Source organism: Peromyscus maniculatus, chromosome 5 (assembly GCF_049852395.1).
Source record: "Peromyscus maniculatus bairdii isolate BWxNUB_F1_BW_parent chromosome 5, HU_Pman_BW_mat_3.1, whole genome shotgun sequence".
Lineage (NCBI taxonomy): Eukaryota > Metazoa > Chordata > Mammalia > Rodentia > Cricetidae > Peromyscus > Peromyscus maniculatus.
The window spans coordinates 25,349,130-25,493,308 of record NC_134856.1 but is presented as its reverse complement, the minus strand read 5'-3'; the positions used below and the strand labels follow the sequence as shown (position 1 = coordinate 25,493,308).

The window sequence follows — 144,179 nt, the reverse complement described above, 5'->3', positions numbered from 1 at the left end:
GGCTGTATAAGTTTGTACTCCCACCATCAATGGAGGAGTGTTCCCCTTACTACAGAACCTTGCCAACATGAGCTGTCATTTGCTTTCTTGATCTTGGCCACTCTGACTGATGTAAGATAAAATCTCAAAATATTTTTGATTTACATTTCCCTGATGACTAAATATGTTAAACATTTCTATAAGTGTTTCTCAGCCATTTGAGTTTCCTCTTAAGAATTCTGTTTAGAGCTATACTCCATTTTTTATTTGGGTAATTTGTTTTCTTGATATCCAGGTTTTTGAGTTCTTTGTTTATTTTGGAAATTAGCCATTTATCAGATGTGTAGTTGGTAAAATTCTTTTCCCATTATGGAGGCTGCCACTTTCAATGATGGTGTTCTTTGCTGTGTAGAAGCTCCTCAGTTTCATGAGGTCTCATTTTTAATTTTTATCCTAGTGCCTGTGCAGTCAGTGTTCTGTTCAGAAAGCCATCTCCTGTGCCACCGAGTCCAAGACTACTCCCCACCCTCTCTTCTGTCACAGGCAGTGTAGCGGCCTTATGTTGAGGTCTTTGATCCACCTGGAGTCGAGTTTTATGCAGGGTGATAAGTACAGATCTATTTGTGTTCTACATGCAGCTGTCTGATTTGACCAGCACCATTTATTGAAGATGCTGTCTTTTTTCCAGGGTATATTCCTGGCTTCTTTATTAAAAGTCAGGTGTCCACAGGTGTGTGGATTTATGTCTGTATCCTCAATTTATTCCATTGATCAAACTGTTTTTATGCCAATGCCATGTGATTTTTATAACTATAGCTTTGTAGTACAACTTGAGATCGATCAGGAATGGTGAGACCTCCTGCAGTTCTTTTATTATTTTGGATTGCTTTAGCTATCCTGGTTTTTTTTTTTTTTTTTTTTTTATGTTTCTCAATGAAGCTGAAAATTGTTCTTTCAAGATATGTGAAGAAATGTGTTGTAATTTTGATGGGGGTTGCATTGAATCTGCAGATTGCTTTTGGTAAGATGGTCATTGCTGCTATATTAATCCTACTGATCCATGAACACAGGAGATCTTTCAATCTTCTGATAATCTTCTTCAATTTCTTTCTTCACTGTCCTGATACCTATTCAGGATTTCAGTGAGCAACTCCTATGAGTTCTGAAAAGGCTGACTCTGTGATTACACACCTATTAGAAGTTATGGCCATCATGGGAATACCTGTACAAATTGAGACAGGCAATGCCCCACCATATGTCTCCAATAAAATGAGACAGTTTTTGCTTATTACAATGTAAAGTATGTTACAGGTATACCACACAATCCCACAGGCCAAGCAGTCGTAGAAAGACCCAATCGGTCTTTAAAGGATATGTTAAATAAACAACAACAAGTAACAATGACTCCTAGAAATAGATTGCATAGTGCTTTATTAACCTTGAATTTTCTCAATGCTGATGAGAAAGGAACAACAGCTGCAGAGAGACATTGGACAACAGAGAAAACTCCTGAGCTAAACCAACTGGTTTATTTCAAAGATGTGTTGACTTCAGAATGAAAACCAGGACATGTCCTACTTTGGGGAAGTGGTTTTGCTTTCATTTCTGCAGAAGAAGAAAAAGCTATGGATACCAACAAAAATAATAAAAATTCGATTTGAACAGGAGAAACCCCTTGATGAGGAGAAGTAAAAGCTCATCCACCAATGTGACATCTCTACAAGTTGTAAGAAAAATTTAACAACAAGGGTTGGGGCAGGGTTCTGTTTTTGTCTTTACAGGATAATAGAAATACCCATTTTCCAGAAATCATAAGGCCTTGGGTATCCAGACATCTACAGCACAAAGAAAGAATCTATTGGTACCATTCTACACAGGGTAATATCTCACTGCCTAACATCTATCTCTTTAACTCTAGAAGAGTTGTGGTTCCGATTCAATTATACACCAAGCTGGCTTTGGAGTTGGAATTTGGCTCACTCCTTCTCTAAACCCAAGCATATTGCTAAAAGAAAAGGTTATGAGATTCTGTCTCATATCAGAAGAGCCATCTGGTGTGGGACAGAAGAAAACCAATAAAAAGGGACCATTGTCGTCAAGATTCTACTTCTCTCCATGCTTACTCTTGATTTATTGGAATCCTTTCTTACATGTCATGTCATATTTAAATCCAAACTTTCTATTTTGATATTAATAATGTTCAAGTTTTCCACAGTAAAAAATAAGTCTTTTCCAACAGCAATCTCTGAAGTCTCCAGAAGGAAGATGGGGCCCCACAGCAACAACTCTACCCAGTCCAGAATGATGCCATGGTATTCATAAACATTACTCAATGATCATCAACCTTGGACTGAAAACTCTCCAAGATAATTTCATAATGAGATGGTTCATCATACTACACTTCTAGCCAGAATCTCAGACAGTCTTACCCATTACTCTAAGACTTGCTGAAGAATCTACAGCTAGTCCAACTGAGACTTAACTATCTGAGTTTTCTTACAGGACCCCACAGAGATACCACCGCCCCCTGAACAGCAAGAGTGAATTCTAAGAAAATGAGGCCCCCCTTTCCTCAAAGGTTTCATGTTTCTCAGGGTTATGGATAATGGTTATAGGGTTGGGGGTGGAAGAAAACATTGGACTCAGTATTCCCCTTAAGAAAAGAAAAAAAGGGGAATAGATAGGTATAGGATATTAAGGTAAATTATTGTATATACAATAAACTAATTTAGTAAAATATCAGCCTTAGATAAATTGCACTGTTATGGATTCTTGTAGATTCATATAAATGTAAACTATTTTTATATTCTTATTCCAGATCATTTGTATATTGATACAAATACAGAACGATATTTGTTGTAATGTATGTATACTTCTACTCTTATTTGAAATGTTTGTATATTGATATAAATGTAAAATTATATTTGTCATACTGTATGTATGTTCTACCTCTGTTTAGGATATTTGGTATATTGATATATATTCAGGATTATTGTTATATTGCATATTGCACTATACATTCCTACCTCTGCTTTAGATATTTTGTGTATTGTCACAAGTTTGAGGTCATTGTCCTTTTACTGTACATTTGCTTATAGACTGTTTACCCTATTTATGTGACACCTTAGTCCTTAGGTTATCTAGGTAGATAAGATTTACAGATTTATAGTCACCTATGCTTGTCATCTCTATAGTTATGTGAGTTAGGGTCTCCAGACTTACAGAAACATATGTCAGATGGATAGGTAATCTTCAAACATTTCATAGACCTAGAGAATATGGCCTTTAAATGTTTTGATAACTTAGAATTCTGTTGACATGAGACATGATTGCTCCTGGCAGCACTGATCTGCCTGCCCCCTAGAGAATGTTGGGCTTCTGAGACATTTCCATTTGGAAGTTTGTCTTCTTCTTGGCACAAAGTGGCCTACTGGGCAAAGAACTGTCCTTGCCTTGACTGCTGACAGTAAAATGGTCTGACAGATACTCTAGGCCTGTAGCCAATTTGAATGCACCAACGATGCCGAGAAACTTTAGGTGACTGTCCAGGCTGCCAGCTGTCTCTGTCTACTCTTGCACGACTCCCAAAAGTTGCTTGCATCCTTCTCCCATTTCTCAGGTATCATTATATTCCTTCTCAGGTCTTTGATGGGATTGAAGACTTAACAGTTACAGTTACAATCTTCTGTCTTGGCTAGAACATATTAAGTATTAGATTCAGGTTCTTTAGGATATGGCACCTTTTGGAATGATCTCTGTAACATGTCATTTACCCATGCTCCAGACTTCTCTGGACTTTAGTATGTGTCTCTTGTTTGATGTTGTTCTTGTTGGTTGTAGTTCCCTCTTGTCTAGGTCATTATCCCTTACTCCTCCTGGATAATATTTGAAAATCATTCCTATTGTATATAGTTTTGTATTAGGTTAGAACTTTCTTATTTAGACAAAAGGGGAAGATGTAGTGGGTAGCTGTTCCAGTTTTGACTTTGAAGTGGGAGCCCTTAAGACCTGAGATCTTTATGTGCCAGCTCTCTTGGCTCCTCATGATCCTGGATGCTGGATTGTAGACCAAGTCAGAGTTCTCCAGAGAACCCCACTGGACTGCACCTCACCTCTCCCAGATCCTGTAACTGACCCCTTCACTGGTTGTAAGTTACCCCAAAATAAACCTCCTTTTAACTACCAGATAAACTATGTGGAGTTGCCTTGTTAAATCCCCACTTTAGTGTGACCTTGTTGGAGGAAGTGTGTCACTGGGGGTGGGCTTTAGGGTTTCAGAAGCTCAAGCCAGGCCCAGTGTCACTCTGTCTTCCTGCTGCCTGCCGATCCAGATGTAGAACTCTCAGTTCCTTCCCCAGCACCATGTCTGCCTGCATGCTACCATGCTTCCTGCTGTGATGACAATGGACTAAACCTCTGAACTGTAAGCCAGTCCCAATTCAATGTTTTCCTTTATAAGAGTTGCTATGGCCAGGTGGTGGTAGCACATGCCTTTAATCCCAGCACTTAGGAAGCAAGTGGATCTCTGTGAGTTTGAGGCCAGCCTGGTCTACAGAGTTAGTTCTAGGACAGCCAAGCTACACAAAGAAAACAAACAAACAAACAAATAAACAAAAAGTTGCTGTCTCAAAAAAAAACAAACAAAAAGTTGCTGTGATCATGATGTCTCTTCACAGCAATAGAAATCCTAACCAAAGGCCAGGTGGTGGTGGTGCACGCCTTTAATCCCAGCACTCGGGAGGCAGAGCCAGGTGGATCTCTGTGAGTTTGAGGCCAGCCTGGTCTACAGAGTGAGATTCAGGACAGCCAGAGCTACACAGAGAAACCCTGCCTTGAAAAACCACACAAAAAAAAAAAAAAGAAAGAAAGAAAGAAATCCTAATTAAGACAACATGTGTTGTGTGATATTTTGCTTGTGTTCTGACAAATAAAGCTTTCCTGGAGATCAGGGAGCAGAGCTAGCCAATAGTTAACCATAGAGTCTAGAAGTCTGTACAAAGAGGAGACAGGAAGCGACAAGGCTGGGCAGAGAGAGAAAGTGATAAAGCAGAGAGGAGATAGGATCCTGGCCCCTTTGGGCTGGAGGATTCTGAGAGGTAGGAAGTGACTGTGGCTGCTTCCCTGCTTCTCTGATCTTTCAGCTTTCACCCTGAGATCTGATTCCTGTTTTTTTTTTTTGTTTGTTTTTTTGTTTTTTCGAGACAGGGTTTCTCTGTGTAGCTTTGCGCCTTTCCTGGAGCTCACTTGGTAGCCCAGGCTGGCCTCGAACTCACAGAGATCCACCTGCCTCTGCCTCCCGAGTGCTGGGATTAAAGGTGTGTGCCACCACCGCCCGGCCCTGATTCCTGTTTTTTAATTGATAAGACTAATTAGGATCATGCTTCATCTGATGCCAAAGAATACCAGTGTGCCCAATCAACAGGAAGTAGTCTAGAAAACTATGCCCACATTCCCCAAAAATGGATTATGGATATTTATTATCTTCTAAGGGGGATTGGTTACAAGTTGTTATTGGTAATAGTCAGGAAAAAATCTGAACAAAGGAGATTAGATCTCAGGGATCTCATTATAATAGGAAAAGGGGGGATATAGAAATGATAGGATAAAAGGGCAGATTATTGAATCTAATTTAATCCCCAAAACAACTATTAATCTTAATTTTTTTTTTCCGAGACAGGGTTTCTCTGTGTAGCTTTGCGCCTTTCCTGGAACTCGCTTGGTAGCCCAGGCTGGCCTCGAACTCACAGAGATCCACCTGGTTCTGCCTCCCAAGTGCTGGGATTAAAGGCATGAGCCACCGCCACCGCCGCCGCAATCTTAAATATTTTATATTGGTATGGATTTTAGTTTATTGATACAAATTTAAAGTTATTTCTATTATATTGTATGTAAATATATACATATTTCTACTCTTAAGGTATTGTGTTTATGCAGCTCATTTAAAAATGTAGTATAATTAAGAAATACAGACTAATAGTCATCTATAATAGTCAAACTTGTAGTTATATTAGATATGTTTTCAAGGTCATAAAAAGATATATTTAGATATATAAATGGTCTTCAAACACTTCAAAGACCTACAGAATATGGCACTTAATATATTTAATAACCTAAGGCTTTTCATGTCATTGAGACATATATGCTGTTGGCAGAACCAATCTACTTCAGAGAAGATGATGGACATTGAAGAAAGTTTGTTTTCTTTATGGCTAAAATTAGCCATGTGGGCAAAGAAACTGACTTTTCCTCAATTGCTGACAGTTATTGTCCAAACTGTACCAGCAGGATGTAAGGAAAGCAACTACCAAACTTTGCCAAGACAAGGTAGGACAGCCCTTCAGAATTCCCTGCTTTACTGGGAAGTTTGTCAGATATCCTAGGCCTACAGGCCAGAACTGGATGCCCCAACATTACAGAGGAACTTTGGGTGACTGTCCAGGAAGCCTAATGTCCCTGTTATTAGATAACATTTTGTCCTTTTGGGGTCTTTGATGGATTTGAAGACTAGATAGTGATGGTTTCTTTAGTTATGATAAAAGATAAATTAGGTACAAAACTTTGGACCCAGAAAGATAAGATAGATAATAGAGTATTTTTCTCTAATTTTACCAAATAAAAATTGACTGGATATTGTAACTGTAATTCTTACTTGGTAACTGTTTTTGTTGTATATAATTTTATTATGTTAAAGTTAAAACCTTTCTTTTTAATTAGACAAAAAGGAGGAAATGCTGTGGAATAATCCTCTTGTACACTGTAAAAATTTGTCATTCAAATTGGTTTAATAAAATGCTGATTGGCCAATAGCCAGGCAGGAAGTATAGGCAGGGTGGCTAAACTAAGGATGATGGGAAGGAGAAGGGCAGAGTCAGGAGTCACCAGTCAGATGCAGAGGGAGCAGGAGATGAACATGCCATGCTAATAAAGGTATTGCCATATGGCAGAGAGTAAATAAGGAATATGGGTTAACTTAAAATGTAAGAGTTAGTTAGTAATAAGCCTGAGCTATTGGCTAATCATTTATAATTTATATTCAGCCTTTGAGTCTGTTATTTGGAGCTGGACAATTGGGACAGGAAACATCCAAACAAAATGTATATCTACACACCAGAAGAGGGCATAGGATCCCATGGGACTACAGTTATAGATGTTTGTGAGCTGCCATGCAGGTGCTGGGAATTGAACTCAGGACCTTTGGAAGAGCAGCCAGCACTCTTAACCACTAAGCCATCTCTAGCCCCCTAGATTTATTTTCATTTTATGTATGTGAGTGTTTTACCTTCATATATGCCTGTGATCCAGGTACATGCAGTGCCTTCAAAGGCCAGAAGAGGGAGTTGTTGTATCCCCTGCAACTAGAGTTACAGACAGTTGTAAACCAACAGATGGGTGCTGGGAATTGAACCCAGATACTCTAAAAGAGCATCCAGTGCTCTTAACTGTAGCTGGAGTTTTCTCCAGTCCTGTCTGGGCCCACAGCCACTCAGACCCAAATAAACACACAGAGACTTATATTACTTATAAACTGTATGGCCGTGGCAGACTTCATGCTATCTAGTTCTTATATCTTAAATTAACCCATTTCTATAAATCTATACCTTGCCACATGGCTCGTGGCTTATCAGTATCTTTACATCTTGCTTCCTCTGTGTCTGGCTGGCGACTCCTTACTCAGCCTTCCTGTTCCCAGCATTCTCCCCTCTCTTTGTCCCACCTATACTTCCTGCCTGGCTAACTGACCAATCAGCACTTTATTTATTAACCAATCAGAGCAACACATTCACAGCATACAGAGCAATATCCACAGCACTTAACTGCTGAGCTATCTCTGATGTGTGTGTGTGTGTTTAATCTTTATGTTCTTAAGTAGACAGTACATAGTCCAATATGGTGCTGTGTACCTGTATACTCATCATTTGGAAGACTGAACAATAGGCGCTTGAATTCCAGGCCAGACTGAGGCTATACAATAAATTGTCTCAATTCCCCTCCTCTCCCAAACAGACAAACACAGGTAGGGGCAGCAGGCAGGCAGGCAGGCAGGCAGCACATTTATTTAGTATTCAAGGTTTTGTGTTTTTTTTTTTTTTTAGTTTGAGGTAGATATCAAGGGTCTGGAAACCCTAGAATTATACATAATCATACAAATGGGGAATTATGAATTCAATAATTAAGTTAAGTAATAAATAGCAAGGAAAAGTGCAAATAAGTGAATACTACCTCCAAACTAACAACTGTCTTTTTAGCATGTACATTTTATATGAGAGTTTCTCAAATCAGCATTTGAAAGATATACTAGACTCTTGTTAGGAAAAATTATAGAAAAAAATGATACTTAAACTAGGAAGAAAAGTATGTTTAAATTCACTAATCTAACCATCAGAAGTAGAGAAAATGATTTGGAGCAAGGTGTAGAATTGGCTACAGAAAAAGCAGGAAGCCTGAGCTCTGGAAGTATTTGCTGTTTCTCAGGCAGGTAGCACTTGGTGACTAAGTCACAAAGGCCTGTTTTTCCCCCCCAAGGCTTACACTAACAACTGGCTCTGGAACTAACCTCACAGAAAGGAGTTAGTGTAGTGGTAACAGGAGAAACTGAGGAACTAGACACAACCAGATCATCCAGTGCAGACTCTGGAACTTAGTAGTTGTGTTAGCTCACACTTTCTGAATCAGCTTGCTCATCTATAGCATTATCTTATCATACTATCCCAGCTTTGCACTGAAATAATGTTCTTATAAAGATGTATGTTGTAAGAATTGCTCTGCATGTGGTGAAGCACAACTTAATCCCCACTCAGGAGGCAAAGGTAGACAGTTGTCTGTGAGTTCAAGGCAGCCTGGCCTACCTACTGAGTTCTAGGATAACCAGGGCTACATAGAGAAACCCAGTTTCACAATTCACATACACACACATAAAAAGTAGCATAGTAAGGTACCTGACAGAGCACTGGCATGTAGGAATCTCTGGGTTCAACTGTTAGACATTTATGATACTAAAGAATCATAACCCTGCCAGGTGGTAGTAGCATATACCTTTAATCTCAGCATTTGGGAGGCAGAGGCAAGAGGATGTCTGTGAGTTTGAGGCCAGCCTACAAAGCAAGTTCCAGGACAGCCAGGGCTACACAGAGAAACCCTGTCTAATAAAAAAAAAACCCACAAGAAAAAGAAGAAGGAGAAGGAAGGAGGAGGAGGAGGAGGAGGAGGAGAAGGAGAAGAAGTCATAACCCTAAGACTTTGCTTGGCAAAACTGGGTGGTGGTGGTGCACACCTTTAATCCCAGCACTCAGGAGGTCTAGGTGCAAGAAGGGTCCAGTTTTGTTAGGAGAGAGAAAGGGAAATGGTGATAAAGAAATACTAGAAAGGGAACTGAAGAGATAACTGCAGGGAAAGGCACTTGCTGCCAAGCTTAAGGACCTGAGTTCAATCCCTGTGCCCCGCAAAGTGGAAGGAGAGGAGAGAACCAACTCCAGTAAGCTGCCCCCACCTGGCTGTCCTGGAACTCACTCTGTAGACCATACTGGCCTTGAATTTACAGAGATCTGCCTGCTTCTGCCTCCTGAGTACTGGGATTAAAGGTGTATGCAACCATGCCTGGCTCACTACACTCTTTTTTTTTTTTTTTTTTTTTTTTGGTTTTTCGAGACAGGGTTTCTCTGCGTAGTTTTGCGCCTTTCCTGGAACTCACTTGGTAGTCCAGGCTGGCCTCGAACTCACAGAGATCCGCCTGGCTCTGCCTCCCGAGTGCTGGGATTAAAGGCGTGCGCCACCACCGCCCGGCTCACTACACTCTTAATAAACAGGACAACTAAGATTTACATGCATTCCACTCATACTCCATCACTTACTCACAACTGCCTGTAATTCCAGCTACAAGAGATCTGGCCTCTGAAGGCACTTGCACACACGTGTTGTACATGCACACAGATACATAAATACATACACATAAATAAAATAAAAATAAATCTTGAAAAAAAATTTGGGGCTGCAGAGGTGGCTTAGCAGTCAAGAGCACAATACCTTTTAAAAACTTATTCTATTTTGTGTGTATGAGTATTTGGCCTTCATGTATATATGTGTACCATGTGCATGCCTGCTGTTCACAGAGGTCAGAAAAGTATGTTTGATGCTTTTCTGGAGTTATAGATTGTTGTGAGCCAACACACAGAGTTCAGTTCCCAGTACCTATATAGTGGCAGGCATGGGGAACAACCTCACAATGAAAAAGCAGCCCAACTCCATTTTAAGATCAGGAGGCATTTTGCTCTTTTTCAGAATTGCAACTTTAACTGCAAGCCATTCTGTGTCAGATGTTCTAGGGAGAGTTCCTTAACAGCTTTGTAATAGTAATGCCTGGTCTCCCTTCTGTAACCATGTCTGCTTGCAAAATCCCTCTTCCACCAGGAGGTAGTGGTGCACACCTTTAATCCTGGCGCTCAGGAGGCAGAGGCAGGAAGATCTCTCTGAGTTCAAGGCCAGCCTGGTCTACAGAGCAAGTTCCAGGACAGCGAAACTGTTATATAGAGAAACCTTGTCTCTGAAACTCAAAAAGAAAAAGAAAAATCTCTTTCCCTGTGTTTTTGCCCTATAAAAAGGGTGTGGTGGCTCCAAATCAACCCAAGCAGACAGAAGAGGTTCTGAAAAGCAAGATTTATTATTTGTCAGAGGCTGTGGGAGTATTCAGCAGGTGACAACTAGTGTTCAGCAGGTTGACCCACTAGATGAATAATTCTCTGATGGGGAGCCCCACTTGACAAAGACTGTGGGGTCACTGACTGTAAATGACTGATTGCTTCTGTCTGTAATTTTTTCTCATTTCTCCCCTAAAAACAGCAATGGGTGTTTCCCCACTGCTTATGTGTTTATTTCATGTAAATATTCCATCTGTTGGGCACACTTATAGTTGTGGATGGTCAGGAAGATGATTTCTGCTTAAGCTGCATAATTCTGATGAACACTAGGATATTTTTCATAACTGACATAGGAAAGTAACAGTGTTCTCAGTCACAAAGACAGCTAATTTTAGACATCAGAACAAATTCAAAACAAACTAGCCACCCCTGCAGAGAATACACAAGGACAAGTCCTCAAGTGTCAGTTAAACCAACATCAGGCTGAAAACACTGAGACGTGGCTCCCTGTACAGGTCCTCTCAGTGGTTGGCTTTCTGCGGGTACTCCTAGCCTCAGGGTTCAGCTAACTAACTGTTTATTATTTAAGTCCTGGATTTCAATGTCATTTTCTGTCTGGGAATCCTGACTACTCAGAGGCAAGTATTACTCACTGGCTGGTCAGTGCCACCTCCATAGCTGGAGAGAAACTGTGTGACTTACCATGTGTTATGAGAATGGGTCAGACCCTGAAAATGCAACATAATTGTCTAAATTTGGCTGTTGAGGTGTGTGCGTGTGTGCTAAAAGGGAGCTGTAGCTGAGTGTGTAGAGGGAGGAATGAGGGAGAAGTGTGAAGATATGTAGCTGAGTGGGTAGAGAGATGTAGAAGATGTAGCTGTATAGAAGAGAGATGTGTATGCAGGGCAGCGATGTATGTGTAGAGAAATGAGTGAGTAAAGAGTGAGTGAGTGAGTGAGTGAGTGATATAGAAGAGAAATGTAAGTTATGAGTGAAGAAATATAGCAGGGTAGAGAGTTGAGGAGAGATGTATGGATAAAAGAGAGCTATGTAGATGAGATGTATAGCTGTGTAAAAAAGAGATATAACTGTGTGAAAAAAAGATGTAACTGTATATAGAAATATATGACTGTGCAGGAGAGAGATGTATGTATGTAAAGATATATATATACCTGTATTTAAAGAATGTAGCTGTGTGGAGACAGATTTTCAGAAAGAGATTTTTTTAAAGACAAAGTAAAAGAAAAAGTTACCATCAGAAAGTGTGTTTCCTCACTGCATTCATGGATTTTTTTTATTTTTTATTTTTTTGCATACTCCGGGCTGCTGGAGGCTGGCCCTCCAGTTAGCAATAATTATTGGGCAGCATTACAGAAAATTATCAATCAAGGATCACAGTACAGACTTGGGAGCTGACTGAGTCCCTGAACATTCATTTCAACAAGTATTTAAGCATAAAACCCATAGACATCTGTGTAGATGTAACCAACCGTCTTATTAAAATAAGAAACACAGAACCAATGTAAAAGAGAAAGCCAAGAGGTCAGAGCTCAGAGCTAAAATCTTACCTCCTGCAGTGTTCCTACCTCCCCGAAAGAGAGCTACTTCCTGTGTGTCTGTCTTTACATAGTCTTTCTGTTCTGCCTTCTCATTGGTTGTAAACCCAAACACATGACTGCCTCGTCACTGTCTGAATGTACAGCCCCCCAGGTCTTAAAGGCATGTGTCTCCAATGCTGGCTGTATCCCTGAACACACAGAGATCTATGGGATTAAAGGCATGCGCCACCACTGCCACACTCTTGCTATGGCTCTAATACCTCTGACCCCCGGGCAACTTTATTTATTAACATACAATGAAAATCACATTTCAGTACAAATAAAATACCACCATACATCTGTGCCAAGTTACAGTTACATTTTCCACCAGTTGGGATTCAAAGATTAGTGGCTTTCCCTGTGTGTTCCGCCATTGTCAGCCAACACAGAGTGAAAGCTTTTCAGTCCAGCCAATCAGATTCATTTGTTCTTTCTCTTGTTAGGGACAACCATGATGTTTTTAGAGAATAAAGGTGCATAACAACTATTTCTATGGTTTAAGGAGGCAGTTGGTCAGCTATTGGAAGGTTCCCAGCTCTCCCAAGGCTTGGAAACTTGAACTTTGTATCATTCTACAGGTAAAATGGAGTATGAAGTCAAAATGGCAGTACTTAGGACAAAGCACTTTTTGCCTGTTCTCAACATGGGAAATTGGCTTGGTGCTGATCTCTTGAACCTCACCTTAGGGGGAGACAACTGCTGGCTGGCTCTGGTATATACAAATAACGCTTTCTTTGATTTGGCTATAATTTGGGTTGGTGGTCTTTCTCTTTTAACAACTTCCTGTAACTGCAGTTCCAAGTTGATCTTATCCTCTAGCCTCCTCAGGACCTGTGCTTACACACACACACACACACACACACACACACACACACACACACACACACGGGAGGGGGGAAGGGAAAGAGAGAAACAATTAAAAACAATACAAATCACTAAAAAATTAATACTGGTCCAACTATTAAACCTATAATGTGGTTTAATTTCATATTTGTACCCATGCCCAGTCCATGTAGATCAGCTCTTATATTTCTTAGCAATGTGCTAAACGGACATAAGCCTGGACCTAGCTCATTAGATTTTCCAAATGTTCTGGTTTGGATGATGCCATCCTTCCCTAAACACTACAATATGACCTGTTATAGAAGATTTATTTTATATTCAATCATTTTCATTTTTATCTCTTAATTGTTTATATTGCACAAGAGTCAAACTAGTCAGTAGTAAGTAAATCAACACAGTTGGGGAAAGGGTCCCTGAGGCTCCACCCCCATGGCTGATGGCTGTCTGGGCAGGCAGCTGTGGCCACATGCAGCTTGCCCATACCCAAAGAGGCAGCACTGATAACTTTGAGGGTCTTGTTAGGATCCTACCCTCACTCCTCGGGATCTTGCGTCTTCCGTCATCAGCAGACGCTGGCGCTGCGTGGTCACGCAATCTGCACCTTCAAAAAGCCAGATGTGGATCTCTCTCTCTCTCTCTCTCTCTCTCTCTCTCTCTCTCTCTCTCTCTCTCTCTCTCTCTCTCTCTCTCTCTCTCTCTCTCTCTCTCTCTCTCTCCAGCCTGACTCTCCCCCCTCCTATCCCCTCCTTCCTCCTAATAAAGCTCTCTGTAACTCTGGTCATTGTGGCCGTGGCTCATGACTTTTCCCTTGGTAACCAGCACCACCATCCAGCGCCGGTCACCTATCTATAACTTAAGAGAATGGCATCTGCCTCTAGGGACAGGCACAAGGGTTAATCCGGCAAGGCTGATCAGGCATCTGGCTAAGGACCACCCTTCCCAGAATTCCTGTGCTCTAGTGTAGCCCTGGGTGAAGGGTGGAAAGGGCCAAGAGAAAATCACCTGGACCCTGACTTGACCTCAGGACCAGGGCTTGAAATCCCACCAATCCTTGAGTTTGCCGCAGAGTCAGGCTGCAGAATCCCACCAATCCTTGAGTTTGCCCCAGAGTCAGACCACAAAAAATCCACCAATCCCAAGCCACCCTGTGGAAGCCCTGCTCCCCAAGAAATCCTATACACTGTCTGTATACCCTGTTCAGTTTGCTGCCACCTTACCCTAAAGGCAGCCCCCCTCCTGGGTTCTTTCTTCCCAAGAAATCTCTTGAGTGAGGTTTGTTGTGCAGTGTGACATTTTTGCTGGAATGGCACCCAGCTGTAACAACTTTCCCTGGGGAAACTTTCCCCTGGTGGAGCCGAGCTGTAACACCTTGGCTGGGGAACCCTCTCCCGCTGGAGCAGAAACCTTTCCCTGGAGCAGGGCTGTAAGCTGCTATGTTAAAGGTGACTGGTATTCCTTGGCTCCCGACTGCCAGGATCCCTTTCCATCCCAGCTGCAATGCCTACACCAAGAGCTGACAGCCTGAGATAGGGTGGGTCTCTGCCTAAAGTTTTAAAGGACAGAATTTGTTTTTTCTCTTTCCATTATGCTTTTAAACTACTAGACTATGGATCTGCACTCCTTTGCTCTTCCTCTAAAGCCTCCTCCCTGCCTTGTGGCTACCTGTCAGTGGCTGACCTCTGTGCTTATCTTCTCCAGTGTCCTCCAGGCAGCTTCTAGATTTATGGCTTGTCCTCCAGGGTTTACTCTTTACAATGCATGCTTTGCCCTGGAACTTCCACTTCAGGCCCTCCCTAATTCTTTTATTAAGGAAACTAAGAACTCCAGGAGGAACACCTGAGTGGGCTCTCTGGTGTCATCTGATGGCTCTCTTGGGACTCCCCAATATTTCTAGTGACATTCCCCCCCCCCCCCCCCCCCGCTTTTTCTTTAACTGGCAGAGAAGATGAGCCCTTCCCTGTACCCTAGACAGAAGGGAGGATGAGAGGGGCACTTGTTGGGGAACCTGGAAGGAGTTGAGAGGAGACATGATCAAGATACATTGTTTATATGAGTGACATGGTCAGACAATCAATTAAAAATATTACTAAAAAAAAAAAATGATGCCCAGGTGGTGGTGGAGACAGGCAGATCTCGGTGAGTTCAAGGCCAGCCTGGTCTACAGATGAGTTCCAGGACAGCCAGGCTACACAGAGAAACCCGTCTTGAAAACCAAATAAACGAATTTAAAAATGAAAAAATAAAAGAATGAGATTATGGTAATCGGTCATCTGGCAAAACGGCTAGGTTCCAGGGGACTGAGAGTGAAAGCCAGGCAGTGGGTGTCTACAGTGGGTGGAGAAAAGGTCCCCGGGAGTTACAGGAATGCTGGAGGAGGGCTGCTGTGTGTGTCACCCTGAGGGCTGGCTGAAAGGCGTGGAAGGGAGAGGCACAGGTCGCTAGGGCAGAGTCAGTGACCAAACGGGGATGCGGCTGTGAACAGCAGTCTCCAGGGAAAACGTACACGCAGGAAGGATGGGTCTTAGCACCGGACTGTGGAAGGAGGAGACTTTTTGGGGACAATGTCTCATTAAATACCTCTGGCTGACTATGAACTCTATGCAAATCTCAGGACTCAGGAGGCAGAGGCAGGTGGATCCCTTTGAGTTCATAGCTACCTAGTCTTCATTTGGAGACCCTGTCTCAAGAAAAGTAGAGAGGAGGAGGATAGGGAGGGAAGGAGGGAGGGAAGAAAAGGAAATGGAAGGGAAGGGAGGGGAAGAAGAGAAGGGAAGAAGGGAAGGGAAAAAGGAAGGGAAGGGAAGGAAGAAAAGAAGGAATTTGTATTACAAGCTGCGCATCACTGACTATTGAAGACAGTGGGGTAGATCAGTTGGCTCCAAGAACATTTTGTAATGGATGAAACCAGATAAAATTATATTGAGCGAAGTAAGCGGGGCCCACAAGGGCCACAACCTCACGTTCTCTCATGTGCAGACTTGTCTATCTCTGAGTGTCCGTGGAAATCAGGAAACTAGGAAGAGCACGTGGGGTGGGGGTGGGGGGACATTGCTTTAAGGGAGGGGATGCAACAAGGCGAGAGTAGAGGGAGAACACTGGCATGGGAAGGTCTGAGCAAGGAGGAGGGTGGGAAGATTTGGGGAGATGGGGCAGGGTACCAAAACGAAGGGAATATGTAAAGGTCCACGGAAACCTACCATCTTGTAACAAATGAAAAACACGAAAGAGAAATTGAAGCGGTTTCCCTGCCTTTCCAGCTAGGTGATGCTGTGCCGGAAAGCCTCAGCAGGGGTCCCACTCCCGGGTGTGGAGCATACATAATGCATGTTAGTACAACAGTATGAAACAGCTGGAATCGCCAGAGAGCAAGTCCAGTTAATAAAAAAAAAAAAATGGTTAAAAAAAGAACCTTTTTGTCTGTTTGGTTTTCTTTTTCAAGACAGGGTTTCTCTGTGTGGCCCTGGCTGTCCTGGAACTCACTCTGTAGACCAGACTGGCCTCAAACTCAGATCCACCTGCCTCTGTCTCTGTGTTGGGAACTCAGAGATCCACCTGCCTCTGCTCCCCCACAGCCCCGCGCTGGGATTAAAGGTATGCGCTAGCACGCCCCACAAAAGAAAACCTTTCACAGTTGTAACTCTATGACAGTGTAGTAATAGAAATGCATTCCAACTGTTGGAAGGTCCTGAAGATTCCATTTCATCCACAAGAGGGCATGGTCAACCAAATAACAAAGTCACAGAGGCAGGCCATCAGCGCGTGTAATCCCCAGAGAGAAGAGCAAGCCCTTTCCAGAAGACCTAACTGAAGTCTCATTAGTACCTGTGAATTTGTCCGTGATAGCACAGAATATCTTTGAAGAAAAAAAATGTGTTCACATTTTGAACATAAGACTGTAATATTTATTCAAAACATCATGTAGAAAGCACTTTATAGGGAACAATATTTTGTGAACTTCTTTAGACTTATGCATGAAATTTAAGAAAGGGCTGTAGAGAACACAATATCAAGAAAGCATTAAAATATTTTCACAATGCCTGCCACTTCATATTATTAGCTTTTTGTGTTGTTTTATCTTACATTGTTATGTCTGGGATGGGCAGAGGGTTTTTTTTTTTTTTAATTATTGTTAGCACAGTATTCCGTTTTACTATGACATTTTCAAACTAAAAACATTTTCGTTGATCTTCCCTTGCTGGTCCTGCTCTAACTAACTCCCTTTCTCCTCTGGTCCTTCCACCCCCAGCAGCCTCCTTTGGGTCTTCACATCGCAGTATCCTTTTCTCCTCTCTCCACTTTCTTAACACCTGTGCCCTCTTGTGGACTCAGTTTCATAGCCTATACCCATGCTCACACCCACATACATACAACATACATACACATACATACATACATACACACACACATACATTCACACACATCGTCCATCTGAGTTTGGACCCGACTCATAATATACCACTTTCCAGATTTATCTATTTTCCTGTGAATTTCATTTTTCCTTACAGTGAAGAAAAATTCTAGTGTGTATATACCACATTTTTATTATTATCCATTCATCTGTTGAGGGTATCTCAGTAGCTTTCATCTCCTGGTTATTATGAATAAAGCATAAGCATGGATGTGCAGGTATCTCTGTGGTAGGATTTGGGAGAACTTTGGCTCTCTATCAAGAGTGGTATAGCTGGTCATACCTACCGTAGTTTTATCTTTCAGATTTTGAGAAACTCCCATATTGATTTCTGTGACTGATTTCCCCCACATCCTCCCAGCATTTATTGTCAATTATTTCCTTTCTTTTTTTTTTTTAGTCATTTTTTTAAAGGTTTATTTATTTATTATGTACACAGAGTTCTGCCTGCATATATGGCTGCAAGCCAGAAGAGGGCATCAGATCTCACTATAGATGGTTGTGAGCCACCATGTGGATGCTGGGAATTGAACTCAGGACCTCTGGAAGAGCAGCCAGTGCTCTTAACTGCTGAGCCATCTTTCCAGCCCCGTTTTTGTTTTTTTATACAGGAGCCCTCTCTACATAGTCCTGGTTGTCCTGGAACTCGTTCTGCAGACCAGGCTGGCCTAAATTCACCTGCCTCTGCCTCCTGAGTGCTGGGATTGAAGGCGTGCACCATCCTGACCAGCGGCAATTCAGCATTCATATGAGCACATAAAGCAAAACATGATTGAAAGAAGAGTGTGGAAGAAGGCTTTACAGGACTTGTAATTTGTAGGGAGGCCCTGCAACTGAATTAATGCGGCAACTGAGTTAATGCAATGCTGTCATGAGGGAAGAGAAACACAACCAATAAGCACAAAAACAGAACCACAGCTATGTGGGGACTTAGCCAGGCAGTGTGGCTTTTTCAATAAATGCTGGTGGACATGAATGAAAGGTGAAATATGTATCACTGCTCAGTGAACTATAGTACAATTGTGAAAGGCAAAACTGTAACAATGTTACTAGGTATGGAGACACACACCTTTAATCCCAGCACTCAGGAGGCAGAAGCGGGCAGATCTCTGAGTTCACAGCTAGCCTGGTCTACATTGTGAGTTGAAGTCTAGCCAGGGCTATACAATGAGACCATATTTCAAAACAACAACAACAACATCAACAAAACCCACCATCACCACCAGCAGCGACAACTAAAACCCCACAACAATGCTTATCTAGGATAACTCAGGGGAATTAAAGGACTAAAATGATGACCCAAAAATGAGACCTCAGTCAATTGGAGTCTCTCAAAAATTAAGACCACCAATACACGCCATTGAAAGAACCAAGGGAAGCACACAGGGGCATATTGTAAGCCGTTTAGTTGACAAAGCAGTTCTAACCTGAATGCCAGGCAGGGGATAATCAGGTATCTGGATTGAGGAACCATTGAACCATTGATTAGTCTTTCACCAGTGAAAGGAGGTCTCCACCCACTCCCAACCCCCACCAGAACAGGTACAGGACATACCCAGGCACCAAGTTCTTAGCATAAAGGAGACTTATTATCCCAGAGGGGCGGGGGGGGGGGGTTTGGGGGCCGCAAAGGGAGCAGCAGCAAGCAAGAGAAGAAGAGAAGGTAATTCTGCAGGCGTGGGTTTTGAAGGGAAAGGCGGAGTCTGTGTTAGCGTGAGTTGGTAAACCCTGATTGGATGTACTAGCCAAATAATGATGCTGATTGTTGGGCCTTGGTGTTTTGTCTAAGTAATGGCTCAGAGGCCAAACAAGGGAACGGACCTTGGGGGCTAGCTTTAGGAAGGGGATGGTTTTTAGCAAGGGAGAGAAAAAGGGGTGAAAGGTCAAACCTGTCTGCAACAGTTTGCCATCCTCGGGCCTGTTAGAGCCCAAAGCAGCTGTGGGCTGCAGCTGTGCACTGTCTCACCTGTGGGCTGGCGGTGACCGCGGTGACACACTGTCGGAAGAGGACTGACGAGTGTGGAAGGACAGTGGTCTCTGCAGCACTTGCTGCAAGGAAACCCAGGAGTGGGGTTTGTCTGATCTTGTCATGTTTGATGTGTGTGTGTGTGTGTGTGTGTGTGTGTGTGTGTTTGCGTGTGTGTGTGTGTGTGTGTGTGTGTGTGTATGTGTATGTTTGCATATGTGTATGTATATGTTTGTATGTGTATGTGTGTGTGTGTATGTGTATGTTTGTATGTGTGTGTGTGTGTATTGTACATGTGCCACACCACCCCTGTGGAGGTCAGAGGACAACTTGCGGGAGTTAGGTCCTGATGACCGAACTCCTTTATTCATTCAGCCATCTTTTTATCTTTGCAGCTTCTGAAGTCTACAAGAAAGCACTTTGGAAAGAGGCTAGATCACCAGTTAAGCAAGAAAATATTAAGACTCCTTATTTCTTTGATGATGGTTAACAAGTGTTTGTTAATTACAGGTTTGGCATAGTGATAAATAATGGTGACTGCTGAGGTTTTTGTTTTCCCTGACTGTCCTGTCTCCTTTGCCTCCTCAAGGACCTCAAGGGTCCTTGCTGCTGAACCCTCTCTAGAAGGTTGACCTTTGTGTCTTTGGAATATTTGGGCTACAGTTAGATTTTAGCCAATGGCAACTCATCATTGAGGTGCCCTGGCTTGGAGTCCCTCAAAAATTGAGACCCTTGCAGGTCTGAGTGGAAATAGTTATGTGTTCCTCTACCTAAGCCCAAAGTGCCTGTTGGTACTCTTCTCCTTCCCTGGCTGGGTTTCAATGTCAGCTCTTCTTAGCCCTTTCATTGAGAAATTAACAATGGTTTCTTACCATTGTGAGTTGATTACTGTTATTAAAAGTTGTTAACTAATCTACCTATGCAGTTAGCAGGTGACTTTGTTGTGGCTACATTGAGAGACACCCCCTACCCCCAGCGAAACACACAGGGGTTTGTTGATAACAAGCAAGCCCTGGCTTGGTCCTCATCCAACACTCGACACAGCGGGTGGAGGAGGACGGCCCTGAGCTCTCAGGGTGAGGGGTTTTTTAAAGGGAAAAACCACAAGCAGGGTGGTACAAAGCCTTGGCATCATGATTGGGTGAGGGTATGTAACCTTTGAACTTACTGGTTGGAGGTTACAGTTATCATTTTTGGAAAGAACTGGACAAGTCCCAGGCTCTGTCCTTGAGCTGCCATGGAGGCTGGCTGGCCTCACACGCTCACGATGATGTACACATGCATGTAGCTCTAAGTTGGTGAGGGGTCCCAGACAGTAAACAATCGACTGAACCTTGAGCAGTCAGAGTACGTGCAGAAAGGGAGCTACTGCAAGGACTATGCCATGGCCCTGAAACTGCTTGCTCAAGTCTCAGGAAACTGAAAATGAGGCCTGATCTCTGAGAGAAGACTGAGCAGCCTGTTATGGCATCTGTTTGGTCCTTTCAATTGAACTCTTAACTCTTCCATTACTGCCCCAAGTGTACCAGGAATGAAACCTCTACACTCACAACAGAGATGGCTCTTATTCTAAGGTGCATTCAGTCAAAGAGACAGCCATTGTCTTAGTTAGGGTTCTACTGCTGTGAAGAGACCCCATGACCATGGCAACTCTCATAAAGGAAAACATTTAATTGGTGCTGGCTTACAGTTCAGAGGTTCAGTCCATTATCATCATAGCAAGACATAGTGGCATGCAGGCAGACATGGTGCTAGAGAAAGAGCTGAGAGTCCTACATCTTTATCCACAGGCAGCAGAAGGAGACTGTGCCATACTGGCCAGACTTGAGCTTATAAGATCTCAAAGCCTGCCTCCACAGTGACACACTTCCTCCAGCAGGGCCACGCCTCCTAATAATGCCACTGGCTATGGACCAAGCATTCTCACAGGAGCCGACGGGGGCCATACCCACTGCCATCTACCTGTTAGGGACTGCAAATGTGTCCCCCACTCCTGACTCCATTCACACTGAAGAACAGACCGCCAGAGTCTCAGGACCTGACTGCATTTAGGGACAGCTTTGCTGCGGAGCAAATGTGGAATGTCCCCACGGGCTCGTGTGCTGGAACACGGGGGTCCAGATGTAATGTTGTTTGGAACAAACCTAAATTCTCTTTTTTCTTTTTGTTTTTTTCGAGACAGGGTTTATCTCTGTAGCTTTGGAGCCTGTCCTGGATCTCACTCTGTAGACCAACGAAGATGATGATGACTTTTAAGAGGCTGATTACTAGGCCCTGAGCCCCCTTAGGCTAGAGGGGGAGGGCCCCGCATGGCACCTCCTCCCCACCCCCACCTGCTGTACTCCTAGCGCCTCGGCACTCCCTTTTGCATTGCCATATTTTCCCCTGCCAGTCACTCGGCTCCTTTGTCCCTTCTAGTGCTTGTCTTTGTTCCAGTTACCTGCTGTAAGTGCTGGAGTTGGGCCTGGGCCTTCCTCCGAAGCTCACAGTGTTCAATTTTAACCAGTCCAGGTACTCGTCTCCCCTAATCTGAACTGTGTTTTGAGCTCCAGCCATTGTCCAGGACTGTGTTAGAACTGGTCAGACCAGCTGCGTTCCCGCTGCTGGCTTCCACTGGATCGCCATCCTGCATCTGCCCGGAAATGTCTCCTGTCACCTCAGCACCACCACCCATCTCATCTCATCTGCAGCTGTCCACGGGATAAGGACCAAGAAGAAGATGATGGAGTTGGCCACACCTATTCAGACTTTGATTGGACAGCTCACCAACCCTTGAAGGGGCCAGTCTTAACAGCCTGGTTAGTTCCGTACCTACACCCAGCTTCCTCCTCTACCCTGCCAGATTGCTGCAGGAGCCCGATGTGCCTGCTTGACAGTTGAAATGTTGACATTGCTTTTTCTCCTATGCATCAGTTTTGCGCAGCTGTCATTTTTTTACAGAATTGCAGCAGTCTCAGAGGTGGACATGTGGACAAGTAGTACTAAAATAAAAACAAGCGAACAGGCATTTAGCCCAGATCCTCTCTAGTACCTGGAAAAAGCAACGGCATTCTTTTCAATAAATATCAAGCACTGCAAAATAGAAAAAAAAATTAGTACTTGTGATCTTGAGATTGTAATTCAGGAAGACTATCAGCCATCAGTTTAGGTCACCAAAGCTCATAAAACTGCCCTTTTCAAGTGAAGGAAGTATGTTAATCCCTTGACTAAGTCGTTTGTTGAAATCTGTAACAGATGATATTGAACCTAAAGAAAGTCTAGAGAAGATGAATTATATGTTTGAAGTTGTGGTAATCTATAAGCAGGTGCAGAGAGGCCATAAGCACTGATTGTCGGCAGATGGCAATGGGTTTCCATCATGTCAAGTCACGGTGTCTACAGAGTCCATCTGCACCACGGCTTGTCACTGCGGAGCTTAGTTTCTGTTTTGTTATTGGCTGTGTAGTGCTGGGGGTTGAATTTAGGACCATGTACCTATTAAGTGTCTTAGGTACTGTTTTATTGCTGTGAAGGACACCATGACACACAGTTGACCAAGGCAACTGTTATAAAAGAAACCACTTAACTAGGGGCTTGTTTATAGTTTCAGAGGGTTAGTTCATCATCAGGGCAGGAAGCAGACAGGCATGGCCCTGGAGCAGTACCTGAGAAGTTTACCTCAAAGCCCACACACAGGGATACACTTCCTCCAACAAGGTCACGTCTCCTAATCCTTCCCAAACAGTTCTACTCACTAGTAACTAAGTCCCAATCATATGACCCCGTGGGAGGCATCTCATGCAAACCATCCTTCCACTAACCTATCGTTAGCCTTTAAAGTATTATAAACTTACAGAGAACACCAGAGTCACCCTGGGCTGTCTCTTTCTTGCTCTCTGTGCTCTCCTGACTTGGCTGATACACTGCTCCTGTTGGGGACCCGATTATGACCCTAGTGAGTGGAGGACAAAGCCAACCAGACTGACTCTAAGGCAGTGGTTCTCAACCTTCCTCACATGGTGACCCTTTAATACAGTTCCTCATGTTGAGCTGACCCCCAACCAAACAATTATTTTCATTGCTACTTCATAATTGTAATTTTGCGGGGCTGGAGAGATGGCTCAGTGGTTAAGAGCACTGACTGCTCTTCCAGAGGTCCTGAGTTCAATTCCCAGCAACCACATGGTGGTTCACAGCCACTTGTAGTGAGATCTGGTGCCCTCTTCTGGCCTGCAGGGACTCATGCAGGCAGAGTATTGCATACATAATAAATAAATAAATAAATAAATAAATAAATAAATAAATAAATAAATAAATAAATGTAATTTTGCTATTGTTATGAATTATAATATAAACACCTGTGTTTTCTGATGGTCTTAGGCGACCCCTGTGAGAAGATGTTTGACCCCCAAAGGGGTTGTGATTCACCAGTTGAGAACCACTGCTCTAAGAGACAGAAGGAACAGCCAGCTCAATGTTTCTACAGTGCCAAAAATTCCACAGCTATTCAAAATATTAATGTGTTTGATCAGAATGGATTAGATAAACAGAATCATGATCACTGTTTATAACATAATGTACATGCATGAAGTACTTAGTATTTTGCAAAATATTTTTTAAAAACTAGAAATAACTGAGTGCTGACTAAAAGGGGAAAGCAGCCAACTTCCCACTGGAAGAGAATCAAAACAAGCGAGGGCAGCGGTGCACATCTGCCATCCCAGCACTCAGGGGTCTAGGGCAGGAGGAACATGTGTTAGAGGCTAGCCTGGGCTACATGGTCTATCCCATTTCAAGAAGTTCCCCAAAACAAAACAAAAAAGAAAAGCAAACACTGGTACTCTGTTTAAACACCCTGGATAGCTGGCTGCAGTGGCGTACACCTTTAACCCCAGCACTCGGGAGGCAGAGGGAGGCAGGCAGATCTCTGTGAGTTTGTGAGTTCGAGGCCAGCCTGGTCTACAGAGCAAAATACAGGACAGGCACCAAAACTACACAGATAAACCCCATCTCGAAACCCCCCCCCAAAAAAAAAGAAAGAAAAAAAGAAAAACAGAAACAAAAATATAACATAAATAAATAATTCAGAAAAAATTATGACTTTGATGTACAAGTATAGCATTATTTATATATAAAATCACTCCATGGTTGAACACAATGCTACACACACATATATTGATGAATATATGTGTATGTGTGTATATGTGCATATACATGTATGTATATACACAGAGACTCACTCATGATACCTTTATAGAATTCTTTAAAATACTCACAGTAGAAATATATAGAGTGCAAAAGAAAAATGTTTTTTTGTAGCTTTGTGAATGATGACTTCTGTGGGTTACACAGCTTTATTCCATTTGAATTTCAGTTTTTGAAAGCAGAACTATGCTTTTTTTTTTTTTTTTTTTTTTTGGTTTTTCGAGACAGGGTTTCTCTGTGTAGCTTTGCGCCTTTCCTGGAACTCACTCTGTAGCTCAGGCTGGCCTTGAACTCACAAAGATCTGCCTGCCTCTGCCTCCCGAGTGCTGGGATTAAAGGCGTGAGCCACCACCGCCTGGCTAGAACTATGCTTTGACATCCAAAACTTTCTAAGATCTTACAGCTTTGTAAAATATGGGAGAAAAGCAAAACAACTTCAACTATGAGAGAAAAATAATTCTCTTATTATCACTTATCTTAGAGTCAACTTTGCAACGTAACCTTAGCTACCTATAAAGATTCTTAGGAAATTTGTAAGGGATTTTTGTTGTTGTTGTTTGTTTTTTTTTAAAGATTTATTTATTTATTATGTATACAGAGGAGGGCACCAGATCTCATTACAGGTGGTTGTGAGCCACCATGTGGTTGCTGGGAATTGAACTCAGGACCTCTGGAAGAGCAGTCAGTGCTCTTAACCTCTGAGCCAATTCTCCAGCCCCTGTTGTTGTTGTTTTAAAGATTTATTTATGTATCTGTTTTGCCTACATATATGTCTGTTTGTTATGTGTGTGCCTGATCCCTGTGGAGGTCAGAAGGCATAGATTCCCCTGGAACTGGAATCAAAGGTGACTGTGAGCCACCATGTGGGTTCTGGGATCTGAATGCAGGTCCTCTGTAAGAACAGGTGCTCTTAACCACCGGGCCAACTCTCCAGCCCCATGCTTGGTTCTTTATGACCTTGAACTATCGAGCCTTCTGCCTCCACCTTCTAGAGCTGGGACTGCAGACAAATGTTACCATGTCTATGTCAAGATTGTGTTTTAACTTATGCTCGCAATTAAATTTGTAGAAACAAATGTTTTCTTAATGGCACGCACAAAAAATTCTAAGCTTAGAAACAAACTAGTTCTTCAGGTCTTTATCAACAATTTAAACACATTTGTGTTCTCCAGAAATAATTTAAACACAATAGTGGAAAAACAATAAGAATTTTTCTGGCTCTATGTATTTGAAAAACAAATATTTTAAGGAGCCTGGTGCTAGAAAGGGGCTTGGAAAAGTCTGCTCCACAGGTGACTGTCTCATAATTTAAACTTTACTACAATGTTTAATATGTCTCATCTTCCTATAGCAAGGGGCCTCCCTAACACAACTCTGTGGGTTTTTTTTTTTTTTTTTTTTTTTTTTTTTTTTTTTTTTTTTTTTTGAGACAGGGTTTCTCTGTGTAGCTTTGTGCCTTTCCTGGATCTCACTCTGTAGACCAGGCTGGCCTCAAACTCAGAGAGATCCACCTGGCTCTGCCTCCCCCCAAGTGCTGGGATTAAAGGTGTGCGCCACCATAGCCCAGCTCCTTCTGTGTTTTAAAGCTGAGGATGGGACCAGGTTGTGAAGTTGATGGTCTGCCACTAAGCTATATTCCCAGCCTTCAATTCTTACATAATTCAGTGTAATAATATTCCTGTAAATTAGTGTTGTAGAGCTACAAAAGCAGTGCTTTCTGAAAAGCTATAGAGAGAGTAAACAAAAATATTCATAACTGCTTTGAAACCTACTGATAGGTTTTTTTTTTCTCTTTTCTTTCTTTGGTTTTTTGGAGACAGGGTTTCTCTGTGTAGCTTTGGAGCCTGTCCTGGAACTCACTCTGTAGCCCAGGCTGGTCTTGAACTCACAGAAATCCACCTGGCTCTGCCTCCCAAGTGCTGGGATTAAAGGCGTGCGCCACCACCGCCCAGCTGGAAGATTTTAACTATTTTTATATGTATGGGTGTTTCGCCTGCATATATGTCTGAGCAGTACGTGTGTGCAGTACCCTCAGAGGTCAAAGAGGCTGTTGGATCTCCCAGGACTGGAGTTACAGATGGCTCTGGGCTGACATGTAGGTGCTGGGAATTGAACCCCGATCCTCTGGAAAAATAACCAGCATTCTTAACTGCTGAGCCATCTCTCCAAGCTCCAGGAAAAATGGTTTTGAGACAAGGTCTCAGTGTAGCCTAGGCTAGCTTTGAACTTGATGTTGAGATTCCGTTTGTGCTGCTATGCCCAGTGGCCCCATTTATGCAGAGCTGGGGACTGAACCCAGGGGTTTTCACATACAAGGCAAGCACTCACCAGGTTCCTAATATGCGGCTTTATAGGTCTGTACTTCTGGATCAATCATGTATCACTGTGTTTGAACTCTGAAAATACACTCAACTTCCACACAACACCCTCTCCTTTTACACCCGTGTTTCATGGTTTGAGAGTTTAGGTGCATCTCAGTGATTCTGGCTTTCATTTGGTAGTTTTGTTACAGAACATGCAAAAATTTAAGGTTGTACTGTGAACCAATAGCTGTGGAGCCTCCATGGGACTGGACTAGGCCCTCTGCATAGGCAGAGAGTTGTTTAGCTTGACCTGCCTAAGGGGCCCCTGGCAGTGGGAACAGGATCTGTCCCTGCTGCTTGAGTGGGCTTTTTGGAGCCCACTGCCTATGGTGGGACACCTGACACAGCCTTGGTTCAGGGGGAGGGGCTTAGACCTGCCTCAACTGAATCTACCAGGCTCTGCTGACTCCCCATGGGAGACCTTGCCTTGGAGGTGGGAATGGGGGTGGGGGGTTGGGAGGAAAGGCTGGGGGCGAGAGGAGGGAGGAGAGGGGCATCTGTGGCTGGTGTGTAAAATGAACAGATAATTTCTTAATAATAAAAAAAAGAAAAAAAATATCAAGGTTGTGAGCCTCTCTGGGCTACCAGTAATGTGTTTAATTATATATTCACACACCCAGGAGTAGAACTGTGTTTCTTTTCTTGCATCACTCTTCATGCCTGGTGCTAAAGGAAGTCAGAAATGGGAGCTGGGTCCTCTAGAATGTGAGTCACGGATGGTTGTGACCACTATGGAGGTGCTTGGAATCAAACCCGGGTCCTCCGCAAGAGCAAGTAGAGCTCTAACCTCTGAGCCATCTCTCCAGCCCTCTACCTGCCATGTTCATATTCATTCATGTACACATTCATTCATGTTCATATTCATTCATGTACACATTCATTCATGTACATATTCAAAGAGACTATGTACTTAACAACAACATTTTTAAAATGTACTTTAAAAACTGTGTATGGGTGCAGGTGTGCAGTGCCTGGAGGTCAGAAGAGGGAGTCGGATTCTCTGGAACTGGAATGATAGATGGCTGTGAGGTGCTATGAGGTGCTCAAACTGAACCCGAGTCCTCTGTAGGAGCAGCTAGTGCTCAGATGACCACTGAGCCATCTCTCCAGCCCTGGTATGCCATTTCTGGATATTTGTTACTTGTTCACAGGAAATTATAAAACAGCTAACACACCAAACTCAAACAATTTTTTTTTTATTTAAAAATCCACCTCAAAATTCAGTTCTGGGTTTTAGTTTTTGTTTAAAAAGAAGCGAACATTTAAAAGCATCCAATGTTACTAGTCTACAATTCATCTAGTTACGAACACTTAGCTTGTGGACTGAGAAAAAAGGCATAGTACACAGATTAGGCACAGTACTGTGGCCAGAGGGCCAGAAATCAGGGCACATTGTGTGCTCAGGCAACAGTTACGAGGTCTGAACGGAGGAGACAAGCCTCAGCTGTGGACATTCTGTCCTCTGTGTCCCCTCCCCAAGCCTTTAGTGAGTCTCAGATCAATGCATAGAGATTGTACGTAACTGGGGCAGACAATGGACAACGCTAGCTGCTTTCCAAGTCATACGGCAAAGCCGAGACAGACAAGTGCAATTACACGACACCAATTCATGGTCTGGACATCCCAGCAGACAATGTCATTGTCCAGGTGACAGACTCGCACCGTTCCTCTGCTGGATTCAGAGGTCTGGCTGGGGGGTGTTCACGACTACAGGGTCTCACAGCATAGCAAGGCTTCCATGGTTTGAGAATTGGGGCAGTGAATACAAATCACAGTACAAAACTCTTAATTCATTTACCCACAAAAGCAATAGGTGCTACATACAAGAATCAATTAAAATGACATTTCTTTTTTTAAATGCAGATATAAAACATTAATTGCATAGGGATTTAAATATAAGGCCAAGAAGAGTATTAAGTAAAAAAAAATTGTAGAAAGGGCACTACGGTGTCAAAGAGAGAATTTCATTCTTAAGAGTAATAATCTTGAATTGCTGTCTACTTAATTCAGAATCACAGTATGTTGCTGTAACTGACAGTGAGTGTCAACTGTTTCATTAATTCTAAACCAACACTAGGATTAATAAAGACTTAGCTGAAGCTCTCTGTCTAAACCTGATCAGTGTATTAGCACGTCAGTGCCCTGTACGTACCTCATTAGTCATGTGATCTACCTTCTGCAAGTAATGTTTAACACGTGTGAACACGTGTAAGAGCATCTCGTCAATCCACGTGCGGATGATGTGGGGGCTTAATAGTGTAACTAGAGTCAGTCTTCAAAGGTGCAAGATCCCACCCAGCAGAACCTTCACGCAATGGACCAAAAACACTGTAATTAACAAAAAATAACAAAGTTCTGCCATTAAAATCTAAGTATACACGAGCCAAAGAACTAGGTCTTGACACCAGTATATACATTATCCCCAGTATTTTGGAAAAAAACGAAGGAGAAGTCTTTTTAAGCTACCAGTTACCACCTTCAAGGGAGAAGCCCATTTATGAACCGACTTCTCGTTTTAATGGTGTTAGGCTGTAGCTCCAGCTGGAATTTCCAGAACTAAAAGTAGCTCATTTAACTTAGTATTGTTATGTAGAGTAGTGTGAGGAGACAAAAAGACTCCCAAGGGAATTCTGTTAAGGTACATGGGAAGACCCAAACCAATGTTTGAAATGAAAAAGTGCATCAATAGAGTAATACTACAGGTGTGTTAACTAGGAACAGACATTTCTCTGTGAACTAAAACACTATTTCCCCACGTTATTTACATGTTACAAATTCAACACCACACAGCACCATTTACAATCTAATTTGCTTGAATATGTCTGAGAGGTCCTTTTCTCTGTCCCTGCTTGCTCCAGGCTCTCCTGAGAGAGTCAAGCATCGGCAGCTTCCCTTGGCATCCATCTTCTCCTCAATTCTCCTTTGTTCGGCAGTGGCAATGGTTATCTTCACTTCACACTCTTGGTGGGAGTTTCGGACTCTGTGGACTGCCTCCCGTCCGTCCATGCTTCCCGGGTGCTCTTGAGGGCTAGAGTCTTCTGCTGGTCCACCACCACGTAGTCCACCCTCTCGTCAGCCACGCTGCCAGACCCACTGTTCTTTTGCTAAAAAACAAAGAAATCCCCCCAAAGTGCCGTCTGTGAGAGCGGTTCTGAGTGGAACTTAAGATTTAAAAATAAATAATATGCTGGGCATGGTAGTGCACACTGTTCATCCCAGCACCTGGGAGGCACAGATAGGTAGGTGGATCTCTACGAGTTCATGGTCAACCTGGTCTATGTAGAGAGTTCCAGGTCAGCCGGGGCTACAGAGTGAAACCCTGCCTCAAAAACAAAGAAACAAAGGCAGATATATGCAGTCCTGAAATTACATTAAAAAAAAAAAAAAAAGACACTGCCTCAGTTAAACTGTAATATCTGTCTTCTCCCTAACTTGACATTGATTTCTCTTAATTTTAAAATTACATAGAGCCATTCAAACTAATACTGCCATCACAGATGAAAGTCATAGAAAACCAGGTTCATCTAAAACTCAGAGACCAGAGTCTCTCTTTAGCTTATGTGGACCCTTTCAGGCCTGGATCAGCACCAGTACCAACCAACAGCTTCCTCTCAGCCCTAAGAAAGTAATATTCAAAGGAAAACGAAACTACAACCGGTGAGGTGATCCCTCTGCCGCTAATGTGCAACAGACACAGGGTAACTGAAAGCCAACGCGGGTGGCAATGCCCCGTGGGGCTCTCTAGACAGCAGGGAAACAGCTAAGATCGGAGGGGAATGGTGGGCGGGGCAAGCCTCTGCACCGCAGGCCTTCGCCATGAATGTGGATTGATACAGTGTGATGGGGGGAGGAGGAGGGGAATGGGGAGGAGATGATGGGGGGGGGGTATGCGGGGGGGGGGGGGGGTGGTAGGGAAGGAGGTGATGCCGGGGGTCAGGGTGGGTGCTCCTGGTAAGTGGAGCCTCTAAGGAGGCTGATGTGGTCCTAGAGTAGTGATCTCAACTGGCTTCAGGCAAGGGAACTAGAGATGCTCTGTGCAGGAAATTCAGGTCCTCAAAGTTCAACCCTGAATTTGCAATAAAAAAAAACGCATAAACACACTAGGAGGCAAGTCATAAAAAGTGTAGGCTAGCCGAAACAATAAGCACAAATTCTGGCCTCTGAGGACTTCAAATACAGAAATGACTGTATCAGACTATAAAGTATCTGTAGAGTGTTAATGGGTAAATCAGAAAAGGCATTAAACATACAAGTAATACAAAGAAATTAACATCAGTTAAAATGAATCCAACAGAATTTCATTTCAGAGAAAAATATACAATAATTGAAAACAACAACAAACAAACAAACAAAAAACCTAAAGAACTCTCAACGAAAAAGAACTAAAAATTAGTAAATTTGGTGAGAGAGCTAAAAATTATCTAAAATTAGACAGAGAAAAAGACAAAGATGTGGAAGCAGGTGTACTGTCTTCATTGGCAGGTAAGAACGGATATGAGCAGGGAAGCGGTATGGAAAGCCAGTGACAGACTTCTGAGAACTGAGAAAAACGTTATAAATGGGGTGGGGCAGCATGACTTCTACCGAGCGGATCAGTGAAAAGAAGTCTATGTCTACACACACTTAGGAAATTGCAAATTCAGACAGGAACGAGCTGAGAAGCAGCCAGACAACAGACAGGACATGTACAAAGGGTGCCTTCCACAGAGGAGGGCAGTTGACAGTGGAGGAGGGTCCCTACGTGGGAGAGGCTCAGTGAAGAACTGATGTCACAGCTCAGCTCCCTGCCTGTATGTGACAGTGCCCTTCCCCACACAGTAAACCGAGACTTTCTCATTCTGTTAGGAGACGGTGCCGTGTAAACACAACTGCGCTGAGCTTTTCTCTGGCACAAACAATGACATCTTTCTTCTTTTCTTTTCTTTTTCATTTTTTTTTTTCCGAGACAGGGTTTCTCAGTGTTGTTTTGGTGCCTGTCCTGGAACTTGCTCTGTAGACCAGGCTGGCCTCGAACTCACACAGATCCGCCTGGCTCTGCCTCTTGAGTGCTGCTGGGATTAAAGGCGTGCGCCACCACTGCCTGGCTATAATGACATCTTATATAAGCAAATTTCTCAATTTTTTTCAAACTTAATTTTAAAAATTCAAATTTATTATACTGAAAATTATCTAATTATGTCACAAGGGGGAAAAAAGGATCTCAACAAAACCTATTTCCAAAATAAAGACATACAACCTGAAAGCCTTCCACTTCAGGGACTTTTACAGGCTCTAGCAGAGAGTGTGAGCTCTGAGAGGGAATGATGAAAAAGGAGTGACATGTAGGAAAATGTAAGAAAACATGACAAATAATGCAGTAAGTGTGGCGTCCCAGGAGCTGAAGAGGGCTGGGGTTCAGAGTGTACCCTGCTCTTGCAGAGGATCGGAATTTGGTTCCTAGCACTCGTGCCCAGTGGCTCCCAACCACACGTCACTGCAGCTCCTGGGAGCCAATGCCCTCTTCTGGCCTCTGAGGGAACCTGCATTCATGTACATAAATCCACACATAGATTAAAAGTTAAAAAAAAAAAGGATTATAATTAAACTGTCTAACTGGTAGGTTTGATGGAAATTAAAATTTAAGAAAAAAAAGCACATATTTGAGCCATATTTTCCTTTTCTTTCCTTCTTACCAAGGGCCTCTCTATGTAGCCCTAGCTATTCTGGAATTCACTCTGTAGACCAGGCTGGCCTCAAACTCAGAAATCCTCCTGCTTCTGCCTCTTGAATGTTGGGATTAAAGGTGCGGCCACCACGCTCAGCTAAGCCATATCTTCTCACTCTAAAGAGTGAAAGCATGGACAAACTTTGTTATTTGTTAAGTAATCATTTCTACACTAACCACAATGAGCAGAAAGTGTACAACTTCCACACCTCCACAAATCTAGCGTCTTCATAATTCTGTTGCGTGTGACTTAGGAAATAACAGTCACTAAATTTAAATCGGCTCCTAAGACTTCCCCAAAGAAGACGGTCTTTCCACATGTGCTTGAACTATCTACAGAGCATGTCTTACTCACCTTCCGTGGTGGGGTGGATTTCCCAGAATCCAGGTCTAGATCGAGGTACTCGACCTGTTTATCTCCTTTGGGCTTGATCATAGGGCTGCTCCCTCCATCAAGGCTGTTACTGCCGAAGAGATTCTGAAAGCACAGAAGAGCAAACAGTGGGCAGACATTCAGGAGCCACGCTCTTCCCCCGCCCTCCTTCTTGGGGGTGAGGGTGGGGTGGAGGGGGTGGGGAAGGGTCACTATGTTGTCGGAGACTGTTCTTCAGTTCCTGGGCTCGAATTTAAATTTAGTTAAACCAAGACTTGGCCTGAGGAGAGCTAGCCAGCTGATAACTACAGGAGGAGGCAGTCATATTTCTCAGTGGAGTAGCTAGCCACTGATACGTATCCCTTGCTCAAGTAAATAACCCCTTACCTGTAGCCAACCCCATCCCTCTCCCCGCCCTACACACACGAAATTCTGAAGAGCAATAATAAAAAAGACTTAGACATCAAGACACAGGTGGACGCAAAACCTCAAGCAAACGTTCTTTTTTGTTTGTTTGGTTTGGTTTTTTGAGATAGGGTTTCTCTGTGTAGACCAGGCTGGCCTGGAACTCAGAGATCCATCTGCCTCTGCTTCCTGAGGGCTGGGATTAAAGGTGTGGGCCACTATGTCTGGCTGGATGTCAGTATTTTTAAATGCAGGGTGCTTGGTAAAGACTAAGGCAGTTTTGGAAGATTTGTATATGTACCCAGCTCAATTACATTTGTATAGTGAGGGACCCTCATACATCTTGCTTTTAAAGTGGGGAGAGTGTCTGGGAGGAGCTGGAGGAGGGGAAGGATATGACTAAAATGTATTGCATGGAAAATTTAAAAATAAATACCCACATTTAATTTTAAGTTATTTAGAGAAAAATAGTTCCGAGTATGTTAATATAGATTGTGACTCTACTCTTTTTTTTTTTTGTTGTTGTTGTTGTTGTTTTTTGAGACAGGGTTTCTCTGTGTAGTTTTGGTGGCTGTCCTAGAACTCGCTCTGTAGACCAGGCTGGCCTCGAACTCACAGAGATCCGCCTGCCCCTGCCTCCCGAGTGCTGGGATTAAAGGCGTGGACCACCACTGCCTGGCTACTCCACTCTTCATAGTTAACTTCCTCCACTTTCTCTTAGCCTGATCTCTTCCTCAAAGGAACTGCATGATAAAATGACTCTAAAAGCAGGTAGCAAAACCAATAACAAAAAAGCTTGAGGTGGAGAAATAAAACAGACTTAGCAAGGGCTTTGAGACCAATGGCACAGCTCACAAGAATCAGAAACATTTGGATGCCAATGAGAATGGCTGGCACCCCCTTTTCCTAAATTATGAGAAGAACAAAACCCCTGCAACGCACAACCACAATTTTTTTCCCTCTGAAGGATGGCACTCTCAGCTTGGAGTGTGGATAACACTCTGTGTCTGAAGGTGACGAGTGTAAACACACTCACGCTCCGTCTTTCCCTGGCTGGGGTAGTTTTTACAGTATTTTAAAGCTATACCAGTGATACATCCATCCCTAGTACCTGCACAGTTAATTCCAGCTGGCTGTTCCCCAGAGAATTTGTCAGCTCCTCGCTGAAGTCTATGTCTAACTCACAGTAGAACTGGCCTTCCCTTTCATCCTAAAGTAGGGCTGGAATTTAGCTTGTGAAAGGGTGTCTATTGGCTCTTGCTCCAGTCTGGAGAAGAGCCGGTCTCTCTCTACACCAGCCTTTCACCCAGGATTTTCCCCACACAGTTTTTAGAGAAACTCTTAAGATTCTGAGACTCATTATAAGCATTTTGCACATTAAGTAACAAAATAAAACAATAGTGCTAGGTTTTTCTAAAGTTCTTAAGAAATGTACAGAATTGATTGCTGTTGTTATTATCTAACAGCATTTATGGCAGGAGTGCTGGACCAGGATTTAACTTTTGGACGCCTTATTAAGGGTTCATTTGATGGATGTGTGACATGACCTTCACACACACACATCGGATGTGGTATGAATCTGTCCTGATTTTTCGGAGACTATTAAATTTTTTTTTTACACTGATTTAATAAATCCAAGGGCATGTTAGATCCTGTGAATTTCCATGGCATTCCATCCACACATGGTGTTCCAACAGTGAAGAATTCTGAGGAATCTTAACAATCCCATTCTTTTCTAACGAAGGGCCATGTGGGCCACTGAGTCCTGGCAGCTGGTGGCTTGGGGAGCTGGAAAGGGACACAGTTGACTTTTCAGTTGTATCTGGCACACAGCTATTTCTTTTTGGGTCCTTAAAAACAAAAACAAAAACTCTACACGTATGTGTTTGCATGTGGATATGTGCACATGTGTGCAGGTACTCGTAGAGGCCAGCAGAGGGCACTAGACCCCTTGCGGGTAGAGTTACTGCTGCGAACCATCTGGAGTGGGTGCTGGGAACTGAACTCTGGTGCTCTGTAAGAGCAGCAAGTGTTCTTAGCTGCTGGGTCATCTCTCCAGCCACAGCTTGGGACATTTTTTGCTTATTTGGATATTTTAAAAGTTCATTAGCTCATGTTTATTTGGACATATCAGGCAAATCAAAGTACTTTCCTGCCTTAATGTTTAAGGTACACACAATTCTTAATTTTATTTCCTCAGCTTGACTTCTGATTGTAATTTTTTTCTTTTAGTTTCCCTTTAGCCTAACCGAAAGATCACCAGAGCAACCTTCTGCCTAAGACAATTCTTCCAGAATCCCGTCATAACCTGGGCCTGGAGGATTTCACTGTAACACAGCTGAGAATATTTGAAATGAGCTAGAGCTGTAATGGCTGTAAACCCCTGGAGTGTGGATGTGAAATGCCCTTCCAAGGGTGATCTGTGGAAGGCCTTGATCCTCGCAAAGGCACTACTGAGATGGTGAAGTCTTCAAGAGGGGGTCTTCACTTACGTCACTGGGGTCACAGCCTGAAGAGGGTGTGAGATCTTGGCTTTCCCACGTCCGTACAGGTAACGAGGCAGGCAGTTCTGCTGCAGCCATGTGCCACGCAGGCCCAAAGCAACAAAACCGAGCAACCACACACTTCCCATTCCAAGTAAAGCAACCTTCTCTCTTTATAAGTTGGTTGTCTTAGGAATTTGTTACAGTGGTGCAAAGGTAACACAAACCTTCATGTTTTTCTTTTTCTCCTCCTCCTCCTTCTTTTTTTTAGTTTTTCAAGACAGGGTTTCTCTGTGTAGCTTTGGAGCCTGTCCTGAAACTCACTCTGTAGCCCAGGCTGGCCTCAAATTCACAGAGATCCACCTGCCTCTGCCTCCCCAGTGCTGGGCCCCCACTGCCCGGCCACTTCATGTTTTTCAATGACTTACAACTATACTGACAGAATGATTTGATCGTGGCTTTTACTAGACTATGACGGGACTTAAAAGAGCAAAAGCACTTGAAACATAATCTCTGATTGTTTCTCAAGTATAGAAAGAAGGATGTGAGGGTAGAAGTGTGGAGACAGAGATGGCAAGAACATCGGAAGCTGGCCTGATTTCAGAGGGCAGCTCAGGACGGAGAAATGAATAAGACTGCACATACCGGATCTTCACTGGACAGGTTCGGGTTCATGGGGACGTAGTTCTCTTCGCTGTCGTGAGAGTCGCTGCTCGAGGTCGTACTGTGCACAGAGTCAGGTCGAGGGGACATGGGAAATCTAGAGGAGCTAAGGAAAAGAAGTGATCATCACGGACGCTCGGAACAGTTGTCAAATCACTCCCGAATGAAAATAAGTGATAACATGTATTTTTTCTAGAATATTCAGTAGTTTACAGTTACATATTGGACATTTTTATTATAACACACGAGAGTTTTGACTTTGTGGAACCTTGGCAGGAGGGCTTCTCTAGGCTGTTGTTCGACCTATTGCCCTTGGAACAGGCATTTTATAAAGTTATTTCATAAAGTCGACTAACTGTCCTGCTATCCAAACTTCGTGTTTCCAGCAAAACACTTACTCGCGAGCGAAGCTCCTGGTGATGGGAGATCTGACTGGAGCTTGCAGCTCTTCCCACTCTGGCAGAGGCTTTATTTCCAGAGGTGCCGGCTTGGCTAGAAAGAAAGAGAAGAGAAGGTCTGGGTGCACAGAACCTCGAAAAGTAAACAAGATCCTCTCAATGTCACCATTTCTACTTGGTAGGCACTGTCTTACACACGAGAACAAGGCCTGCAGTGACAGTCAGCCACTCAGTGACAAAAGCTGAAACTTCTGTTGTGTGACCGTGAGCTCAAGGTCCAAGCTGTACTACTGTACGTTGTTTCTTAATGTAGTCAATACACACCTTGTAGATATACATTAAATGTAGAAGCATGAATTCCTTTAAAGGTGCTGGGCACTATTCTCATCAATCCATTGTTTTACAAATTTAATCTTGGGGGGTGGGAGGATGTAATCATCTGCGTAAGACATACTGCCCACCACTGAAACATCAGCGAATAGCAACACATGGAGAAGGATGTGTTGAAAGAACCCGGAACTACTTTGCTATATCCCAAACCAAAATAACCGTCAAAAATTTCCCCAGGCTTTCTTACTTTTTGTTAAAAAATATGTAATCTTAGCCATCTTATAAATGCCAGGAGAGCACAAAGTTGTCATTTCAAAGCTACAGATCACACGGGCTCACAGCCCAAGCATAATAAAGACAGTTACTGAATCTGAGTTAAGAGTTTTACCCGTCTATAGCCTTAAAATAGACACTTGCAGCATAGTGGCTGAATGAAGGTGATTTTTCTTCAATTTCCTTTATTTATTGATTTTTTTTTTTTTTTTTTTTTTTTTTGGTTTTTTCGAGACAGGGTTTCTCTTGTGTAGCTTTGCGCCTTTCCTGGAGCTCACTTGGTAGCCCAGGCTGGCCTCGAACTCACAGAGATCCGCCTGCCTCTGCCTCCCAAGTGCTGGGATTAAAGGCGTGCGCCACCACGCCCGGCTTTTTTTTTTTTTTTTTTTTTTTTTTTTTTTTGGTTTAATTTTTATTTTACATAAAATGGTGAATAAGAGTTCAGCTGCCAATTTCTAAGTCATGCCCTAGTACAAACATCAAAATGATTTTTGTTCTATTTCAGGACAGAAAACACACACACATACAAAGACAGGCGACAAGCGGAGCTCACAGCGGCCCCTAAGCAAAGCAGAACGGCCTGCTGCCGCCTGGAGAGTGAAGAGAAGACTGCAGAGATGGGGCTGACTGCAGTGGACGTGAAGTCACACATTCCCCACGCGGCCGCTGCCCATCAGAACAGACAGGCTCACGAGATGTGCTCTCTTTAGAACAACACACTGCGAAGCCATTTGCAATAGCAGTAGTGCTGAAGCTCCCCTCTCCCTTTTCCTTCCTTCTTTTGAAGATAAAAAAGTATGAAAAGAAATAGATCCCCAGCGCCCCACGCAGGTACATACCCTTTCTTCTTGTAGCAAAGTCAGCTATGGTTTGTGAATCAGTTCGCTCTAAACCATGGGGTTTGGGTCTTAAAATTTTAGGACTCTGACCTAATTGGTAAAAAGAAGACTCTCTTATTATAATGTTACTTTTAAATTAGAAAATGGATTCTGTTAAAAAAAAAAAAAGTCACAGAACCATATGTAGAAATGTGATATAATAAGAGCACAAACAGAAACTGTTAGTGAAAAGCATTCCAGTCTCACTAGATACGATCCATGCTCAGTACGACGAAACGGAGGAGGCCGCATGTTACAGCGTGACAGGCACAGGGGACTGAGAGGGGGTCGGGGAAGGGGGACAACCAGCTGCTTGGTTTTCTTTACTTGAGGAAAGGGAGGAAGACCATGTGCCATGTTAGCGTTTCTTCTAACATGTCTTAGAAACTAGACGATGTGAGAGCCTAAGTGCACAGGACAAGTGACTTCCTTTGGCTTCCCACTGCTCAGGGACGCGGCCTTTTCCTGTGTCTCTCTACAGAGAACCCAGGTAGCTTATCCGTTGGAGTTCAGTTTTGAGTTCTCCAGGTCAGCCGGAGATCTTACAGCCCTCTGGATGTGTTCACACACGGAGACAATCAACTCAAACCAGGCAGAACGGTGCCCTGTACTGTTCTTAGACATGGAGCAGTTACTACTCCGAGCATACGGAAGTGGCCTGGACATGGCCTACCTGAGTGGGCGCTACCTCCCGGCACATGGACGGTCACACGGACGTGACCATCACAAACTGCTCTCGGAGTTAGCTTCAGTTTGTTGTTTATCCAGGGTTGTCACAAGGGTCAACTGCAGCTTTACTTTCCTCCTGAATTTCTCCTCAGTACTCTCCAAATCTTCGCTCATTGGAGACAGGGTCTCCCTAGTGGCCCTGGAACTCATTATGTAAACCAGACTGGACTGGAACTCACGGAGATCTGCCTGCCTCCGCCTCCTGAGAGCTAGATTAATGAAAGGCGTGTGCTACTGTGCCAGGCTGTACTCTCCAAATCTTATCTGTATTTGTGGGTAAATAATAGCTGCTGTCTTGCTCTGGTATCTCACGTTTCTCTAGCTCTATACTTCAACTGCCTGCAATTGCTGTTCAGTACTTAATGTGTCAGACCTCCAAGCCCTCCTTAGCAGGGCCAGCACAGGGGTTCAAAACCTCAGAGCTGGATGAGAAGCCTGGATCCTTCGAGCAGATGCATCTGTACTGAACATGTTAGGGAAGAGAGATCTTTTAAATGAGAAGCATTAAATAGAAGGAACAGGTCACCCAGGGGGGATGACAGCCTGTGTGGGGTCACGAGGGGGGGGAAGGGATGAGAGCCTGTGTGGGGTCACCCAGGGGGGATGACAGCCTGTGTGGGGTCACCCAGGGGGGATGACAGCCTGTGTGGGGTCAGGCCTGGTGGCTCCTGCCCAGAATAATCTTGGCTATGAAAACTAGTGAGGCTCTTAGAAAAAAATCCATGTTTTAAAAAACAAGACATTAATCTTCAAAGTCCCTTCTCTTATTCTCCCAGGACAAACATTGGGGTGGGGGTATCCCAGACAATCAGAATCATCGGGATAATAGGGGTCTCCTGATGGCTGCTGGACTTGTCAAATGCTTAGCTGTCTAGGAAATAACTTTGTTTTAATGTTCTTTTTCTCCCGTGTTTTTCTTTCATAGACTTTTTTTTTCCCCCTGGTAGGGGCAGTTTCAAATTAGTAAAGCAGAAAAAGTTCCCATCTACTTCCCCTTAAGTTTCTTCTATTAAAATCTTATTGTGGTAAAACAAAACAAAACAAAAGAAGTGTGCTTAGAGGAAGAAAAATTAGAACAAATTTACTATCTGTGTGTGTGTGTGTGTGTGTGTGTGTGTGTGTGTGTGTGTGTGTGTGTGTTTGAGACAGGGTTTTACTGTGTAGCTCCAGCTGTCCTGAAACTCACTTCTGTAGACCAGGCTGGCCTTGAACTCAAAGATCCACCTGCACCACCAGCGCCCGAGCCAAGTTTACTATTTGTGAAGGAGGCTCTCTCTCTCTTTCTCCAGTATGTGTGTGTGATGCGTTTGTGTGCGAAGGCTGAAGTGTGTGGGTCACAGGACAGCCTTTGGAGGTCAGTCCCTGCTCTTTTCAATCCTACTCAAAAGCTTCAAGGACTCACTTTCTAAAAAAGTTAGAACAATAAATCTCCGTACAAATAGATACGGCTGGACAAACCCACAGACACTGTACCACTGGGGGCTCTAGCCTCTGGAATGACCCACAAGATGGAGATAGCAGAGTCTGGGTGAGCCAGTGACTGGCAGGCAGGTTCTGTGTGATGGCTGACTTTTCCTGACACCAACACAAGTTTTCAAACTTCACTTAACTCCTTTTCCATTAGAAGGACAAAGGCTCCACAGCCACTCAGGCTGCTCCTCTGGGTGCTTCCGGTGACTTCTCTGCTTTTCCGGCGTCTCTTCCATTTAAAGTGCTGCTTGTTCAGGGCATGTAAAATCTGGCTCGGAGCAAACACTCCGGGACGGCACTGCAAACACTGGGCTACCACTAAATGTGCGACTGCAGAGCCCGGGCCGCGCATCATGCTGGCGTTCACAGCCCCTCTGTCCTGCAGCTTCCATTAGTCGGGAGCATCTGAAAACCTGGCCAGTACTGCACATGACGACAGCTGACTCAAAACCCGGGGCATAAACAGGACCAGACTGACACCTGTTTTCAGACTCTTGCAAAGAATGCAACCGCAAAGAACCAGTCGGCTGAGGCTCTGAGAGGAATGAGCACCTCTGACAGAACCAGAGTTCCTCATGGGTTAGTTGATAAGAGACACTGAAATAACAGCGCAAGTCATTTCTCAGGTGTGACTGAACTGGCAGCTAGCACACTCACCTGCTGCTATGACTAGTGAGAACCCTCTCAGGGCCAAATGAGACACGTGCTCCCTGTGCACACATTCAAGGAGAAACTCAGTTGTGAGATTGTAAATTCAGCTTTTATTTTGTCTTGCTTAGTGTTTTGAGACTGTGTAGCCCTGCCTGGCTGGGAACTTAGAAAGACCAGTCTGTGTCTGCCCCATGAGCACTGGACCCCATCTGGCTGGAATCTGGGTTTTTTGTTGTTGTTTTGAGCAGGGTTTCTCAGTGTAGCCCAGGAATTCGCTCTGTAGACCAGGCAGGCTGGCCTCAAACACAGAGATCTGCCTGCCTCCTGAGTGCTGAGATTAAAGGCATGCACCACTACCTGGAATCTGGGTTTGAAACTTTTTTTTTTTTTAACAGTTATACCTTCCCAGGGTGAGCTGACGAGGTATCCCTCAAGCAGCAAACACTTTCCTAGGTCTCCTCCTAGGTATCCTATTGATTGGAATTAAAAGGAATTAAAGGTACAACTCTATTTTTTAAAAAAAAGCAACCCCCCCTTTTAATAGTACTATGATATCAATAGCTTCTTTAATGTTTTGCTAAAACTGTCCATGGCTGTTGTCCCCAGCTGCTCTTCCTCAGTTCATCATGTATCTAAGCAAAGCTGTCAAATCAATCATCTGGCCCATGAAGTCAGGGTATGGTGCTGGAGATGGGATTCAGAACCTGGCACACACTGGCCACACACCCAGCTCCCTCCCTTTTCAAGTTTGGTTTATTTTTAGAAGAAGAATAGTCCCGAGAAGTGATCCAAACTTACTTTGTTCTATTCTATGGGGAAGTCACTTCAGGTTGATGTAAACCTGAGACACTTAACGCCCTGAGTACTAGAGCATGGTCCTTTCCCTATGTTCACAGGGAGGTATAATTGTCCAAATATGTCATAGTATGAAACAGACCTAGGATACTACATAATACAGGACATGCCAGCAAGGTCAGACATAGAGCCTCTGCCCTCCCCCATTCCGCCCACCTCAACATTACATGGAGTCTAAAGACAATACAACTAACGTGGGGGCTGAGGAGTAGAGATTGCTTCTAACATGAACTAACCACAGGAAAACAACGTGCGGGTTTAACGTCTTCAAAAGGATCTCGATACTCTGTGTCTCCAATTCCTATACTGATCTTTTAATGACCTGTGCAGCAATTATGGATCTCTTCATGTTCACTTACACTTCATGTCAAGAAGAAAACAATTAGTGAGATCTCTAATTAGTTAAAGACAAAGACAAACAAAAGGGAGAAAAGCTGTGGCACTCACACCCTTTCTAAAACAACTCCAGATCATGATCAGGAAGGGTGGGTGGCTGGGTGGCGGGTGGCTACGGGTGAGGCCAACAGTGGGCATTTGCCGCAACAGCCGCCAGGCTACCTAGCCAGGTGTGAAAAGACACCCCGGAGCACTCAAATGATCTCTAAGCGGTCTGAAGCCTGTACTGCTGGAGGAGGAAGTGAGAAGCAGATGTGGGCAGGGAAGGGCACAGAAGGGATCCAGGCGCAGAACGCAGAACGGAGGCCACAGGGAGGTGTTGCAGGCCAAAGCTCGCAGAAAGCTGAACCCAGTCAGGGTAGAGAACACAGGGAGGAAAGAGAAAGGGAGAGAAGAGAGCGGATGCAGAGATGCCCCACAAGACAAGTGCACAGGGTGGAGATCACAGACTGCCGCACGATTTCAGCAGAAGCACATCCTTACTGTGTAAGAATTAAACGAAACCCTTTACTCTGAAGTAGTCCGAGTCTCCGCCTCTGCTCCCCACAACTACAACGTGATTTGTGTTACTGATTTAAGCCCAGGTTATAAGAAGTTTGCATAAATATGTCCTGAAAAAGCTATAGACGGCATGTGGCTTTTCAAATGACTTTAACTCCCCGCAGAAGCCAGGAACCTGTCATATAACAGACTCGAACTTCAGTTGGTTATCAAGACTAAGCCACGTGCAAATGGTGTGCTGAGCACAGCGGGCTGTGTTTAAAAGACGTGTATCCAAATCTGCTTTCCTTTTGAGGCAGTCTTAATATGCAGCTCTGGCTGTCCCAGATCTATGCAGACTGGCTTTGTATCACAGAAATTCGTCTGCCTCCCAAGCACTGGGATGAAAAGCCTTGGCCACCATGTCTGGCTTGCACCCAAAGTTTTAAAACGTGAGGAGACATTACCCAAAGGGGCTGAGAAGTTTCCTCTGAAGAAGGGGACCAGGCCTACCAAGTTCTGCTGCTTTGGAGCCCAGTTTCCTTAGAAGCCCAGAATAAGAGCTTCCACTTGTCCCAGAGCCAAAGCGGACTTTCTTTTTTTTTTTTTAAGTTATGATGTGGGGAAAGAGAAAAGATTATACAGACATTGTCACTATTGTTAAATAGTCAATCAAGGGCATTATAATTTTAAATCTAATTTGATATTATACAAATAGCAAAGGAAGGTCATATTTAGTATTAGGTTTGGTTTGCAATTCTTTTTTTTTTTTTTTTTTGGTTTTTCAGACAGGGTTTCTCTGTGTAGCTTTGTGCCTTTCCTGGAACTCGCTTTGGAGACCAGGCTGGCCTCGAACTCACAGAGATCCACCTGCCTTTGCCTCCCGAGTGCTGGGATTAAAGGCGTGCGCCACCACCGCCCGGCTGGTTTGCAATTCTTTTAAAAAACAAAATAGTTGGCAGAAATTAACAAGGAAAACAAGAGAATTTCAGGTCACTTTTGACGTGTGTGAGGGTCACGTGTCAGTGCAGGGGGATCGTCGGGCGGGAGTCATGCGCTCCACCTCCATGCTTTGGGGGAAACAGTGCGGGTTCCCCTGGCACTGCCTGCTGCTGCCATGGCTCTGGGTATTTTAGTCTGTAACCTCTCCTCTAGATTGAGGAGACCTGGAATTCCCACCTGGACATCGAGGCATTCATTACAAACAGCAGGACTTCTGTACTTAAGCTAAGGACCCAAACTATTATTTCCACGTCAATTCCCGTGTTTAGGTCTGGTTAAAGGCAGCCCCAGCTGCACCCCGGATGCCTTCTACTCCCCACATCCCCTTACCTTTTCTGTCTGGCTTGAGGTTCCTATCCACTGGGGGTGGTTCACAGTCAGCAGCAGGAACTGGCCTCCTGGGAGGGGTCTTTGGGCTGGACCTGAAGCCCAAATGAGCAGGAGGAGGGACTTGCATTCCAAATGAAGAAAAATCAAATGTCCCAGGGGTCATTGGCACATAATTTGGTTCCTGAATTGGTTCCGTAAAGCTGCTGGAATGTTGTCGTGGTGGCGAGTTGGGATTCATGGGGACATAGTTTTCATCCAGTTCTTCACCTGAGACACTTCCCACTGTCAACACATTTTTGATTTTCTAAAACACACATACATTTCTCTTAATAAGCAAAGCCACTGTCACCCATGAAGACACAGTTATCACATCTGTTCACAAGGGATCTGTAGTTAGTTTCAAGGTCTCAGTTAGGTCTGGGGGACTAAGTATGCAGATTCAGAAAACTCCAGGCAGTTATACTTACAGACTGGTTATGGAAGCCTTCCAGGGAACTAGATCTATCGCTTGGGAAGGTTCGTGGAATATCATAGCAATCTTGAGAGCTAGCGTCTGGAATTAAGAAAAAACTGTCAGTTTTTGTTCCCATTTTGCCAGCTTGCAGGTGCTCTGTTCTCAGGTCACACTTGTTCACACACACACTCCTCAACCTTGAAAGGACACTCATCAAACGGGCTCCAGCTGGCTCATTAAACACACACCTAAATGTTTACGAATATCATCATCTGACTACGACAGCAATCGAATGTCCAAGCCTGGCCTGAGAAGTGTTCTCTAAAGATGGAGAAAAGAAATGGTGCCCATTTTGAGCCACCTTGAGCCTAACATTTCACTACTCATATGTGGTGGTATTGTGTTCCCCAAAATATTGTGTACCTTAATAAACTTATCTGGGGTCAGAGAACAGAAAAGCCACTAGTTAGGCAGTGATAGCACACGCTTTTAATCCTAGCATTCCAGAGGCAGAAATCCATCTGGGACCTCTGTGAGTTCAAGGCCACATTGGAAACAGCCAGGCATGGTGACTCACGCCTTTAATTCCAGGGAGTTATGGTAGAAAGCAGAAAGGTATATAAGGCTTGAGGACCAGAAACTAGAAGCATTTGGCTGGTTAAGCATTCAGGCTTTTGAGCAGTAGTTCAGCTGAGACCCATTCCGGATGAGGACTCAGAGGCCTCCAGTCTGAGGAGACAAGACCAGCTGAGGATCCGGCGAAGTGAGATAGCTGTGGCTTGTTCTGTCTCTCTGATCTACCAGCATTGACCCCAATAACTGGCCTGAGGTTTGATTTTATTAATAAGAACTTTTAAGATTCCTGCTACACTCATAACTAGGTTATATAGCCTCTTTGGAAAGAGTTAGAAGGCCACATGCAGCGTGGCCATCCCCACAACCCCAGCACTGAGGAGGAGGCAGGAGATGAGGAGTTCAAGTTCATTCTCAGGTAGTAGTGAGATCAGGGCTACAAGAGGTCCTGTGGTAGGAAGCAGGGAGCGGGGAGGGGAGAGGGGAGGGGAGGGTGACAGGGATGGAGGAGGAAGGAACAGAAAATCTGAAATTGACATTGGAAGGCTGAACACATATTGGTAAAATATTTTTATGGTGTATTTATTGTTTGGCTTTTTTTTTTTTTTGCAACAGCTAGAAAACTACAACAAAATACAAAAAACGCTAACACATAGTTTTTAAAGCATTTGCACCTATTTTTTTTTTTTTATTTTTAGAGACGGGGTTTCTCTGTGCAGCCCTGGCTGTCCTGGAACTCACTCTGTAGACCAGGCTGGCCTCGAACTCACAGACATCCACCTGCCTCTACCTCCTGAGTGCTGGGATTAAAGGTGTGCGCCACCACTGCCTGGCTCTAAAACATTTTTTTAAATTTTAAGACTTTCCTAGAGAAACAATGATTCTAGCACAAAAACAGATACACAGATTAAGGAACTAAGAAGGCCCAGATATAAACCCAGGCAGCTACAGCCTCCTGATGGTTTTTACAAAGATGCCAAAAATATACCCTGGAGAAAACACAGCCTCTTCAACAAAGAGTGCTGGGAAGACTGGATATCTACCCGTAGAATAACGAAACTAGATCCCAGTAGCTCATCCTGCAAAAGTCAACTCCTAGTATATCAAAGACCTTCCTGCAAGAGCTGAGACTCTGAAGCTGCTGGAGGAGAAAGAAGGGGAAACACTGTGTGCAGAGGCAGAGGACATTCTCAACCTATCGGTCACCTAGTGCACAGAGCCATCAATTGGCAGATGAGACCTCATGAAATGGAACAGTTCCTGTACAGCAAGGGAGAAGCTAGCTGAGTCAAGAGACAACCCACAGAATGGGAGAAAATCTCTGCCAGCTACACACCTCAGAGGACCGATACCCAGAATACACTAAAGAAGGAGCAGGAGGAGGAGGAGGAGGAGGAGGAGGAGGAGGAAGAAACACAAAACTACCTAGCCCAGGAGTTCTCAACCTGTGGGTCTCGACCCCTTCGTGGTCAAATGACCCTTTCACAGGGGTCTCCTAAGACCACCGGAAAACACAAATATTTACATTATGATTCATAACACTAGCAAAATTACATGAAGTAGCAATGCAAATAATTTTATGGTTGGGGGTCATACAACACGAGGAACTGTATTAAAGGGTTGCAGCATTAGAAAGGCTGAGAACTACTTATCTAGCCAATAAATGGGCTAATTAAAGGAGTATCCAGTACACAAAAGATGAAGTACAAATGGCCACTGACACACGCAAAACTGCTTAACCTCACTAGCTGTCAGAGAAATGCATTAAAACTACATTGAGATCTTCCTTGCCCCAGTCAGAATGTTGGTCATTAAACAAAAACAAACAAATAAAAAACTACTGACAGGTGCTGGCAGGGAGGAGGGCAGAAGAGGACTCCCCAACATGGCTGGTGGGAATGTAAACTAGAGCAGCTTCTGTGGACGTCCGTATGGAGGTCTCCTAAAGACGTAAATAAGTAAGAATACATGTGCGGTATGACGCAGCTGAGCCACCCCGAGGCCTTCAGAGCGGCAGATCGAGAATGCACACCAGTGTTTGCTGCTGCACGGCTCACAACAGCTCTGCCAAGCGTCAACAGCAGAAGGATGGGCAGGGCGAGTGTGCGCTATGCACGTGCGCCTCTCCAGCCACAGAGAAGAATGAATTCGGGCTGGCCAGGCGACTCAGCAAACAAAAGCACTTGCTGCTAAGTCTGAGGGCCTGAGTTTGTTCTCCGGCCTCGCACGGTAGGAGAGAACTGACTCGGGAGTGTTGTCCTCTGCCCTCCTATACTTAATAAATGAATAAATAAAGGCAAGAACCTAACCAAACAAAGACTGACATCATACCATTGCAAGAAGAAGGATGCAACTTGAGATAAGTATATTAAGAGGATTAAACAAATCTTATAAAGACAAATATTATGTTCAATGGTTACTAGATTTTATACTGATACACAAAATCGTATGGAACATGAAAGCAGAAACAAAACTCTAGGAGATCAAGGGGACCAACAGGAACAGGGAGAGGGGAGGAAAGGAAAGGAGGGGCTGTGGAGACAATATGCTCAACACACGGCATTCATGCTGTACAAAAACGTAAGACTCTTGGAGAATAAGCCAGACCTATTCCCACTCCCAAAGTCTTCAGTTTGTGTTTGTAGGCTATATGAGACGTAGCAAGACAAGGCACCCACTGTTGGCTCAGATGGACAGAGAAGACTCAGTGCTTTAAAAATTGAAGACCAGGAAAGGCATAATAGTTTGTTGTGAACAGCGTCACTGCCTATTAAGACAAAAAGGTAAAAACTGCTGATAAAGGGGGAAACCCCAAGAGATCTGACACAGATGTGGCCATGGTGGCACACAGACGTGGCCATGGTGGCACACAGACGTGGCCTTGGTGGCACATAGACGTGGCCTTGGTGGCACACAGACGTGGCTAGGGCATGGCCAGGAGGACGTCTGCTCAGACAGCCCGCGTCTGCAGAAGTCTTCGACGGTGGGGCAGAAACAGGTGGGAGGCATCAGACCACGCTTTTCCAGGCATGAGATGATCCAGGTCTTTTCTAACAGAGCAGGCATGCAGACATGCAGGCAGGCAGGCAGGCAGGCAGACACACACCCTAGAGGGATGTACTGACTTGATATCATCGCTATATGTGTGGGGGCTGAGGGCAATAGAAGAAAAGGGATAAATACTTTTTAACACCATATTATACTGAAAAGAACAATTACTGAGAAAAACAGTTTTCCTGCATGTGTATGGATGTGTCTGAATGAACGTGGTATATGTGCATGAGGGTTCGTTTGCCTGTGAGCCTTCACAGTGAGTGGAGATAAGGGGGGTGTCAGGTGTCCTGTATCACTCTATTGCCAGGGTTACAAACGTGAGCAGCTGCTGGGATCTGAGCTTAGGTCCTTAGGCTTGAGCAGCCAAGGCTCTGACCCACTGAGCCATGGCCCTAGCCCCTCAGAAAGACAGGCTCTCTATCATCGACCCCTAAGAGAGTAGAAGCTGCCAGAACTGACCTTTCCGTAACTTGTTCAGATCCACGGTGGAAATAGTGTTACTCCGGGATGGCGGCACGCCTGCTGTAGGGATAGAGTAACTGCTGTCGTTGTCTGAGGCTGTGCGTGGGATGCCACACGTTTCCACAGGAGACCGGTCATGGGTCGGATGTGGCTTTGGTGGTCGAGGTGGGGGAATGTCAGGAATGGTGTCCAGCTTGGATGACTGTCCCAAGGTGCCTTCTGGAAATGTCCGTGGAATCTGGTAAGTGTTACCAGGTGTTGGCGGAATGTCGTAACTGATGGACACATGTCTCATCTGAGTTTCTACACTCGAAGTCCCAGTTGGGGTATTGAAGATGTACAGCTCTCCATCTGCTTCCGTACCTGACGGAGACTCCTTTGGCAACACGTCATGGGAATAACTCCTGGGCAGGTTATAGAGGCTGGAGTCTACAGAGACGGCTGGAGCTCGGGGTGGCGGGCAGTCATACAGCAGTTGCTGCTGAAAAAAGCCATTCACTCCATGTCTGCTCTGGGAGGAAGCAGGAGGCTTATGGGAAGGGACGTTGTCATTGCAGTCTGTTTCAGAAGAGGTGGGCTTTGCAGAGTCGACGTGGGGTCTGAATAAAATTGTGAATGTCAAAAATAAAACACGGTCAAGACAGACAGATACAGTTTTGACACACATACTAGAGCTCAGCAATCAAAACCTGTTTTTCTGTGTGTGTGATCCACAAAATTCAAGAAGCATAAATGTTCTTTAGTTGCTTATAATTATAAACCAACAAAACAACCATTAAACTGCCAGAAGCAGTCTCAATAATTTCTGTCCTGTGCTTGCCCACGCCCAGCTGCACCAAGGAAACGCGCGCGCGCGCGCGCACACACACACACACACACACACACACACACACACACACACACACACACACTCACCCCACAATCCTCAGCACTGATCAGACACCACAGAATTCCAAACAGACACAGGGAACGCATCTTCCACTAAGAACATGCAAAACAAAATAAAACAAAACAAACAAAAAACCCGGCACTGGTCCAGTTTACAAAGCTCATCTATTGCTTGTTAACCAGCCTTGACAAACTGTTCTGCAAACCAAAAACCAAGTGGAACTGCAGACGACATCCAGGGGACAGCAGGCTTCTTGCTCTCTTCCCTTCTCTCTTTGAGAGACATTTAAGCCCACACTATTAAGAGGAATGAAATCCATGATGTGGGGTTAACTAACTCCTAACAATCTTAGAAAATCTCATTTGAGGATAACCCTGCTTTTGATAGATTTTTAGTACCTGAAAAAAAAAAGATTTATTTTTATTATTTTTAAAATTATGCGTATGTATGTGTTTGGGTATGTGCACATAGGCAGGTACCCAAGGAGGCCACAGAGGCATCAGAACCCCAGAACTGGAGTTACAGGTGCCTGTGAGCTGCCTGAGTAGGTGCTGGGACCAGAACTCAGGTCCTCCTCCAGAGCCAGACACGCTCTTAACCACTGAGCCACCGCTCCAGCCCTGTCTGTTTCTTAGTAACACCTGGCTGTGTTAATTTGCTCCTGGGCCCCTCCCACTTTGGGGCAGAGGAGCCACACAAGCTCTGCTGGACTGCTTGCCTTCTCCCTCGCTCCCTTATGCATGCCTTTGTTTAGGGACTGGCACCTCCCTCAGTCTCTGCTGAGAAATGACCTCCAAAGCTGCACACACGGCCTTAGAGGATTCTTTCTCACACCTCCACCTTCTCGGGGAATGCTGACCGCTCTCATCTTCTCACTGAACTCCGAGGCTCCTATTTTCAAAGTCCGACTTCCGCCTGCTTATTCCTGTATGACAGAACATCCTTATACTGCTCACATGCCCCAGAGCGAATTGCATTTCCTTTTCAAACCAGCTGTCCTTGACTTCATGGACAGAAGTGATTTCATTCAGACCCTCTAGTGTCAGTATCCTCGAAGCCTGATTCCCTGCGACCCCCGACCATCAGTCAAGCACTGAGTACCGAGTCCTCCCTCCCTCCCTCCCTCCCTCCCTCTCTCCCTCCCTCTCTCCCTCCCTCTCTCCCTCCCTCCTTCCCTCCCTCCTATTTATCTGTTCCCTGTTCTGTTCCCATTCTATTCCAAGTTCAGGCAGATCTCTGTGACATCCTCATCACAGAATCCTCCCCTTACAACCTGCCCACTTGAGCTAACACCAATATTTTCAACACATGGTTTTAATAGTAGTCACTTAATTAGAGAAAAACCAAGATTCCTAGAGGCTATGGGTCCATATACTAGCCCCCAGTATCAAGGCTCCCAGTAATATTTAATCACTTATTTATGTGTGTGTGCGTGTGGAGCAGGGGCTGTGGACAACTCTGTAGAGCCAGCCAGCTCTCTTCCACCTTCACACGGGTTCTGAGAACTGAACTCAAGGTTGTCCGGCTTGTGTGGTGACTGAGCTATCTTACTGATCTTCGTTTTTTTCATCTTAAAAATAATACTCAAACTATCCTTGTAGAATTTCTGAAGTACCCATGCTTGCTCTAAAATATGCATTTCATTTAGTGTACATGCAGGAGCCCAAAGCAGACGGAGGTAGGAGTCGGGAGGAAGGCTTCTGGCTCCCACCAGCTTGTACTCTAGTGGTGGGAAAGAGGAACTACTGGGTTATTTCCAACACGACAGTAAGACAGAGATTTGGGCACTGGGTAGCTAGTATGCTGTAAAAACGCAGAGAAGGCCGGCAAGATGATTCAGTGGGTAAAGGTCTTCAGCACCAAGCCTGGGGATGGTCCCTGGAACCCACACGGTGGAAGGAGAAAACCAAGTTGTTTACAAGTTGTCTTCCGCTGTCTACACATGCACTGCACACATACACACAAATAGAAATAAGCAAATGCTAAGAGACAACAGTGAAACCCCACCAACCCACAGGGATGTTTCACTCTAAAGCCTGGAGACAGGCTTCCTGGAGGAGCATGTGTATGAGCTGAGTCCTGGCAGATGAAAGGGCGGTGTGAGAATTACGACCTATGTGTGCATGTGTAAGCATTTCATGCTCACATTCTCTGGCTCCTTCAGAAGGTTCCCTCGAGAGCTCCCAGGGCTTCAGGGCGACTGCACCTCAGGGAACTGTGTCTATGGAATGAGGTTGTATCTTCACAGCACCTAGCACACTAGTGAGCATGGGTGGGTACTTCATAAATATTTGTTATTTAACTGTCACTTTGTCAAAGTATCTTACGCAGTCATTTCTAGAACAGCTTCTCCTTTAGCGGTAACGATGTTGTGCCAGTGAAATTAATGAAAGGAAAACACACTAAGCGCTGCCACTGATCAGCTGGCTTCTTAAGAACATGACACCAGAAAGTAACGGCGAGTCTCCATCAAGCCAAGTCTCAGTTAGTGCACAAGGACACATTCACAAGTGTGCAGTCTTCAATTCACGGCAAACACAGTCGAGTTAGAATTTGACAGTATTAACTAGTGTCGATTCATACAATTTTCTTGCTCTTACAGGTAAAATTCCATTATAACAAACAAGACAAAACCATCTGTGGAATGTTCCCGAGCTCCTCCCACTCTCCCAGGGAATGGTTCGCAGAAACCATTTCTGGGGATTTTAAGCTCTACATCGTTTGTTTATTTGTCTGCTTTTCAAGACAGGGTTTCTCTGTATAGCCCTGGCTGTCCCAGAATTCGCTCTGTAGACCAGGTTGGCCTCGAACTCAGAGATCCTCCTACCTCTGCCTCCCGAATGCTGGGATTAAAGGTATGTGCCACCATCACCTGGCAGGTTCTACGTATATTTTAAACAAGTATTCTCTGTAATCTTATACTAACCAAGAATCACTTTTTTAACACTGAGAAGAGAAACCTTTTTGTGTAACAAACGTATATGTGTTCAGCTTACGTTCCTGAACATTTTGTTTTATAGCTATCCCATGTGTGTAGAAGCAGCTCACTGGCACTTTTGTACCGTGAATCAATAGACCTGTTGGCAATCTGTCACTGATGGTCACTGGCTGTCAGTGACAGACACCGGCCTGTTTATCGATCTTCATTTTCTTGTTGTTTCTTCAAATAGTGAAATAACTGTTCTCCGATCTCCACTGCCACTGCCTTCCAGCTTCTCAATATCAAAAGCCAAAGATGATCAACTTAATGTATCTTTGGGCTTAGTATAGGGCAGGGGTGTGTGTGTGTGTGTGTGTGTGTGTGTGTGTGTGTGTGTAGGGGGTGATGACCCTGTACAGAGCACTGGGGAAATGCTGTTTGGACCCTCTGAGTCAGTCAGACATTCCATAGATTTCTATTTAATGATCTGTGACATCAGGCTTGGGGTCAGCACTGCTGCATGGCTGAGGAGGAAGGTTTGAAAGGGTCACAGCTGTTAGCGGTTTATTTGACCTCATGAAATGTCCCTGTCCCCCAGTCGGCCTAGCCTCTAGGATTTGCCATATTGGGATTTTACCTGTAGTATTAGTTTCTCACACAGATCCAAAACTACAGCACACTCACTGCAATGGGACCGTTTTGCTTTCAAAATCTTCTAGCAGTAGGTACTCCTCTCCTTCTTCAGAAACAAAAGATGACCCTTGGCTGGTTTATAATCACATAAGAAATGGAGCAAGGTCACCATTTACAAGTCAGTGACATCTGTCAAGCAAGTAACACCCATGAGTCTGTAACAAAAACTGCAAGACTCTTTCCAAAGAGCCTTGTAGGTAAACTGTGATTGGCCATGATGGCAGAAACTGTTTCATCAACAAAAGACCTCCCAGATAACCCATTAACAAAGAATTGTTATAAACATATGTAACACAAACCTGCAGTGGAAGCCTACTGAGATGGTTCCACAGAAACTTCAAGGTTTACAAAAACCTAAAGGCTTTAAAGTGTATACACACACACACACACACACACACACACACACACACACACACACGCGCGCGCACACACATATGTGCACATGCATGCACTCGCTCATACACATTCACACCCCCACACACATGATGGCATGCACCATGTACCTGGTGGGTTCGGGCTTCTTGCTTTGACAGTTGATCAGCAAGAGGTAGTCTTGTGGATCGTCCTGGAGGCCCAGAGTGTCTGGGTGTGGCGGGAGGCTGATGAGCTGGTAAGACGGAGGTAGCGCGACCGGAGAGGCGTCCGGCTGGGTGGAGGCCGACGCGCCTAGAGGTGAGTCAGCTGGTGTTTGTGAGGAGTGGCCAAGGGGCTTCACGGGATCTGGAACAGAGGTGAACTTTCAGTTATCACAGGTCAGACTGCTGTTGTTGTAGACTAAGCTACTTTGAAAGTTTGGAGATAAACTGCTTTAATGCATGAAACCAGAATAAATGATAACAGTGTTGGTGAAAACAGATACTAACCAAGGCCGTAGACAGTGGTGTACATGTTTAATACTAGCTCTTCTGAAGGCAGATGTGGAAAATGCTCACACTCAGGAGTTCAAGGCCAGAATAAAGCGGCACATACTATCCAAATAGCAACATTCATACGCTAATTGATTCCTGTCAAGACATCTGACATCTGAAGGACAACCTTTCCTTTCAGTCCAGGGGCCCTAAAGAAGCCACAGTTGAGGCTGAGGAGATGCTCCTTTAGTTGGTAAAGTGCCTACCATACAAGCAGGAGGGCCTGAGCTGGGACCCCAAAACACGCACAAAGAGCCAAGCAGATCCCTGAAGCTCACTGGCCACCTAGTCTAACCCTCTTGATGAGCGCCAGGCAGAGTGAGAGGCTTTGACTCAAAATGGGCAGAGACATAGAAAGACATCTGATGTCGACCTCTGGACCCCATATGCATGGGCACATGCCATACCTCCTCCCCATGAGGCCACGAGAATGCATCCCTGAAAAGTCTTGAAAGCACTAACATTAAAATGAAAGTGTTCTATGATCTTCGCAGGACACATTTTCAATGTTCATTTAATTTAGTGTGCATAGGTATTTTAGCTCCATATATGTCTGTGCACTATACGCATGCTTGGTGCCTTGGAGGTGCAGATGAGAGCATTGGATGCCCTGGCACTGGAGTTACAGGATCTGGGAATGGAACCTGGGTCTTCTGCAAGAACAGCCAGTACTTTTAACCACTGAGCCACCTCTCCAGCCCTAAGAGACAAGTTTTTTGTTTTTGGATTTTTTTTTTCTTTCCTGATCATTCTTTCCTCCCTACTTCTCACTAGGCTGGGGGAAATATATCTAATTCAGAGGCTAGTGAAGACTAGTGAACTCTTCATCCTCAGCATCCGAGCCTCTGCCCCGGGCTCACACCCACACCAGGTTGTTTGCAGTCAGCGAGCAAAGAAGTAACTCAAGAATCCCTTAACCATGTTCCAAAAATGATAAATGAAAACTGCGCAGGGCATGACTAGAAAATCAGTTGCACATCTAGAAATGAAAGCTCTGCAGTCTCTGACATGACAAAGTCTAACTTTAAGGGCCCGGACACACTGATCAGTTATTCTGCCTAGAAACACAAGGCCATCACAGCCAAGGAAAAGGCAAATACTCAGCTGTGAATGAATAGAAAGGAGAAGGCTGAGAGAAAGTCAGGTTTTAAAAGAATAAAATATGCAAAACATGCTAAAAAATGTTAAAGGGATGAATGTTCCACCAACGCTGACTGAATGAATGCAAGCCATTTAACAACCTGATAACCTGAGTTCAGTCTCCAGAACTACATGGTGGAGAGAAGTGCAGATTGTTCTCTGACCTTCTGCTCTGTGGCATGCAACTGCATGCGTGCACACACACATGCACACACACATACACACACACACACACACACACACACACACACAAATGAGCATGCACACACACGCAGACAGATAAACACCCCCACACAAATAAATAATGTTAATTTAAAAACTTTGAACTATGCCTAAACAGTCTCAATGTAAGACTTCTGTGAGAGCCAAACACTGTCCAGAAAAGACGCCTGTTTGACCTCACAGGTGTGTGACTTCAACCTCTGCTGGCCACACGCCCCGTGGTGGAGACTACTCTCCTCTCTGCCCTGTTTGGATTTCTGACGTTTTACTCTCTCCATGGATCTCCAAGAAACAAACACTAGCTCTAAGTCTGCATACACGCGCAAAATCATTTCCCATTTCTTAACTCGGAATGTACCAAGAATATAATTAACATCCATTAAAGGCCTAATAAACCACTGGAGCAAACTCCTAACTGAAATTTACTTAGAAAGTCATAAGCACTGCTAAGGTGAGGCTTTCCAGGAAGCCTTCAGTGTAGAGGGGAAGATTATAATTGAATAGATCCACAAAGAATAAACCAGCTCACGTGACCCCCTTACCCTATGCATTGGTTTATACTATTTAGGACCATCATGCTTATGTGGTGGTGAATATGGTCAAAATACACTATGCACATGTATGAAAATGTCATATCAAACCTATCGTATGTAATATATGATAATAAAGATTTAATGGCCCAGTGAGATGGCCCAACAGGTAACGATGTTTGCTGCCAAGCTTGATGACCGTAAGTCTGCCCCCAGGACCCACGTGGTGGAAGGAGATGACTCCTGCAGGTTATCCTATGACCTAGGAGCCATTGTCAGGGACGCAAACGCAGCTTGTACAGCTTAATCAACCAGACAGGACCCTGAACCTCTCCCTCACCTCACAGCTGCTGTACTGTGTTCCAAGGACAAAACGTCTCTTCACTTTCCAAGTCTCTCTCTCTCAAACATTTCAAAAACCTCCTTGGAGCCTTTTAATCCTTAGGGGATGCTGACAAAAACAACATGCCACTGTTTTTATCCAGAGATCTGATGGCATGAAAATCAATTGTGGGCCAGTTTGAGAAATCTATGAGGCTGGGCCCTACCACCGGCACCCACTGACTCACGACTCAAACTGTACAATAGTTTCAAACAGAAGAGATACATGCTCTGGTTGAACTGCTGCTCAGGAAAATACAAAGGCCACTGGCAAGGCCAACACGAACCACTGACCAATGTCAAATGCTGCTAACAATATGGCTAACAATTGTCACACTTCTGGTAGGAAAGCAGTTGGTACAATGACTTTGAAGACATAAAGTTATGATTTTACAAATGCTAAACTGCAAATATCTTAGGATTTAGCAGTTCTACTCATAGGCATGGATCCAAAAGAACTAAGAGCTAATGCTTATCAAAAGACACACACCCCATAACGGGCTGGAGAGATGGCTCAGCTGTCTTGCAGAGGGGCTGTTTGGTTCCTGATGCACACACAGTTCCCAATACCCAGCAGGAACCTCAGCTCCAAGAGAGCCAATGCCTTCTTCTGGCCTCCCTGGCACCTGTACTCAGCACTCGAATGTACAGACAGACAGACACAGACACAGACACACACACACTTAAAAATAATAAAAAGGATCTTTTTGTTTTAAAAAGACATACAAGAATGTTTACACCTTTGTAGAACAATTGAGATATCCATATACCAACATTCTAACAGATCCATATTGTAGGACAGTCACAGGACAGAATGCAGCATGGGAAAAACACCACACACTTCAGCATGGTGACTCCTGGGGACTCAATGTTGGAGGAAGGAAGCCAGACTCAAGGATTCTGCTTACATGGCGTTCAAAACAGGCAAAATTAACAGAAGTTAAAAGTATCCCAAATTTACTTTGAGGGGGATATCTCTAGAAAAAGGATTTTCTGGTGGAGTGTGAATGTTGAAACTCTTAATCTGAGCTAATGTCTATCAAAAGAGCACATGTATGTTTATACGTGTGTAGACAAAGAAGGCACTGACAATCTCTGCCTGCACAATAGTAATAATAGACAAGGCTTTAATAAAGACAGTCAAGAGGGAGCTGGGTATGGAGGTACACACCTAAGTTCCAGCACCCGGGAGGCAGAGGCAAGAGAATCTGAGTTTGAAACCTGTCTCAAAAAAAAAGTTAAAAAGAAAAAAAACTGAAGTAATTTTTACTTATTAGTTCATGTGTAAGGGTGTTTGCTTGTATTATGTCTGCACCACTCGCCTGCCTGGCGCCTGCAGAAGTTAGAGGATGCTATCTGGTCCCCAGACCTGGAGGTACAGGCAGTCGTGAGCCACCATGTGGGTGCTGGGAATTGAACTCAGGACCTCTAGAAGAGCAGCCAGTGCTCTTAACCACTGAGCCATCTCTCCAGACCCAGTAAAAAGAAACTCAAAAGTCCTTGATTAATACTGCTTTACACAAAAGGAGACCCTCAAATCTTTCCTTTCCACCTCTGAGAAACGGTCTTTCATGTCTGTTGAGCCATGAATGACCTTGGACTTGTGGTCCTCCTGCCTCCATTTCTCAAATGCTGGAATTTATAGGCATGTACCATCACGTCGGGTTTATGTTGTGCTGAGGACCAAACCCAGAGCTTTGTACATGCTCAGCAAACACTCTACTAACCGAGATACCTCCTCGGTCCGTATGTATTTTTTTTCATAAATGTCAGTTTTACCTATCTTACTGAAGGGAAGAATATCAAACTGAGAACTGCATTTTAAAACTAAACTACTATGATCTGGACGCTTTGAGAAAAGCAATGCAGGCAGCTTTCTAAGCTCGTGCCCTAAAATTAGCCCAGAGGTTTGCTAGATGTCAGCACGCTTCCTGCAGCCCTGGCTGGACTTCCCAGAGCTTGTTTAGCAAATTTAACAGCTTCCACTTTGGTGTGCCCAAACAAAAAAGTCAGTCTGCACACTTCCAAGAAAAACAAAAGAAACCGTTTTTTTTATCCTCAAACCCACTAAAAAAAAGTCTCCGTGGGAGCCACACACAGTTCAGTGTGCTAGAATTTAAAAACAGGACAGCCTGCCAGGATTCTGAGTGTTCAATAATAGCAGTGGTCACCTGGGGCAGCGGAAATAACAGGGTAATGGTATTTTGAGAGGTTCCTGGAATCAGAACATAGGTCAGATTCCCCCCTTCCTTTGTTTTCAGGGGAAAATTAGTTATTCTCACAGGGACCAGGAGGCTTTGCTGTCTGGGCACAGTCTGCTTCTTCCCACATCTGGAACTCAAACAGTAGAAAAGCATCTTGAGGCATCAGCCAACTTTTGAGCAAAGAACAGTGCGTATTCAGCCTTCAAAATGGAGAGCACAGGGCTTAGGACCAGACTCCAGAGAGGGAAAAGTACCCATCACTGTTGGGGATGAGTTGTGGGGTATGATCGGAAACAACAGAACACAGAACGGGGGGGGGGGGGGGGGGGGCGGGGGCGGGGGGCAAAGGAGCTGGAGAGAGGCCCCGATGGTTAAGATCACCGGCTGCTCTTCCAGAGGACACGGTTTAACACACAGCCTCCACATGGCAGCTCACAACTGTCCATAATTCTAGTCCTAGGGGACCCAACACTCTTCTCTGGCCTCCTCAGACACCAGGCATGCAAGTAAGTGGTGCACAATAATACATGCAGGCAAAATACCCAGACACATTAAAAACAAAAACAAAAGCAAAACAACCCTGTCTGCAGTTCCAGTTCCATGGGATCTGATACCCTCTCCTGGCCTCTGCTGGCTCTGCACACAAATGATGTGCACACATACATGCCGGCAGAACAGACAAATACATACAATAAAAAATAAAATTTAGCCAGGCATGCGCGCGCGCGTGCACACACACACTTTTAAAAAACCGTGGTAAAGTTAATGGGGGACACAGACATGCAGTTCTTATCACACGAAACTGGACATGGCTGCGAAGCTCTTCTCTGCTGTTGGTTTCAACACAGCTTTTCAGGTTCAGTGAGGCCATGCACTACAGATGCATGGGCTGTGGAATGGCAGGTTTTTAAAGCCTTTTGCAGTTTTACACCACACACCGCAAAGCAGAATGACAGAGTGTCCTGATCTTTCTGGCTCTCTAATTAATATGACATAATAATCACTCATCTTCTATAGACTTATTTAAGAACTCAGCTTATACATCAACACAGTGTATCAAGGTATTTCTAACTGGCTATTTAGGGGAGAGAGCTAGAAGGAAGCTGTGAAAATATGAAATAATAATATCTGAAATATAATTTCCATTCGACTTAGACACAGCTCCCGAGCTGTAGAAAGAATCAGAGAAACTGAAATCACAAAGATTGACGGAATGAACAAAGAAGGACTTGTGATTAGCAACGCTGTTCTTGTAACCAGCTCACAAAACACATATTCCACATTTGAATAATAACTGTAGAAATTAGCTCAGTCTTCTACCCGTCACACACGATTATGAAGACACAAAGTGTGTAATTTCATATACTGCTGATTTCCAAGGACTTCGGAGTTCTGCCACTAAAAAGGTCACTGTGGCTTTAGCTTTTATCTCTAAAGACCCTTGTCCAGCTGGGTGGTAAAGCAAAAACTGACATTGTGACCAACCGATTCTGACATCTAAAAATCAAGGAAAACGTTTCATTAAATACAGAAGAAAAAAAAACCCACTCAATTTATCACACAGCATTTACAGCGTGTCCTTCTCATGAAAATAGGAAGGGCACACCTGAAGGGGGAGAGGTCAAAAGGTCAAAGGGGGGAGCAAAGGAGAGGAATGGGACATATATGAGAGGAGGGCTACTCTCAAGGAGGAAGGGAAAAGGAAATAGATAAATGACTGGCTGGGTGGCGGCGGCCCACGTCTTTAGTCCCAGCACTCGGGAGGCAGAGCCAGGCGGATCTCTGTGAGTTCAAGGCCAGCCTGGGCTACAGAGCGAGATCCAGGACAGGCCCCAAAACTACACAGAGAAACTCAGTCTCAAAAAAACAAACAAACAAACAAACAAACAAAAAAAAAAAAAAAAAGAAAGAAAGAAAGAAAGAAAGAAAATTTAAAAAAAAAAAATGTTCTCAGGCCAGTGAGTGGCTAAGGAGGTAAAAGCACTTGCCGTCAACCTGAATTAAAGCTCCAGGATTCACTTACATGGCGGAGGGAGAAAACAAACTTCTACGAGTTGTCTTTTGACGCCACCCCCCACTCCTTGACCCTCATAGTCACATACATGCCCCTCCTCCAAATTAATAAGATTCAAAAATTTACACACGTTTCTTGTCACCTTCTTCATGAGGACAGTTATTTAGACCCTGGCCCTATGGATTAAGTCTCTCAAAACCTGTAGAAGTTTTCTCCAAACTGCCCGAAGAGTTCAGTGCTTGATCTAAGTGTCCAACTCCCATTGTAAAAACAAAATAACGAAGCTCGCAAGTGATAAGAGATGGATCAGCGGTTAAGAGCATTGGCTGCTCCTACAGGACCCAGGTTCAATTCTCAGCACATGACCACTCAAAATCATCTGTAACTCCAGTCCCAGGGGATCTGAGGACCTCTTCAGGCCTCCTCAGGCACTGCACATATATGGTGCAGACATACATGCAGGCAAAACATCTATACACATATAATACATTTTTACAAAATCAGACCAAACGGCACCTCTGGCCTACCTTCTTCTGTGGGGTTGAATCCACAGATGTCACAGATGCAACGAACCCACTTGTTCATGTCCTCCTCACTGTCCGCCACCAAGTAGAAGATCCGGTCGATGGTGTTGATATCAAAGATGTAGCTGTTTTCAAACTCCTTCTTGTTGAATGTCAGCCCGGCATCGACTTGCTGGCATAAGTTTAGATCAATAATCCGGATGGGTTTCTTGGCGTGGTCATTTTTGTAGTACTCCAGGACGTCGGGGTCTCCAGTCAAACGGCCACTGCGTAACACAAACCACCTTCGCTTCCATGCCTAGGAACAAGCAAAACAGCCACCTGCCGTCAGGAAGGCACACTCTGCCGTGACCCATGTTTATGAAGCCAATTTTATAAAGGCAAGGTCTGAAAAGTTGTCATATCTTGTATCAGTTCTCCCGTGACACAACAGAAGTCAATATAAAATCGTTTCAATGAGGAGTGTTGGGAAAATGGAATCAGCCGAAGATCCAGGTCAGACATTATGCTAAGAGAAGGAAGCCATTCACAAAGGGTAAACACCGTGATCCTGTTATATGAAGCACTTAGAGTAGTTAAATCCAGAGAGGAGAGAGAGAGAGAGAGAGAGAGAGAGAGAGAGAGAGAGAGAGAGAGAGAGAGAGACAGAGAGAGAGACAGAGAGAGAGACAGAGAGAGAGACAGTGGTTGTGAAGCAGAAAGGGGAAGAGAAGGTTCTAGAGAAATGGTCAAAGTGTTTAATGATGTGAATGTACTTAGTAACACTGAAACACTGACCTGGTTAGTTAGAATTAGTTAAAATTTTACCACTTTAAAACAACAATAGTTTCCCACATCTTAATATGCCAAAGAAGGGCTGGAGAAATGGATTGGTAGGGAAGAGCCTGCTGCACAGGCATGAAGACCCGAGTTCAGGTCCCCAACACCTGTGTGAAAAGCTGGCTGTGGCCAGATGTGCATCTCTATCCCTGCTCCACAGGGCAGAGACAAGGAGGGTGGCTGGAGCCTTCTGGCCACCGGCCTAGCTCTGTGTTCAGTGAGAAACCACAAAGGAATATGGCGGAGTGACAGAGCGGGTCACCTGGCATCCTCCTTTCATCCCCATGAGCTGACACACATGCACACCATCCCCACCCCCACCCCCCCACAAGAGAATACACTTACGGTGCTTCCTCACAGGAGATTTAAACTCTAGAATTCTCCGTTTTCTCAGGAGTGAGACAATGGAGGAGGGGGAAATGGCTTGGATGTTTTCCTGGTTGCTTCCTCGGGATGCCAGCAATGGTCTGTCATTCTAATCTGTTGTTCTCAAACTACAGAGATCTGTATTCCCGAACTGTTATAGTTCTCTTCCTAACACACATACACGCGCACACGCTCTGACACATACACACTATATTCAATATCCCCTTCCTCTACATCTCTAACAGCATTCCTGAAGAAGGTTTGGGGAGCTGGAGAGATGACTCAGTGGTTAAGAGCACCGGCTGCTCTTACGGAGGACCCAGGTTCAGTTCCCAGCACCCACATGGCAGCTCAAACCATCTGCTGTAACTCCAGTTCCAGGTGATCCAACAACCCCTCTTATGGTCTCCAAGGGCACCTCCAGCACACATATGATATATGAGATATATATATATATATATATATATATATATATATATATATATATATATATATATACATACACACACACACACACACACATATATATATACACAAAAACTCAACACATAAAATTAAATAAATAAGTAGAAAGAGAATCTTTTAGAAGAGGCTGTAATTCCCACTACCACCTTCTCTAAAGCCTATATTCATTGGCTAAAGCAGGACTAGATGGCTAAGTCTTCTTTGTCATCTCTGGCCCTGGACTCCAAACCAAGCCTCACTTCTTTGAGTTTTATCCTCTAGCAGAGACAGATAAATAGTAAAATCTCAGTCATGTTCTAAGATGCACCCACACTTCAGAATGAACCCTGAAGACAAGGTCCTCTAAAGATGGCACTCTGTGAACCAGGAGGACTGAAACACACATTTCTACAGCTCTAGGAGCATCTAACATGGCCACTGTTTTGTTCACTGTCACAGTGTGTCAATGTTTTAGTTTTGGAAAACTGTACCCACACACACTGCATATCCTTCCAGTAATGAGTGGGATAAAGTCAGCCTCACACTCAGTGGTTTCAGGGTCCATCCATCACCAAATAGGAGGACTTTGGTTTGCTATGGTCTCATCAGACTGAGAATGAGCTTCATGTTTGTGCTGCTGATGTAAGTCAACCCCCAACTCAAGTACTCCTGTGTCTTCACTAACACCTACAGATGTGTGTTCCAAACTCAAGTACTCCTGTGTCTTCACTAACACCTACAGATGTGTGTTCCAAACTCAAGTACTCCTGTGTCTTCACTAACACCTACAGATGTGTGTTCCAAACTCAAGTACTCCTGTGTCTTCACTAACACCTACAGATGTGTGTTCCAAACTCAAGTACTCCTGTGTCTTCATTAACACCTACAGATGTATGTTCCAAACTCAAGCACTCCTGTCTCTTCATTAACACCTGTAGATGTGTGTTCATCAACTCAAGTACTCCTGTGTCTTCATTAACACCTACAGATGTATGTTCCAAACTCAAGTACTCCTGTGTCTTCACTAACACCTACAGATGTGTGTTCCAAACTCAAGCACTCCTGTCTCTTCATTAACACCTGTAGATGTGTGTTCATCAACTCAAGTACTCCTGTGTCTTCATTAACACCTATAGATGTGTGTTCATCAGATGTGTTTAAAGCCACCAAAAGCAAAATGACAAATGCTCTGTGTCATCTATGTATCACAAATTTGGCAAATTTAACTAAAAAGCACTATAGCATCAACTTAATCAGTCAATGAGTTTTTGATTATTCTGAGAATATTGCACCAGGTACTTGTGAGGAGACAAATAAGCTACGTAGGCCTGTGAACCCTAAGGAGTGTAATTCTCAACAGTGAAGGAAACATTTCACACCCATTCAAACACTTCAAGGCGTAACAAAGCCAGCAAAACACCCATAGTAACAGTGGTAAATGGATAGACATTCATTTGTGGAAAAATATACGTAATCCTCACTGAAATGAAACAAAACAAAACAAAACAAAAAAACCCAACCCACATGCAATTCTTTTTTTGGGGGGAGGAGGTTTTCGAGATGTTTTCCCTGTGTAGCCTTGGCTGTCCTGAACTCTGTAGACCAGGCTGGCCTTGAACTTAGAGGTTCACCCACCTTTGCCTCCTGAATGCTGAGATTAAAAGCACCAACATGCAATTATTCTTCTTTTTTTTTTTTTAGATTATTTATTATGTATACAGTGTTCTGCTTGTATCTATGCTAGAAGAGGGCACCAGATCTCATTATACATGGTTGTGAGCCACCATGTGGTTGTTGGGAATTGAACTCAGGATCTTGGAAGAGCAGTCAGTGCTCTTAACCTCTGAGCCATCTCTCCAGCCTCCAACATGCTATTTTTTTTTTTTTTTGGTTTTTTGAGACAGGATTTCTCCATGTAGCTTTGCACCTTTCCTGGAACTCACTCTGTAGCCCAGGCTGGCCCCGAATTCAAAGAGATTTGTCTGCCTCTGCCTCCCCAGTACTGGGATTAAAGGCGGGCGCCACCACTGCCTGGCTTCCCAACATGCAGTTCTTAAGTATCAGTATTTTATTTTTATTTTTGTGGAAGCAGCATTTCATGTATCCTAGGCCTGCCTTGAACTCTTGATCTTCTTGTGTTCTGGGATTACAAGCATGTGAACACTTGGTTTATGTGGTTCTGAGGACCAAGCCCAGGGCTTCCTAAATGCTAGGCAAGTGGTCTTATCAACAAAGCTACATTCCCCACCCATAATATCAATATTTTAGATTAACTTCCCAAGGAAGTAAAGGATGTGTCCAGAAGAAGGCAGAATGGAGCTCTGTGGATGTTCCAAGTAACAGGTGATAGATACACATGAATGTGGCACTGGATTACAAAAATCCACTTATTTAATTCAAATAAATAGCAGCCATCCTCATCCAATGATGACCTTTCGGGGTGTGGCAGTGCTCACAAGACCCTGCCCCCCTAAAGCCGGCACAGCAATGGCGAAGTGGAAAGAAGAAAACTGTATTAGTTATGCAGGGCCATCACAGGAGCCTCTCTCCTTAGTGATGTCTCCAGACTGAAGAGGTTCTGTTTTTTTTTTTTTTGTTGTTAAAGATTTATTTATTTATTGTGTATACAGTGTTCTGTCTGCATATACACCTGCATGTCAGAAGAGGGCACCAGATCTCATTATGGATGGTTGTGAGCCACCATGTGGTTGCTGGGAATTGAACTCATGACCTCTGGAAGAACAACCAGTGCTCTTAACCTCTGAGCCATCTCTCCAGCCCGAGGTTCTGTTTTTAAATACAGAAATGACTTTTAAAATTTTAATGGCTCACAAGGAGATCTTTCTGAAATGCCTTACTACATAATTCATTGCCCATATTCTCCCATTCCCCAGTGGCTCAGGCTGAGTAGAATGGGCATCAGCATCTAAACTGCATCTCAGCGAGGCTGCTGGGCTGTGGAACAAGTCCACTGCTGGGTCTGCACCCTTCTCCTCATCTTTTTTGGGTATGTGTGTGTGCCTGTGTGTGTGCATGCATGTAGAGGGTAGGGATCAACCTTGGATGTCACCCTCAAACACTGCATGCCTTGCTTTGTATTTTTTTAGATTGGTCTCGAATTGGTCTGGAGCTTGCCAAGGAGGCTAGGCTGTTTGGGCTCTGAGTCCCCGTGACCTGCTCTTCTTTACCTTTACAGGGCTGGGCTTAGGAGCACATCCCACCATGCCAGCTTTTTGGCATGGGTTCTGGAGATCTAACTCAGGTCCAAATGCTTGTATGGCCGGTCCATACCTTCTCAGCTGAGCAGCTCCCAGCCTGGACTACAATCTTTCCAGTGTAGTTTCTAGCCTTATCCCTTACATTTTTTTAAATCATCCATCTCTTCTGTCTTCTGTCTTTGAGAGAGGACAAACTTGGCATATTCTCTTTTCAAAAGTCTACTGTGTCCTTCCTTCCCCCAACCTTCTAGGCCATTCCTTTGTGGCCACCTTCAGAGTTCCCAAAGGAAATAAAGTTGTACAGTTTGAGGAAATATTAAATGCACTCTACGTCCTCATTAAGTGAGATCAGTGCTTTCCAAAGCTCTTCCATGTGAGAAAAAGACATACATGTGAAAAAACACATGTAAGATAACTGCTCCCAAACACTGCCAGTGTGGTGGGGAAACCACACACTCAGAAGAGAAGGGGCTGGTGGTCTGCCCGTGTGCCTTTGAGACACGTGAAGCATCACTGTCTGTGTCCTGTTTGAGCAGCTCCCCTCATTCGGTCCTTGCCATCACCAACACCCAAAGGCCTTTAGAAACTGCGAGAGCCACAGTGGGCCAGAGACTCCAGGAGTCGAGCAGACACCACCCAAACATGAACCCTTAAGACAGGAAGCTGCAGCCTGGACACACAGAACCAAGCCAGGCAGCACCTGCCACTTATTTATTTATTTTCAACATGGTCCAAATGTGAACGTTTGTCTCAGTCACAAAATGAGTCACTCTCACTGAATCTGGCCCCGATGAAACGGGAGAAACAAAAGCAATTACACAAACTCACACTTGAACAAGGCAGATACAAAGGTTCTCTGCATTGTGGGACAAAGCACAATTTAGTCACAGAATAAAGCTCGATGCTGGACAAGAGGTCTGACATCAGCTCCCTTGCTAATCACAGCACAAAGACGTCTCTGTTTTGTCCGAGCACAAAACAGGCCCGCATAAGTCAGTCTTTGTTATCTGAAAATATCTGGGATTCTTAAAGTTTGTCCTATTTTTATCCGGCTGTCTTGGTAGCCCCAGAGACAGCTGAAGGCTGCCTTCCAGCCTTGCCTGAGTAACAACAAGGCAGATAGTTTTCCTGAAACCTTCAAAATCAAATGCTCAGATTCATCTTAAGTAAAAATCTCGTGAAAAACCATTTTAAGTATTAGACTTCCATGATGTGTAGGTAATGAAACAGAATCCATAAAACTAGTTGAGAATAATTACATAACAACTTATGGAATTATCATTTCTTACATACAACAAAGACTCCAACTTCAAGCTGAATAAACAATACAGTACCGACTTCAGTGAATCTGCATATTAATGAGGCTTTAAGTGTACCACACTCTGATACCAACTCCCCCTGCTTACTGGTTCACTGTTTGCTACAGGAGAGAGCCCAAATTCTCTGACAGGGCATAGTGACCAGCCCTTATCTTTCCAGCCTCCAGTCACACCTCAAAGGCCTGCAGTCCTCCTGGGTCTCCTTTCCTGCCTCTGGCCCTAACACGTGCTGTTCTTTACACATGTTCCACCCCTGGACTCAGCTCAGCCCCCGTCCCGTCCCACCCCTGGGCTGGCTTGGGGCTCTCCATTCTCACGTCCTTCAAGTCACAGACTGTTCGGTACTCTTATATCCGAATCACCTGGGGAAGCCTTGTCTTCTCACCTTGCCCCCAAGGGAGCTTCTATCAACCACCGATGGTGACGCAATCAAACCCTTTGAAGCAAGGCCAAGAATATGGATGTTTCTCATATGACCTCCACATCACTGGCCTGGGCACAATCGGCGTGAATTCTCAAGACCTTTCAGGAGAGGATGGGGTGGGTGCATAAATAAATACTCACTTAATTTGTTTCTCAGCCTCTAAATATACAAGAGGGTGTTTATGAACTTTAGTTGAAAAGAACTGTCTGTATAAACACCGTCTGCATTTAAGCAAATCAGGCAATGCTACGCTGAATTCAGGCAGACCTGACATACCTGCGTGGGATCTGAAAACAGGTTCCTCAGCTACTAAACGGTATGAGCACATCAGCAACAAGGTACAGATGGAGTCCTGTCATTTAGTGGGAAGCACCGGAATTCCCCCGGACCAGCTCCACACCATCCCTTGCTATGTATTAACAAGCTTACAGAACATTCCTAATTAGCCTGAGTGGTGTTTAGGTTCAGTTTTAAAGAAAGACCACCATTTCTGCCATCCACTTGTTCTGGAAGCCTTCCTTCTGTGGTTAGAAATCACTGGAGAACTCTGCTTAGAAGAGGTGAGTAATGCCTTCAGAACAGCTACACCGTCATGGCTGATGTGTGGCGTGCACAGGGTAGGTGGCCTCCAAACACTCAGCACCTTTTCCAAATGCCTCTGAGCTATTTTTCCAACTAAACATGAGCCTATCCATTTGTTTGTATTTCTTTGTATCATCAACAATGCACAGATTATTAAGATCTTGAGAGCCTTGATAAGACAATCTAGTGTTTTCTGCCCACCAAAACTCACCACAGAGAGCCAGTGAACTAAATGAAAAGACCTCAGGGAAAGAACCCAGAGGTCTAAATTACCAAAGTTGAAGCATTTGTTAAGGATGGCATATGACCCTGCATCTTCCACACCAGGCATCTCCCGGGCTTTCCTTTCCACACCATTACACTTCATTTCTTTCTATTGTTTGTACCCCCAAAGACCTACATCCTTCACCCAATGATCAACTGCCTTCAAAACCCACATCAAGACATTTGTTTAAAAAGCCCCAGCTCCCTCCCAGTGAAAGCACCTGCCATCTCCCGCTCTTCTGTGCTCTTCGGAGACAGCGCCAGAAAGCCCACAGACAGCCTCGCTTGCTCATGGGAGCTAAAGAGAGGTCTCCAGGACCCTCAGAGGCTGCCGGAGCCCAACAAAGTTTCCATGAATGAGACACAAATGGCCACAGATGTCAGCCTGCGTCTACCTGAGAAGGTGTGGGAGAAAGTGCAGTGGAACTGGTTTTGTTCTGAAGTCTACTAAAACGTACCACACAACTGATGCTTTGTGGGGGAACTGAACGGCAAGTTCTTTGATGGCTAGAAGGCAACTTTACACATAATCTCAGAAATCTGTAAACTGTCATGAAGATGCTAGAGCTTCTGTCGTTTGGGTTGAGATTTCTGAGGCAGTCTCAAGTAGCTGCCTCTCACTTGCTATGCAGTAGAGGTTGGCTCCTGTCCCTATGACCCAGGTGATGGGATTACAGGTGTCGGCACTATGGCTAGTGAGAACACTGAATTATTTTATCTATCATCTGTCTGCCTGCCTGCCTATCTATCTATCTTCCTATCTATCTATCTATCTATCTATCTATCTATCTATCTATCTATCTATCTATCTATCTATCTATCTAGTTTTTTGAAACAAGGTTTCTCTGTGTAGCCCTGCCTGTCCTATAACTCGCTCTGTAGACCAGGCTGGCCTCTAACTCAGGGATCCACCTGCCTCTGCCTCCTGAGTGCTGGGATTCAGGAGTGTGTACTATCTTGTCTGTCTGAGAACACTGAATTTTTTTTTCTTTTTTTGAGAAAAGGTTTCTCTGTGTAATGTAAAGGTTTCTCGTGGAACTTGTTTTGTAGACCAGACTGGCCTCGAACTCACAGAGACCCACCTGCTTCTGCCTCCTGAGTGCTGCGACTAAAGTTGTGTGTACCACCATGCCTGGTTCAACACTGAATTTTTTAATGATATAAGTTCGACTAAAGTTCAAAAGCAGGAAAATGGTTAAATTATGTGATACCTGTACAATAAGTCCATGTGAAACATTTTAAAACTATTTAATATATATATATATACATATATATATATATATATGAAATATGCCCACAAGATAATTGTCTAATTAAAAAAAAAAACAGTTGCATGGCTCATGTTTGTCTGTAATCCCAGCACCTGGGAAGCTGAGGCAGGAGGACTGCCATAAATTCAGTCAGACTGAAACACACAGCGAGTTACAGGCCAGCCTAGACTACCGAGACCTTGTCTAAAAACAGCAGAATAACCAAACAAAAGCTGCAGACTTGTCCATAGGGCATGGCTCTATTTGTGTGAAAATCATGTGTGCATACACACAACACCGTTTAGAAAAAAAAACATGCATATCCCACTGGTAGTGGTGATGATTGTCCCAGGGGTCTGAGGTTCAGACAAGCTGCACATTCTTATTTTATATACTTCAGTATAATCTGACTTTTTCAATGATCTTCCATTTATTACTTTTATAATAGAAATGTTACATGTTTTAAGTTTATGCCTAAAAAAGCTTTGAAAAATAGAATCAATTTTTCAAAAAAATCTAGGAATGGCGTACATAAAATAAAAAGTTTGTGTTGCCCGGAAATGCTATTTTCTTGTTCCTCTGCAATTAGTGAATGAATTTCAAGTTTCTCTCAAATACAGAATTCCAGGATACATCTGGAAGCAGCTCAGTCAGGAAATGGCTTAAACAAAGACGTTGTTTTGAAGCCTGGATTTAGGGGTTAAAAACAAACAGGCAAGCAAAGCTGGTGAACGCTTAAAATATTCTGATAAGCACTCTGCCCCTTCCTCCACCTAACATCCTCCACATTCTCACTGCCTTTACAAGCCGCCTCTGCTAGCAGCCATGCACTCCGATGTTTAAATATCTAAAAACACCAAGTACGTGCCTAGGGATTTGCTTTCTCCATTCAAACTATGAAATTTCCAAAATACTGCTCCAAGTGTAAATGAAGTCAAGAAAAACAAACTATCCATGAACAGGGACAAAAGAGAAGCCACGTGCTTTCAAACATGCAGTTGTGTTCCAGGAAGCATTATCTTCTCTCTGAGAGCAAAATAAGGAAAAAGCAGGCTTTGTGGGAATTTCCACCCTGCCAGCTCTATCATTATGACGGTCTGTTCCAAACACACACAGCCTAAAATTTCCTGTTTTTAAGCCATGGTCACCATTTTCTAGCCTTGTTCTATCTGTGCTAACTTTAGTTTAGTAACATAAACAAGAGAACATGCTGGAAACATTGAAGAAGGACGCCTCACTCCAAGCTCTCGGCTGTCCCGCGAACTTCCAAAATACCCGTTTTCCAGGCTTCGCTTGGATGAAAACAGGTAGCGAAATGTGGAGAGGGTGAAGGATTCTAACAACAGGGGAACCAAATTCAACAGTAGTGGAGAAAGCTTGAGGGGTTTTGTGTAGGCAGTTTGCTAAATTCCTGTCTCTCTGACGGCTGGGGTATAAATTCTGCATTCAAACAAGCATGCACAGCCACAACAGAAATGTATCAGTGTTTAATATAAAAAGCTGTACTGAAACTTTTTTCCTGAGGCATGAACTGACTCTGAGAACTTGATGAAAGCAAGCAGAGAGTTTCCTGGGGGTGGGGTGGGCACAGACTAGGAACCGTAAAGCAGGACTTCTCTTTAATACTGACTACAGAAAAGGCTGCTCTACCTTGGACTCAAGGCTGGGAGTTACCAACACACCAAGCCAGGCATCCTCTGGCGCTAATTCTCAATAGAGCACTTTGGGGCATTTGGGGTTTTTTTTACTAATGAATACTAACTGCTGCTTGCATCTAGTTGTATTTCCAGTTGTTGAGACAAGCCCACCCTCTGCTCCCAGAGTTTCTTACTTATTCTGACCAAGAAAAGGCTGGGAAAAGAGAACCATGCCCCTTTCTGCATGAGCTGGAGGAGGCCTTGTAGCTCAACAGGGAAGAGAGCCAGCCTGCCTCGGCTTCACCGATTCTTCTCCCCCTCACCACCTCAGACACCGAGATGAAAGCCCAGGTGGAGCGAGGTCATCCATGTCTGGGGGGCGGCATCGGCAAGAGGCAGCTGCAGTTTCTATGTTACCCAGCCAGCTGAGAGCCAGCTGAGATTTGCAGCTAGCCAAGAACACATAATGTAATGGGGTCCTTCTCCTGCGAAGGCAGAGGAAGACTGAGTGCCCCGGATAGAGACCCACCGATCTAGCTGAGCAAGCCAAAGGGCACACGCGTTACCATGAGCCCAAGCATGCCAGAGCAGACAGAGGCGGTGGCAGAACCGGAGCGCTGACGACTGCCGCAAAAACGGAGCTGATGTTCTGACTTCATTGAAATTTGGCTGCTGTGGCCTGCAGCTGTCGTGTGGACACTACCGTTTGAAAGGACAATTCTGTAACTCATGGATGAGGCACCATCCTGTAGCCAAGTCCAGCTCCAAACAAGAACCACAGTGAACATTCTCCTGTGCACTACTGTAAGCTGGGTGTACTCTAGACCCCGTGGATGTCACTCACTACTGCCACTGCTACGTGGAAAACAACGGCCTTGTTTACATACATTTGTATTTTAAGAAATGCGGCTGGTGTGGCGGCACACACATTTAATGCCAATACTGGGAGACAGAGGCAGACAGGTCTCTGTGAACAAGGCCAGCCTGGTCTACAGAGTGAGGTGCAGACCAGCCAGGGCTACATCCCAACACCTGTCTCTGCTGGTCTGGGGATGTAGCTCAGTAGGGTGGCTGCCTAGAATCCATGAATCCTCGTTGATACCCAGCATCACAGAAAACTTGGAGTGTTGGCGCATGCATGTAATCGCGGCATTTGGGAGGTAGAAGCAGAAGCACAGGACGTTTAAGGCCGGACTCTGCTGCCATGGAATGCCGTCCGCTAGTCAGGCCACAGCCGTTCCCCTCTGTAACCCTCAGCAGCTGTGACTGATTACCCATAGCCGTGGCTCTCAACCTGTGGGTCTCGACCCCCACAGGGTCGCGATCATATCAGATATTTACATTATGATTCATAACAGTAGCACAATTACAGTTATAAGGAAGCAGCGAAATAATTTTTATCTTCTGGCTGGAGAGCTGCTCAGGAGTTCAGGGTTGATGCTGATCTTCCAGAGGAACTGAGTTCAGTTCTCAGCACGCACACCAGACAGCTCACACCAATATGTAATTTCTGCTCCAAGGGACTCAACACCCTCTTCTGGCCTCCACAGGTACCTGCATACATGGGCACAAGCCCCCACACAGAAACCTATGTGCACAGAATTACAAATAATAAAAACAAATCCTTAAAAAAAAAAAAGCTATCTTCTGTGAAAATCCTCAAATCTCTCAACTTCATTTCTTGTTCGCTGTCTCAGCTGAAAATATTTATTTCTGGAGTAAAATGGGTGTTTGCTTTTGAGTTTTCAGCAACTGTAAAAACACGCTGACTTTCTAAGTTTCTTGTGGCACATTCACAATGTATAACAAAGCAGAGTGGGTACAGTAAGAACCGGACCACAGGGGCCAGAGAGGTGGGTCATCAGTAAGAGCACACACCACTCCTGCAGAGGATCTGGAGTCGGCAGCTCCTAGCTGCCTGTAATTCCAGTTCCAGGGAATGAGATGCTCTCTTCTAATCTCCAAGGGACCCTGCACATGTGGTGGACATACACACACTAGGCACACACACATCCCCATAGAAACAAGTAATAAATATTTGTTTGTTTTTAATTGGGTCACAGTTCAAAAACAGTACTTTCACATGTATCACTGAAGTACTGACAAAAAATTTTAAATTTCCATAATGATATTAATATGTAATAAGCCCGGATTACGCTCATATACTTCCTTCTGAACATACAACTCAGTTTAAGACTTCCAGATCAAAGGCATGAGGCAATTATGAGTTTCCTTGGGGAAACAACTCCAACGAGATAAATCATGTGTGCACTAGAGTTACTAATGCAGACAAGTGACCTTAATCAGACAAGCACCAGGTACAAAATGGACCCCAAGACAACACTCCTTCACAAAGAAGGAAGTAAAGTCTCTAATGCAAACATGGAAGACTCGATCACATGTGATGCCAGGCGTCTAGGCCCGGCTCTTCAAGGAAAATTATTTCCATTCATGTAATAATCCAAGCATGATCTTGTCACACAAGAAAAGCTATTGACTATTAACTTCTTTTTGTTTGTAAATCATGCAAGTACTAGCCGGCCCATTCTAGGCTGTGGACCCAAACTGAACCCATCTTCCTGTTTCCTGTCAACTTTCCATTGCTCTCTTAACTACACTCAAGCCTCATAACCTCTGGCCAGCAGGAAAGTAGTACAAGGTACCAAAGACAAAAGCAACAGCAAGGACCTGAGCACACACCACCGTGTCGGAGGACAGGGACACAGATATAATAGTAACAGCAAGGACCTGAGCACACACCACCGTGTCGGAGGACAGGGACACAGGTAATAGTAACAGCAAGGACCTGAGCACACACCACCGTGTCGGAGGACAGGGACACAGGTAATAGTAACAGCAAGGACCTGAGCACACACCACCGTGTCGGAGGACAGGGACACAGATATAATAGTGACAGCAAGGACCTGAGCACACACCACCGTGTGGGAGGACCGGGACAAAGCTGGTATAAGGAGAACCGGGGTCAGGGGCTTCTGCCAAGTGGCAGCACCTGATGGATCTTCAACTGGAATCAAAACTACGGCCAGAGTCACCCAGCACATAAGAACAAAACACCCACAGTCACCCACACAGCCCCACTGTGCAGCTTATGCTGGCCTACATGCTCACGGCTTTGGATGTGCTGGGAACCCTGGGGGACGATTGGAGTCAATGACATAGTATCTGAGGTACGGCAACAGACACTGCCTCTGTCTACCGGCCAACTTACAAGTTCACTAAGGTCTACAAAAGCTAAAAATAACCACATCAACATGTTTACAGTGCTTAAAAAATACAGGATCCACACAGTCATCTAAATATAGCCCCGGAGTTCAGACTGCAGGGGCTGGCTTTGGGTTTGCAGAGACGTCTCCCTGACAGGACATCACAGACACTCACATTTGGCTATCTTACTTTAAATATGCAATTGCTGATGTTTAATGAGAAGGAAGGAGCAGAGGACTGGGGGGAGGGAGGACAAGCAGGAAGGAGGAAGGATGCCCCCTTTAACTAGAATGCTCCAAAGTACCACCAACTCCTGCCCATACTTGCTGGAGGGACCCGACCTCCGGGGGATGTCCTGCTTGTATTTTTCCACTCAGCACATCCACTTTCCTGCCCAGTGCTCCCGGCCCCTTCCCTTTCCTCATTCCTCACACAGAAGGCTCAGAGACAACACACACAAGCAATACAGAACGGACACATGAAAGGTCTCCATACAGCATCTGGCCCAGCAGCTGTAGGCTTGGGAAAGACAGCGGCTAATTCTGCTCTTTTATTTGTTTGCTTCTGTTTTCCTAGACAGGGTCTCCCCATGTAGACCAGGCTGGCCTGGAATTCAGAGATCCATTTGCCTCTGCCTCACCCGAGTGCTAGGATTAAAGGCACGCGCTACCACGGCAAGCTTCTAATTCTGTTGAGAAGCAGGATGTTCTCAATCAAACCAGGGAAAATTTTCCCAATAAAAAACCTAACACTGGTCCTCGGTGGGATCTCAGGGGAGCCATGCAAAGACAGACTAAGCATCTCATCAGTATGGTACTGTGAGATAAACGGTCAGATACTGTTGGTTTAAATTTTATCCCTATAAAAAACAAGAGGAGGAAACCTTTTTCACAGCTCAGCCCTCTTCTTGGAAGTAAGAAACTGCAAACATCTGCCTCTCTTAGAGGACCCTGGTGGACTTTTCATTTCTGAAGGTCGTCCAGTGTTTCAGGAAAGTGTTCTGAGTTAATGTTGTGCAGGTAGTACTGTTTTCTTTAACAATTTACTTTGAAGAAATTAACAGCAAAAGTGAAAAGTTAGGGGGTGGCTATGATAAAACCACAACCATCAATAGGTGTATTTTCCATATTTGGATCCAATTTTCATTCATATGTACATACATGCTTTCAAGCAGCTACCTGTTAGAATTTCCTGTTTTGGATGGAGCTTTACCAGCCCAGTACATGCTGGCTAGACACGTCCTCTATGCGAGCTACACCCCCAGTCTCCAGTCTTTCAAGACAGGGTTCCACTAAGTAGTGTAGGCTGGCTTTGAACTCCCAAGCCTCCTGTATTACCTTCCTGAGCACTGAGAGTGCATGTGCACTAGCAGGTCTGCCCTTCCAGGCAGTCTGCAAAGAATAATGGAAATTAGAAACTTCACAGCACTGTCACTATGGCGAATTCACTTTTCCCTCCCAGTGTGGTCCTCTGGCCGAATGGCCTTCAGGACGACCACAGCTGCCATCTGTGTGTACTCAGGTTCCTGCCTCTCTCACTGCTGCTCTTCTCTCAAAACCCAACCAAATGGAGCGTCAACGTGTGAGTTAATGTCTCCGTGCACAGATGGATGCTACAGGGAGCATCACATAGTCACCAATGGGCTGGAGAGATGGCCCAGAGGTTAGGAGCACTGGCTGCTCTTCCAGAGGACCTGAGTTCAATTCCCAGCAACCACATGGAGGCTCACAACCATCTGTAAAGAGATCTGGTGCCCTCTTCTGGCCTGCAGGCACACATGCAAGCAGAACACTGTGTACATGATAAATAAGTAAACCTTAAAAAAAAAAAGACAGTCACCAATAGGTGATCATTAAGTGGTTTGATGATGGATGTACCAGAAAAGCAAGAGACACTATGTCAGCAAACTGAGGAACTGCCAATGAAATAGTACAGACTTAAACTGTAGAGAATTAAATATAGGAAAAACAAACTAAAAATCACTATCTGAAACATAACTAAGAAAGACTTGCCCCCAAGTGTCTGGGGCCTAGGAATGAAGACATGTCTGCCCCCTAGTGGAGTGCCCAGAAACACGGGAAGCTTAAAACAGGTTTGCATTGCAAAAACCCAAACAAAACAAATCTGAAAACCAAACAGCCCTGGGGCAGGAAATGAAATATAAAGCCAGAGGTTGCTTCCATCTCCTACAAATCAGTCACTCAAGAAAAGAAAGGTGACTATGGGTTCCTGGTAAGCACCTTTGACCCAGAGACAAAATGCATCTACAGCCTGGGTAAGCTGTTTGCTCCCGCACCTTTGGACAGTGATCATTACCTTGTAAGGAAAAGCCCTCATTTCTAGATTGTATCTAGTTACTATGTGGATTTCTCCACAGAGAAGACATCTAGGCCGACATAGGCTGGCCTCTCTATTTTCGGTTTTCAGATGTCCCAAACATGAAGAATTAAAATAAAAACATTTCCATAAAGAGGGCTCTGGAGGTCTCAGGCAGAGAGAATCAAGCACTGGCTAGGGATGGCTGCAGGCGAGGTGTGCGGCTCCTCCTGACGCACATTTATCTCTGTGGGGATCTTTCTGTGGAGAAGGGGGTGTGTGGCTTGCCTATGACCTCATCCTCAACCACAGCTGCCTTTTGAAACCAGCAGCTCCTTTCATATTAGAGCTCCCCACTAATCCACAGGCAGTTCCTGACAGACAGGATGACAGGCAGGGCGGCTGGCCGTGTACACAGCCCATCTGGGGACTCCTCCCCGGGGACTAGTGACATGGGTTCCCAGGACAGACAGCCACAGCTATACAAGAGTCACGGACAGAGTAAAACACAGAGAAACGGTGCCCGAAGGTGAGGCCCAAGCACTGGGCAGTTTCTGCCCTTCAATGATGGGTGGTTCAATTTCCTCGTTCCTAGGCAACCAGAATGCATGGTTATCTCCATCTCCTGAGGCGATTCCAGATTTCCCCCATATTTAAGAGCACATAATAGTCCTTCTGCAGCAGTCGGAATTCTTAGAACTGTACAACAGTCAAGTGAGAAAAGGTATATAAAAACATTCTGAAACTGGAATCAAGGCACACAATAGCATTGACTTAGCCACTGCATCACCTTCCATGGAATGCACTGGACTCATCACTTCGGCAGGTTCTAAACACAGTCAGCCGCTAATGCTCTCTGTAACCACATCTTGCATGGATGCAGTGTTAGCTTGACAGACCCCGACCAGCTTTTCTGAAGGCAGTGAAATCAGTGTAGATGGAGTACACACACCACCTTATCAAGCAAATGCCCGGGATATAGAAAGAGAAAACTGAATTTTCCTGCTTTCCTGTTCATTCACCGCCGTGAATGCCATGAAAGACGGACAGGAAGGGAGAAGGCTGAACCCACCCTCTCTGTTCGCTTCTCTTTTCCCTCTGAATCCAAAACCCCTCAGCAACAGGACACACTACAACACACAGACGGACATTCTTGCCATTGCCTGGGATCGCTACCAGAAAAGCAAATCTCAGCCAAGGCATCCTGAAAGATCTGTTCCAGTTAAAGGTCCTGCCGTCGGGAGGAAGGAGGTGGGGGAGTGTCCCCAGCCCTTTGTTCTTGGATAGAGCTCCCTGAGTTAATTTTTATCCCTTGTCTCTTTTCTGTCTTCCTGCCAAATTATTTACGGTGGGGAAAACAGCTCGAATAATTCACTTTCTTAAAATTCACTATATTTAGAGAATGATGTCACCGCTCAGTTTGAAATACGTGATATAAGTCTTAAAGCATGCTTATATGTCTAACTTCATGTTTTGGAGTCAGTTCAAATTATTCATTAAAATGAGTAACAAAGAACAAAACACAGAAGCGCCAGCTGTTGCATTTGAGATCTGATTTGCATCAAGTGGTGTATTTATATTTAGACAGCGAACCGGGCTACGCAGGGAAGAGCCACTGCCACTCCCAAGGAATTATAGTGAAAAAAAGTCAAGCAAATCGTGAATTCAAGAATGAATTTTTATAAATGTGTTTGTGCATATGTGTGGAGGTCAGAGGATGACTTTCGGGAGTCTGTTCTCACCTCCCTCGTGTCTTTGAGGCAGGGTCTCTCCACGCTATCACTGCGCACTACTCCAGGCTGGCTGGCTCCTGAGCCTGGAGGTTCTCCTGCCTCTATCTCACAGCAGGGGCGCTGAAATTGCAGGTGTGCACTAACACACTGCAGCTTTTTTACAAGAGTTCTGGGCATCAAACTCAGGTTATCATTTCCCCGACTCCAAAAATTATTATTTTTACAGCGTTAGTGTTTTTATAGGTTCTGAATTAAACTTTTCTCATCAGTCATAATGTGTAAACAAATTGAGGGCAGAGACTGAGTCTGTACTGTCTAACAAGCTCTTAGCACATCAAATAACATGCGCAGAATGCAAACTTCACCGTAAGCTGCTCTATTAATCTACACGTGCCCAAAGTCAAACCGTCAAGTGGTACAGAAGGGCTCCTGAGGAAGCACCGTGGCTGCTGTCTCAGGGGACAGACGTGTGCCCAGACTTCCGTTTCTCTTCGTGGATACCCACTCCCCTTCCGGTCAGCCTTGGTTTACCCCCACTCCTTCACCTCACTACCATCCTCTGCCCAGCTGTGTTTGGGGAGGGGTGGGCAGACAAATTCCCTTCCTCCTAAAGGTGGCTGCCTGTTACCTGGGTGCTCCCAGGGGCTTGCTCCTCCATTGCTCTGATGCCCACTGGACTTAGGCACAGTTTTCTGTTTGTTTCCTGAGACAGGATTTCTCTGTGTAGCCCTGGCTGTCCCCAAACTCACTTTGTAGACCAGGCTAGCCTTGAACTCAGAGATCCACTTGCCTCTGACTCCCGAATACTGGGATCAAAGGCGCGTGCTACCACTGCTGGGCTAAGAACGGTTTTTGAAATTGGCCTTTATTTGTATTTTTCTTTCCTCTGTCCTTCAACTCACCTAAACCAAAGGAGAATTTGAAACATCTGTGAAAAATTCAGCTTATGGTGAATATGCTTAAAAGAAAGAAAGAAGGGAGCAGAGAAAGAAAAGAAGCTATGTGTTCACAAGTAAAACAACCTGCTTTCATGCAACCTGTCAGTGTAGACCTCCAGTCAGGCTTTTTTTGTTGTTGTTGTTTTGTTTTTTTGTTTGTTTTTTTGTTTTTTGAGACAGGGTTTCTCTGCATAGCTTTGCGCCTTTCCTGGAGCTCACTTGGTAGCCCAGGCTGGCCTCGAACTCACAGAGATCCGCCTGGCTCTGCCTCCCGAGTGCTGGGATTAAAGGCGTGCATCGTGGTGGTCGCCGCCGCCGCCGCCGCCGCCGCCGCCGCCGCCGCCGCCGCCGCCGCCACCACCACCACCTGGCTTCGGGTCAGGCTTTATAACTCTGGTTCCGCTTTTTCCCGGTGCGGCTTCCCTCGGCTGGAGAGGCTTCAGGCCACACACTCACACTGCTCCTTCTTTCCTCAATCTCCGAATGCCCGACTTTCTGGCAACACGAGCTTTTTCTTCTTTCTCTGCTGTTCCTCAAGCCCTTGCACTGCCCCTAAATTCCATCCGCTGTACCAGCGCGGCACTGTTTCCCTTAAAGTCTGCATCAATTTAAAGTCAGCACAGCAGCACACGAGTGAGGGCAGACACGGGTCCCGGGCCCCAAGGTGTCAGTGTCCTTGTCCTTTGCCTCGTGTCACTCAAATGCTCTCACAGACAGGCTCCCACCTCACCAATCAAATGCCTTCCCAGAGCAGTTGTAGCTTGAATATGAGTGTCCCCCATAGGCTCCTGGTCCCCAGATGGTGTCGCTGTTTGGGGACGTTATGGAACCTTCAGGAGGCAAAGCCTTGCAGGAGCAAGTGGGTCACTGGGGTCAGGCTTTGAGATGATTATTCTGACATCACGTCCCATTCTCTCTCTGGCTGCTTCCTGAGTGTAGCTACAATGTGATCACAGTTTCATGTTCCTGACACTGGGAATCGTATCTCCCCCGCCATGACGAACTCTATCCATTTAGAAGTATAAACCGAAATAAACCCCTTCTTCTGTAATTACAGCAACAGAAAACTAATATGTACCCCTCCCCAACACGCATGCACTTACTCAGCCATTCTGCACAGGTAGCTGCTGGAATCTACTCCTTGCCCGTTTTCCCCTCAGGGATGGGGGCTCATAAGCCTCATACATGAGCCAGCAAATCCCTACAGCATGTCTTCCCCCTTGGTGTGCTCACCTTACTCTACCCAGGGCCCAAGAAAGGGTGTGGAAGTCAGGCTTCCAAGGACGCATGACATAATGGTCAATGGTATTTTATAATTCACTCTGTCTGAAAGAGAGGTTCAACAAATTTTAGTTCTTGCTGCTTTATCATCTTAGAAGACAGAGAACAGCAACCTTTTAAAAGTGCTCTCAGATTTTCTTAGAGGGTACGACTTCTGACTGAAGCCGTTACTGCCTGGGCGGCTGCATCTAACCATCCTGTCAGTCACCATTTGCCCAGCAAAACCATGAAGACATGAAAGCCGTAGTCGAATTTCCCTTTGGCATACTCAACTGTGGATCTGTTCAATGGAGATCATTCAAAACTTACAACATTCTTCCTAGCAAAAATAGATGTAAAATAATGCCAACCGGCAACCTACTTCCATCTGGGAGAGGTATTTTATTGGGAACAATGGTTATATTAATTTAGTCCATTCATCCATTCACTCATTCCAAAAATATTTATTGAGTACCGACAAGTGCCACTACTGTCATAGATAAAGGGTGGTGCTTTAATGAAAGACAGAGCATGTCTGCCTCGGCAAACTCAAACTCCAGTAGTGGAGGACAAAACCCATCAATAAAAAAAAAAATCAAGTCCGTCATCGCTACAAAAGAACACTCAAGTTGATCTGTAAGTCCTAACATTTCCTAAATCAACCTAAGGACACGGGGAAATGCCCTAACAGGGTCCCACAATGTATGTCAGCAGACCAAACCACCACCACCCTTGACATGGTCCCTCTGGGAGATGACAATTAGCAAGCTCTTAGGCTCAGATCCTGCACAAGCTTAAAAGCACTGCAATCTCCTCCTCCTGAACGTCTCCATCAGCTAATAAGATGAGGTAATCAATGTGAGGCTTCACCGTGCAATCCTCACGCAAGGCCATTACTCCAGTCCCCTGACATCATCAAATACCCAGCCTTGGCCACTCATCACTCCAGTCCAATATCCATCAACAGAACACACAGCTAGAGTGAGGAGAGGGAGAGGGAGAGGGAGAACCATATTTCATTAAATTTTAAAAAGCATTTTCTACATTTTCTAAATAACCATTTGTCCCAAGTGAGAAAACAGAGCTATCAGAAAGGATAAAGGTACTCAGACGTTGATCAAATGTTGATGATAACAGTGGCTATGATTAGCCAGGTGTCCTAAAAACTAAATATGCAAAATGTGATGATTATGGATTCATGGGGGGTTTCTGAGGTGACATATACAGTGTATGGTTACTTGATGCTGAAAATTTATCTCTGCAACAGAAAAGAATCAAACAAAAGGAGTCACACATTCCTTGGAAGCAGAGTGATTACACTGGACACGGAGCGGTCCATGCGGATGCTGACACTGGGCATCCTTGAGAAGCCTCCAGCCTCCCTCAGCTGGGTCTTCCCCTCTTCTGTTTCATCCCCCCTCTCTCTCTTTCCACCATTCTCTCTTCTACATCTCTCACTCCCACACCATTTCTTCTGCTTCACCAAAGTACATCAAACAACTTTTGTGTTTACTTTTTTGGAGGAAGGGTCTTTACCATATAGGCAAGGCTGGCCTGGACCACATCAGTCTCTTGCCTGGAACTCCAGAGTGCTGAGAAGAGAAGCCATGTGTGTGTCAACATGCCCAGCACAAATGAGCTTTGCCTGTCCTTAATGTAGGAAGCATCTCTGTTCATGTCTCCCCTTTTTTTCAAGCATTTTCTCACATTTGAGTGTAGATTCAACTTTTTTTTCAGTAAGGCATTCACCTAAAAAACCAAAACCCCAAAACCCGAACCAGCCTTCCCTTCTTAATGCAGAAATCACCAAGTGGGTTAGAATGCTTGCACACACACCAGCTGACACCAAGAACTAGTTCAGAGTTCTTTTAGGACTTTTCCCACCGCAGGAACACTGGTTAACATTTATTGAGCACTCATTAATCCCAGACATTGTTCTAAGTACTTTATACATTAAGTTAATCCTCACCACAACCCTACGAGGCAGGGTGTAATTATTCCCAATTATAGATGCGAAAACGAGACAGAGGGATTAAGTAATTTGCCCGAGTCAAACTGGAAATGGTAAAACCAAGATCTGAACCAGTGTCGGCTTGAGAGACCACACCCCTTCCACACGCATCTTGTCTTCCAGCGGCAGCACACGTTTTGTAAAAGCGAACTAATACATCTATCTGTCTCAGGTTCTTCCTTCTTTTGAGACAGGGTTTCTCTGTGTAACAGGATCTTGTCCTAGGACTCACTCTGTAGACCAGGCTGGCCTCGAACTCACAGATCCACCTGCCTCTGCCTCCTGAGAGCCAGGATTAAAGACCTGGGCCACCACCACCTGGCTTATTCTTTTTTTTTTTTTTTTTTTTTTTTTTTCAAAACAAAGAACTTTCTTAGACAAAACAAGCCCAGCAGTCCACTTTGCTGACCTCTGGTCTACAATTTTATTATTTGTGTGTTTGTGTACATACATGTACATGAGTGGTGGTGGTGGTATGGCATGTGAAAGTATAAGCACTTGTTAGCCTAAGTGTGTGCATGCGCTGGTGCCTGTGCATGTCAGTGGGTACAGAGGCCAGAACTTGGATGCTTTCCTCCACTGCGCTTGTATTTTTTGAGACAGGGTGTGTTGGTCACTAAAACTGAGGCTCATGAAGTCGGTGAGGTGAGCTGGCCAACTCCATTCAGGGATCCTCTGTCTCCACCCTCTGCCTCGCTAAGGTTCCCAGCTCCCTCAGGCAAGGCTGGGCTTTTCACATTCATTCTGGGGATCTAGACTCAGGTCCTCATGATTGTGCAGCTGACACCCTACAGACCAAGCCATCTCCCCAGTCCCACTTTTATTATTTCATATGTGCCAGTCTACTCCCGTCACAGAGACAAGTTCAGGCAGAAGTAAGTTTATGTGAGATTCCAGGCCGTCTAATGGTCCATGACCCAGGACCCAAGTGTGCAGACACAGAACACGTAAAGAGACACAAGCAAACAACCAAATCTGTACGGTCTGTGGTCTGCACATAGGACACACAGACCCCAGATAAGAACCAGGCACAGTAATCACAAACGAGAAACAATAGTGATAATAAAACCCATGACCCTGAGTTTCACAATGAAACTTAACTTCTTTATCTGTGGGACTTAATACGATTGTTGGTATCACTTGCTGACATACAGCAATGTCTGCACACTGAGAAGCAATCTTTAGTCAGTCACTTATGAATGCTGGCTCATTGTTTCCTTATCAAAATACTATCTTCAATGTCAGAAATGAAAGAAAAGAAGTACATTCACTGATACCTCAGTGCTCCTGAATGTGAACGCCATTAACTCGGAGTCTTCCTGGACATCGGAGAGACCTACTTATATAAAATAATAACCTTGGCATGCTCTCTCACCCTCTTAATGCATCACAATTTTGACATTAATATTTTAGGTCACATATATTTTACCACAACTTAGGCGTCTTTTAAAAGTCCAAAGCTCGCCGGGCGGTGGTGGCGCACGCCTTTAATCCCAGCACTCGGGAGGCAGAGGCAGGCGGATCTTTGTGAGTTCGAGGCCAGCCTGGGCTACCAAGTGAGTTCCAGGAAAGGCGCAAAGCTACACAGAGAAACCCTGTCTCGAAAAACCAAAAAAAAAAAAAAAAAAAAAAAAGTCCAAAGCTCTGAACCAGCAAGATGGCTCAGTTGGTCAAGACACTCATTTGCCACACAAGGCTGGTGACCTGCGCTTGATCCCAGGAACCCATGTGAAAGTGGCTGGGGAGACCTCTCAAGTTGTCGTCTGATCTCCACACATACCCCCACCTCAAAATGATAATTGTCTTAATTATAATTAATAATTTATATTATAATCTAATTAATAACCCAAAGATCCAAAGCTCTGTTTTGAATTCAGTCCTTGCACTGGCTTTCAATTTACCAAGATACACGGCTCTGTCTACAAAGTCCACGCTCAGAAGTTACTCCTCATATAAAATTTGGCTAATTTTAGCCTGGGGGAGGGGCACAGACATTAAGAATGCATCTCACATCTACTTTCTTTCCTATTAAACTGTGGCCATCTGTTTAAAGTAACAGCAGTTGTTTTTAGCAGTCAGTCAGGACCAGGAGGGTACTTGTAACACAACAGCCACCTCTTCTCAGCATCAGCCTTTACCCAGGGCAGTGGTCTGTCTCTCTCTCTCTCTCTCTCTGTCTCTCTCTCTCTCTCTCTGTCTCTCTCTCTCTCTCTCTCTGTCTCTCTCTCTCTCTCTCTCTCTCTCACACACACACACAGCTCACACACACACACAGCTCACACACACACACAGCTCACACACACACACACAGCTCACACACACACACAGCTCACACACACACACACAGCTCACACACACACACACACACAGCTCACACACACACACACAGCTCACACACACACACACACAGCTCACACACACACACACACACAGCTCACACACACACACAGCTCACACACACACAGCTCTCACACACACACACACACACACACACACACACACACACACACACACACACACACAGCTCCCAGGGTGCTACTGGCACTCATGCTCTTACAGGTTGTTTGAGAATCCCTGGTTGGTTTGTTTTTGTTTTTCATTCCTTCTGATTGTTTTCAGCAGTTTCTAAGCACAGAAGAGGGAGGGAGGAGCCTGAGGTCCTCAGGAGCATCTGACGGGATCTGAGAGCCCTCACTCTTACAACTCATTTGTCTGATTTATGAATCTGTGCGTCTGTTACGAGGCAAGTTGTTCACTCCCTGCTTTTGTCCAACCTGAATTCCTTCCCCCTGAGTGCAGACACCTGTGTCTTCACCCCTTTTCTTCTGGGGGACGGTGACAAGGGGAAGAAAACACGTGCCATGTTCCCCTCATCGACAACGTGGCGCTCTCCACAAGGAGGCCGGCTCCTGGCCAGTCCCCCGCCTAACGCACTGCTTCTGTGAAGTTTCTCTTAGAAGCCAACGTCCTTTGCCCTTGCCAGGTCAGATAAGGCTTAATTTGAGAGCAGGCCTCTCTAAATGTTCTCATTCTCTTAGTTACTGAGTTAACTGTCCATACTCGCCAGCTACAGTTTGACAGCTGAGAACACCGTGTGATGGTAAAACCACAGGAGTGAGCATATGTACTCCTTACATGTTAATTTTTTTCAATCATGTGACAATCACATGCATTTGTAGGGCACCATGCAATGTGTCAACACATGCACACAATATATACTGACAAAACCAGGGTAAGTAAGCCATGTTCCCGTCCTCGCCATTAGTTCCTGTTGTTGGCAGCACAATTCACGAGATGTGGAATCAATCTAGATGGCCATCAGTGTAATGGATAAGAAAATACGGCGTAGTAATTTCATGAAAGTTTGCAACGAAATACTATTGTCATTAAAATGATATCCTGTGATAGGCACAGAAATTGGTGGCGTTGGAGGACACTGTGTTTCGTCCAAATAGCCAGAGACAGAAAGTTAAGTGCCACATGTTCTCCCCGACACGTGGATGCTAATAAGACTCGGTGACATGTACCACAGCGATTGTAAGGGGCTGAGGGGGCTGGTGAACAGCTGGGAGAATATTAGTAAGTTCTAGAATACCACAGCACAGTGGAGGAGACGTGGGATCTGAGAGCTATGAAATATTTTAGAAACGACTTAAGGAGAAGTAGGCCTTTCTGTCAGTCAGTGTAGCTGGGTGAGAGGGAGGAGGGACCTGGCTACTCTGCACACGCCACTGTGCTTACACTGCTGTCCTTAGTCCTTTGGGGTTTTGATCTTTTTGAGGCAGGGTCTCATGTAGCCCAGGCTGGCCCCGAACTCCCTATGCAGTTGAGGCTGCCCTCAAACTTCTGATCTTCTGGCCTCTACCTTCAAAGTGCTTGGACTACAGGCATCCTGAGTCAGCATCTTTCCATTGAGTTTTACTCTTACCTTTTTTTTTTTTTTTTTAAATTCAAGTTTTTTTTTTTTTGGGTTTTTCGACACAGGGTTTCTCTGTGTAGCTTTCTCTGTGTAGCTTTGCGCCTTTCCTAGAACTCACTCTGTAGTCCAGGCTGGCCTTGAACTCACAGAGATCCACCTGGCTCTACCTCCCAAGTGCTGGGATTAAAGGCGTGCGCCACCACTGCCCGGCTTAAATCAAAGGTTTATCCCAAGTTTAAATTCAATACTTAAAGGACTCCACCCAAATAAGTAAGTAAGTAAGTAAGTAAGTAAATAAATAAGTAAATAAATAAATAAATAAATATATATATAAAACAAACCTCTATCTCACGTGAGAAACAAGGCCTGTGCTATGGCTCTGAGGTTCCTCTCCCTGAACATTTAGATCTTTATTTGAAATGCCATTTTAGTAAATGTTGTCCACACTGTGAATGAGCAGGAACTGGCTACACATACCCACGCAGAAGCAACACTTCTTCCCAGTGTCTCTGGCAGTCGGCTGTGGTACCTTTCCTAGGTCCCGGCCTACTGTCAACGGCCCATCTGACTTCCCAGTCTTCCCTCTGTCCGGCAGAGCATGTCCTAGCTCCTGCCACAGAGATGGCCTCTGAGAGCCTGGGAGATGGAGTAACAGGTGGAGGGGATGGGAATCCTTAGAATTCAGCTCTGCAAGGGGCATTCTGCCCTGCACGCCTGCCATGCTCCCACCCAGGCGACCTTCCGTGCAGCATTCCAGTGCAGCATGAGCTCCTTCAGTCACAAACTTGGAGGTCTCTGTTGGAAGCGCAGGCATCAGCCGTCATGGCTGGGAGCAGTACTCACTACACACCACACTGTTCCAGCTGTTTCCTGTGGGCTGGCTCATTCATGAATTTTGGGCACAAGTCTTGCCATTATCCCTTGCTTTGAAATAAAGAAGCCGACAAAAAGACGTGGTGGGCTGGATGTCTTACTGTTCCCCCCATGACGAAGTGCAGGCTGGTAAATGGTCAACTGCTGGTCTGCATGATGCCAAGTGCAAACAGCTACTTACTATAGATGCTGCGTCCTCAAGGAAGGCTCCTGGCCACGCAAAGCGTTTCTCTCTGAGATCTTCCTCCTGTGGACTCTCTCATATCTGGGCCAGAAACATTAGCTCAGAATTAAGGGATTTATACTTGATTTGTTCACAAATACCCTTAATCTACTGTTTATTTTTTATTGTGTTATAAGAATGTGTGTGTGTGTGTGTGTGTGTGTGTGTGTGTGTGTGTGTAAAACTCAAACTTTGAAGAAAGAGACAGCAGAACAGCTTCTGAAGGGAACTTTCTTGCTGTTTATAAATTCTACGTCTCATGTAAGACTACATTCTGCACCACAGTTCAGTGCTGTAAAATTCTAGATGATTAAACATGAACTCAGTCTCCATCCGTGTCTGTTACAAAGTGTGGGGAAACGCTGTTACACGTCACAGGGGTTCTCCTTTTCATAAAAGGAGGCTACATGCCTTGACTCTTCCAAACTTCTAAAAGCAGGGAGATGCTGAGAGGCATGAACACGAGGAGAGGACAGAGTGAAGGAGGCTGCCTGGAAGACACCAGCCTTTTCGTCTTTTCCTCTTAAAATAGCCATTCTGCTTCGGGTTCTTTCATTTTCCACAAAGCGCTGATATTAAGTGCCAAAATCCACCTCATTTATTCATTCAGCAAACATTTATTGAGCACTCACTATCGGCTGAATACTCAGCCAGTTGCTGGGTACATCTTAGCAAATTGACTAAGAAAACAAGTCAGAAACTTTCATACATCCATCACGGCGGACATCCTAACTTAGGCGTGAGGAAAACTCCACATTAATTTGTTTTATCCGACTCACAAAAGCATAAGGAACAAGACCCCTTGGCTTTCCTTCCTAAGTGACAGGTGCCCCTGTCAGCAGGACCTGGAAGCCCCACTGTGTTTGTGCTTCAAGCACCAACCTGGACTCAGAGGAAACCCCCCACCCCCACCTCCACCCCCACCCCCAGGACTATCTTTCCTGTTGATCCTTTTAGAAGTTCATGGTTATCTCATCCACCTGCTTTCCCAATGCCGTCGCCAAGCTCACCAGGTTTTAATTAATAAGCGATGAGTGAGTGATGTGCGTTGTTCTTGGCCAGCATGGGCAAATATTTCATTATTTATATTAGTCTGCTCGTTATATGCTTGGTTACAAAGACTAAGGAAGAAAGGATTGGCACCCCACATGGTCAGTCATTCCTATCAGAGTAAAAGCTCCTTGTACCATTGATTAGTGGCTGTGGAAAGATGACGGGACACACATGACACCAGCTGTGGATGAGGTCCCTGGCAGCCTGCTGTGGGAAGTGCCCTGAGCCTGTCCTTCCAAGTGGCCTGGGCTGCGTTCCGGCACTCACAGGGAACTCTGCCTTCATGCTCCTCCTCGTGTCTCTCGCTGGCCCACCCTGAAGTTTGGAAATGGACCCACTGTAGCGGAGAGGTACCGTCTATATCCTCCTATGGATCCATCCACATGACATCAGCACCCTCTTGAGCCCCAGTCATGAAAGAAGCAAGAGAAAAATGCACAACAATCTGTGGGGTGCAAGGGAGGAGGACACCCCTGAAATACAGCATGTCACCTTGAAGGTAGTTCACAAGAGAAGCAACTTTTAAAAAGAGAGACACATGGGGGGAAGAAGCTGGATTACAAACAGCTGTGAGCTGCCTGGTGTGGGTGCTGGGGACTGAACTCAGGTCCCCTGAAAGGGCAGCCAGTGCTAATCTCTCTAGCTCCCCCAAAGCAACTTTTTGCACCCTCTTTCTTCACCCCTACCAAATAACTTCCTGCCTTGCTCCAAAAATCGACTCCTGAACACTGCTTCCTCAATAGCACACCAACTAAGCTTCCTGTGAGCTCTCAGTCTTCATAAGCACAAAGTCCCAGCTGTGCCTTTTCAAAGCAACGCCTGACTCTGTTTACCATGCTGCAGACTGTGGCACACTCTATTGGTTACTCCTCTAATTTCATTTCTCCATTTTATTTAGCAGATGTCAGCAAGCTTCTGAGAAGGGCAAGATAGTAAATGCGTTATGCTTTGACATCTGTACGGTCTCAGAGAACTCAGCTCGTCCATGGTGCTATGAAAGGAGACAGACCATCCACAGGCCAATGGGCATGGCTGTGTCCCAATGTAATTTTATTTACAAGTTCAGGTGGCAGGCTGGTTTTACACCATTAGCACCACTGATTCCTTATGCCTACTCTACATTGACAGAGCCTGTGTGCTAAAGTGTGTATTTCATAGCCTCCCTTGCAGCTAGCTGTGGTCACATGACTGTTCTGGATACATGGATGTGAGTGAAAAATGACCTATACAAATCTACATCATCCCCATTTTCTTGAGCTGAAATTAAACCGGGGGAACTACGTTTGAATGTAGAGGTAGGAACAGCTTTCAGAATGACAGAGAAACAAGCTAAAAGGAATCACCTGGGCTGGAGGGAGAAAGGGGACGGAGGGAGGGAGGGAGGAAGGGAGGGAAGGGGAGGGAGAGAGATGAAGAGAGGGAGGGGGCAAAATGTTTTTGTTGTTGTTGTTTAATTCAATGGACTTTGGAGATCTTTTAATAAAGATTTGCATTTCCAAGCTTAGTTCAGAGCACAAGACTGTAATTGATTCAGAAAGGAAAGCAACTTTGTTCTAAGACTACAATGATCCAACCACATGCCCACACAGTGGAGTCCGTGACTTGCCATGGAGCTCCTAACACCGCAGTATCTGATATCTCACAAAGGCTAACTCACTGCTATGCTCTTATGTGCAACCTCCCTCTTATCTGTATAACAGTTGATATTATTGTCACTTTTAGAAATGACACTCAGGAGCAGCTGCACAGATGTCTTGGGGACACAGAGTTCTTAACCACACTCTTTTCCCCAAATCAACTCCCTTGGGTGAAGAACAAGCCACAATAATATTTAGTCGATTGCAGTGAGATCCTTAAGAGATGGCTTTGTGACCGGGTTTCAGTTTTCAAACTGAAAAGCACCACTAAGATCCGCTGGCAGATGGCTCTGGTTTAATTATGACTCTCCTTTAAGAGCCAAGTAAACCAATAACACAGGTTAAATAACTTACCCCGGGTTCCTTTGAAAAACTTTGAGAATGCCAAAGAGTAGATTTCATCAGACAGCCCCAGCAGTCTGCCAACCTCCAGCCCTGGCCGGTGCTATTGCCTCCTCCCAGTGGCCGCCGACCATCTAGACACTTGCTGAGCGAGGCCAGGCTGAGCGAGGCCTGCTACGCACTGGCAAACCTGCTAGTAAAACCGAAGCAGTTTTCCCGCCCTGTCTGTCTGGTGTCTGTCTGTCTGTGTGGCATCTACCTCTGCTGGAGGTTTGGCACCTTAATGGGGACCATATGGCTCTGTTTTCTTGACTGCCATGCCTTTCTTGTCCTATAAAGCCTGGTGGGTCAAGGAAAGTCAAGAATACCCTGAGACTACATCACAAGTAGATAAAACTCAAAAGCCAGTTGCAAAAAAAGTGCTAATCTTACTTTAAATTTAAAGGGAACATTTTTTTCGCAGTGGTTTTGTTTTGTTTTGTTTTGTTTTTTAAAGTGGGGATAAAAGTTGACTGTTTGAAAATTTTACTGAATTAATAGCCATGAATAATAGCCAATTAAAATAATTATTCTAATTAATTGCTGCTATACAAAGAATTTCTAATATATACTATAACATATATATGTTCATTTTGTTACAGAAATTTTGCCAAGAGTAAGTCTTTTGTATGTAAACATAAAATTTGCATGTTATCAATTAAACTTTGAAACTAATTATTTTTAAAATTGGGGAAGAATAGCCAGGTGAGTGTGGTCTGCAGGTCGGGTAGCCCGGTGTCCTGGTTTCTACTGCTGTGGTCAAGCATCATGACCAAAGGATCTAGAGAGGAAGGGTTTTTATGTCATTTACACTCCACATCATAGTTCAGTGTCGCAGGGAGTCAGAGCGGGAACCTGGAGGCAGGAGCTGATGCAGAGGCCATGGAGGGATGCTGCTCACTGACTCCCTGTGGCTTGCTCAGCCTGCTTTCTTACAGAACCCAGAGCCACCAGCCCAGGGGTGGCCACACACATAGTGAGCGGGAACCTCTCACACCAGTTTTTGGGTGTGGGGCGAAGCAATGGCCAGTCTAGTGAGGGCATTTACTCAATTGAGGTCCCTTCTTCCAAAATGACTGCAGCTTGTGTCACGGTGACACAACCAGCCACACACCCATCCTTGGGGACGTGCAGGCGGGAAGACCATGAGCTCAGGGGCAGCCTGGGCTACATGAGACAAGGCCTTAACATTTTCATTTAAAAGGCACAGGGGTGTTGGGAAGATGGTGTGGTACGCCATACAAGTATGAAGATCCGAGTTTGACTCCCAGAACCCACGTCATACCTGTAACCATACTCCTGAGGAGGGAGAGACAGGACCTGGGGCTCCCCGGCCAGCCGGTTTAACAAAGTTCCAGGTTCAGTGAGAGATTCTCTCAAAAAGTAAGGTTGAGCGCACCTGAGGAAGGCACCCAAGTCAGCCTCTGACATGCGCACATACGAGCACACGCACACACGCGTGTGAAATAAAAAAAAAAACTTTTTAAAAGAAAAGAGAAGGAAGGAGACAGCTTCAAACCGTGCTTCTTAATTTTAGTGCACATTTTCCTTTAACTCTTTACAAGAAAAAAAATACCAGATAAAAAACTATGCAGCTATTTAAATAACATTTACCAAGAATAATCTGGGATGTGGAAAATGTGTTCACATACTATGTTGTATAGACCCAGGCTTCCAAACAGTTTAAAGTATTTTCTACAAGAGAAGGGCCAGGGCTGCTGGATGCAGTGGTGCACACAGAGATGGAGACAGGAGAATTAGACGTTCAAGGCCAGCCTGGATCCTGTCTCAAAAAGCCAGAAAAAAACAAATAAATAAAGATACATGCATATAAAATTAATGTGAAAGTAATTACTTCAACATTTTAACAGCAGTTTTTCTATGATTGGCTCAATAATTGTTTTCTTCTTTATAACTTAAGAATTTGAATTTTTTCTATAATACATTTTAACAATATGGTTTTATTTACTTGGTATTTCTGGAGTTTAACTCAGGGTCTCACATATGCTAGGCAAGTAGTTTGCCTAGTTACACACCCAGTGCCCCCTCCCCCCACATACGCACACAATTTTTTTTTTAAGGACAAAATCTCACTGTGTGTACTTAGCCTTTCCTGAAGTCTAGACTCTCCTGCCTCAGCCTTCCAAGTGCTGGGATGACAGATATGAACCACCATCATATATTTTTTTTTTAAGGAGAACTAGGTAGAAAGACGCTATGGCACTAGAAGAATAGATTTCTCCCTTACTGTTAAGAGGATGAGAACAGTGGTCTGGGAAAGAGTACAAGCTCATCTCTCTCAACCATCAGAACCTGGCACACTCACAAATTAAGCATCAAGTGAGGACTCAAGGATCCAACAGTAGAAAGTCTCCGGAAAAATCAGCAGCTATCACAACCCATCAAAATACAGGAGAGAGGGTCCTGACACACCACAGCACACCAGCGCTACGGCCACACTTTATTAAATTGACAGTGAAAAGCGGTAGGTGGTGTGTGTGCGGCACTCACGTATCTGTGCTCCTTATGGAAGTAGAATTTCTTAGGAATTATGATTTCACAATTACTGTTTTGGAACTGAGAAAACAGAAAAGAAAAAAAAAACCACCCAAACTGTTGAAATAATAATAAAGTGCATGCGTCTCATAATTCAGCCGTGGCTAACGTCATGTAGAAAGCAGTTTTCATTTCACAGTGGAAAGCCCCCAATCATGTAGGAGCCTAAGACAGAAGAAAGTTTAAGTCTGGATAATGTTATCTTTCCCATTCCCACCAAAACAGAGCAGAATCTGAGGGCGCAGGGTTATTTTCAGATATTAATAATTAAAAACTATTTTTTTAACAGCTCAGCTGCTCAGGCTAGCTAACACCACTGTCCCGTCTCACTGATGGTCACACGATCCTCAAGCGCTCTTTCTCAGACTGCGTCTTCCCTGACAAACAATACCTTCTTTCACGAGCCAACAGATCATCAAAACAGCCTGGGCTCTGGCGTCTGTGCTCTTCAAAGCATGGAACCTCTCCAGAGCTAAACGGGGAGTATTCCAGGAAAGAGCAGGTAGAAAGTTCAGGAAAATGCCTAATAAAGTTCCACTGCCTCTTCCCAAAACACAGCTTCCCAAGCCCCCAATACCACAGCAGAGCAGAAAAACAAGTATGTTCTTCAGTCACGCTTCTTAGATAGACTCTTACTGGTTCTTCAGTGAGAACTCTCTCCACAGCATTATTCATTTCATTAGCAGGGGAAACACACACACACAAAGCCAACACCGGTAACACAGGTCAACAATCGCCACCTGACCTAGCCTATTACAAAGTGCCTGCAGAAACAGTCAGGCTCATCAATGATTCGACCGGCATTAAACAGATAAGATTTTCTGCAACGAAGTAACAGTGGACAAAGGAGATGGATTTATGACAGACACAGCCTCCGTCAGCATAAGCAGAGAAGAAAAGGCAACCCAGTGGGAAAGAAGTCACAGAGATAATGAGCGGGATTCAGATCTAGTCACATAAATACGATGAAGAAGACAAACATACCTTTCATGTGGGCTGCCTAGAGAGGCAGCTTCCCTGGCCCGCTGACTTCCATCAATCCGCTCATGACCAGTCCAGGAAAGTAATATATGACTTCAGTAATGCTTCCTGGCCTTCACCCAAGTCAATGACTTCAACCGCTCCACATTAATAACAAAAGCCAGCCAGAGTGGATGCAGGGAGCAAGGGAGAGATGAAAGGCCAGCGCAGCTCCTCAGAGGACAGCTACCTCTTGTTAAAGATGCAGCCAAGGACCGACTGTTCGGAAGCAAGAGTCTCCTCCAATGAGCTATTAGCGGCTAAAGAGCCCACTGTCGGCCCTGTCCACACCAAGCTGTCCCAACACAAACATCTTCACTGTACAACACCAGGAGTGCTAAGATCTGTGCACGCTGCACAGCTTAGAGGCTGCTGGACTGCCAATCAGGTTGATGCTACTCGCCTCAGCGTACTGAAGGTGAGACACTCACAGGTTAGCTGAGGCAAATGCAGCTTGTCTGGCTCCTGAGGAGATGGGAAGAGCCACTGGACCCGGCCATCATCCAGTGAGTGCTCCTGAGGCTATGGGAAGAGCCATGGACCCAGCCATCACCCAGTGAGTGCTCCTGAGGCTATGGGAAGAGCCACTGGACATGGCCACCATCCAGTGAGTGCTCCTGCTCCTGAGGAGATGGGAAGAGCCATGGACCTGGCCATCACCCAGTGAGTGCTCCTGAGGCTATGGGAAGAGCCACTGGACCTGGCCATCACCCAGTGAGTGCTCCTGAGGAGATGGGAAGAGCCACTGGACCTGGCCATCACCCAGTGAGTGCTCCTGAGGCGATGGGAAGAGCCACTGGACCCGGCCACCACCCAGTGAGTGCTCCTGAGGAGATGGGAAGAGCTACTGGACCCGGCCATCACCCAGTGAGTGTTCCTGAGGCTCACAGCCCAACCCGTATGAGGCTGGAGACATGGCAGGTGAGATGGAAGTGACTGAAGCTGACTTTTGCTCAGTGGCCACACTGGGTCAGACCCTGTCCTACTTTGCTTCCCACTGTTGTTGTAAAGACCATGACCCAAAGCGATTTGGGGAAGAAAGGCATTTATTTGGCTTACACATCCCAATCACAGTTCATCACTAAAGGGAGTCAAGGCAAGAACTGAAGCAGAGGCCACGGAGGAACTCCGCTTACCGGCTTCCTCAGCTTGCTTCTATATACCGCCCACAAGCACCTGCCCAGGGGTGGCACCACTCACCGTGGCTGGACCCTTACACATCCATCATTAATCAAGAAAATGCCCTGCAAACCTGCCCACAGGCCCATCTAATGGCGGCATTTTCTCAGTGGAGGTTCCCCAGATGACTCCAGCTTGGGTCAAGTCGTCAATAACTAGCATAGTCCCTTTAAAACAACACATGCTGGGGGCTGGAGAGAGCGATCAGCCATTAAGAGCGCTTCCTGCTCTCCCAGTGGACACAAGTTCACTCTCCAGCACCCAAGCACAGCCACCAGAACTCCAGCTCCTGGGGATCCAGCACTCCCCTCAGGCTTCCTAAGGTACATGCAGTGGTGGCATACACCTTTAATCCCAGCCCTTGGGAGGTAGAGGCAGACTCTGTGAGTTCAAAGTCAGCCTGGTCTGCAGAGTCAGTTCCAGGACAGGCTCCAAAAGCTACACAAAGAAACCCTGTCTTCAAAAAAAGAAAAAAAGAAGCAAAGATACCCAAAGTCCATCGCAGGACACAGCACTCTGATAAAGACGTCCTGTAACAGGTACAAAATAAGACTCCGGGGAGTCAGGTATCTTGTCTAAAACCACTGGGAGGTAATGCTGGCATTGGGACCCTACACACTGGAGTTCCTATCACTATAGAAAGGTTAACTCTCGAAAGGGGTGACTCTCTCAGTCAACAGCTGAGGTCTATCTCCCGTATTTCAATGGATACTTCTTTGGCTGTGGGCAGGGACACAGGAGAAGGGAAATGTGTGCCAACAAAACTCCACTACAACACAGAATAAGCTCTCATGCCCTAGAGCATTCCCCAAACTGTTTCACACTGAGCAATGCTGCAGAGAACCAGCGTCTGGGTGTGCATATCTGTCATATGGGAGCCAAACATCTATAAGTCATGGGACATTTCACACTCCACCTTCACCAAAATGCTAAGAAACTATTCATTTTACATTTGAAAGGTACTGAGGATGCTTGCTACTAAAGGATTCTGAGGTTAAATTCCTCTGTAAAGGCAAAAGTTCTTTTCTAATAATCTAACTGTCTTACTTCTTGAATTCTCAGAAGTAGCTATTGTCTATTTTAGCCAGATCTCTTAAGGTATAATATATAATCATCCAAATTATTTTGCATGCGCTTGCTATGTGGTTTTCCCTTAAACTTAATGAGCGGGCCATTCCACAGTTCCACCTCTCTGTCTGTCTGTATCCCTATGGATTGCTAAATTGCCAATCATGACAGCATATAAATTATTCTGCATTTAACAGCTTGGCTGAGACTATGGTGGACTAAAAAGAGTAGGCAAAAAAAAAAAAAGAGTAGACACCAAAAACCTGATGATTATAATCATAAAAGCATGGTGAGGCTGGGATTCGCCAGGAAGAGGGTTTTGAGAGCTAATCTTCTTATATTCTGGAAAGGAAGGCCAGGAACTAAGAGTGAGGGTGAGAAAAGAGGGGGTGGGGGCATGAGGGGACATAAGTTTAAGAGAGGTAGATAATAGGTAGGTGGATGGATGGATGGATGGATGGATGGATAGATAGATAGATAGACAGACAGACAGAAAGTAAGCATGACGTATCAACACATGGGGCTCAGGATGGCTGGGGGTGTTGAGCACTGAAGCCCAGGAGTTAAAGGATGCTTTCTAAGTCTTAACTGGAGTCTGCAGAAGAAACACCAACCCATTAGAATGCTATCTACTTCCACACCCAGTCCAGAACACAAGCCCGCTAACGTTAACATGACACTGTAATGTAAGGAAAAGCAACTGTGTCCTACTTGACATCTTTCTTCTTCTTGATTGCCCTGATTAGTAAATAGTGCCAATTGTCCCTGGAAGGGGGGGCATATGGCTTCATATCTAGGATCTTAATACATAGTTGTGTAAAATCAGCGCCAACTTACAGCAGACAGAAGGTGTGACAAGAAGACCCTGATGTCCTCTGAAACGATTCAAGGTTGGCAAGTGGAGATGCTTAAAATCAGCTAATGTACCCAGCCTCAGATCCTTTCACTGCAGAATAAAAATCCTCCTTTCTTGCCACCAAACACTGTCATTCTGGCTACCGCTTGAATCGTAGGGCTCTGACACAAAAGTCAGTGCTTTTATGAGTTCTTTTAAAACAAGGATTTTCGGGCTGGATAGGGGGCTCGGCCAAGCCCGTTCTTGCAGAGGACCCTCGGTAACTCCTCTTCTGACCTCTGCCTAGGAACCAGGGGAGGGTGGTGTGAAGCTGCCTGAGGCCAAAGCACCAGGTCAGAGAGAGGCCAGGGCTGGGAGTCTGTGGCCTGTGCGTGACCTGAAACGGGAGCTGAGAGGAAAGGTGTACTCAGGGGCTGGGGATGTTTATACCGAAAAGCCACCCTTTTCAAGGAACAGATTTCCTTTGTTTTTAACTGCAATTTCAATTTTGACTCCTGGATGTAAGGATGATGGCAAGTTACCATTGAACCTTGTCTGGATGTGCATCACTGCCCTGCACAACAACATGTAAGAGAAGGCGAGGGCCTGCCTGCAAACTCCACCACCATATGATGTACCGCTTCTACAGAGCACCCATTTCATGTTCTGACCAGCGGAATACAAAGTTAAGGATTATGTGTTCACGTGACCAGGGCTAAAATTAACTACAATTGCAAACTGAAGCCTTTCTCAGAGATTCCTTTTCATTTCTTTCAAGCATAGGCAGACGTACACAGAGCATTTCAGTGTAACACAAGAACCTTCACAAAACCCCCACATACTAAGATGGGAGGTCACAAAAGGAGTGGGAAAGTCCCCTCTGTCCTGAGGGTGTGCCAAGACATCTGACATGGTCACGTCACCAGGACTCTACAGTTATTCAACCCAGAATCCTTTTTTTTTTTTTAAAGTTAAATCAGCATAGATACTGCAATGTTCCAAAAAGTCCCAAGCAGCATTTCTTGCCGGAATAATTAACTTCTTGATGTTTGCCAAAAGATTTGTTCTGAGAAAAATGTCTCCCTGCTAAGGAATTCCAGATACAAAATGCAGAGAGGCAGGTTTTTCAGTTATTAATTTCGAACAAATAAATCACCAAAATACATAGTCAAAAGTTTCTCTGGAGAGATTATATCAAGTTTAATACTGAAGAGAGGTTTAGAAAAGAGAGACCTCAGAGCCTGAATGTGGCCGCCATGTCTACGAAGCAATGAGAACATTAGGAGAGTTTCAGCCAGCACAAGCTCTGCCTTCCTTGCTGTACAAAAAGATTTATCCACAACTGTTCAGAGTTGTTTCGTCTCGGTGTGACTGTCTAAGGTCTACATGGAACCAAACAAAAGACAAAAGGACCATCCAACTAAATCTAAACAGGACATGAGCCGCACCAAAGGCCACACGAGCATGGCAGCTGTTACTCTACCTGAAACACAGGTGGATGGCACTCTCCGCACAGCGTCCTGCCGTTTCCTCCTGCGATCTCACTAAACAAGGCCCTCCAAGCAGAATCTTTGAAAAGACAGAGTAGGAATGATAGAGATCAAAGCAGAAACAGCGGACACGCAAGAGAAACTCCGAATTGCCTCATGTCTGTCCCAAGGCGTCCCCGGCTGCCGGGCGTCTCTGTAAGTTCTGATGAAGAACAGAATAAGCCCACTTAAAGCTGTTTGTAGTCAGAAGGTACAAAGTGTGAGAACCAAATTCTCTCAGTTATTGAGATGAGTCTTAAAATAACCACAAGCAGCTAATATTTAATTTGGTGTTCTTACCTTCATGTGAGAAAACCTAGCGAGACACAAAATGCCCCTTATAAAACATAACAACCCACGACAGGAGTCACGCACAGTCCGCTCCTCTACAGTGGGCCTCATCTCAAGTTTCTAGAGAGAAAAACCAATGGTGGTTTTTTTTGGGGGGTGGGCCAGCAAATCATTGTCTCTTTCTTAAGTACTTGGAACAGTCTCTCGTGAGCTGGCAAGTTCCACGGGGCTATGCCAGAAGTCAGTTTCCAGTGGGTTTGCTTGGTTCGTGTGAACCTGAGAAATGTTTACTCTGCATCTTGCACTTAAAGAATAATGGGTCTAGACACTCGTTTTTCGGGGACATTAATAAGCCTTTATAAGCAGATAAGATAACTCAGGAGCTGAGGGAGCTTTGGGACCCCCATAGTGGAAGGAGGGAATTGGCTCCTCCAAACCGTCCCCTGACCTCCACACGTGCCGTGATACCCACGCATCCACTCACCCCATAATAAATAAACTTAAAGCAAATAATCATACAATTCCAGCCCAGTATTCACACACACACACACACAAACATTTTTTTAATGTTCACTATCCAGAGTGGGGGTAGGGTGAGGAGGGCCCCAGAGGACAACACGCTGTGTGCCTTCCAGTCCATTCCAAAGCTGAACTTCATTTGCTGGCTGCCCTGCTCTGCATTTACAGGAAAGCTGATGGCTATTTTGCCCCCAGGGGACATTTGGCAATGGACAGACATTTTTGGTTGCCACAGTTTGGGGGTCGGGAAGTACACAGCATTTAGTGATTTGAGACCAATATACAATTAACAATTACAATGTACATTATGCATCCTATAACACAGGCACCCCCCACGGCAGGCTCACAGGCCAATCTGGCAGCAGTGCTGAGGCCAGGACCCGCTGCGGAGGAAAGCATGGAAACTAAGTATTCCAGAGTCTGAGGCCACTCCCCCCATATCCTATTCTAAGATGTAAGTAACGGAAGGGTTTCCAAGGGTCAAAGGGCAGCAGAAAGCAGGCGAGTTTCCTCCTACCTCCCATCCCTTCCTGGTCAGTGCTGGGACTCAAGGTGGGTAAGTCATGATTTTTGTCGTGCAGAGGCCACCACTTAGCAAAGGAGACAGAGCCAGCTTCATGCCGCCGGCCTAGGTGGGTGTTTAGCAGGGACATGGAATAAGCAGGAGGCTTATAGAAAGAAATTCCTCTTTACGAGGAATCCACTTGAACCCTCAGCTGCTCCTGAAGTGCCTTCTTCATCGGTGAATTTTAAACAGATACAGTCAACCGAAAAGCTTGGCTATCAATGTTTCCCATCTAACAAAATCATGCCAATTGTTCCTGAGCCATCTTCTAAGGGAGGCTATGCCCAACATCCCATGGAGAAAACCAACAGTCTTCCAGTGATCACTGGGTCTATTAGCTCAAGGAGACAGACATCTGTCTCACAGGGCAAGGAGAGCGAGGAGCGTCCATGGGGGGGGGGGCAGCCTGCTTCCTAGGATATTCTGGATGGTATGGAGTATCCCTGCACCCCCAGACACTTCTGAAAATGAGTCTGTCCAGGTGGAGACAGTGAAGCAAGACCAGGGTCCACCAGAGCCACCACCCCAATGGCGGCACTTCACAATCAACCCATTTGGACAACAGTCCCACATGAACTCTGTGTCAGCCACGGAGAGCAATTATGAGCAGGACTGTTACAGTTTCTCATCAACTGAAAATCACTCAGAACTGAACAGACAGACACAGGACACCTGGCAGAAAATCTACCGACAGTACATCCTGTTGATGAACCCCGCCTAAGACTCCAGGAGAGTGCCTACCAGGTGGAGCTCTTCACACACACACACACACACACACACACACACACACACACACACAAAAAAAAAAAAAAAAAAAAAAAAAAACAAAAAAAAACAAAAACAAGGGAAACCACAGAGTAGCCTCTTCTCCTTAAATTTAGCTAATAAACCAATCCTTGGCTCAGCAGAAAAGCCACCTTCAGTGGACTTTTGTATTGGACAAGAGACGGCTTTAATAACTCTCTTCTTTGAAAGTCACATTGTCACCCAACCATGGTGGCACAGGCCTATAACCGAGGCAGTTCAAGGTCAGCCTCAGCTACACAGTGAGCTTTGGGTTAGGTCATTTAAGCAGAGTTAATGTGATATATAGATAATTTATAACTCCTATAAAATAAGACACCAAGCAAAAATAATTTTTACATTCTGCTTTTAAAAATTCATTCGGTGTTATTATGATTTTATTTCTGTGCATGTGCTTGGGATGGTTCCCAACACATAGAGCCATCTTTCTAGCCCCAAACAAAATTATTTTTGAGTGGAGTGATCTCAAGAGGTGTTTAAATAAAACACAGGAACCTTTAAAAACCATTTCAACCACATTTACTTACTTACTTGTGGAGGGGGGGACCACGCGCTCCCAGGCACTTGTGTAGAGCCCATAGGAGTCAGTTATCTCTTTCTACCACGTAGGTCTCAGGGACTGCACTGACCTGAGAACAACGTAGTCTCATACAGAACTCATAAATTAAAAAAAACTAAACCCAAATCATGCCCCAGTGCTTTGGCAGTTAGCTAAAACTGAGTGTGAAAAGGAATTCGCCTCCTGAAGAGAGGTCAGATAAAGGGGTCGGGGCCCAGCAGCAGCCAGCCAGTCAAGCAGCAGGGTCCACAGGGCCCACGGCCCCAATCTCCCACGTTCTTCTAAGGTTTACGAGAAGCAAGAGGAAAACACCAGGAAAGAGGGTGGCATGCCTTCACAAAGTCAGAAGACAAATGATTTAGTTTCTATTTGACCTCGTTTTCTTCTAGATAACAATCACGGCAGGGACTTCAAGTTGGAAATAGTTACCCTTGAAAAAGTGACAAGAGGGTGGTTTAACTGCAGCCATGGTTCATCTTTAGGGACCCAGGAGCCACTACAAACAAAGCCTGCGTACAATGAGGACATGATGACAGTCAAGACTGTCCATGGTTCCTGCCATGCCGTTTTAAACCCCTCCCCCACCCTTTTTTTGGTTGTCATTTGCAGTTTTTAAAAGGGATATATTTATTTTTGTTTTCTGCACATGTTTGCCTGCATGTTTACCTGCGTACCTTGTGTATCCTGATGCCCATAGTGGCCAGAAGAGGGTGTTGGGTCCCCTGGAGCAGGCATCACAGGGGGCTGTGTGTGCCACCATGCAGCGAGGGCAGCACATGCTCTGATTCACAGGGCCATCTCTCCATCACTACAATGCCATCTTAAAGGAAGAAAACTTAGCGATGGGGAACGACCTGGTACCACTTCACCATTTAATGAAACAATTGTATTAATCACGTAGTTGAAGCCTGAGAATGTGCTTATTAATTTTGCAGATGACAGACAGTATTCAAAAGGATCTTGGGCTAGAGAGATGGCTCATCAGTTAAGAACACTAACTGCTCTTCCCAAGAACCCTGTTTCAGTTCCCAGCACCCACACAACAGGTCCCAACCATCTGTAACTCCAGTTCCAGGAGACAGGACACCTCTCTGTCCGACACCGGCACCATCCACACACGGTGCACATACATACACACAAAAACTAAACAGTCACACACATAAAAAGAAACAAATGGAAAATGGGATTTTTTTGGGGGGGGGTCTGGGTTTTTGTTTTTGTTTTTTTTTTGGACAGGGTTTCCCTGTGTACCTTTGACTGTCCTGGAACTCGCTCTGTAGATCAGGCTGACCTCAAACTCACAGAGATCCTCCTGCCTCTGCTTCCTGAGTGCACCATCACAGTGGTTAAAGGTGTGTGCACCATCACTGCCTAGTGAAAAACAGGATCTTGACAGAGAAGAAAGCATGGATGACAATGAACTTACACTCTAAGAGAGAGAAACAGAGGTACACATGAATATTCTGTACACATGAATAAACTGTACAGACAGAAATGCCAGGGAACTGGCCTAACAATACTTGGATACTGAGAATCAATCACCAGATCAGTCTCTTGTTTCTATTTTTTTTTTTTTTTTTACAGGAAATTCAATCCCCAACTGCCTTACTAAATGGAAAAAACTAGTTCAAGGGAAGAAAGTCAAAAAGGCACTACCCAAGGTGAAGCCACATCTGGAGACACCAGGTACATTCCTGGAGCAGCGATGTGGGAGGGAATTAGTTACCCGCAGGAAGACTCACGGGGTTAAGAGACAGAGACCACGCATGTGAGAAACTTGATCGAAACGGAGGGTCAAGCCCAGAACACTGCAGGAACCAGGGTCATGACGGCTTTCTTCAGATGGAGAGACCTCCTAAACATGTTCTAGTTTCTTGCCGTCTCTCCAAAATGTAAAGCCCAGCCCTCCAAGTCTGGCTTGACGGGAAGACAGCAGGCAGGGCCTCTCAGCATTCACGGGCAGGATGATGACGCGGCCTGGGCTGGAGCTGGGCTTCTTGGCAACCATATCACCTGGTTGACTCATATGAGTTAAAACTTAATTTAAAGCAGTTTCTCTTGTGACCAGGGTTAACTGCTGTTAACAGTTAACTGCTGTTATCACCGACAGACATCATGCTTTATGTTTGTTGGCTCTAAGATGCCTCTGTCTGACCCTGGGCACCTAGAACAAATCATGCCCACACGAGATACTCCGTAAGTGTGAGCTGCATGCACGGATGACTATTAAAGAAACAACCAAGAAGCTGTCTGGAGAGAAAAAGACAAATACAAGAAGACAGCCTTGTCTTGTGCAGCTCCAAAAGACAGAGAACAAACGGCCAGGCAGATGGCAGGGGATGAAGGCACTCGGGGGCAAGGCTGACAACCTGACTTGGATCCCCAGATTCTGCACGGTGCAAAGAAAGAACTGACTCCCCCAAGGCGACCTCTGACCTCCACAGGAGTCTCATGGACCGCACACTGTAGCACATGCCCCCTCCCTTGCACCAAACAAACAAACAAACAAACAAACAAACAAAATGGTTTGGAAAACAAGAAGTTAGAGGAGGCAGATGTCACTGCAGAGAAAACTTTCTACAGGGATTTACTCAGCAGCAAGCAGAACAGAGTGTTCCCTGGAGCACACGCTTGTTCCCTTTACCTGAATATACTAAGGTGGATGTTGAGTAAATATGTTTTAGGATACTAGACAGGGTAACTTCAAGCATCTTTGAATCAGCGACTCCTCAGCGAGTTCCGTGGTATCAATGTGGAGGACAATGCCGCCCCATTTGAGAGGACATCTGTGCTGGCCAGTTTCCACGCCACCCCCCTGCGCTGGATCACATCCTATGCTGCTTTCAGACCGAGGAGGCTGAGCTAACACGGTCCCCTTAGATGGGCTTGGCCTGGCGGCAACAATGGTAGGAGATAGGAAAGGAAGCTGAGACTGGAGGCTGGCTCCTGGTGTGCATCCTTACACAGGCTCAAGGTTTGGCTTTAACTGCCGGAGGCTTGAGCTCCCTGCAAGGCAACCCTTTCCACAGCCACCTCACTGTCCAAGTTATAAACAATCACAACCAACACCATCTACTTCAAAACTGACCAAGTCCAAGACTCTTGACATCCGCTGTTGGGGAAAAAAAAAACCCCTAAACCCCACAAATCTGGATTCTCCCCCGGCTGCGGTCCTGCCCATGGGTTCCTCTTCTCTCATGTATGACCACAGAAAGTAATTTAGCACTAAAACATAAGAAATGCTTTGCCGTGCTGACAAAAACCCATCTTTTTTTTTTTCTTCTTCAAAACTAGGGCCAGTCATCTGTATTTCCCTCCAATAAACCTGTGGATACGGCTAAAGTACGAGAGCAAAGAACAGGTTCATCTACGTTGCCCTTGACGTCTACGTGTGCAGAGAACACAGCGTGCACAGAACGCAAGTGTGAAACTTCTGAGAGTTTAGGATGTGTCAACCTAAAACAACATCCAGAAAGAAAAGGGAATTTGCTGTCTTTTAAGTCCCCAGATCAAGTTCACCTTGGACATTAAAAAAAGTTAGCCAAAGTTAACATGAAGCTCACCATCTGAAAAAATGTTCCCATGAATCAGGTAACAGCACCTGGGGCTGCCCTCCATCATTCACACCTCTGATATGAAAAAGTCCGGCAATTTGCAGATGTCAGTGTCTGTCAAATAGTCTTAATTTTCCAAATTTAGTTGATCTTTTCCACTGATGAAACTGTTACTTCACTGTGTAGCTAGTACGTGCCAGTTATGAAAAAGCGTTTACAGCTTGGAGGGGCTCAGTTAACAAAGCACTTTCAGAACAAGCCTGAGGGCCTGAGGTCCCTCTCCAGCGTCATGGAGAAGCCTAGCATGGCAGACACAGTCGTGAGCCCAGCTTCAGCCCCTTTCCGCCTCACCGAAGCCGGTCACTGCACATAACTGATGGGCTGTTCTTCCACTCAAACAGAACTAATCTCTCAGGTGTGAGGTTTCGATTTCTCATAATTATGGGAACCAGATTCCAAAGAAGATCAAGTTTCCTATTAAAAGAAACAGCTCGGATGTTGGCTAAGAAACCCAACATGTAGCTTATCCTTATTTGCAGAGAGTAAAAAGAACTCTAATACGGAGCTGCGTGCATGAGTGAGCAGGTAGATAGATATATGACGGTGGAAACAGGGATACACAGCTGCTGCAGAAGTGTGGACACAGGAACACATAGAAAGCAAAAAAGGATGTAGTCCCACCACTCCCAGATACAAACTCAAGTTATGTACGGATTTGGGAATTCACATGTGCAGATGCTGGCCACTGAAAGAGAGAAATCTGCTCAGCTGGAAACAGTCGTCTCCCCAGGTCCTGGGAGGAAGCGGCATCAGCTCACTTGCCAGGAACATCAGACTATTCGATTTTCAGGCTTTATTAAAAGTAAGAGCTATCCACCAATAAGAGGGTCTGTTGTTCAAAGATGTGACCCACAGCACTAGGAGAAGGGAGGGGGGGGAGGAGAGGAAGGGGAGGGGAGGAGGGGGAGGGGGAGGAGAAGAAAGGAGGAGAGGAAAGGGAAGGGTAGGAGGAAGATGATTTGCAATTAGCCAGACAACTCAGTCTCAAGTTGGAAGGGAAAAAAATGATTACTTCACACAACTCCTCACAATTCAGAAAGCTCAAAATATAAAAATATAAAACAAAAAAAAGGTTGAGGTAACTTTCAGGGAATTTTAAATATATTTTATAAATACCAGCAGTTTTCCTGTGAAAATACAGATGCCCCACATCCCAGCTCCCAGTACTACAGAGATGCATGGGGTGGGGACACACAGGGTAACTGACCTTGAGAAGCCTACGCCACTCAAATACATGTCTGATTCTAAAGACACAATGTGCTGTGTGCATGAGTACACACATAAAGGACACACACATATGAAGGACACACACGAATACACATGAAGGACACACGAGTACACATGAAGGACACACACATATGAAGGACACACACGAGTACACAGAAGGACACACACATATGAAGGACAGGCACAGTACACATATGAAGGTGGAATGAAGGAATAACACAATTGTTGCAAAAAGTACACAGACCACAAGAAAACATTAAAAAGGCAGAAGTATGGATTCCTACCATACGTGTGTTAACCTTGTAGGAATCACATGATTTTTAAAGTGAAAGTATCTGGACTTTAAGTCTTTGTCCTTCCACATCAGTTTCTTGATGTGTCTTTATTCTTTTTATTATGAAAAAAAAAGCTAAAATAAAAATGCACTGGGTGGGCTACCAAGACTGCTCAGTGGTGAAGGCACCCAAGCCTGTGATTACCTATGGGACTCCCGCACAGCGGGCTGCTCCGACCCGGGCCAGGCACAAACCACACCCAAACACCTGTCTTCACAGAGATCCTTTATTGAGAAGGGAAGAAAAGTTAGAGTGGCTGCTTCTGACTTGAGCAGAAAACAGCCGCAGATGGCCTTGAAGGTGTCGTTCTTAAGAGGAGAAAATGGGGAGGTCTGTGTTAGGATGGGCTAGGATGCAGTGGTAGAGGAGATAGGGGATGAGGGAGAAGGGGGGGGGACGAGAGAGGGGGATGGGATGTTCCAGAGGGACAGAGGACGGCCTCTGGATAGGGAGGAGGCCGACGTGGCACACAGGCAAATGGCAGCTTGGAAAGGTAAAGGGGGAGCCCCCTCCCCCTCTCATGTGAGGGTGAGGGGTTTAATTTTATTTGCATATGTTAGTTAGGTGAGCCAAAGGGGGCTTCTGATAGCTGGACCTTGGTAGTCAACCTCGGGAGGGGGAAGTGTCCAAATAAGGGAACAGACCTTGGTGGCTAGCTTTAGGAATGTACTCTAACGGTTCTTAGCGTGGCAGAGGGAACAGGCGAAGGGCAAGGCCTGCCAGGCTCACCACGCTCAAGCTGAGCAGAGTCCCTTCAGGACCCATATGGTGGACATAGAGAACTGACTCCCAAAAGCTGTCCTCTGACCTACACACATTAGAATGTGTGTACACACGCACACACTAAAATATAACAAAAGAAATTAAGAGGGCTAAATCACTTTGAAGTTAATAATTGGCTATGTCACAACATAAAGTGAAATGAAATAAAATGACATCACACTGTCTGCTCTAGGCTTTGACAGGGTCATACTGCTACTGGCCACTTGAGGATGTCACTATGCTTTCGTCCACTGTCATCTGAAAATACGTTTGGTAACAGAACCACAGAAGTCAAAAGAAACAGGCAAATAGGTAAAGCCACTCAAAAGTCACAGAATCAGCATGTCACATCTGGAAATGACTTTCTGGCCTACAGTTGAACTCTTAAGTGAAATCTCATATTGACCTCTGCTAGGTAGAGTCGGCTTCATTCACGTGTGAATCCTTCCTACCCCATCATCCAGCATGTTCTAGGCACATGGCAAATACATCTGACATAAACTACCCATGTTTGTTGGATGAAGGAAATTCATTTTAATGTAATAATTTATAATCTCCAGAGAAAAGATTCCTCAGGCTCTGATCCTTCAGCAAAGTAACTGCCTGCTGTTCACTTATAGGAGAAGTGGGTAAAAGCTGAGCAGGAGGTACACGATGGAGGTCCCCACCAACTGGGAAGTTCTCATCGAGAGCTTAGATACAATGGATTCATCAGATTCACTCAGAACCATGTTCCCACAGAAACCAAGTCCACTATGGTCTCTTCTTCAACCAGCATCCGAGAGACACTAAACACCATGTACAAAAATGCTCCATGCAGAAATTACTCAGTACCCCAGAGTGGGAACCCCTTCCAATGCTCCCCAAGAGGATGATTCCTTCAAGGTTAGTCTGGGGAACATGTGGACAGAGAGAAATGGCCGGCTCCAATTCTCCTCTTGCTCTTTGCTCACTCACCAAGTAATGGGGATGGAGCCAGGGCCTCAGACCGTCTACACAGGTTCTACCACAGAGCTACATCTTAGCCCCAAACAACCATATTTTTGAGGCCTTTATGTCACACCCCATGCTAGACATGGTTTCTAAAAGGGAAGGGAAAAAATCGAAAGGGTTAGAAACAAGAGGGATGAGGGGAGAGGTAATGATACGCAAAGGAGAGAAGAGGATCAGAAAGGTCAATTATAGTTTTCCCTCGTCTCCATTTGCGTTCTGCCCATCACCGGGGACAGAAACAGATCCTACATCCTCAAATGTAGACATGGGGAGAGGCAAGTGTCTCTTTCCTTCTCACATCTCTTGTAATAGATCTTCATGCCAACTAGCATGGGGATGTCATGATTGGCAAAGATGCAGGGCGGGGCAGAGGACACGCAGACACTGGAGCTCCAGCCGGATCTGAGGAAGGGCCCCTCGTGACCCCAGGACAATGGAGAGAAGCCGGGCTGAAATCACAACGTACGAGTAACGTCAGGAAGGAAGCAGAGCTCTCAGAGCCCAGCTGAGGCAGACGCCACTCGGGATACTTAACCCTGCAGTCACCAAATGTGCCTCAACGTAGATCCAGCTGCGCCCGTAGTTTTCAAGAACACACTTTCTTCCCTGCACTATGATGGTACCTTGGCATCTTCCGGGGTGTATGGTGGAGGGGGAGGCTGGCTCTAAGTTCAAGTCCCTTACAAAAATGCCACTCTATTTGCATAAAACCTACCCACAGCCTCCCAGACTGCCTAAATCATCTTAATGTCAATTCTAGTAATTAATATATGTAAATATTTTATAAAGTACTAGAGCCTGTGCATATACAGTAGAGATGAAAACTTTTCCCAAGTATTTTCTACCGATGATTACTTGAATCCAAGAATACAGAAGCCACAGTACGGATATTTTTATTCCATGTCCAAGTACTCAACAGTTCTCTCTAGAGGTGATGGTCAGAATACTCTAGCTAGCCACATTTATATTTTGTAATTTACTTAGTTTTTATGTATGGGTGTTTCACCTGCGTGTCTGTCTGTGTACCATGTGCATGGCTGCTGGCCCTGCAGCCTGAAGGGAGCAGAAGTTGTAGATGGTTATGAACGATTTGTGGGTGCTGGAAACGAAACTGGTCCTCTAGAGAAGCAACGGCGCACTTACCCCTCGAGCCATGCAAGGCTCCAGCCCAGAGGCCACATCTAAACCATCATCTTTTGTGAGGTGAACTCAAGGCCCTGCAAGGGCGACATCAGGAAAAAAAGACAAGCAGGCATTGGAACTGGATGGGATTCATCACAAGGCCTTACGGGTTGGAAGGGAGGTGGCAGATTGGTCTCTGTGTAGAGACGTGTAAGAGACCAGTTATTCTTTTTTTTTTTTTTTTTTTTTTTTTTTTTTTTTTTTTTTTTGGTTTTTTCGAGACAGGGTTTCTCTGCGTAGCTTTGCGCCTTTCCTGGGACTCACTTGGTAGCCCAGGCTGGAAGAGACCAGTTATTCTTACCAGAGGGCCATCTAGAGCAACAGCATGGGGTATGGGGGGGGGGGTGACACCCTAGTTCACCTAGAATGTTCAGAGAGTCAGCACCCAAGGCCCCACAGGAAAACCACTAAAAACCCAAGCACAAAATCGTACCTGTCCCAGAATAAGGTAGGTCTTGTTGCTGTTGTTTGCTTGTTTTTGTTTTTAATCACTGCACTTCTTGGCTGATTTAGAGAGGGAAGGTAGGCCGAGAACACAACAGCAAATTTCACAACATCGGCTTAACTTCCTGCTTGGCCAGTTCACCCCACCTTCTCCAAGCCCCTGGCCACTGGCCACTTTCCTTTTAAAAGCGTGCTCCAGCTGCCTCGCAGGTTCCCAATCTGGCCCTCGGCCCGCCAAGTCAGAAACAATCTTTTGATGGTTCCTCCTTGTCTAAGCTGCCCCTGAGCCAGCGTTCTGGCAGCTTCTCTCCTCTCTTGTGGAACGGATGGATTCCTTCCGTGCAACCTCCTCGAGACCCCAGAGCACAGGGACTCCTTCAGCCTGTGACCCCAGAATCCATAGCTGGCCCCTGTCACTTTCTGGGGACTGGCAGGGTCTTGCAACTCTGGATAAGAGGTAAAATCTTGGATTAAGGGACATCATGCAGAAACACCCGGAAACTGTCTACTCTTAAGTCAGGGAGCTCGTCTGTACTCCTCTAAAAGATTTCTGCGCAGGGAAGGCTGATTCGAAGGCCAGAGCACGGTTCTGGAGCAGACATCCATGGCTTGGAGTCTGTCTCCGCACTCCAGTGTGTGGGCTGGGGACCTACTCGAGCACCGGTTTCCTGGATAATAAAGAAGGGAGCAATGGCGTCTACTTCAGAGGGGTTTCACAGACTACAAAAAAGAACAAACAAACAAACAAATCCAACCTGGCCTCTCTGGAGGCCTTGCCAGCGGGGAGTCACTGGGCCACCATGGCTCTGCACTGCCCCAAGGCTACAGGTCTCAAGAAGGGCCTCAGAGTGACCGAGAAAGCGAGTAAGGCCAGGCCCAGCTGGTGTTGAAAGCATGTCAGGCACATCACTGGACCTTCCAAGTTCCAGCAGGGTACAGTAGTCTGGGGGCTGTAAGGTTTGGCACCCTAAAAGAGGTGCCCACTGGAGCTCAAGGGTCATACAAGAGACTCAGGACACACATGCCAGGAGGAAGTGGGAGGGCTGAGCAGCACAGGACAGCCACCACAGAGGACCACTGAGCCCACCGGTCTTAAAATAAACGTCTGTGTGAGAGCACCCTACCCCCGCCAAGTCCCACAGTTGTCCACCACATAATAGCTACTTCTGTGTTTGTGTGTGCTATTATGAGAATATTGAAAACTATGGGTTTTACTGCACTTTTCTCATTACTACTAATAGACATTTTATATTTCCCAAATTAATTATTTTTTGTGTGGGTTAGGTATGGGGTAGGCAAAGGTCAGAGGACAATTTGCAGAGGTGGTCCTCTCCTGCCATGTGAATTCAAAGGACTGAATTCAGGTCCACAGGCCTCAGAGCAAGCGCCTTTACTTCCTACACAATCACTGGCCAAATACTTCCTTAGAATTAAAGAACTGTAAGACTTAGCTCACCTTTATTTTTTTCTACATGCTGCCACATGCCACATGTAATGGAGATGTGATTTTTCTGTGTTATCCAATACATGCCACCAACACGCCACATGTGATGGAGCTGTTTGTGTGCGTGCGTGCCTCTGTGTGTGTGTGTTATCCAATGTCTGAGCTCCCCTTGCTGTGTCAGAAAATCATTAACACTACAAAAATGAAAGCCCAGGTAATCATTTCTCATTGACTCTCTAACCTAAAATGTAGGTACAAGATCCAGTCCACTGGCTCTACCCACTAAAGCCACGCCGGCTTTTGAATCATTTTAAGGAGCAGGAACGGGGCCCCAGAGATGGCTTGTTGAATAAAGGTGCTTGCCACCCAGCCTGATGACCTGAGTTATTTCCCCAGGTTACATGGTGGAAGGAGGGAGAGAATGAACTCTCCCCAAAAATTGCCCACTCACTTCCACACACGCACTGTGGCATGCCCACCCTGCCCCCTGCCATAAATAAATATAATTTTAAAAGTTATCTAAATGAAGAAGCATCAGTGAGAACTATATAAAAGATCTGTGTCAGTGGTTGGGGTGGGAGGCAGCTGGGGTGGGAGGCAGCTGGGGTGGCGGTACTGTCTTATGTCACCGGTATGGGCAGTGTGTGAGGTGGGACCTATGGTCATGGCCCACAGGCAGGTGGGATGTACTCCTTGGACCAGTCTAGCTATGCTGTTCCTAGACGACAAGCTTCCATGGCGGGTACTCAGATTCCCAGAAAGATTATGAGCTACCTAATATCCACCCCCAGAAGAAAGAGAGAGATAGGGGAGTGGAGGGGAAGGAAGAGGAGAGAGAGGGAGGGAGGGAGGGAGGGAGGGAGGGAGGGAGGGAGAGAGAGACAGGGAGAGAGAAGGAAGAACCTCTTTCTTTCTGACTGAAGCAGAGATTTCTGTTGCATACAACTTCGACTCTTAACGGATATGGCCCATCAGGTAGCAGCTTATTGTTTTGGTCAAAGCTACTGTTAAGTTTTCAGAGCAAGCACATGCAACGAATCATTTTAGTCAGAGTCTGTAAGTTGCTGAGCAAGAGGTTATGGGCATTTTTGAATCATTTCTTAAAATTAATAGAAGGATGAATATATTACCATAGTGTTTTAAAGGTGATAATCTATGACGTGGGTCAGGCTGAGGCCGGAGGATGCAGAGCTGGAGGCCTGACTGGATAAACTGCAAATTCAAATCGAGCCTGGGCTACAAAAACAAGGCCCTATAGAAAACAGAACCAAAAACTAAAAAAAGAAGAAAATTTGTTTTTACCAATCAGATGGAGAGATGCAATACCGCTCTTCCCTCAAAAAGCATCTATAGCTCAGTGGTTAGGAACACTTGCTGCTCTTACAGAGGACCTGGGTTCCAGTTCCGGCATCCACATCTACCTGCAACTTGAGCTCTGGGCAGATCTGATGCCCTCTTCTGGCCTCTGCAGGCTCCTGCATACATGTGGCATACATTCACAGAGACACACACACATAAATAAAACTAATTAAAAAAAAAAAAAAGCATTCTTGTGTGTTTGACAGTTTATCACACGAAAAAGCCCTCTAAAACACAAACAAGCAAGCAAGCAGAAACTTGTTTTGTTTTTGTTAGTGCTGAGTTTTAGGGCTCTGACACACTATTCTGCCATGGAGCTACCTGTCCAGCCCCAAAGCTTGAGCTTGCTCTCCTGTTAAATACAATGCTGCTGCTCTGCTGAATGGGTGTGTGTGTGTGCGTGTGGGTGTGCATGTGCGTGTGTGTGTGTGTGTGTGTGTGTGTGTGTGTGTGTCAGCGAGGGGCAGAGACTTGTGGTGACCTAACAGAACACAGCAGCAACAGCTTTGATGGAGCTCAGACCAGCTCCAGATTGAAAAGTATATTTTGCCTTCCACTACAACCGACAGTTATTCTCATTTTAGTCACTGTGGGTAGTGTGCTAGCCTCCTAATCATTGTAACTAAACTGTATAAAAGTCTGTATTAATGGTCCCCATGGTTTATTACCAAAACATTTACCAAAGTACTTTAAAAAGTCTTTTCGCTAAGACCCAAGTTGCTACAAGAAGTCACATGAAAAACTTTCTCCTAAAAGCAAGCATCAGGATTCTGAGAAGAAACAGCTTACAAGGAAACTTTTTTTAGCGCGGAGGGAAAGGGTTTGGGGAAGGGACTTTCGGGAAAAGGAGCTCCTGCCGCCAGCTGCCCGCAGGCTCCAGCTGTTGCAGCTCTGGGTGTTCCTAAGTGTCCAGGAGAACTCCTCATCCCAGCCCTCGCGTGAGTGTCCACTCGGTCCTCTGACAGCTACCCCCGAATGGCAGCCACTGTCTGAATGGAGGTTCACCAACCCTCAGGAACCCAGAAAAGAGCAAAGCGGGGCCGGCAAGCTGGCTCCTTGGGCAAAAGTGCTTGTCACCAAGCCTAAAGAACTGAGTTCAACTCCACATGGGGCAAGGAGAGAGCATTGCCTTCCACAAATAATCGTGACCTCTACATGCATGCCAGCCAACACACACACACACAGATGTGTGTGTGTGTGTGAGAGAGAGAGACAGAGACAGAGACAGAACACCAATAAGTGTAAAAAATATATTGTATAAATAAGAAACTTTCAAGGAGTAAAAACTGTTATTTTTAATTTTTTTTAAAGAACAGAGAAAAGCAGTCAGGCGGTGATGGCGCATGCCTTTAATCACAGCACCCGGGAGGCAGAGGCAGGAGGATCTCTGAGTTCAAGGCCAGCCTGATCTACAGAGCGAGTTCCAGGACAGCCAGAGCTACACAGAGAAACCCTGTCTCAGGGAAATAATAATAACAATATAGAAAAGCAGTTTCTCAATCTCAACTAGAGAAGCAAATTTAAATAGAAAAGTGCCTTTTAAAAACCAGGGTCATAGGCCGGGTAGTGGTGGCGCACGCCTTTAATCCCAGCACTCCGGAGGCAGAGCCAGGCGGATCTCTGTGAGTTCGAGGCCAGCCTGGGCTACCAAGTGAGTTCCAGGAAAAGGTGCAAAGCTACACAGAGAAACCCTGTCTAGAAAAACCAAAAAAAAAAAAAAAAAAAAAAAAAACCAGGGTCAGAAAAATAAACTGTTTGAAAACCATCTCAATTCCAGAACTGAGGGGTTTTTTTTGTTTGTTTTGTTTTTTTTTTTTTTTTTTTTTTTAAACAGGTGTAACACACAGGCTTATCATCTCCCTCACTATTTAGGACAGAGTGGGAAAACCTCTTCACACAAAGGACTAGTTTGTCTGTGAGCCAGACTTAGTTAGATCACCGGGACAAGGCCACAGAGTTATGGCCATTTCCTCTTCTCTCCAGAATCATTCAACACCAGCGATGCTAGGCAGCCAGGCAGGTCGCAACCTGTCTGACCTACAGAAACGGAGACTCTTTTAGGGTATTTCAAACTAAGAGTGACTTACCGGGGTGGGGGTGGGGACACAGGCTGGTGCTAAACTGAGATCTTCCTAAGAGTTACCTCCCTGTCTCTGAACAGAGAGTGAGCCTACAAGGGTCAGCATTGGACTTCCACTTTGGATCTTAGAGACAGGATCTTCGGGAGGAGAGGGGCGCTCCAGGAAAGTATCCATACCGGCGGGGCGCAGCATCCTACAGAGAGCTCAGTGCACTCGCCGGTCCGACAAGACGCGTCCTTCATGATGTGAACAGGGACAGTGTTATTCTGGGAAACGTCTAAAGTAACCCTACAGCTGAGGAACACAGTGTCACACAGTGTCACACAGAAATGGCCATCACGAAACACTCTCCTACCCAGCAGGTCCCACCCAGCCTTCCCTGTTTTCACAGTGCGCACGGGCAGACGAAATCTCTGCTGCCATGGGTGCAACTCCTGAGGTAGCACAGTTAGCAGCTATCTGCTTTTCGCCCCAGGGCATTTGCGGTATCAGGCATGACATGCTGCATGTCGCATGTGGAAGGTGTGTCAAGACCCGGCCTTCCTTACTACAGTTTCCCATTCATTTCCTGTAACTCAGAGAACGGAAACTGACCCAAAGGAGGCAGTCCCTGGGCACCTGGCCACGGGGCCCTTTAGTGCGTCACCCTTCAAGTACTGTTTAACTTCTAATACCATTTAAAATGTTATCGCATATTTACTTAGCTCTGCAGTTTATAACCAACCAACCAAACAGGAGAAGCCAGTCTGAATTATACAATGTACCAGGGAGCCAGCTGCCGTGGGACGGGCAAGTCAGAACACGGCCTGAGCGAGCTGAAGCTCACCACACTTGAAGGCAGCCTCCCCGACTCACTTCTGTCCTAGACGAGCCTTTACAACTGAAATGTGGAGAGCCTAGACACCAAGAGGCTCTACTGAGGCCACCAACATCAGCAAAGCCGCTGCGAGCCGACAACAGTCACGTGAGACAGAAAGGCATTGAAGCTTGGTCTCTGAAATCTGGCACGCCCCCTGAATAGCTCAACTTGGGTCTGATAACAGTCAAGCATTCTGAAGAGATTATCAGTAATTAGCTGCTTCTTCCACCACGAGCAGGCTATGGGCTTCTTCAGCGTGGGCCAGGAGCCAGGGCTCACGTTTCATGAGTGTTCTTTTATGACCGGAATATTTTAGTTTCATGCATGTACTTGCTGAAAAGAAGATTTTATATCTACCACCTTCATGGGTGTTGAAGAGGTAGCAAAGCAGTGAAATTGATAACACTTTGTAAATATCCCGAAGAAGCTAATGTGAAGAAGACCCCCAAATAAAATCACAAGCATTCTATCCCCAAAGAAGAAAAGACTTTCTGATATGAACTCAAAGGTGTTCACCAGCTCACATCGCTTCCTGGAGATCACAGGCATTACTGACAAAATTACATGTCGAGCATTGAATTCAACAGAAGAAAGCCGCCATATAGTGACTTTAGTCTAGAAACTTAAAAGCTTATTAGCTACAAATAGGACTGAAATATAAATATATATGACTCAGAAGAGAGCAGCAGATCTGGATCACTTGGTTGTAAATCATTATGTGGTGGTGGGAACTGAACCTGGGTCCTCTGCAAGAGCAGCAAGTGATCTTAACCACTGAGCCATCTGTCCAGCCCCCTGGTGAGCCTACCAAATGTACTTTTTAAAATGTCATTACTGTATTGATGAAGAAGATGAAGAAGAGGAAGAGGAGGAGGAGGAGGAGGAGGAGAAGAAGAAGATGATTAGAGACAGGTCTGGCTAGATGTCTAGGCTACCCTCAAACTCTGATCCTCTTGCCTCACCTCCTAAGGGCTAGGTTTACAGGCACTCGGCTTCATGTCATTGTCTTTGATAGGTCATATTTGCTGTCACTAATCAGGAACATTCCATCCCAAAGAGTAGGCATGAGCTGGGAATGCAGCCCGGCAATGCGCCTGTCCCACATGTGTGAAACCCTAAGTTCAGCCCCAACACTGGAAGAAGAGGATACAATAAAAGGATGGGGTGGGCGCCTAACTGCAGAAACCACCACACTGTGGTACAGACTCATCACGGAGTCATCCTACACACCCTTCATGGCAAATAAACTAGAGCAGTGCTCCCCAGATCTGCCTCCTGAAATGAGAACTGAGCACCTGTATCTCTGCTTCACACCTGCCACTCCCCCCCAAAACAAAACAAAACAAAACAAAACAAAAAACACTATAAATGAAAATATCCAGCAGCCTTCTCTTTTGCCGAGGAAATGTCAAGAAACTATGTGGATAGAGACAGACCCCAGGCCACATCTTTATGCGGCACCTTTTTTTGTAAGCATCACTCTACAGGACCCTTAGCTTAGCCTGCTGTCCTGGAACAAGCATTTATGGTCTCACACACAAACCCTCCGAGAAGGCCTTCCTCCCAGAAAAAGGTTCAAACCCGCCGGACAAAGGTTGGATTACCAATCTCCTATGGCACTGTTTAAAAATTAAATTAAATAAAAAAAATCTGGGTGTGGTAGCTCACACCTGTAATCCCAGCACTTGGGAGGAGGCGGAAGCAGGTGGATCACTCAAAAGTTCATCTGTAGCTTGGTCTACATAGTGAGCTCCAAGTCAGCTCAAGCTACACAGTGACCCCCTAGATTAACAACCACAGCAACAGAGAAAGTGGCAAAAGAGAAGATCCAAATTTACTCAGAACCGAAACAAAACAAAACAAAACAAAAAAACAGAGACAGGAGAGTGCGGACAATAGTCTTAATGGCATGCTCTAAATCTTTCCCTTCCAAGAACAAAAAGAAGAAAGACTGCAGGCTCGCATCTCCACACTCCTCTCAGAAACTCCCACTGCTGTTGGGCAGGTTTCCAAATGCCCAGCACACATTCCAACACAGTTATTCAAAATATGTTAATGAGGCTAGCCCAGGGCCCACATCACACACGCCTCCTTCCTCGGCTTCGTGGGAAGTGAACCTGTGCAGGTTCAAACAGGCGTGCCCGCCCGACACTTGCTAAATGGGATGGCAGGCACTGGGGTGAGCTGCCAGGTGAGACCAGCTTGTAGGGGACAGCTCCAGGGGATCCCTTTGGGGACCAGTCACTGGCCTTCACACTTTGCTCTACTGATATAAAAAGTCATTAATGATTTACATCCTTTGAAATTACCCTAGAGCTTTCAAGGCCCCGGGGAAGGACTGCAAACTTTCCAAATAATTCTCAGTGAAATGGGTTGCAGTCTACAAATGAAGAAATGAAGTAGCAGTTACACACTGTGCAGAGGATCTGACAGGGCATCGCTCTCCAGTGAGACACATTCAACAACATCTCCTGAAGCCAGCAAGTCTGTCTTTGGGGGACAGAGTGAAATCACAAACAACTAGTCACTCAGCTCAATCAGTCTACAATTGAGAACTCAGACCGTCCTAAAGTTGTAGATTCTCCTTTTCCCTGCCCCCCCAGGAAAACATTTGCTTTCTTGTCCGAGCAGACATTCCAGTCATAGCCTGCATTTCAGAGCTCAAGCTTTGCAGCTTCGTCCGCAGCAGAACTAAAAAGCACTGCTAAAAAAAGAAGGAAGGAAGGAAAGAGAGAGAGAGAGAAAAGAAAGGAAGAAAGAAAAGAAAGGAAGAAAGGGAAAAATCTCACCACCTTCCCCAGGCTTTAAAAGCAGTCTCCGGCCAGGCGGCGGCGCACGCCTTTAATCCCAGCACTCAGGAGGCAGAGCCAGGCGGATCTCTGTGAGTTCAAGGCCAGCCTGGGCTACAGAGATCCAGGACAGGCAACCAAACTACACAGAGAAACCCTGTCTCAAAAAAAAAAAAAAAAAAAAAAAAAGCAGTCTCTGTGTTAGACCTTACTCATACTCCAAGATCGTCTTCAATTTCAAAAACTAAAGCGAAGTCGGAAGGTGTGAGTGATTGCACACTTCTCCACGGTGACTCATTCTCATATGCTCAAGATTAAACACAGCACTGAATCCAGCATCAGGAAGAAATTTTTCCTCAGGGGCAGAAAGGTGTGTGGGATTTCCAACAGCACACTACAGTAGGATCATTTGTGTGGGTTAGATGAGCAAATCCCACATAAAACTAACTTCCTACTACCGTGAGAGCAGACACCGTGGGGGTGCAAGCCTTCCTGAAATGTGTTTGTACAGAGCCCCTGGGATGCGCCCTGGGATGCGGAGGCTGGATGGAGATGCCAAGGATGGGCGATACAGCAGTGAGCAGCACTAATACTACTGAACTACTGCGTGGCTGGAACTGGCATGGTGGCACACGCCTGCACTCCCAGCAATGGTGAGGAGACCGAGATCTAGAGTTCCAGGTTCTCCTCAGCTGCATGAACCGCTGAGTGCTCAAGGCCTGGGCTCCAGTGGTCTGCTCTATAGAATGTGGTGGTCATTTATTTTTAACCACATTTAACAAACAAAAGAGACAAGCTGCGATGGATTATATTACAACCGCTCTGAGGCACCTAAAAGGCTCATCATGTGTGAAGCTCAGAAGTCAGCAGTGTCCGAGGGTAGAAGAATTTGCAGGCTGGGAGGAGCCTCCCTCCGGCTGGACATCTGGAAGCCGAGTTCTGGTCCAGCTCCGATTGCTAGAGCAAGTGGTCTTGGATAGAGAATGTTTCCTAGGCTTACATTTCCTTTAGGCCTCATTTTTCTCATTAAGAATAGGAAGAGGATTGGGGGTGTGGTTCAGTGGTGGGGTGCTTGTCATGAAATGCAAGGGCCAAGGTTTGACCCCAAGGGCTGAAAGAAAAACAACTGTGGGGAGGAAGCCAGTCATGGCGATACAGTCACAGCCCCAGAGTGTTGGAGGTCTACCTGAAAACTCCCCTGGAGCATGCAGTGAGACTCCACAGGGAGCTGGAGGCCAATCTGTCAACAGTTTAAACTTCTGTCTCAAAAAAAAAAAACAAAAAAAAGCACCAAAATTGCTGGACATAGCGGCACCTGCCTGCAGCGCCCACCCAAGATGCAGGAGGATTGCCACAAGTCTGAGGCCAGCTTGATCTACAGAGAGCTCCATGCCAGCTAGGGCTACCCAATTAGGAGAACCTGGCTCAAAAGAAAACAAAAATAATAAGAAAGAACAATATAATTTTTTCTCCATTGATTAAATAAGAGAAATGGGCCTTTACCACCGGTGCGTGCGTACGTGCGTGCGTGCGTATGTGCGTGTGTGCGTGCGTGCGTGCGTGCGTGCGTGCAGTGCGGTCACCGTCCATCTTGTTCCCTCAGACAGTTTTTCTCACTGGCCTGGAGTTCACTCAGTATGGCAAGCAGGCGGGCTGGCCAGGGAGCCCTGGGGAGCCACCGCTCTGAGGCCTCAGTGTTGGGGTTCAAAGCAGGAGGCACCACGGGCAGCAGCTTTACACATGGTTCTGAGGATGGGACTTGGGTCCTCACACTTGCGAGGCCCTCTGCTGACTGACTGCACCTTCACCCAGTTCCGACACTTTATCTCTTTCCTCGATCATGTGCTTTTACTTAAGATGCTTCAATAACTGCTTCAGACTCAGAAAACATGTGGTTTATAAAAAACAAGAAGCCTGTGTGAGAGCAGGCAGGACTGTGCTCAAGAAAGAACTTACTCCCAAGTTGAGAAAGTGTTTAAAGAGTCAGCTCGAGCTGCCCCTGGTCCGAGCTCAGGCTTCTCACCAAATAACTCACTTCTCACTTCCCAAGTTGGAACTAAGCACACTTGCTTAAAAAAAAAAAAAAAAAATCAGAGTATCTTCTACTTGCTTAAAAGTTATTTGACAGGCTGGAGAGATGGTTCAGTGGTTAAGAACACTGGCCTCTCTTCCAGGACTCAGGTTCAAGTCCCAGCACCACATGGCAGCTCACAGTTGCCTCTAACTCCAGTTCCAGGAGCTCTGACACCCTCACACAGACATACATGCAAGCAAAATACCAATGCACATAAAATAAAAATAAAGCAAACTAAAAAAAAGATCTCTGACATCTCTGCCTTTCCCTGCTTTCCTCGTCTTATGCAAACTGAATCCAAGCTACAGGAATGGACCAGCAACAAGGCGAAGTCTGGGGTTTCAGCTCAACTCTGATGCAGACCCACAGGTGCAGAAACAACTAAGTAATAACCTTGGAAGCAAGAAAAAGTTACTGGGTTATACAGATAGATTTTTAAAGGCTTAAATATACCAGGTATATTAAAATTTATGATCTAAGCCATGCATGGTGGAGCACGCCTTTAATCCCAGCACTTGGGAGACAGAAACAGAAGATCTTTGTTGAGTTTGTGGCCAGCCTGGTCTATACAGCAAAGGCTGCACAGTGAGACTGTGTATCTGTCTCAAAATAATAATAATTAATATTACCTAAAATCAAATAACAACATAGTATGTATGAACTGCAAGTCAGTCTACGTACATATTCTATTCAAATATAGACAGCTGTAAAAACATAAAGATGTTATAGGACTGAATACATTATAGTTCAACAGTTATTCTAATAAAGAAATAGTCCCCCCTGGGCTACATGAGACCGTGGGGGGGCAGAGGGAGGGAACATTTCCTTTTAGTAGCTTACAAAGACAATAAATCTGCTCACCAATATCTTATAACCTTTTATCTCTGTGCTAAACCCCACAAGAACCCGAGCGGCAACAATGACTGACAGTTTCTAAGTCGTCATTTCTCAGTGGCACTGAGATGATTTCCTGATTAGGCTTCCCCCTGTAAGCATGACGACCTGTTTTCTGGGGTGACTGGAAACCTCTACCTTTAGGTTAAATAGATATGGACTAGAGTGGACTCCAAAGTAAAACTAGGACGGTTAAGGCAAGGAAGAAACATCTAACAAGCATATGACCACAGCAGCATCCAAAGCAAGGGTATAAAGTCACCTGGGAGAAGAGAACACTCCTGTGCTTGGCCTTCAGCGCCTAGAGAAGAGTGGAAGTCATGGAGAGCGCCTGGCCGGCAGTGGAAGAAGCTGGTTTTGGGTCACCACCGGCACACAGCCACAGCCTCCTGTTTGTTTCGGCAGCTGAAGATCTACTGACCCAACTCACTTGTTCTGAGCAGTGCACGGGTGTGGCCTCCACTTCCCATAATGACAATAATGATCCTCAACACTTACAAAGCAGATATGAAGATGTTTGGAGATCTTGTAGGCAGATGGGCATGGTCATTAAGAGGATGAAGTGTCCCTGGGTAAATCAGTGAAGGAGGAAAGGGGAATGGAAGGCAGAATAGAGAGGGATGATGGGCAAGTAGTTCCCATGACTCTATGGCGGTAAGAATTCTAAGGAGCGTGTGAGTGGAAAGCAGAGATGTTGGTGCCAAGATGGATGGAGCTATTAAGGTGGACGGTTTGATAAAGGTGGGTGATACCCATCACATTATAAACATCTCCCAAATCATTATGGATATCTTTGGTCACTCTCTCTCTGTGAGGCAACACAGAAGGAAACACTATGTCAGCAGCAACAAAAACTAACTTTCCGGATGAAGACTGGACACAGTTGGGAGAAAACTGCATTCCCTGCTGGGGTTAAGCGGCCATTCTTACCTGTTCCACTTCTTGGATGATGTTGTACAACAGACAGGGTCTCTCAAGCTCTCATTCTCTAGGGTGAACTTTGGGCTATACACATACATGATCAATAGCTAAAAAGTAAGAAGTCTGATGTCTGTCGCTAAGAACAACCAGTTTGGTACTCTTTCTACACCAATCACATCTCAGAACCAAAAAGTAGGACAAGCCAGTGGGAAAGCTCTTTGAATTCCGAACTATTCCAGGAAATGTGACTTTAATAATACTCTTTCAGATCCTATAACCAGAATAACCAGTACTCGTGGTGAAGAACTAATCCCCCTTCATCTCTCGTCCTCATCTCTAAGCCATCCACAAAGTCTGGATCCTCTTTTGAATGGATACACATTCTTGTCTAATGGATGTCAACTTAATACTTTCTCTGACTCGACATCTTTTGAGGACTTAGTAACACTTAGGTACTTTTTAATAGTCTGACCATTCTGAAAATTCTCTTTTAGTTTTATCATCTTCTAAGTACCTCCTTATGGAGGGATAAGGTGGTGTCAATCACAACCAGAAAACAAAAAGACAAACTAAACACCTGTGTTTCCAAGGATCCCGTACTCCCCTCATCTCAAAGAAACAAAACAAAGGAACTCTGAGCACTGATTTTACCTTCCCATTCCAATGTAAATAATATTTGCTTTCATTAGATCTTTCATTCTTCTTTTTCCCTTTGCACCAAGATCAGTATTTCCCCAAGAATTATCTGAGGCCCACCGACATCAAATCATCAGAGTTGATTAGATTTTTAACTGTAGGATTTTAGAACTGGGGAGGTGACTCAGCTGTAATGTGCTCGTTGTGGAGGACCTGAGTTCAGATCCCAGCAGGCACATAAAGAAAATAAAGAAAAAGCCAGGTGTGGTAGTGGACACCTGTAACTTTAATGCTGGAAAACCAGAGCAGGGGGATTTCTGGGCCCTACGGACCAGCTGGTCTAGATGATTAGTGAACTCCAGGTTAGTGAGAGACCCTGCCTCAGAAAAATAAAATAAGATAAATAAGGTGGAGAGCAACTGAAGACATTGGCATAGACCTTTATATTCCATTTGTGCAAGTACACACATGTATGCACACACCCAAGTACATACATCTACAAACCCCACAGATAAACACAAAACTTACAAATATTCGCTTTAAAAAAACACTTCTTTTTCTATCTATGTGTACGTGTGTCTAGGTCTGTGTCTATGTCACAAGGGCCATGTGGTCAGATCCCCGGGAGTTGAGCCACCCAATGTGGGTGCTGGAAACAAAAGCCAGCTCTTCTGGAAGAGCAGCAAGTACACTTATTGCCAAGCATTCTCTCCAGCACACTACTTGGTTTCCTTTTCTGTTTCTTTTTTTTTTAAGTTTCTAGACCCTTACCTAAAATTACTAAAGTCATCGCTGGGGGAAGAAAATGGAGACTGCGAGGTTGCACTTTAGAAGTAACAAAGGTGACGTCATGAACATGGAGATTTGAGGACCACGACCTCAAATCTTTCATTTTCCCAAACTAAAGGACAACAAGGACTCTACCAAGTCCTAACCAGGGGTCCCATCACGGAAGCCGTGCCAGGTCTTCCATGTAAAAGGTGGGAGAGACAAGTACGCTTGGCCAGTAGAACTTGTACCCAACAAGAGACTTCAGCACAAATGCAGACTCGTTGGCCCGGCTCTGTGGCGACTGCCAATTACAGTAGCCAGACCTGCAAGAGGGCTTGATTACATGTAATTTATAAAAAGTAAACAAGCTGGGCGGCTTATGAACAATGAATGGTGATCTTCCAGCCAAGAGGTAATAAAAAGCATGGATAAATGACTCAGCACTCCCCCACCCCCCAGACAACAATAGCCTGTGCTCTAGCTAGGGGAGTGAGGCGAAATGAGTATTTGGGTTATGATTCGAAGGACAACAGCTCTTTGGACAGAGGTTCTGCCTCGCACATAAAGTCTTTCCCAGCCTGTAGTGTTCAGAATTCAGCTACTTACATGACTGTTCTGGTCAACTTGACCAAAGTAAAGAAATGCTTTGACCCCAGGATACAACTGAACTCTGCGTCGGAATGGCAGCTTCTGGTGGAATCATGGGAAATGAACCCAACAGATAACACGGGGGTAAGAACAAAGCCTTACGAGGGGCTTCTCGACAGAGGGGCTGCTCACCACGGCACACTGACAGCCAGGGCCAGGCAATGGTCTGTTCTGGGGCTGGGCTCTGCAACCCAGGAGGTGTTCGCTCCTGACACCGCCTCCCTCCAAATGCTGCAAGAGAAGTCCGTCTTCAGCCACAGCCAAGAGTGCCGTGCCCGGGCAGAACTGCCTCCCAACCCCACACAAATCCCTCACCCCTCTAAGGCAGAAACAGCTTAAGAAACATGCTTGTTAGTAAGCCGGTTCATGGAACATATTTTTGAAATCATAAAAATCTCAATGGTTCTTGCTCTAAAACACATATAAGGTAGTCAATACGTACGTTTTTAAGTATATCCTTCTAATTTTCTAAGAATTGTTCTATTCCCAGGGACTAGACAATGACATCTTAGGATTGCTTGCCAGCTACCTGGGAGATTACAGAATGCTACATAACTGAGGAGCTGAGTGGCCTTCTGGCCTTTGTCCCGATCCATCAGCTGACATATGCTGTCCACTTTATCTGCAAAGCATTTCTGTTCATTCAACAGTCAGTGTGTACCCATTCACACAAAAGGGACAGTTTGGTGTCTACGACACTTTAATAAATAAGGCTTAGAATATATTTATATTGCAAAATATATTTTTTGCTTACCCTGCGTGTGTGTGTGTGTGTGTGTGTGTGTGTGTGTGTGTGTGTGTGTTGTACATTCACACATTTTTGCAATTTGCAAGAGTTGGTTCTCCCTATCCATCATATACTCCAGGGATCGAACTGAGGTCTTCAGACTTTAGGCAAGTACCCTTTGGTGGTTTGAAAGAACACTCCCCTAAGGGAGTGGCTCTATTAGGAGGTGTGGCTTTGCTGGAGTAGGCGTGGCCTTGTTGGAGGAAGTGTGTCACTGTGGAGGCGGGCTTTGAGGTCTCCTATATGCTCAAAATAATCACTTCCCATTGCCTTTCAATCAAGATGTAAGGACTCTCAGCTCTAGCACCATGTCTGCCTGCATGCTGCCTTGCTTCCCACCATGATGATAATGGACTAACTCTCTGAACTGTAAGTGAGCCACCCCAATTAAATGTTTTCCTTTATAAAAGTGGCTGGGGTCACGGTGTCTCTTCACAGCAATAGAAACCCTAACTAAGACAGACCCTTACCTAATTTTTCATTTTTTGTTTGTTTGGCTTTGGTTTGTTGGCTATTTCACTATTTGAAATCAACCTGCCTCAGCTACCCACGTGTTGAGATTACAGATCCGTACCACCACACCTGGTTTTACATTTTATATGCACGGGGATCCTAGGAGAGTAAAAGTACCTGGAGTTCACGGAAGTCACAACGTACACAGTGTGTCCGTGCTGCTGATGGAGTCCAGGCGAGGCCGACAGAGAGGAGAATGAGAATAAGCAGAAGTTAGTGTAGCTGTGGAGATAGACAAAGAAGGTCAAGAATTCACGCAGGGGCTGGAGGAAGTGCAAAAGCCCAGAAAACAGGTCTCAGGGACAACTGGGGACACAAAGTCCAGCAAAGCTGAGGCAGAGGCTGACTGAGGAGGGCAGCAACAAGTCTGGACAGACGTGGTGATGCCACATGATGAAGCCTGGTGAGCCAAGGGGAAAGGCCTGGGTCTTACCAACAGCAAAGGAACCAAAGGAACGCAGCAGAACCAACCACTGCAGCCCAGGGGGATGGCATCACTGGATTTCTGTTTCAGGTGCGTTGCCTAGCTGCCTTCACACAGAGATCTCTGCGAGACTAGATGCAGAGACCAATCAACAACTGCAGCTTTTCAGAAGAAAGGCAGCAGAGGACCAAGAGCTGAGAGGTACTGCGGCTGCGGCGGTCAATGGACAGGGTCTGTTTGGGTCACTGTTTGGGATGAGGAAAGCTGTGCTCTCAAGCCACCTCTGTAGGGCATCTGAGCAGTTTGATCCTCAGATTATCAGCATAAAACCTGAGGGCATTTAAGTGTGCGTCGTGATTTGCAGATGGGCCCTACGGGTCAGCAACCATACAAGTCACAACACTTGTATGTTTCTAAGAATTCTTAGGAAACTGAGAGCCCAGAGCTTTTGATTCTTTAAACATTATGACCATGGGCATATGTCTGCCACACTGTGCACATGAGACATCCAGGGAAAAACTCGGAAGAGTCGGTCCTCTTCCCCCACCACGTTGGTCCTGGAGATCGAGCTTGGGTCACTCCACCTGGCGGGTGCCTTTCCTTAAAGCCGATCCAGCTGACCCATCAGAGCACAGGGCTTTTAAACTTTCGAGGAGTTCACAGCCTCACAACAGATGAAAAGCCACTGACAGACGGCAGGAGGAAAGCCAGACTGGGGCTCTTAGCAACTCCAGAACTGAAGCAGACTATGGCCTGTGTCAGGAAGGCCCAGGAAGGGACTTGGTCACATACACCCAAGAATTTCTAGAAAGTGCACTCACGGGGTGACTATAGGATTCACCCCTCGCCATGACACATCTGACCCAGACAGCACAGCTGATCACATTGCACGACCTTAGACAGATCGATCATTCTCCCTGAGGCTCTTTGTCATTCCCTGTAACACAGGGGTTTGGACTCCTTCCCCTGAGTGGGGAGGAGATGTGGACAACTGGAAAGACAATATTCAATAGAGTTAATGTTTTTGCCATGAAACCAAAGAGTCTAAATGAAAAGCAGAGGACAGGAGCACACCTGAGGAAGGATTCAGAAAAGCCGAGGAAGCACTGGACAAGGTGATGCATAATTCTGGACTCAAAAGTCTACAGCTGTTTGGTTATACTGATCAAGAGACTGCACAAGGCCCCACATTTGAGACAAAGTACAGGTGCCCTCTGCCCTCTGGGAATTAATATCCTGCCACAAACACCACAGAACGATAAACGAAGCATGATGATCTGAAATAAATACACTTTTTATTGTGTATACTGTGGGTCAGTATGAACACCATCTTGAAAAATGCTTCCTGCTCGGAGCAATACACACCGATGAATCTGACCCGGCTACCTGATGGCTCACAGAGCACTACTCGATAGGACCTGTTTGATTCTGGCCCCTTTCTGGGGGGCAAATGACTTCCATACCCAGTGAAGAGGCTTGTACATAACACACCATTAGAGCAAGTTCCCTTCCCCAATACTCAGTATTTCCTTTCACTTTCTCTTGGTACTTCAAACCATTTAACTTGAAATTACCAGGGAGAACTTCTCAGGCCCACAATAACCACCAGAGGCTGAGGGTTCAAATATTACCTCCCCAGCTGAACGAGGCCCTCATTCCTCATTAAGCCCCACGCCACCATCGGAATTCAAATGATGGAAGGTGGCATCTTACCAAGTATTTCTTGTTCCAAACTGAAATATTAAAGTGCTTCTCCGCTGAAAGTCAAGTGTAACCTTGCCAACCAGCAGCGGTTAGATCTTGGCTGCCAGACTCCAGCTGGAGCACTGTGGGGAGGCCAGACCCCAGGCCCCAGGCCGGAGCTGAGAAGACAGCGAGCATGTTAATTCTTTAATTAGGGAGCCATCTCTGGGCGGAGTCCTGCAGTCAGAAGTGGCCCGGCCACATTTCCCAGTGCACCAGTAACTAAAGCTGTGTATCGGGGGATGAAGCGAGCAAGCTGCCTACTGGGTAAAACACGGTCACCACCCCAGTCCCGGCCACCTTACAGTGGTAACCCAAGTTAACAGCAGAGCGGAGGGGGCTCCGGAAACAAAGACTTACTTTTCTCTGACTTCTGAAAGTTAGCAAAAACCATTTTACAGCGACAGTCAAGCCAAGGCATTAAATAGAGCAGAAAAGCCAGCAGTAAGACAGGCTCACAAAACCCTGAATGCCATAGTGCAAGTCAGAAAACAGGCCTTCCAACTAAAGTGATGTTTACCTGGGCTAGAGAGGTGGCTCAACACTCCTATCACTTACTGCTCCTGCAAAGGTCCCAGGTTCGGTTCCCAGCACCTATGAGGTGGTTCACAGCTATCCATAACTCCAGGACCACGGGGTCTGACACCTTCTTCTGACCTCCACTGGCACCAGGCATGCATGTGGTGATGGCACAGACATGCATTCAGCAAATATTCATCCATGCAAAATTAAGTAAGTCAGTCTAAAGAATTCTTAAAATAAATAAAATTATATTTATCTGCTTATTTCACGTAGTGATCCAATGTTAAGCTAAATTCAACTTAATCTAGTGTTATGAGAGGTGTTTTCCCCGCTTTTCTTCAGAGCAGCCGTCAGGCCTCTTTCCAAACAGAAAACAGAGCTGTCACTGTTACTGTCCATGCACTGTAGTCTTGAGAAGACTGTCTAAAATGGACTCAAGCTACCTGAGTCAAAGCAAAAATAAATAAATAACAGGGAAAGGAAACACACTTGATAGTACAGTAAAGCGAAGTCCAGTAATTTTCTTCCTTTAAAAAAATGACAGGAGATTTTTTTAAATTGAAATGAAATGTTTAAACTTTAGTATATTGTTTTTAATTCAAAAAACAATGTGGTGATGTGGTTCCCATCTCCCTTTTAGGACATTGTGTTTCAGAACAGACATACCTAGGCCAAGTAGGAGTTCAAAGTAAGAAGGAGAGAGAGAGAGACAGAGACAGAAACAGAGACAGAGACAGACAGAGAGAGAGAGGAGAGAGAAGAAGGAGGAGGAGGAGGAGGAGGAGGAGGAGGAGGAGGAGGAGGAGGAGGAGGAGGAGGAGAAGAAGAAGAAGAAGAAGAAGAAGAAGAAGAAGAAGAAGAAAAGAGGAAGAGAACAGAATGATTAGAGCCTGTTAGTAAATGCAGTGTTCTTTCCAGTGTATAAAAACGAAAGATAACTTAGTTTAGAAAAATGACAGACATTTCTAGAAAACACGCCAAGGCAGGGAAGGGTGACTTAACCAGCAGGAGAATATTGAAGAACTCACGGTTCCCCTTCCAGCAGCTTCTGCTCTCCAAACCGCACCTCCACGGTGTGCTGTCCCTGTCACAAACAGCCAAGGCAGGCCGCATGGAAACTTTTTGTTCCAGATAATAGTTCAGGACAGGACTTGGCGGCTAAAAGTTGTAATCAGCAAGCTTCAAGAGCTAAAGTAACAGAGATAAGGACCAAATATGCAGTACAAGGCCCTGCCTCTCACAAAGCTGCAGGACGGCCAGAAGCCTGTGAGCTTACCACTTGGCTATGAATTTGGAAATGAGAAATTTTCAAATAGGGAGATTTTTCCCCCCTTCTAGATGGATAAAAGAATTGCCTAAAATATAAACACACTCTTTCTTCCAGCTCAGGAATCCTTGGATTATTTAAGGTGCCCATGTGTGGAGTTCAGAATGGTCCAACAAAAACTCCTAGCTCCTGAAATGACTTTTCCCAATGACTCTAGAGGGCCTAAATGTTGCCTACAGTCCATGAAGTTCCCAAACCACCCCCACCCCGAGTTTGCGGTGGAAGGGTCTATGTATTTAGCAAATGTGGAAATCCACTTCACAGCAGACCTCTTTCCCTCAGTAATCCAAAGAATACTGATGTTATCTGTGCTGTCGTCCAAGAGGAGAAGAGAAAGAGCCTTGCGAGTCTAAGTTTTCCCTAATTAGCGGACACACGGACTGAGATAAAAGGAGTCACAGAAATGTGACTTCCCTCCAAGTTCAAATGGCAGAATCCGAGGGAGCTCTAGCTCGGGAGAAATGAGGCACCATGTTAACGTGAGGAACCCCCACATGCCATCAACGGTCAGACGAGGTCTCACGTGATCCAGTGGCGTGCGTTATTCTCGCCCCTCCAACACCGGCTGGCACTCGCACAGCTGGGCTAAGATGGCTTCCAGAACCCAAGCTCTGACGCAGAAGCAACGAATCAAAGGCTCTTTATTCTCCTTCCCACCCGAGCATGCTCCCTCTCTGGTGTAAACTGAAGCCTTGCCAGAATGAATTATTTAGCTCAAAACAGACACAGAGAAATCTTAAATAACACAGGTTCCTTGGAATTTTAATAAGCCCAGGTGACCATACAGGTTGCTGTTTCTTTCTTCTTGGTTGCCGAAAACACACTGTGGTTAGGTGCCCGTGAAAACCTTACTAGGTCATTGCAGAGACAAAACTTCTCTAAGTTCCAGCTGACACCCAAACTCCAGGCATGAAGCTCGAGCATTCTGAAGAATCTCTTGTCACGTTGACATTCTCTTTCTTTACTGAAAACCATCCTTCCCTTAGGATTCTGCCATGGCTGTCTTCCTGGAACAGCTTGAAAGTCTGGTGACAGGTTGTCTGTGGCTGCCTTCTTCCTGCTCGGCTCTCAGTCTCAACTGAGGCGATTGTAATCTGTAGTCCTCATCGGGCAAGTCATCACAGATAACGCCACAGCCAATCTCTTAAAAGCTATTTAAATGTTCATGCATCTATAACTTGTTTCCACAGATTAGAAACTCCTCACAGACAGGGAGTGGACACATGCCTCCACCGCATTCCACACAAGGCCCAGGACCAGAGCTCCTGAAATACCTGTTTATTTATTCAACCAGCAGATAAGCTGCGCAATGAGCCAGGTACTGCTTGTGAGTACACCGGCACCCTAGTGCTGCGGCCAACTGTCCCTCTGCGTTCTGGACTGAGAGGAACCCTGGGGAGGCCACAGAGAATTCCTACCATGTTGCTGCAGCTACCAGAGGTGAGCACTAAGGCCTAGCAAGCAGCGTCCTGGCTGCCCTCTGACGTCAGGAAATGTCTGGAGGATGCTCTGGCTGGAGCTTTTACTGACACCCCCCCCCCCCAGGGAAACAGGATCAGGTGGGAGACCAGAGGCACAGCAGGGCACTCAGCCTGAGTTTCCTCCTCCCTCGGCAGGCCTAAGGCACACTGAGACCCTCAGTGCTTTTCATCCGATCCCTATTCTGAGACACGGTTTTGCTATGGAGTCTCAACTCAGTCCTCCTGCCTCTGCCTCCCAGGTGCTGCGTCTGAACCACAAGGACCCCTGCTCATAAGGCATTTTAAAAATAGACAAGCTAGCCTTTTAAAAAAGCTAGTCTCAAACTATGTAGCTTAGGGGTGACCTTGAACTTCTGACCCTCTGCCTGCACGTCCCAAACGCAGGGATTATTGGTGTAGTACACCATGTGGTTTTATGCAATGCTGAGGACTGACCAGGCTTCATCTGTCATGCATGCTGGGCACACTCACTCAACTGCACCACATCCCCAGACCAAAAGGGACTGTAATTTTTTTTTAAACCAGCAAATTTCTAAATCTGTAGTCCTGACAGCCTAGGCAATTTAGCTGACCTTCTACCCTACCTAGTCTTGTTTACCTTCAAGAACAGGGTGTCTAAAAGCCAAAAGTTCCTCTTCAGGTGGGCTAGCCAAGCTGGAAGCTGTTTGGACCTAAGTTGGCTGAGAAAGAGACCACCAGATGGCTTCTAGCTCTATTATAATCCCATCTGCACGACACACCTTCCGATGTCAGTACAGTTTACAGTCGCCACGTTGACCCTGGAAGGAACCATAAAATGAACAAAGAGAAGTGGCCCCAAATGCTCCATGAACTCTCCGCCCATTCCCAGAAAAGACATGAATATTCTCCACATCATTAGCCTATCCTCTCTTCATTTCTGTTCCAGCCTCGAACTTTCCCAATCCAAGAGGTGAAGAGGTGAAGACTCTCTAGATTCACTTCCCATTTCTGTTCTTGGCGGAGCTGAGCGTCTTCTTCACAGTCCCGTGAGCGCCTGCATCTTGGTTTTGGTTCCACAATTTTAGAAGAAAAAGAAGGATCCAGTTTGGGGGTAAAAAGTGTCAGAGAAACTACCACATGACACAGCTTCCAAACAGTAATTCTGAACCCCCAAAAGTTTAGGGTTTAGGGATCTGGCAATGCTAACGGGGAGCTTTATACTTACCATTCTGCCCAGGCACAACAAAAGAATTAACTATCATTAACTAGTAGGAAGGCTTAATGTAATTGGTAGTTAAAGCCCTGTGTTAATAGACAATGGTCATGCCACACTTCAAAAGGTGGAGTGGAGACAGCAGGCCTTGAAGTGAACGCTCACTAGCATGAAGATAACAAGGAAAAACATCCTTCCCCAGAGATGCCAGTCTTCACTGTAAGGCTGGGAGAGAGGCTTTAGTTTGGTACACACTCTCCGTTATCCTTGAGCCAAGGGGATGCTGCAGACTCCCCACCCATGTCAGATGTCAGGTGCCCACCCAGTGAGAGGTGATTTCTGTTTCTAGGCTCATTTCCAGAACTAGGGGTGAGTTCTCAAAGTCCAGACAGAAGCTGCCCTGCTAACTGACAGCTGCCGCGGCCGGGTGACAGACAGATCACCACCCAAGAACTGGCGAGGCCTTGCTCCAGGGCTGTCCGCTAACAGGCCACCTTGCTCTGGCTTCCCAGGCAGGTTCTCCGACTGAGAAGGAACACCTGCTCCTCACTGACAGCTGCCCAGAGCTGACAGCCGGCTGTGTGGAGGCGCTCACTGGGTGTCCAGGCTGGAGGCAGACCACAAGAAAGCTCCCCCTGCAGAGATACAGTGAGTGCCAGCTGGCTTGAGGCAAGCCTTTATTAACTCATTTACATCTATTTCTGTGAAAATTTCAAATCCTAATGAAAATTCCATCAATGCTTTAAAAAAAACTTTTTATTAGGTTTGCTCTTTGAAGTTTTCAAAAATGTATAATGTTCATTCTGGATATTATAATCCCCACCAGCACTTTTAAAAATAAATCCTCATGAATCTGAACACCTATCAAAATGTATATTTTTTAACTATCAGGAGAGATGTCCAATGGGCTGTCAACACAAACACAAAGATAAAACATTTAGGGAGATAAACAGTCTAACTACTCTGACCTGGTCATTTCATTTTACACATATGCACTAAATCACCACACTGTAGCCCCAAATGCTGAGACAGCAGTTAAAACATGAAAAAAAAAATTTTTTTGAGACATCACCTTGGCAAGCCTCACATCTACTAGCAAAGATGATCTTATTAATCTTATTTTTTTATTAGGTAGAGGGGTGTGTGTGTGTGTGTGTGTGTGTGTGTGTGTGTGTGTGTGTGTGTGTGTACACACGCACAAGCGCTATGGAGCTTGGGTTCAGGTCAGAGGGCAACTTTCAAGAGCCAATTCTCTCCTTGCAAGGATCAAACTCAGGTGATCGGGTGTGCTCTTATCCACTGAGCCATCTCCCCGAGCCAAGGCTGAGCTTGAACTTTGGATCTTCCTGCCTCCATCTCCCAAGTGCTGGGCTTGCAGGCTTGAGGCGGTGTGACTGGTTCAGAAGTGCTGGAGATCACATACAGGACTTCCTGTACAGCAGGCCAGCCCGAGCCACATCCCAGCCCTGCAAATTTAATTTTAATAAAAAATCTAAGCCGGGCGGTGGTGGCGCACGCCTTTAATCCCAGCACTCGGGAGGCAGAGCCAGGCGGATCTCTGTGAGTTCGAGGCCAGCCTGGGCTACCAAGTGAGTCCCAGGAAAGGCGCAAAGCTACACAGAGAAACCCTGTCTCGAAAAATAAAAAATAAAAAAAATAAAAAAAAAAAAAAAAAAAAAAAAAAAATCTGAGCACTACCTTCGAGCTCACTCATCTCTCTAACCCTGGTAACTCAGCTCTGGCCATCATTCAGCAAAACTGAATGAAAGATGCATGGGATGCTCACTTCCAATGTGAACCGACTGCAGCAAGCTGCCAGGGAATGAAGCATGCAAAAATTCTTACCGTTTTGCACAGAAAAGATTGAAAAGGAATGACTAAAGAATCGGCTTTCATCACGTCTCACTTTTTCTCTCTCTGAGAAGCTCAAGGAAAGCTCCTCTACCAGATGAGCACGGACAGACACAGAAGCTGGAGCTGTAAGAAATTCATCAGGCGCCACAATTTGAGATGGACTTAGAGATGAAACCAATATAACTGTGTTGTGCATGTGCATGCAGTATGCATGTGTGTTTGTGTGTGGGCACACACATATAATGTACAGGTGCATGTGTGTGAGTATGTGTGCAGGCTCACAGAGGAGATCAGATGTCTTCCTCAGTTGCTCTCCACCTCATTTCTGGAAGAAGGAGCTCTCTTCAGTGTGGGAGCTGATCTGGCCAGGCAGCTGGCCCCGAGTGCGCTGGGTCTAGTTCCCTGGAGCTGGAACTGCAGATTGCTGCTGCTGCCGGATCCGCCCTGCTATTCACAGGAGTTCTGGGGGCCAGAACTCCAGTTCTCATCTTCATGAAGATGAGGCAAAGTGACCTTAACAGTCATCTTAATCAGTGTCTGGACTCCCCTACAAACACTGCCAACAGTGAGGAGAGCTTCAAAGTCCCACGGGCAACATTTCCCAGAAGAACCATGATGCTCAAACTCCCAGAAGTCTCATTTAATAATTACAGTACAAGCCTCCAAGATAAGCTTTTCGTGGTGAATCTGCTCATTAAAGACCATTATCAGGCAGAAAGATGGCCCAGAGGGTAAGGCGCTTCCCCTAAGCCTGGCAGCCCGAATTGGATACTCAGGACCATGGGGGAAGGAGAGAACAGACTCCCACAAGTTGTCCTCTGACCTCTACCGAATGTATGCACACACACACACACACACACACACACACAAATACACACACGCATGCACACGCACACGCGTGTGCACACACAAATAAGTAAAGACTAAAATTTTTTAAAAAAAAGTGCCAAGTGTGGTGACATATTTTTCATCCCAGTACTGGGCAGGCAGAAGCAAACAGATCTCTGAGTTTGAGGCCAGCATGAGCTACCTATCAGGTTCCAGGCCAGCCATGGCTACACAGTGAGATCCTGTCTAAAAGAAAAAAAAAAAATCAAGGAGGTGAAAGATGGCTCCATTGTAGAGCACTTACCACTACTCTATATGAGGCCTCAGGGCCTTGGGTCCCACCCTCATAAACACTCAAAAAATGAAAAATAAAAACCATTATCAATCAGTCTTCAGCCTGCTTTGCAGGATTCTTTCCACGAAAGAGAACAAGAATAGAAAAACGCATATGTACACACCTCTATCCTCCCTGGTCAAAACTACTGCAGAAACGAAGCCGGACACCAAAGTCAAAGGTTCTATAATCTGAGGGTGTCAAGCCTGGGGACTAAACCACTTGGCAGTCACCTGTCCACTGTCACCCTGGGCCATCCTCACCTACGTCACGTCGGCTGGAAAGATGGCTCACTCGATAATGTGCCTCCCACAGAAGCGCAAGGAACTCAGTTCAACCCCAGTCCCTTGTAAAAGCCAAAACGATGCTGCACCTTGTAATGCCAACCCTGGAGAGGTGGACACAGGCGGCGCCTGGATCCCACTAACCGACCAGCCAACCCTCATCAGTAAGTCTCAAGTCCCAGGGAGACACTCTGGGAAAAACAGGGGATGGCTCCTGAGGGATGCCATACCTGAGGTTGATCTCTGGCTACCACACGTAAACATATGCATACTGGCATGCAACACACATTAACACACATGCACACACACACACAGAAAACACCAGCTTCCCACCAACCAAGAAACCTCGTGGCTTCTCCCACATCATTCTGCTTACTGAAAACACAATTTAGAAACCTGGTTTTCTCCTGAAGGCATCTATGAAAATCCGCACCACCCAACCTGGACACGAAGATAAAAACCACTTTCCATTTTGGCCGCCTTTCTCCACATATACTTACGTTGCCGTTCCCCACACTTTAACAAATTTAAGAGCAAAGGCTGGGTCTTGCGCTTCAGCACTGGGTACCTGACGGGCACGTCTTGAGTTCTCAGCTAATAGTGACTCACAGAGAGTAGAGTCTGAACCGACTGTATGACCCAATCCAAGTCCCACGTTTAGCGAACTGCTGTAATTTATGGCCATGCCACCCTGCATGAGCCCCCTCTTCCGAGACTCAGAAGCTAACAGGGTTTGGTCTAACTGGGACTCTAATGGGAGAAAAACTGCTGTGGTCAACAAACGATACATGTAAATATTCATAATCATACACATGTTTATTCCCCCCACACTTCCATTTATTTTTATCTATGTATTTATTATTAGTATTTGTATTAGTAATAAACTTTATTTTGCTTTTGTGGTTTTTGTTTGCTTTTGAGATATATAGCCCTCGCTACCCTGGAGTGTGCTATGTAGATCAGGCTGGACCTGAAGCCTCCATTTCTGTCTCTCTGGGGGTGGGCACATACCACCATGCCCAGTTTTTATTTTATTTGGCCCTTGTTAAGACTATTTGTTGTTGTTGATTTTCCTCCTTTCCTCTTCTGTCCTTCCCTCCTTTGGCTGGTGCCTAGTACAGAGCTCAGCTACTGAGTCATAACCTAACAGGAAGGAATGCACGGGACTTCCATTATCGTGATCAGCAAATATGCTGTGCTTCAGTTTCCCCAAGTATCCCAAAGCTATCTTTCCTAAGCAGTGCTTCTCAAGTCCAGAATCCCCCTTCCCTCCCCTTCCCTCCCCCCCCCCCCACAGAATTACAACCAATTCTGAAGACGCCACTGCCACTCTCAAATTTTTGGAATCAAGTTGCCATCTCTACCAAGAAATCCAGGAAAACCGTGACAGATGGAGCGACATCTTTGGGGATCCTCTGACAATTTATCAAATCATATCTTTCAATGAAATTGCTGGTCTGTGATACATTCTAGCAGAAAGTAAACCAGAAACTCGCTGGTGAGCTCTGTGAGATAAATATTGCCCGTTTTGTGCAGGGAAGCAGTGAGCACTCGGATTAGCTCGAGGTGGGGGTACTTGGTGCAGAGTCCCTTCAACCAGAAACAGGTTCCATCAAAACCGGTAGTGAACTCTACTTAAGGGGGTACAGTGTACGTTTTGTTTTTGGAAAACACGTTTACTCGAAAAATATTTCATTTCTTTGCTAGCAGGGAACATCGTAAAATTAGCCGATCTGGAGGAAGACTTAAGATCCCAGACTCCTGAAGAGGACACAGATTTCCGCTGAAGTAGTGTAGGTTCCTTCGAGATACAGTTTTCCTAACAGCGAACACAGTTTAACTCACAATCGGCATCTTGAATCAATTACACAAATACCCTTTGAGCTGTTCTGGTGCCCTGTAAAAGAATCACAACACCCAGAAACCCCTGCAGGCTTCAGCTGTCCCCTCCTGCGGGGCTTGACAGCGCGTCTGAGGCGCCCAAACATCAGCCACCAGGCTCCCCCCAGCGCCCTCCTGTCGCATCAAACCGCCAGCGTTCGGGCCAAACTCCAGTGTCCCTCAAAGCAAAACCGCGAAAATGTGAACCCTGCTAAGCAGACGGTAGGGCGCCTAAGAACACCCCCCCCCCTTTGCCCTGTTAGAGTATTTTGAGAAGTTCGCCAGTACGATCCCCTTCTCGCGTCCACGGTTATCTTCCCTCAACCTCCTAGAGGCGCAGAGGGGGCGCGGACCCACGGGAGAACCAATGATCACTACTACCTCCAAGGTTTCTCGGTGCGGGGAGATTTAACAGCTCCATGTGAATCTGGTGCAGAAAATAAAAGAAGGCTCTTTTTCCCCGTCTCACCCCACCCTTGCTAAATGGAATTAACAACGAAAAGTATGAAGCCAGCTTTGAGCCTGGGCCCCTCTCAGGGGCGACGAGGCCTGCAAGGGAGGCGGTGTGCAATATGGAGGGAGAAAGTTTGGCCGCCAAGTGGACGCCAGGGTGCGAGTGGACCGCACCCGGCCCGAGGCCAGCCGGCCGAGAGAGGGATCGAGGAAGGGGAGGGCGGGATCCCTGGAAAAGCTGGGCGAGCAGGCTGCTGCTGCCGCGGCCGGCGGTGCCCTGACCGGTACTTACATAACGCTTCAACTTCTTCTCCGGGGGGGACTTGCGGAGCCATCCCGAGCAGACCACTTCGCCGCCGCTCATGGTGCACGCCGTGAGGGCTCGAGGGCCGGGCACCGGAGGGGTCGGTGGAGACGGTGGACGCGCTCCGGGCACGGCCGCCACACACAGCCCACGGGAACTCGCAGATTCCCTCGACGGGGCGGGCGGGCTCCGCGCGCCCTGGGTCGGCGGTCGAGCCTCTCTTCCGCAGATCCGCGGACCGAAGCGGAACCCGAGCGGGAGCCGCGGGGACCAGAGCTGGCCGGCCTTCTTTCAGTGCACCCTCCTGGCCGCCAGGCGCGCCGTCCCGCCGCCTCGGCAGCGGTCGGGCTCGGCTGGGACTCTGCCGGGACCCGGAGCCGGGAGCTCGATGCCCCGCGCTCCGCCCCTTGGGGACGGGACCTCCCGCGAGCGCTCCCTGCTGCGGACCCCACGCTGCACGCGCACACACAATGCCCGCGCGCGGTGTCCGCTCCGCCCGCTGGCGCTTTCAGTGAGCGGGGCGCGATCTTTTCCTTCTCCCTGCTCCGAGGAGGGAGCCCGGGAAGGCGTACGGCGTCCCGATGGCAGCGGGCGCAGGGACAGGTCCCGATCCGCCTAGGGAGCGCGAGGACCGGCGGCGAGGCGTGGGGCGTCGCCGGGCGTCGGGGAGGTCGTGGGTCCGCGGCGGGAGGGTGGGTCTGCGCTCCAGTCTCCGACGAGGGCGGGGATCAGCACAGGGACGAGGCGCAGGGCGGCTCTGCTCCGGGGAGGGACCCCTCTGTCCCGTCCCCTGCGCTCCTCCCCCACCCGGGGGCGCGCGGCGGGTTCGGGGGGGCGCGGCCCGGGCCCGGGCCCTCCTTCTTCTGGCCTTTCCGCCTCCCCTTCCCACGATCGGTCGCCTCGAGCTTCTGCCCAGACTTTCTCTGAAACTCCTCCGGAGCGCTTCCAGCCAAAACAACAAGGGCCGGGAGGCGGGGCCGGCGCTGGGAGGGAGCAAGATGGCAGAGGCACCCTGGGATCTGTAGTCAGCCGGCGCGCTGGGGTCCTCGCCGCCCCGCCGCCCCGGGCCCGCGCGCTGGGGAAGGCGGCGGTCTCCCGGAACGCAGCGCCACCCCGGCACGAGCGCAGGAGCGGCGGGCACGCTCGCCACCCCCGTCTGAGTCTGCCACCTTGACACTATCCGGTGTCAGGAGTTTGTACTCGGTTGTACCCTCGCGATCCGGAGTTTCGGAGGGTCTTCTCGACTTGACAGCCTGAAAAATTAACCCAGCCAAGAAGGTCCCGGTCGCGCGAGGCTACAGGGCTGCGACCCCAGGACCAGGAGCGTGCCATGCTGTGCACCGGGAGATGGAGGGAGACCTCCAGGACGCCTAGGGCCTGACCCAGGAGCGGTTCTGCCCAGTGGTGAAATGGCTAAACCTCAACAAAGCGTTCAGTTGCATGTATTTCTGAGACACAATAAAGTCTCACACTACCTCCATTCGTGGGTTGTTTCTTCCAGTTGGCTTTGTGTTTGCTTAAAACCTGCCCTAGGATGTTGGACAGGAAGCAGAATCGTACTGGATACCCTAGTTCTGTTTACCTTCTTGTGTGTTTTACAGTTATTATATCTAGGCCGAGTTTGACACAGTCGTATAATAGAGCTCTTATTTGTGGTTGTATCTGGAACAAAGCCTTGGAACAAATCTTAGAAGGTAATATAATCAGATAAAGTGCTGGGTGTGGTGGCACAGGCATTTAATCGCAACTCTCTGGAGGCAGAGGCAGGCCTGCTCTCTGAGTTCAAGGCCAGTCGAGTCTTCAAAGTGAGTTCTAGGCTAGCCAGGGCTACAAAGAGAGCCCCAGTCTCAAAAAGGGGGAATTGTGTGAAAATATGAATAGATAAATGAGCATTTCTGAAAAGTATATGCTTGGGGCTCTCCTTACAAACAGGAGTTTGGAGTGTTGTAGGTTGTAGAGAGAAGACAGTGCTGGGAGCCTGCCTGCCCTGGTGGCACACCTGCGATCTCCACCCTGAGGAAAAGAGGTGCTGAGTTAGTAATCAGACAAAAGCCCTGCATATAAAAAGGGGCATCGCCCTCCATTCTCGCCAAAGTCCTTTTCAAATGGAAGTGTGGTCTATCTCGTGTTATTTAACTTTGAGAACTTCAAATAGAGCTTTTTATTTCAAGTAAGTTTCAGTTATTCTATTTCTATACCCCAGCCACTTGGGAGTCAGAGGCAGGAGGATTGCTGTGAGTTTCAGATCAGCCTAGGCTAGAGCGTGAGACTATCTCAAAAAAGGAGACGAATTCAAAGTGTTGCATTAGGGGCTGGAGAGATGGCTCTTGGGTTAAGAACACTGGCTGCCCTTCCTGGGAACCTGCGTTTGCTTTCTAGCATCCGCATGGTCCCAGGGCATCAGACGCACTCTTCCGGTCTCCATAGGTACCAAGTGTGTACAAGGTACACAGACATACGTGTAAGCAAATAGTGATACACATAAAGTAAAAATAAATTTCAAAAAGTATTGCCCTAGATTTATCTTTGAGCCCATGAGATATGCCTCCACATATTATACATTATGAAAAAATTTATATTCTTACCTATATACCTCCTTTACATCATCTATTGAATCATATTTTGTATGTGTGCATTAAAGGATTTGTTAGTGTGAAGGCTTATGCTTCTTTTTTTTTTTTTTTTTGAAATGGGGGTGGTGTTGGGACAGGGTTTCTCTGTGTAACAGCCCTGGCTGTCCTGGAACTCCCTCTATAGACCAGGCTGGCCCCGAACTCACAGAGATCCACCTGCCTCTGCTTCCTGAGTGCTGGGATTAAAGGCGTGCACCACCACTGCCGGACTTACACTTCTAATTTCAGCATTTAGGAGGCTGAGGCAGTGTGAAAAATCTGTCTCAAAAAAGCAAAATAAATGAATAAATGAGTAAATAGTTGGCGTGCTGGGAAATGCTATTACATATAATTAGGTTGGGTTTTATTCACACAGCAAATATTTACAGAATGTCTGATTCTGGAATACAATAGAGTGGAAGGCAGACTTGATCCTGTTCTCATCTATTCTGGAAAGAAAAAATTACAGGTAATTAATCCCCAAATGTCTATAATTTAGTTGATAAATGGTGTGGAAGAAAAAGAAATATTTGGGCATGTAATGGAGAATTTACCCTTCAAGAGAGGAGGGGAATAGTCCGAGAATGACTCCTCTGAGCTAAAGACTTTGCATTGAACTCTCGGGACTGGCAGGAGCGACCTGGCCTGGAGAAGATGAGAGAGACTAAGTCTACAGCTCCTCAGGCTGCCAGGAGCTTTCAAAGAACTGAACCATTCAGCCACAAACTGCGTGAGAGCAGCTGCAGCGGTGCCAGAGAGAGAGCTGCAGATCCCTGGGGGCGTGTGGGGGCGGGGCGTGTGGGGGCGGGGCGTGTGGGGGGTCTGTTTTGTTTTGTCTTGAACTGATCTGGTGAATCCCGGGCTAGCCTCACCATGGATGACCTTGAACTTGCGCCCCTCCTGCTTCCACTTCCTCATTTTTGGGATCACTAGTGAGCACCACTAAGTGCAGAGTTTAGACCTTTTCCTTAAAGTCCATGACTGTCCCATCACCTCGGTCCCCTCTGGGAATTGAGTGCTGCCCTGGCCTCCCACTTTAATGGCACACCTCCTGACTTGTGTTCACTTCCGCCCTGTACCATCACTCTTGCTTCTCCGTGGCTTTTCCGGTCGGTGGATACTCTGATTTTTCAAAGTCCATCTGACTTCCCTGTATTCATCTCCCTCACTTCTCTGGTCTATGATGCACGGCTTTGAGAGGGTGCTCATACCTCACAAGGGTCCAATCCCAGGAGAACCCAGCTGCCCTGTTTTCTGCACCCAAGCAACCAAGTCACAGCTCAGATGAACGACAGCACTTTAGAATGTTCAGTGAGTGGCTTCAGACCACCTCCAGCTCTTACATCTTCCTATGGTGAGATCTAAAGTTTATACAGCACAGAGAGTCTTTTGAAAGAAAAGGTGTCGGCTAGGGATGTGGCTCAGCTGGCAGAGTGTTTGACTAGTATGAGTGAAACCCTAGCACCATACAAAACCAGACATAGTGGTGCACATCTGTTATCTAGCACTTGGGAGATAGGTGTAGGAAGATGAGAAGTTCAAGGTCATAGAGGGTTCAAGGCTGGCCTGGAATGCACGAGACTCTGTTTAGGAAGAAAGAGAGAGAGAGAGAGAGAGAGAGAGAGAGAGAGAGAGAGAGAGAGAGAGAGAGAGAGAGAGAGAGAGAGAAAGGAAAAGAAGATAGATATCTTTAGATTGTGTTTGTACGAGTATGAGTATATATTTATAATGAGGAAATAAGTCACCAAGCCTTCTTTCTAAGATTTACAGGTGACATCTAGACCCCTTTTATGTATAAACTTGCTGCTTACAGCTTAGCATCCCCTGTCAACTAGGACACTCTACCCTTCCCTCCAGGGTGTACAGGGACCAGCCTTGTGCAAAAGCCTCATCAGCTTCATAGATGTCTCCTGGTGCTCCAGTCCATCGAGGCCGCCATAACGAAATATGCCACACTGGACATTTGCAAGCTTTAGACCTTCACATCTTAGAAACTAGGAAACTATTATTGCAGATCCAGCAAGTGTGGTCTCGATGAGGGCTGATTCCTCAGAGAAAGTGTCTTCTATGACTTCATGAGATAGCAAAGATGGCCAAGCTCCCCAGGTCCCTTTTATACAGCAATAATCCATGACCCCTGGAGGCTGAGCCCATGGCCCTGGTGCTTAGCTTTCAGCATGTGTATTTTAGAGTCACAGACAGGCAAACCTCAGCCCCCTGCAACCCTACTTCGCCTCTTGCTAGATCTGGATGGTTTGTCTGTTCTCTGCAGTTCTGTCTCTGTCTCTGTCTCTGTTTTTCTCTCTGTCTGTCTGTCTGTCTGTCTCTTTCTCTTTTTGCCATTGCTAGGGATTGAGGCCAGTGTTTTGTGTGGAATAAGCAAGCACTGTATCATTGAGGTACATTCCAGCTCTCAACTTTTCTCTTTTCTTTCTTTTTTTTAAAAGT

The 144,179-nt window shown here is 45.6% G+C and overlaps 1 protein-coding gene and 1 long non-coding RNA gene across 11 annotated transcripts; one reads left to right on the top strand and one right to left on the bottom strand.

Annotated features, from left to right (window-relative positions):
• Positions 1-28,152: 28,152 nt before the first annotated feature.
• On the bottom strand, positions 28,153-140,060 carry Gab1 (GRB2 associated binding protein 1). Of its 10 annotated transcripts, none has more exons than XM_042277484.2 (12): positions 139,108-140,060; positions 61,364-61,658; positions 53,941-54,157; positions 53,429-53,509; positions 48,933-49,534; positions 44,860-44,945; positions 44,393-44,696; positions 38,441-38,530; positions 36,999-37,092; positions 36,583-36,706; positions 33,032-33,154; positions 28,153-30,076 (listed from the first exon to the last, which is right to left on the bottom strand). In XM_042277484.2, the coding sequence occupies exons 1-12, from the start codon at positions 139,177-139,179 to the stop codon at positions 29,921-29,923; spliced, it is 2,244 nt and encodes a 747-aa protein (XP_042133418.1). In that variant the 5' UTR covers positions 139,180-140,060; the 3' UTR covers positions 28,153-29,920. The 10 variants fall into 10 exon arrangements, with proteins under 10 accessions (XP_042133418.1, XP_076428045.1, XP_076428047.1 ...); XM_076571930.1 differs by lacking the exon at positions 139,108-140,060 and adding an exon at positions 130,228-131,765; XM_076571932.1 differs by lacking the exon at positions 139,108-140,060 and adding an exon at positions 99,394-99,868.
• On the top strand, positions 131,745-134,268 carry LOC143273289 (uncharacterized). Its single transcript, XR_013051228.1, has 3 exons — positions 131,745-131,966; positions 132,915-133,014; positions 133,694-134,268. It is a non-coding gene; the product is annotated as an uncharacterized LOC143273289 (long non-coding RNA).
• Positions 140,061-144,179: the final 4,119 nt, after the last annotated feature.

Excerpts from the sequence above, each read along its gene's own strand:
- Gab1 (XM_042277484.2), bottom strand. The coding sequence starts at position 139,179 with ATGAGCGGCGGCGAAGTGGTCTGCTCGGGATGGCTCCGCAAGTCCCCC. Across the intron at positions 53,510-53,940 it reads AAGAAGCCCGAACCCACCAG|CCAAGGGTCATCTTTTGTTT; the intron begins GTACATGGTGCA and ends ATTATAAACCAG. Across the intron at positions 30,077-33,031 it reads AATCCACCCCACCACGGAAG|CAAAAGAACAGTGGGTCTGG; the intron begins GTGAGTAAGACA and ends TTTGTTTTTTAG.